Source organism: Pseudorca crassidens, chromosome 17 (assembly GCF_039906515.1).
Source record: "Pseudorca crassidens isolate mPseCra1 chromosome 17, mPseCra1.hap1, whole genome shotgun sequence".
Taxonomy (NCBI): Eukaryota; Metazoa; Chordata; class Mammalia; order Artiodactyla; family Delphinidae; genus Pseudorca; species Pseudorca crassidens.
The window spans coordinates 48,052,146-48,181,260 of record NC_090312.1 but is presented as its reverse complement, the minus strand read 5'-3'; the positions used below and the strand labels follow the sequence as shown (position 1 = coordinate 48,181,260).

The window sequence follows — 129,115 nt, the reverse complement described above, 5'->3', positions numbered from 1 at the left end:
TACTACTTGAATAAGCCACACAAATCCAATTCAAGTTGTCCTTTATTTTTCTAAGAAGGATCCCAGTGAACTGAGTCCCATGTTCAGTGACTCCACATTCAATGGCTTAGTCTTTAAAAACTGTTATATTGCTGGAAGAAGAAATATTGCCCATCAGTCCTAATTGATGTTTAGCTATCACGCACATTTGAAATAAATTTATTACTTTGCCTGATCTCAGTGTAATACATTCCAAAGGGGCAAAGAGCACACGAAAAGTTATGGAGTCTCCATCTTCTACACTGAAGTGTGCAATAAATTACATATTATTTGGCCGTGGAATTCACAAGCCATAGAAACCACGCCATTAGCAATGTATACAGTGGTAAACAGCAGGTAATGAGAATGATATAAAACAAAACAGACTGTGTATGTTGGCACTGCTGCCAATAAAACAATCATTAAATGCATTCATATGCATCTACGCTAGGTAAGCTCTTTAGGGCAATTGCTATGAGTTCTACATACCTGTCAGGATATTATATATAGCCCACTTTCTATGGCGTTTATTCAAAGACTCTGAGAAAGGGTTACTCTGGGTAAATTCAGACTTTTTCTCAATATAGAATTTGGTCAACATGCATTCTGAACAGCAAAATTTCACAGTATTTTCCTACACTATTATTGCCACCTCAGCAAATGCAGGATTAAGTATAATGGATTATAAGGAGTTAGAAAGGAAAGATGGAAGAAAAGAAGGAAGGTAGAAAAAAGGTGGGTATCGAGTACTTCAACATTTATGTAAAGAGTGGACCTAAAACTAACCTGAGGTTTCCCTGAGCTATTAGCATACGCTATAGAAACTTAAATGAAAAAATAAAAAAAAACAGCAAGGGAAACTCAAAGATTCTTTGTTTTTTCACTTTACTGCATACACACCTACACCTTAAACAATCTATATGCTTATATCCAATAAGAGAGCATTGTTTTTCAAGGCTATTTGGGTTCTATCAGCATGTAAAGGTCGGACAACTCAACTTTAGCAGAGTTAGCCTTCAGGTGAATAAGTGCTTCTTTCAGGTTGCGAGCATTTGAATTTTCCAGAAATGTTTCCCAAAATATGAAAACTAAAAGAGGGGTCCTAGGACAGCATCCTTTAGAAGTTTTATATAGTATCAAGGCTTTTGGAGGAAGAGAATCCTTGTCAATTATCAACACGATGATTCCAAGCAGGTCAATTTTTGCTGAGAATATTATATAACAGAACCCACTTCACCTCCATTATACTGACAATGATCTTCCTTACTTCAACCTTGTGCTTCTTATAAAGTTGAAAATACTGAGCCAAGAACAGACAGTGACAATGCCAGAGACTCAGATGTACCTATAGGTGCCTTCAGACAACATCAGCCACCCAGGCTAAAGTCCTGGTTTAAAACATCCCAACATGAATGAATCTCAAAAACCATATGCTGAGCAAGTGAAGCCAGATCAAAAGGGCACCTACTGTATTATGCAACTTACATGAGATTCTAAACTGGGCAAAAGTCATCTCTAAAGATAAAAAACAGATCCGTGGTTGCCTTGGGGTGGGAGATGGGGATACTTTTGCAAAAGCCTAGGAGGAAACTTTCTAGGGTTTTAGAATTGTTATCTATCTTTATGGGGGTGGTAGTTAAACAAATGTATACATTAATTAAAAGTCACTGAACCGTTGACTAAAAATGTCTGCATTTTATTGTATGTAAATGATACCTTAATAAGGTTGATTACAAAATGAACCAAAACCAAAACAAAGCAGAAGAAAAACCTCTCAAGACCTCAAAGGAAATACACTGTTTTCTTCCAGGGTACCAGATTGGAAATGAGGCATTGGTCTGTTCTACCCTCAGATTATCCCTAGGATTATCTAGTCTGTTTTAAAGCACTAGAGTCCCCTATCAGGAAAACTCACCCCATGTTTAATTACTTTGATTTCTTCTCTGCCTCTTCTCCCAAGACAGTGAAGCCATTCACGGAAGGAAAACCAGCTTTTTCCAACTTTGCATCACCACATATTCTTTCCAAAGCTATTATTTATGGAATGGAATTTGGCTACACTTTGTAAAAATCTAGCTTTTTGAGGCTTACAAATCTTAACAGTTAACCTATTGCCTCCACTGGAATTTGGAAAAAAATTATTTTGAAAAGGAATAGCTGAGACTTGACATTTTTTTGTGTGTGCGATTTTCTCTTCCCCTAAGAGAGAAGTGAGTAGGAATGAGAAACAGATACATAAAGAAAAATAAATTATCTTGCTGCCTTTGCATGGTTATAATTTATAGGAGGCCCTTTTCAACAATAATCTATTATCAGAATCAATAAAATATAATCTCCATGAAGGCCAGGCCAGGATATTTGTCTCTTTTTCAGCAGATTGCAATACAAACCACATTCATGGATATGCTTCTTGATGATCTTTGTAATACTGGAACAGTTGCCCATTTCCTCATGCCTCTTCACCTTAACTTCAACCTGGTTTTTCACCAATGACCTCACATTTCCTTCTCTATCACTTGGTTGTGGGCCTCTTTTCCAACTCCAACTCCAACTCGCATTTCACTCTGGCACCAAAGGAAGACTCACACCTTCCTGCTTTTTAGTGATACCTCAAGGTCATTACCATATTGTGATCACCCTGCAGAATAGCCAGACAATTGTTATTTCAGAGCCATCTGACAGTTTGTAGCTCTAAAAATTACCTAAGAACCGCATTTGACAAAAATATCCTAGTTTAAGATTTTGGTAATACAGCAACAGTAATTCCGAAGTCATTTATGACAATCAGTGTGGGAAGCACCCTCCTTCAGGAAGATCCTTTGCTATACAATACTCTTTCCCTGTCTGGTAATAAGGAAGAATGGCCGTGGAAAGTAACCTTTTGTGGAAAGAAATACTTGGCTTTGAGAAAGCTTGCAGTTCATACATTTTTCTTGAATTAGATTCCCCATTAATTACTTTATCCACAAAGAGGTAATTATCAGAGTTATGTAAGCAATTAAGGAGATGCTACTCCACATTCTTTCAGCTTGTTGACCTTTCTCACTTTATTTCATGTGGCTATCTGAAACATCAGTGATTTACATGCCTTTCTTTTTTTTTTTTAACAGATTTCTGTGTGTGTGTGTGTGTGTCCCCATGATGAAAACATCATTAAAGTAAAATATCATGAATAGACTCTTAAGAAGCAGAGTCTACTTAAAGTCCTGGAAAATATGAAAGCACTAATATTCATGGACAACTCTACACTCTGAAAGTTACTCCAAATTTTGTTGATCTCTCTTTTGTCTAGGAGTTTTTCATATTTTCTACCATGATCATTTGTTAGTTTTATAATTACATAATAAAGGCATTACATCATACAATCTTTTGTTATCCATTGCAGTTTTAAAACTATTCCTTTCCTTGTCCTCAGCAGATATGTCATAGATTATTAGTACACAAGCAAAGACTTTCAACGTAACAGTACTTTATAGTGAGAAGAACTATACTGAGCTATCTCTATCCTAAGACAGTACACTAGGAAAGCACTAGGAATTCTTAAGCACTAGGAATACAGAGACGATCAAGGGGCAAGTTCCTTGCCTTCAAGTATACATGATCATTATAGCAAATGCTTAAATAGCACTTAGTATGTAACTCACCACAGCAGTCTTATTATCCTCCTTTTTAATAGGTGAGCAGAGGAAGCCACAGGGAAGTCATAGGGTAAAGCCAGAATTTGAACCTAGGTAGACTAGTACACTCTCCACGGCTTTAACTACTACATTTATATATATATATATATATATATATATATATATATAAACTCCAAGTATTCCAAAGTTACAAAACACTTATCTACCAAAACTCAAAAAGGAGCACACAAACTTGCATAGAAAAGAAACATGTGGGCTTCCCTTGTGGCGCAGTGGTTGAGAGTCTGCCTGCCTATGCAGGGGACACGGGTTCGTGCCCCAGTCTGGGAAGATCCCACATGCCGCGGAGCGGCTAGGCCCGTGAGCCATGGCCGCTGAACCTGCGCGTCCGGAGCCTGTGCTCCTCAACGGGAGAGGCCGCAACAGTGAGAGGCCCGCATACCGCAAAGAAGAAAATAAACATGTAAAAGTTCATAAATAAACCACAATATAACCTGCTCCACATAATATACTGACTGCAGTGTCCTGGGCCTCTCCCATCCTTAGGTAGCCGGAAATTACAACAAAATAATACTTTTCACCTTTGGAAGCCACACCATCTCTCATACCAACCAACCAATTACTTCCTTAGAATTGGAAATTAACCTGAATATCATAAAATATATATATATAGCATTAGTGATGTAGAATCTTTGTTTAAAGACAATAACTTCAATAGCAGAGGGAACTTTACCATTGCAGGCTTCCGATAACCTCTATATTTCTCAGATTTCATGCTAAATCATAAAATGCCATATTGTGTCTGAAGCTATTTTTTCAATAGTCCATTTTCTTAAATGGACGAGCAAAGCCGTAAATACTGAGGAACATTTTGGCTCCCAAATCCTAAAGCCATTCTGATTATGCCTGGGTGATCATGGGGACGTCATCGGAACTACCAGAGGACTGGCTGAAATACCAGTGTTCTGGCCAGCTTACAAATTAGAAATTATACAGAATCCAATTTTATTTTTTTGTTAAGTAATTCCTATGAGGCTTTTAGGATGTCAGTGTAAAGTCCTTTCATGTGTAATCTTTATCCATTAGATAGGGAACAATGCCAATCCCCGTCATAAATACTTTCACAACCTGACACTGAAAATCCATTGCAGGGCATAGGACCTGCAAATAGGATGTGAATCACACACATCCACTCATTCAGACAATCCACAAATATTCATTTTTAAGTCTACTATATGCCAATAATGTACCGGCCTCTCAGATGCTAAACCATGCTAAATGCTGAAACAGACATACTCAGTTCGGGCCCTCCTGGAACTTATTACCTACAGAAGTGCCTTCGTTGTAAATGGTCAGGTCTCAGCCAATGCTATTATCATCAGCAGGTGACCAAAGGATAGAGCTTGCTTCCCTTCAGAGGTACAAAACAGTTCTTACACCTGAATGGGATGCAAAGAATAATCTGACTTCTGTTCACCGGGGCATGAATTGAACTGTCCTTGCAGAAGAGATAACAGATGGTGTGAACCCCAGATCCTAGAAACGGGCCAGGCACACGATAAGTGTTCAGCTTTTCAAAAACAAATGAACAATCACTTCCTCTCCTAGATCTTTACACCCTTCCTCTGTTGGCCACTTTCTCTCAGCTTATAAACATCCTCAAATATACCCACTTAAAAAAACTCTCAGACCTATGATTCTTTGGATATTCTTGTGGATAACCTAAGTCTCTACCATGCCTTCAAACACCTGTCCTCCCAAAAGCCCACATCTGTACCTTGGGCCCAGACCTGTCTACCAGGCCCCTCTAAAGCACTGAAGATGAAGTAAGATCCTCTCGCCACCCCCAATCCCTTTCTACTGTGCTCTGTATCTCTCAAAAAGATGCAGCTGTAAACTGTCACCCACGCTTGCTGCCCTCCCTTTTCTAACTGGTCACCAGGCCTCACCCATTCTCTCTCAGATCTGCAAAACCCGGTCCCACCTTTTATAACTTAAGTGGGACCCTTAGATTACAATTCACCCTGCACCCAATCAACTGCCTTCCACATGGAGGTCCAAATGAGCCTCTAAACCAGAATTCCATTTCACTGTTCTTTGGTGTTTCCCGCAGCCTTCAGGATAAACATCCAAACTTCTGACAGGACAAACAAGGCGCCTTTCTGTTGGGCCCCACTAAGTTTTCAGTATCGACTCTCATTTCTTTCCCAAACCCTGAGTTCCAGTCCTGTACATTAGTTTTGCCATATTTTCTTACATTTCTCAAACCTCAACACACACTGCTCTCTCCTGCCACCCCAGGAGCTTCTACATATCCTTAGAAAGGACGGCACTTCCTCCAAGAATCCTACCCTGAACTTTCCCTTCCAAGTTTCTGTGCTCTGCAAAGGAGAAAGATGGCGGGGAGGGATACATTAGGAGTTTGGCATTAACATATACACACAACTATATATAAAATAATCAACAAGGACCTACTGCATAGCACAGGGACCTCTACTCCATATCCTGTAACAAAGTGTACGGGAAAAGAATCTGAAAAGGAATGGATATATGTATAACTGAATCACTTTACTGTACACCTGAAACTAACACAATATTGTAAATCAACTATCCTCCAATATAGAATAAAAACTAAATCAAAGAAAAAAGAGATTCTGTGCTCTGTAGCAGCAGAACTCACTTCTTCCAGAGCACTGACTCATGTGCTTGTGTTTACTTGCTGCCCAGTAGAAGGGAAGATTACCTAGGGCAGAAGCATGGTCTCCAGCAGCCCTTGGTTCTGACAACTCATTCAAGTGCCAGGATACTTTACACACATAACCTGCTTAATTAATTCTAAGAACCCACAGAAAGAGTGGTTTTTAATGTCATTTTACAAGTGTGGGGATTGTAGTGCAAAAGAAACCTGTCCAGGCCACAGAGAGCATAAGCCCTGGAATTCAAACCCTAAGCTGCCTTCACACCGGTGCTCTTTCCACTATATATGATACACCTATTGAAAAAAAATTTTTTTTCCTGAGCCCTGTTTGAATGGAAACGAAATGAAGCTGGGATATATCCATTTCCTAACCGCTTTGGTGTGTACCAGGCAAAGTCATTCAACAGACCAGGTAACATCCGTGCAACAATTAACGGTGCTCCAAACTGTGCTAAGTGTTCTACTTTGTAGAGTGTAGAAGCATTAACACAGTGCATCCTTGTAACCGCCACGGAGGCTGGGTCCTGTTAAGCCCATGCTACAGATGAGAACACAGAGACCTTGAAGCCTTAAGGCACCCGGCCGGGGTCACCGAGCTGGCAGGAGTCCTAGGCCGCACGCCCCGTCTAGTGCACGCACACCCGGGCACTGGGCACCGGTTCTAGTGCCCACCCTCCACCTTTAACCATTTAATACCCCGCTTCTCAGCGCCCACACGAGGGCCCCTGGAAGCGGGAAGTACAAACCTATCTCGACAAGCCGTGGCTGGAAGAAGCTCTGGATACAGATCAGGGGCAGAGGGTGCTCAGGAGTGGCGCCCAGTCTACCCCATGGAGGCGGTCGGCGTTAAGTCCAGCAGGCCCTCCCTCAGGGAAGCCCGCACGGAGGGCAGAGGCACCGAGTCCTGCAGCGCGCACAGGTCCTCAGAGCGCGAGAAGGAGTCGGCCGTGCTGTCCGGGCGGAGCTTCACCGAGTGATCATAGCCTGAGCGCGGCCTCGGGCACGCTGGCTGCAGACAGGATGCCCACACCCGCCTGGGGGCACCGGCTCGCCTCCCAGCCCCTCGGGCGCCCACCCCCTGGCGGCTGCTGCCCCGCATCGTGCGCAGGACCGGCGTAGCAGCCAGAAGACATAGGGCCACGGGCCCCACCTAGGCCGGGGCCTCCATGCCGCGCTCCGGAGCCCACGCGCGGCCTGGTGTTGGCGCGGGCATCAACGCCCTCCCGAGCCGCGGGGTTGCGGTTTAAGCCTCCGGGCGGGCCCGTGGGGGCGGGGCTCGAAGACTTCTGCGCGCTCGCCGTGCGTCCGCACGCAGACCCGCCTCCCTTGACGACGCGGCTTGAGGAGCAGCACGCAGACCCGCCTCCCCTGACGACGCGGCCTGAGGAGCGGTGTCGGCAGCTTCGAGACTACGGCAGCGCGAAAGGTAGGAGGTGTGGAGAATTTGGGGTTTCCAAAAAGCGTTTGCTGACTGATCCAAACAAAAGTGAGACATGGTTGTATCAGTGCATTTTAAAAGTAGTTAAACTCCCGCAAAGTGTCGGTGCTCGCCCCGCCCAGGAGAGAGCGTGAACTCCGTGAGGGACACAGGAAAGGCTGAGTGAACGTCTGCCTGTGGTCCCATACCTGGTGCACGCGTGTGTGAATTTCTGCGGAGAGCTCTTAATTTCTGTCGTTTCTGCTGACTTGACACGGTGGTTGGCAAACGGTGACGTGTTCCGTGCATTCAGGACATGATCGTGGTTCCTAATAATCACTTTGTTTTGTACTGACACCTCCACAGAGAATTTATTACTGAATATCCACTTTAGAGAAGAGAAAGTGAGGCGTAGGAAGTGAAGTGACTGAGTAAGAGGAAGGACTCAGACAATTGGTGTTAGTAAATTAACCCTGCAAGGAGGCCGTTAGCCTGCGGTGGCTCTAGCGATGCGGCCGCCTACTTAAACCAACCAAAATCTAAGCCTGTCAGCGCCTCAGGGTGACGAACACCGCTGAGGACACCCAGTCACAAACCACCAACTAGGCGTTAAAGCCATAGCAAATCACTCGTTTCCTTGCTTTGCTTCTGCCCTTTTAAAATAAACATCTCTGCAGCTCCTGTGGCTGGAGTGCTCCTCACCTCTTCCGCTTTGTGCTGCCTGAATTGAATCTATTTTTGCGCACATAAAGTGTTAAAATTTTAAATATGCCTCAGTTTGTCTTCTAAGATTGGCCGTAGAAGTTGGATTTGTGTCCAGTTTCTAGAGCAGTGGTCGTCCTCTGGTCAGGCCTTAGGCGTTACGTGTACAACGTTCCTCTTCTACCACCACCTTCTGGATGCCTCCACCCACTACCAGCTCCCACGCATCAGTTCCCCTAGATGTGGTCAGCAATGGCTTTTACATGCAGCGTGCTCACATTATAACATCCGCAGACACTCCTCCGTCCTCCAGCCAGCGTGTGAAGTGAAACATTACCATTCCTGTTGAAGAGTCTCTGGTGTGACCACTTTCCCAAACACAGCCACTCCCCAGCTGACCCTGGGTAACCCCTCCTCTGAACTTGGTCTCCATCAGTGGCATGGATGTCTTTCTATGTAGGCTACAATTTTAAGTATTCTTAAACTGCATATCGTATTCTATTTTGTTTTCTCTTGTTACTTGCTTTATTTAGTGTTATCTTTGCTAGGTTCATCCATGCTGACACGTAAAGATCTGTCTAGTTCATGTACTTTCCTCGCTACGTAGGATTCCCATGTAGGGAAATCCAGTAATTTATATGTGCATTTTCCTGTTGATGGACATTTAAATTGTTTCGAATTTTAAGTATGATTTCTTTTTAAAAAAAATTTTATATCCTTTTTAAAGGTTACTTTACATTTACAGTTATTACAAAATATTGGCTATATTCCCTGTGTTGTACAATACATCCTTGAGCCTGTCGTACACCCAGTAGTTTACATCTCTCACTTCCCCACCCCTGTATTGCCCCCTCCTCCCCCTCCGCACTGGCAACCATTAGTTTGTTCTCTATATCGGTGACTCTCCTTCTTTTTTGTTATATTCGTTCAATTGTTGTCTGTTTTAGATTCCATTTATAGGTGATATCCTACAGTGTTTCAGAGTTCAAAAGACTCTCACGACAGAAGCCAAAAGGTAAGAGCCATTTTACATTGATAAAAAGCATTTTAACTATGTAGAAGCAGAAAATGAAAAGAAAGATGTTTGCATTACATTTAATAAAAGCTTAGGGAGATCTTTGTGGTATATTAGTGAACTTATTTGTGGAAATTTAGCCATGTACATTGTGTTGGAGAGGCACCAAGAGTTCAAGAACTCTCACAATTTGAGTACACAGTTGCCTTACTTGTAGGCATGGTGGCATCCATTTACATAACAATGATTTGGAGGATGTTGTGTTAGTCAGCTCTTGCTGTGATAATGCTTTGGAACAAATCGACCCAAAACTCAGTTCCATAAACAAGAATTTATTTTTCTTGGACCTATTGGCTAGCTGCAGTGGCTCTCTTTTAGACCTCTAGATGGCTGGTTTTGCTCCGTGTTTTGGGTCAGTTTGAGGTCTGTAACACACATGTTCCTCTGGAGCCCAACTGTGAGGCCGCAGCTCCCAGGCCCTGTCTTCTCACAAAGTTCACTGAAACATAAGAGGTGAGCCCAACTGCACAAGCCCATTTAAGGCCTCTGCTGCTCATTGAAGGCCATCATGTCTGCTCACACTTCATTGGCCAAAACATGTCACAGATCTAAGCTGTATTTAGAATATGTGTATTTGTTTATAGTTGGGTGCCCTCACAGAAGAATATTGCCTTTTGGACAGTGTTACCTTAGCATTTTCATTGGCATTTGCAAACGTGATAAACGCCGTGTGCACTTTTTCACCTTTGAGAACTTTCTGAAATTGTGGGACCATTTCTATTGGAAAAGGGGAAGGTACACTTTAGAACTCAACTCTAGTTATGGCATTGTTGGGAGAAGAATTAATGAGATAAGGTCAATACAAGTGAAAGATTTGGGATCACATATTCATCATTAACATTAGCATTCTACAGAACATTCCTGGAGAATTGTGATGCTTGCTTTATGTGATTTCTATCATAAATCATTAGAATTTGACCAAGACACTTCAGTGAAACATACATCATACAGCACATCGCATTTTAGTTTTTCCTACCACTCCACAACTTGTCATCAATACTTCACCATAACTCAGAAACAGAAACAGAAACTGAGTGAGTTCACTGTTAGCAGACGGGCTTCACAAGCAATACTAGTAGAAGTTCTTCAAATGATAGCAGACAGTAACTCAAGCCATAAAAACAAAACAAAGAATGCTGACTAGAGCAGTTGTGTAGGGAATTATAAAAGATACTGTAATTTCAAATTTCTTCTCCTTTCTTCTCTTAACAAATTTAAAAAGTAAGTGCCTAACCAATATGACTATATTTGGATTGTTCTCTATATAACATAAAAAAAATCATACATTTGATGATATGGCACAACGAAGGCAGTGAGAACAAAGCTGTGTTAGAATAAAAATGACAGTAGATCATAAGCTGAATCCGCAGGAAGAAAGGAAGAGAACCAGAAATGGTAAATAGATTAACCCGACAAACTCAAAAATATTTATTTGCTCAACTTTCTTCTCTAAGCTCTTTGAAAAAATAAGCTTCTGAGAAGTAATTATTATAATAGTATGTTGTTAAGTATGTAAAATATATAAATGTAATAAAAACAAAAAAGAAGGGAAGGCATACAGCTCTATAAAAGTACAGTTTCTGTTTCTATCTGGAATGAACCTAGTAAAAATCTGAAGAGATTCTGAGATGTATTCCGTAAGCCCTAGTGCAGCCATTACTCAAACAATGTGGTTAAAAATCATTAAAGGAATTACATGTTACAGTAGAAAATATCTACTTACTATAAAAGGAAAATGGAGGAACAATAACAAAAAAGCAAAAACATGAGACATGTAGAAAACCAAAGGTAAAATGATAGACATAAATAAATCCTACCATATCAGTAATAAAAACTAAATGTAAATGAATTAAACAATACAATCAAAAGGCAGATATTGTCGAACTGGGTATTAAAAAATGTTTTCTATAGGAGACACTGCTTGGATTCAAAAGTCTAATGTGTACAAAGTAAAAGGATGAAAAAATATACGTCATGCAAATAGCAACCGTAAGCATTGCTGAAGTGGCTACGCTAATACCAGAAAAAATAGACTTTAAAACAAACAAAAAACTTACTAGATATGAAAAGGGACATTTTATGATAAAGAAAGGGAAGATACAAAAATCTTTAACATATTTGCCCTGAATAAGGTAAAACCAAAATACACGAAGAAGAAAATACCAAAATCCATGAAGAATTGAAGGAAGAAATAGATAATTGCACAACATTAGGTAGAGGCTTCAGTACTCCACAGTCAATAATGGATAGAACAGTTAGGCAGAAGATCAACAACGATATAGAAGACTTGGACGAGACTATGAATTAACAAGACCTAATAAATGTTTACAGAACACTCAACCAAACAGTAAAATACTCATCCTGCTCAACTACGTGTGAAACGTTTTCCAGCATAGATGACATGCTAGGCTGTAACAGAAGAGATTGAAACCCACATACATTGCTGGTGGGAATGTAAAATGGTACAGCCATTTTACAAAACAGCTTGAGAGTTCCTGCAAGTGTTAAACATAGAGTTACCCTATGATCCAGCAGTTCCACTACTAAATATATACCTAAGAGAAATAAAAACTTATGTCTGCTCGAAAGCTTGTACGTGAATGTTCATAGAAGCATATTTCTAAAAACAAAAGGTGGAAATAATTCAAATGACAACCGGATAAGTGAATAAACAAAATGTGGAATATCCATACAATAGAATAGCATTCAGCTATAGAAAGGAATGATCTATTGATCCATGTTACAACATGGATGAACCATGAAAGCATTATGTAAAGTAAAAGCAGCCACTCACAAAAGATCACATATTGTACGGTCCCATTTATATGAAATGCCCAGAATAGCAAATCTGTAGAGACAGGAAGTAGATGAGTGGTTGCCTAGGGCTGAGAGGGTTGAGGAGATTGAAAAAAGCTTGTTAATGTGTAATGGGTTTTTTTGTGGGGGGACAGAAATCTAAAATTGGATTGTTGTGATGCTTACACAAGTCTTTTAGTGGTTACACTAAATGAATTGTATACATTAAAGTGTTGAAATTATGGTATGTAAATTACATCCCAATAAAGCTGTTAAAATTATGATAATTTCATATTTATAAATTTGAAAATTCATCGAAAATGACAAATTCTTTAAAAATGCAAGCTAACAAGACTAACCCAAGAAAGAAAACATATCTCAAAAACCTATATCTACTGCAAAAGTTGTTTGTATAATTAAGTACCTTTACAGAAAATGATTTCCAGGGATAAATGGCTTTCCAAGTAAATTGTTCCAAATATTTAGGGAAGAAATATTGGTAATCTTACATAAAAATCTTCCAGGAAACAGAAAAGTATATATTGCTCAAAATATTTATAAGGCCAACATAAGCTTCAGATCAAAACTAAAAAGAATATTACAAGAATAGAATCACAGGCCAGTTTCTCTTTTGAACATGCATGCAAAATGTGTAAACAGAAGCACAAACTGTATCCATGGTATGTAAAACAATCATATATCACAATCAAAGTAGCTTTATTCTAGTAATGCAAGGTTGGTTTGATGTTCAAACATGAAACTGATCCCAGGAATGAATTAGAGTGGGAAAAAAGTCATTTAAAACAGAAGTCTTGGGACTTCCCTGGTGGTCCAGTGGTTAGAACTTGGCGCTTTCACTGCTGGGGCCCTGGGGTCTAATTCCCGGTCAGGGAACTAAGATCCTGCAAGCCATGAGGCAGGGACCTCCCCCCCCCGCCAAAAAAAAGGAAAAAAAGAAGACTTAACCAGGAGAAGCACAAGATCGAATAAACATAACAGATAACACCTTATGAAAAGTAGGTGAAGATTATGGAATATTCTAAAATTTTAAAACAAAAAGAAACATTTAAAGATTCAAGAGGATGTGACAAATATTGTACATAGGCAAAAAATAAAATAAAGTAAAACATACGGATGATGGGAGCCCAAAAATCCAGATGCCCATGTCCTGTCTCTGAAGATTCTCATTCAATGGGTTATGGATTTCCTCTATGTTTAAAAACCTACAGGTGTTATAAAGCAGAAACTAACACACCATTGTAAAGCAATTATACTCCAATAAAGATGTTAAAACACAACCAAACAAACCTACAGGTGATTCTGATATGATTCACAGACAATGGAAAGCTTCTGCTTTACAGGAAATAATACCAGATTATTTTGTTATTTTATAGTTATAGTAACAGGTTGTACTATTGACCGGTAAGTCTGATGTCAAAATGCACTCCCCACTAGGGATATAAGAGGAACTAATAGTCTCTGCGGCTGCTTGGTGGCAGCATGCATGGGCAATGCAAGGGCAATTATTGTAGGAATCCAAATGAGTGGAACATTTTAGAATTGGATCATCTAGTCAAGCTTCCAACTATTATAGTTGTGAAAACTAAGGCCCATATAAAAGAAATGATTTATCTCCAAAGAGCGTTAGTGAAAGAGTATGAAATTAAAAATATCTCTGAACTTTTAATTTAGTGCTGTTTTTATTAATCTCATGTATTAGCTTAAACTTCAGTGTGACAGATTTGGGATTGAATTCTTGCTCAGATTTACTGATTGCGTGCCTTTTAGTAAGTTACTAAAACACTTTTTTTTTAAAAAAAAAGATTTATTTATTTATTTTTGGCTGCGTTGGCTCTTCCTTGCCATGCGCGGGCTTTCTCTCCTTGCGGTGAGCGGGGGCTACTCTTTGTTACGGTGCGCGGGCTTCTCATTGTGGTGGCTTCTCTTTGTCGCTGAGCATGGGGTCTAGGTGTGTGGGCTTCAGTAGTTGTGGTTCACGGGCTCTAGAGTGCAGGCTCAGTAGTTGTGGCACATGCTCTTAGTTGCTCCGTGGCATGTGGGAGCTTCCCGGACCAGGGCTCAAACCTGCACTGGCAGGCAGATTCTTAACCACTGCGCCACCAGGGAAGCCCTACTAAAACACTTCTAACTTCGCTTTTCACATATGTAAAATGGCTGATATAGAATATGAGATAACCTAGCACTGTTCTTAACACATACACGTAGTTAACATTTTTTGGCTCTCATCCCTCTTAAACAGCCTCTATCCTCTTAACAATGAAAGTGTGTTTCAGCTAGCAAAGCACCCCAGAGCTGACCACATTCTGGCAAGAGATATAGGATTCTTTTTCTTGCTGGTGGTTCTTTATACCTGATATTTGAACTGCACTGAAACATGAACATCTCTTGTTTATACTGTATTAATGGATTGATGAATTTGATAGATGAATTTTAAAAAGTAATATGCAGGAAAGAAAAGTAATATGCAGGAATGGAGCTGCCTTACTCTCAAGAAATATAATTCGATAGTGGTGGCTAAAACGATAAACAGTGTTTGGACAGGGAGTCCATATTGGATGTGAACTACTTGTACTCCCATTCGTCTATTAAGAATAAATAGAATCCTTTCAAAATCTGTTTTAAAGGGCAGTTATTTCCTTCTGACTCATTTCAGTTACCTGCAAGAAAAAGACAGTCTCCTGAATCCTTGCTTAAAAGGCTTTTAATATAAAGCAGATAATTTTTTGCAACATTTCCCAAACTTTTCATTATCAAATTGGCTGAGGCTTCTCAACGATTATCATTTCACAACAATATCTCCCTTTTCACCTTTTTTAAAAGAGTTGGCCTCGTAGATGTGCCCTTAAAACAGAGCTTCACTCTCAACTTATTTTAAATTTTGTATTCAAACAGTATGAAGAAAACAGGATCAGAGAATTCAGCCATAGAAGTGAATGGATTACTGATACATGCTACATCATGGATGCAACTAAGTGAAAGAAGTCAGGCGCGAAAGGCTCTATATTGTATGGTTCCATTTATATGAAATGTCCAGCAGTGGCAAATCCATACACACGGAAAATATTATACATTAGTGGTTTCCAGGGGTTTGGAAGAGAGGGAAATAGGGAATGACTCCTCAAAATGGGTGTATGTTTCCTCTTGGGGTGATGAAAATGTTTTGTAGTTGGACAGTGGTGATAGTTGCACAACATTGTGACAGTAGTAAATTCCACTGAATGGTACAGTGAATTGTAAAATGATCAAAATGGTGAGTTTTGTGTTATGTTCATTTTACTACAATAAAAAGGAGAAAGAATTAGGGAAAGACTTAGAGTTTGGGAAACTAAGGTGAACTGGTCAAGAAAAAGACAGCTCTACTGTTCAGTGTTCTCTCAGCTCTCCCAGTGCATTAATCCTCAGCAAAAAGTAGCCTGAACTTGTCGATGATAGTCATTCAACACAGTCCAGGGCAAAGTAAATAAAATAAAACCCAACTCTTCTTCTTTAGCACATCTATGAAAGATTAACTTGCTGCTCAGCCACGTGGACATTCATGAAGACGTTTCACTTTAGGTGTCCTCTACTTCAGTACTTTACTCACAGCTCATTCACACATGTAGGCAACAGCATTCCTTAATTCGATGGAATCTGCAGTGCTGGTTGTGATCGGTCTCATGAAAAGCAAAGGGAAGGAGGAAAAAGCCTCCACATTGACTTGGTGGTCTTGACGAAATGGATGTAGAAGACAGCTTGAGTGTCAAACTGGAAACTGTTATTTTCCTTTTCCTTTTCTTTTTATCTTTCCTATCAGGTCGTCTGCCCACTTCCCACCCCCTTCTTTCAAACAGGAAAGACACTAATTAGCTGGTTTTTTGTGTTTTTGGTAAAACACCTATTGTTTTGCGTTTCTTGTTGTTCGGTGAACATTATTGTTCTTACTGCCAAATGAGCGTCAGTGGTTGATGTAGGGGGTCTCTTGGGAACTTAACTTTTTCCAGTTTAAGTGGAAAAGCTTTTTTGTTTGAATTGGCTTTTACTGGGTGCTTCAAGGTTTGCTCTTGGCTCTTTGAAGGGGGACTGAATAGCACTGTGTTTCCTTTGAGGTTCCAATGAATAAAGGATCCTATGTCTTGGGCACTTTTTGTTGATTTTGCTTTGTGTCCTCTCTAGTAGCCATATGCAGATTCCAGGAAAATGACATATAAATGAATATAAGTAATCTAATATTTTTACAGTTTGCTTTGGCCATACTCCTGGTCTTACTCTACTTGTAGCAGATGGCTTTAAAGAGCATTAGCTATGTATATATTAAAAATAATATAAATATACCAATATTAAATATTATATTGATGTATAAGTGTAATATACTAATATTTATATTAGTGTATAACAATTATGTATTATATTAATATATATTTTTGCCTAGCATATATTATATACAAAATATATGAGTAATGAAATGTATTTCTATGGTTAATATGTTCATAATATTAATATGATATATCCTGTAATATTGATTATAAAACAATTATATCATAATATATAAATATATAATTATTATTATCTGATATAATACACTATAGTTAATATATTCTATATAACAATATATAATGTATTAGTATAATTGTATTATATAATATAAATATAATACATATATAAAACTATATAACTTTTAGTTATACATTACACATACGAGTATGTATAGCTATTTATAATTTTATTGACATAGGAATCTGGTCATCATAACAATTGATGTAAAAATATGCAATATTTTCAATCAAATGGGCCTTAACCTCACTACCTACATATAAGTACTTTTAAAATCTTGAACCCTGTCTAACTCATGCTTCCATATCTGTCAACCCGCTTTTCTACACATGCACGTAGACACACATTTATACGCGATATATATGTATACTACCAGTTTTCAGTTCGATGTATATAAATATATAATATATAATTATATTCCTGTCTATGTATACAAATATAAATCAAAGGTATGTGTATAGGTATGTATTTCATATGTTTATATAAATATACAAATAATGTATGTGTATATAAACACATGACTGTATACATACATACACAGAAATATACTTATTTAAACAAAAGGGACCTAAATATAGTTCTTTAGGAATAAAAAGTTATGTCTCACTGTTTCAATAACAGTTTATAGTTTTCTACTGTATGTGCTTCTATAATTGTTATGAACATTTCGCATTTTTGTTGAATGTTGTTTTAACTTTTTGCCTTTTTTTGTTTTTTGTTTGTTTTTTTTTTGGTACGTAGGCCTCTCACTGTTGCAGCCTCTCCCGTTGCGGAGCACAGGCTCCGGACGCACAGGCTCAGCGGCCATGGCTCACAGGCCGAGCCGCTCCGCGGCATATGGGACCTTCCCGGACCGGGGCACGAACCCGTGTCCCCTGCATCGGCAGGCGGACTCTCAACCACCGTGCCACCAGGTAAGCCCAGTTGTTTGCCATTATTAATGAAGTTCTGAAGAATACGGTGGGCAAGATTACTTGAAAAACTCTCCTAACAGAAATGGGTTAGGTATGCTAGGTTAAATGTACACAACTTATTTTTAAGTGCGTGGTTGATTTTGGAAGTGTGCAGTCGAAATTCCCAGGACCCATGAAGGAACGGTGGTCCATGTGTGAGAGTGATAGCTCTATTAAGAGTGAGTGGATTGAAGATCTTGATAGCTTAGAACAGAAGCTGGAAATCCTGTTTTTATGGAGCCAAATGGCAAATATTTTAGGCTTTGTAGACCAAAGAGGCAAAATTGAGGATATTATTTAGGTACTTAGGTAACCATTTAAAATGCTACCAGTTAAAATGTGAAAATTATTCATAGCTCATAGGCCATAAAAAATAGGCAGCTGTCTGGATTTGGAATACAGGCCGTAGTTGAATGACACACCTGGTATAGAGACTTGTTTTTAAATGGCCATGACCACATGGGAGGCAGGAGGTAAGACTCCATCCCTACTAGATGGGAAGTTAGAACTAAACCTACCTATCCCTGGCTTCACCTTTAATGAAAGGGTGTGCCAGGAGAAAAAAATATCTGCTGGCAAAGGGAGACTAAGAGCAAATTCTCTTGGCCTCTGCTCTGGGTAGGAAACAGGTAGGAAATCTTGAGAATTCTGAACCGCAGATCTGTGTTCACAGTGTTTGGGTTGCAAATCTATTTGCGGTCTTGCAAACAGAAGCTAAGAAATTAACTTAAAATGCTCCCAAATCGGTGGTATTCCAAACACAAAACTAAACCCTTTCTGGAGAGGTAGACCTTCAACACAGGCCTATAGCGTTCCCACAGATAAGGTTTAGCTAAACGTGAGCTCATGATCTAAATTTACACAATAATGAAGAAATCAGCTACAAGTGGAGAGAATCAGCAAAAACAATCAATACCAGAATTAAATTCCCAAGGCCATCCATCAGATGTTGGAATTATCAGGTGCCAGGCAGAAAATATACATAAAACTAGAACTGAAACAAGGAGCAAGGATGTTTTAAAAGACTGGGTAGGATCTTTCAGACATTTTTAAAGTACATGTCATTGATAAAGCTAAAAACTCGAAGGTTGTGTAATACAGCAGGTTAATCGTGAAGAGTGAATTTATGCTGTTTTTAAAAATATGGCAGATCAGATTTCCTGCCTAATTATATAAGTTGATTTATCTTAAAAAATACACAGTATTTTAAAGATTTATTGGCTGTAAAATAAGTTAAGGGTATTTCAAAGGACTTCTCTGCAAAAGAAGTGAGAAGTAGCAAAACACAGAAAGTTGAGGGGAAAAAATGTCAATATATACATTGCTATAGGGTGAACTAAACCTTAGGCCAGCAACTATGAGGAGGAGCTGACCCTTAGATACGTACAACTAAACTGGAACCTTCAAAAAGTTCAACTATTTATAAGTAAAAAGAGTTATTAAAATTAATAACCAAGTGTTTTAATTGACATCAGAAGAGTAAAACAATAAACCCTGAGAACATAGAAAAATAGACAATAAAGATATGAGCAGAACTTAATAAAACAGAAAAAAGTATAAAATTGAGGTGATTTAGTAAGTCAAAAGAATATTCTTTGAAAAGATTTAAAAAAACAAACTTTGATTAAGCAAAACAAAAACGTAAGTAAACAATATACAGAAAGAATCAGGACAGTGTTATAGCAGAGAGTACAAACAGAGAATATATGAAATGCCAGTAAATTTGAACATTTCTGTAAAGTGGACAATTTCCTAGCTCCTAAAGTTTACCAAAACTGACACAAGAGGAAATTTGTAGCTGGAGTTCTTGCACCAGTAATGGAATTAAGTCAATAGTTTACAGGCTTTCACCAAGAAAATACCAGACCCGGCCAGATCATTTGGGAGGTGAATTCTATCCAACTTCTGTTAAACAGATAACATCAGTATTAACAAAGAAAAACTTCTAGAGAGTAGCAAAGGAAGAATGCTCCTTTATTCATCTTATGAAGTCTATATAATTCTAATACTGAAAATAGATTAGGACTGTAAGGAAAAAGAAATTTACAGGTCAAATTTACTTGTAAATATAAAAGGAAAAATTTTAAACTATGATATTAGCTACCCACGTTCACTAGAGTAAGAAAAAGCATGAGCAAGTTAGGTCATCCAATGAATGAAAAGGTAGTTTAATGTCAAGAATATATATCAATAGATTGAAATCACCACATTTTATTTCTTTCCTCTGTCTCTTTAAAAAATTGCTAAGTACTTATATTGATCTCTCTTGTACTAGGCACTGTGCCAAGTCACTTACATATTTACTCCTTTAAACCTTCTATCATCCCTGGGGGAAAGTTCTATTTTGCTTCCATTTCTTAGCTAAGACTCTAACCCCCAGGAAAGTAAAGCAACATTTGTAAGTTTTTGTGGATGGTCAGTGACGGGACCAGTACAGGAACATCCAAAGTCTGTGCTTGGAAACAGTGCCCCATGTTGACACTCACATTACAGATGAAAGGAAAGGAACCATGCACTTACCATATAGATTAAATCTCACATTACAGGTTAAAGGAAAGGAACCATGCACTTAAATTATAGATTAATACCCACATAACAGGTTAAAGGAAAAAGAAACATGTGCTTCCCTCAAAAGTTGTAAAGAAGGCATATCCATTTCTAAGTATATTTCCCAATTTCTTTTGCTTGTTTTCTGACCTTTGTAGTGCATTTTGCCATGAGGAAGATTTTAATTCTTATATAATTAAATGTATCCTTTTTTCTTTGTATCTTAGAAAGATATTCCTCATGAATAATTTATTTCAAGTCTCCCAAGTTTCTGATGCTTTTACACTTTCATTATTTTTTAACTTTTAACTAGTTGCTGTATCTAGAATTTAGTAATTCTATGATAGCTATATTTTCCCACTTTTGTTGAATAATTTTTGCTACTGATCCAAAACGTGAATTTTATTTTAATCTCAATTCCCTTATATCTTACATCTAATTTTAAGATGCTTCCTATTCCACTGGTTGTTTTGTCTATCTAAAACAAAATGCTACCTTAAAAATAATGTAATTATAATATAATAAATGTCATTAGTAAACATAATACAATATATAATAAATAGCACAATATAAAATAACAAAATATAATTTACCATATAACAAGGTCAAAGGAGAGCAAAAGTATACAATCACTTGAAATATCCCCCAAAAGATATTTTATAAAATTCAATATTCATTTGTAATTTAAAAGAAAGAGTAAAATAGGGATTGATGAATGCTTCCAAAATAAGAAGAAATTATATGTCTAAAAGAGAAAGAGGTAAGTGATAGACTTTAGTAACACTGGCAATAAATGCAGGACAAGATGAGGATGCCTGATATAATGTTAAAGAAGAAGTATTATGTAACATTGTGTTTGCAGCACTGATGAGTTCAGTGAAAAGAGAATCTCATAGAAAAGAGTATCTCGTTCTTCTTAATGTATGTACACTTGTCCATTGCATGAACATAACAGCTTATTTAACCAATATGTTACTGATCTGCATCTGGATTTCTAGGTTTTCATGGAATTTTATTATGCACAGTTGCTTCAAACACTAGGACTTCCTCTTATGTTTATATCTTTTGAAAGAAACAATATCTCCACAGATGATTTATCTGTGCTGGCTGCTAGCTGACTTTGGGTACTTCTCAGTTCTTCCCTTTACCTTCCTAGACAATATGAAAAGGGAAGGCAAGAAGGTCTCCTGTTTAGAGACTGTAAATGTAGGTCTTGCTGATAAAGTCTTGGTGGTAAAGGCTAAAAGTATTAACCCAGAACAAATGTTTTTCCAGCTGTAACTGTGTGTGATTCCCTTGGCTTGATTCCATAGAGGATGTAAGACAAGACTGTAGAATCTGCCCTCAAAGTGCTTCCAGTAGGATGAGCTAAGTCAAGTATGGTGGCATATCTAATTCAAGACAAACTATATAACATCTCCTTTTCTCTCCTGGCAAAACTTGGTGGAGTGAATGTAGAAGTCACTGTATGCTTTAAATTAAAGCAACACAATAAATCTTGTATTGGAAGGTGCTTATTCTGGTCTCTTTGTGGAGACGAATTGGAAATTGTCTAGAAGAAGGAAAATTAGGTTAACCGAAGTTAAACTCATAAAAAATTGAGCATTAATTAAATATCTGTGGTCTGTGTTTCTCTTTGATCATAATTTCTCCCAATTTATAGACCTCTTTGATACCTGATTAATCCTTGTCAAAGATGCAGTTAACAATGATTATTACTGTGTATTAGGTTTTGCCTGGGCCCTGAAGAAACTATCCTAAATCACCAGCTATGATTGTCACTTGATTTCCTCACAGAGAACAATCAGAACTCCTTGTCTTAAGTGGCTTGGGATGTGAAACTAGTTAGTCTCTTAGATACTGTTAGAGGACCCTACAGAGCCCATTGGTGAAAGTTTGGAAAACACTGGGCTTCTTAAGATTGATTCTTGTAGTGCTTCAGGAAAGATCACTGAACCAAAAGGGTAACGGTGTTTCTGGTTCTGTTGTTAGTGTTCTCCATGGAAACATTGCTGAAGCTTCTGGACTCAATTTCCTTCCCCATGTGTGAATGTCACTGAAAATATCCAACTCCATTCTATCCCCATGTAACTTCAGAAACTAAGCAAAATGAAGACTCAAAATTCATTTCAACTAATGAAATGAATATATAACATAGAATGGAACTGGGAAAATACCTGGTTTAAATTCTGGAAAGTACCAACTATACAATTCTGGATAAGTTGCTTCATCTTGCTTAGTCTAATTTAATGCCCATCTCACAGGATGTTATGATGATTAATTTAATATCTTTGTATAACGTACAGTGTTATGTAATTTCTTCTTGTTTTTCTTGAGTAAATTCATATCCTTAAGCAACTCACTGTAAACAATAGTTACTTACTTGCTTAAATTACTCTTATCTTCTATTATCCGCTGAATTGTGTCCTGCTCAAGTTAATATGTGGAAGTCTTAACCCCCAATACCTCGTCATATGACTGTATTTGGAGATAAGACCCTTAAGTAGGTAATTGAGGTCAAATGAGGTCAAATGGGTGGGCTCTAATCCAATATGACTGGTGTCCTTATAAAAAGAAAATATTAGGACACAGACATGCACAGAGAGAAGACCATGTGAAGACAAAAGGAAAACATGGCATCTACAAACCAAGAAGAGATACTTAAGAAGAAATCAATCCTGCTGACACCTTATCGCAGATTTCTAGCCTCTAGACCTGTGAGTAAATGTCTGTTGTTTAACCTCCTCAGTCTCTGGTACTTTGTCATGGCAGCTCTAGGAAACTCATACAACTTTTTATGGCCTCCTTGTCTCAAGTTGAAAGTTCAATATTTGGCATCATAGCTAGGAAACAAAAATATCATCTACATTCCTTGTTGTAGTCTTTCTTCCCCATTCTCATTGCTAGTAATTTCCATATTTGGGTCTCTTTTCTGTGCCTTGTAAACAGAGCGTTACGCTCATTTCTGGTCTTACTGCTAATATACAGTAAATGTGCAGATACCGAATAGATTTTGGAGAAGTGCAGCATATAGTTGGCACATGTGTGTATGTGTGTGTATTCATGTAATTTATACTTTTTCTCTATTTTCTTCCTTTGGTGTGAGCTAAGATTCTCTGCTTTTGTGACGAGTACTCCTGAATACTAATCCCTGAATTTAATTCACCAAAAATTGCCAAAAATAATAATAATATGGGGAAAGAGAGAGTGATAGAGGGAGAAGAACAAACAATCAGGCAAGGGCAGTACTGTGAATTATTAGGGTCTTATTAATAAGATTATGTTAGTCTAGAGGAAATGACCGTAAATACCATCAGTGAGCCCAGTTGGTCTTTACCGACTGCCAGACACATCCCTGAGTTCTGTTCTTAGTCTCCAACTGTGTGATTACTACTGTCTGGAAGTATTATTTGAACAACTAAAGGCACTTAATGGAAAAGGAATATGTCTTTAGAGAATCAACAGTAATTTTTCTCTCTGATTACAAAGGAATGTTGACTGTCTGGCAACCTCAGTCATATTTGTAAGCAGGAAAGCATTGGCTATTAAAAGTGGATGATGTAAAGAGATGAGCAGAAACTTTGGCGATAGGTATACCTGGATTTAATTCTCACTTCTACCGCTTGGCAGCTAGATAGCCTTAGGCAAGTTTCATACCTCCCTGAAATTCACTTAATTCAGTCTGTAAAATGGCATAATAACTTATTATAGCATCCTTTTAGGAATTTTAAATCAGTTATTGAAATAAAAGTACACAATATATAGACAAGTATGGATTCCTCAATAGGTGTTTGACCTTCCATTTCTCCAGTATCCCACCCGCATCAAATAAAGAAAAATACTTTTTAAAATTTACGAATATTTCATTGTTCTAAAGTTAAAGCCATAAAAATAGAAATAATCAAATGGCCTACTATCATACCATTAGAAGAAAAAAAAAAGTGTTCATGAGAGTTCCATATTAGAATACAAATTTTCCTTAGGCACCTGTTTATGTATGCTATTCTGCTCTTTACAATAAATAATTAAATTTAAAAGACTTAATTCCTCACTTTTAAGACCTTATTAGTTTACAAATTACATATTGACCTATGCTAAATTTTATACCGACCCATGCTAATGAATTCAGTACAGAAAACAAAAAACACTGCACTCAAGCAAACTACATATATATATATATATATATGAATATATATATATATATAACTTAAATGCATTTATATCCTACCATGTCTCATAAAGCATTGTGGTAACTCACCGGAATACAGACAATCAAATATAACGGCAAAAGCACTTAATATAAACAGGGCCAAGGAAACATAGGCAGAAGATGAAGAAAAGATGAGGGAAATGTGAACAGGAGGACGTGTAGTTAATCGAGTTGTATGTTTTTACCTTAAGCTTCTCTGTGTGGGGACTTCCCTGGTGGCACAGTGGTTGGGAATCCTCCTGCCAGTGCAGGGGACATGGGTTCGGGCCCTGGTCTGGGAATATCCCACATGCCGCGGAGCAACTAAGCCCGTGCGCCACAACTACTGAGCCTGTGCTCTAGGGCCAATGAGCCACAACTATTGAAGCCCGCGTGCCACAACTACTGAAACCCCAGTGCCTAGAGCCCGTGCTCCGCAACGAGAGAAGCCACAGCAATGAGGAGCCCGCACACCACAATGTAGAGTAGCCCCCACTCGCCCCAACTAGAGAAAGCCCATGTGCAGCAACAAAGACCCAACACAGCCAAAAATAAATAAATTTATTTAAAAAAAAAGATTCTCTGTGGATAAAACAACATATAAATAATTGGTTACAAAGCCACATTATTTGAAGGTGCCAGACTGCACATTAACAGTCTGACACAAAGGGACAGCACAGGAAAACTATTCAAAGATAAAGATTTTTAAATCTTTGCAGTTTGAAACCTTTTAGAGCAAGTGTAATGAGCTCGACACACATTTCAACACTCCACATGTTAATCACATGTTCAAAGCATGTCTCAAAGTCATTGGAAATAGTTGCTGTCTCTGTCTCTGATATGTAAAACAGATCTGTGATGTGTAAAACTCAGGAGGTATTGATATCCACTTTTTGGCATCTGAACAGGAAACAAAGTTGTTTCGCAGTGATAATAAAGAATGAAGTAAATGCAACAGTGAAATAAAAGACAAAGTACTGAGGGAATGTATTAACAAAACGAATCCAACTAAATTCTGGTGACCTGGGGCCTACGGTTGTACACACTGCATGGAAATACCCCAGCCTAAATACTGGCATAGGAGGAAGGGTACTGCTAAGCCCATCACAGTATAATCCTTTTAAATGTCCCTTTCAAGGTTGTCTCCACTCAACACTGAGTATAGGAAATCTTCCCATCAGGCAGAAACACTGGCTGCGCAATGATTGACCAAGAAATTAACACACTAATGAATAAATGATGCTAATTTATTTCTATCCCTGACGACGGGAAACAGCACACACTCTGTGTCAATGGTATGTCCTCTTTCCCACTTTTCTAAATGGTCAATTATGTTTTCCCCTTCATTGCTTTATATCATGTGTGGCAGGCATGATGGGAAATGGCTACCAATGGTTCTGTTATTGATTTCTACCTTCCTTTCACTGTGGCTAAAGAAGATACTTTGTATGATTTCAGTTTCTTAAAAATGTATTGGTACTTGTATTGTGGCGTAACATATGGTCTTTCCTGGAGAATGTTCCATGTGTACTTGAGAAAAATGTGTATTTGCTGTTGTTGAGTGGAGTGATCTATATATAGTTGTTAGGTTTAGTTGGTTAAATGTGTTATTCAGTCCCCCTACCTCTCTACTGATCTTCTGTCTAGATGTGTTATCCAATATTGAAAGCAAGGTATTGATCTCCAACTATTATTTTAGAACTATCTATTTCTTCCTTCAATTCTGTCAATGTCTGCTTCACATATTTGGGGGATGTTTGGTACATATATGTTTATAGTTGTTATATCTTCTTGATAGATTGAACTTGTTATCAACATATAGTGGCCTCCTTTTCCTCTTGTGATAGTTTTTGATTTAAAGTTTATTTTGTGTGATATTAACGTAGCCATCCCAGATCTATCTTCCTTCCTTCCTTCCTTCCTTCCTTCCTTCCTTTTTCTTTCTCTCTCTTTCTTTCTTTTTGTTACTATTTGCATGGGATATTTTATTCTGTGCTTTAACTTTCAACCAACTTGTGTCTCTTGAAATCAAGTGAGTTTTTTGCGGACAGCATATACTTGGATTATGAATGTTTTTAAGGTCCACTCTGCCAATATTTATCTTTTTATTGGAGAGCTTAATCCACTTTTCCAAAAATTACTGATGAGGAAGAACTTAATTCTGTCTGTTTCCTCGTTGTTTTCTGTATGTCTTATGCATTTTTTGCCCCTCATTTACTCCATTACTGACTTCTTCTGTGCTTAGCCGATTTTGTTGTAGTGAACTCTTGATTCCTTTTTCATTTCTTTTTGCATATAGTCTATTGATATTTTCTTTGTGCTTATCAAGAAGATTACATTTACCCTTCTAAAGTTCAACCAATATCATTTGAATTGAAACCAACTTCAATAGCACACAGAAACTCTGTTCCTCTACAGTTCCATTCCTCCTCCTTACATTATTGTTGTCACAAATTACACCTTTATACTTTGTGAGCCCAATAACATGGATTTATGATTATTTTATGCATTTGTTTTTTCAATCATGTAAGAAATAAAAAGTAGAGTTACAAGCCAGTAGCACAATACTGGCTTTAGTATCTGCCCATGTATTTATCTTTACTGGAGATTTCTATTTCTTTATACAGCTTCGAGTTGCTGTCTAGTGTCCTTTCATTTCAACCTGAAGGTTCAATTTAGCATTTGTCATAGGGCAGTGTTAGGAAGTTGTAAAACAAACGCCCTCAGCCTTTGTTCATCTGGGAATGTGTTAATTTCTCCCTAAGTTTTGAAACCAGTTTGGCCAAATATAGAATTCTTGGTGGACAGTTTTTTTCTTTCAGCACTTTAAATATGTCTGGCCTCTTGCTTCCGTGGTTTCAGATAGGAAATTAGCTATGAATCTTTTTGAGGATCCCTGCTTTGTAACAGATTTGTTTTTTCTTTCTCCTTTGGGAGTAAAGATTCTTTCTCTGTCTTTTGGCATCTGAGAGTTTGATTATATTGTTTCTTGTTGTGGCGTTCCTTGAGTTTCTCTTAGTCCTGAAATCAGGCAAAGATTTACAGCAAGCAAACACATACTGAACCAGGGAAGAGGCAATTTGAAAATGGCAGGAAAGCTTTGTGGCATTTTTACTTGCCCTTGCCCCATCTACTCTTAGTGTAGTGATGGTCTTAAAGTGGTGGGGTCTTAATGCAGTGATAGTCTTAAAGTAGCAGCAGACCATTCGTAGTATGGGGCCCTCAATCCTGCTTCAGGAGGGAGCAGAAGAGCCCATACTCTTGGATTATTAGGTGTATCTGTTCTAACCTGTCTGGGAGCTACCTGAAGGACTGACACAAGATGCTTATCTCTGTCTTAGCTAACCTGGAACACAGTCTGGAAAAGCAGCGGTCATTGCTCAAAAAAAGTGCAAGGTGAACTGACAAAGCACAGATGGCTGGGGCAGAAGACTGTGCATTGAAATACAATAGACCACATAAGATGCAGGAGCAAAAGTTGGGGGAGATTCTTTGGGAACTTAGAACATACAAAAAGTACACATGTGTCCAGAGAAATTAAGAAAGCCACATGCATACTCAAGATAAGATGCATGTTCTGAAAACACCAGAGGAGTCTCTAAGCTTTTACCATGGGCTGAGCCCTGAACTCAGTGCAGGTCAGCTAAATGTTGAAGGAGTGATCCAGCAATCTGCACAATGGGGAGAGGTGTGTGGTTTTGAGTGTGCATGTGGATGTGCTTGTGTATATTTGTTTTTGTTTGTCTTAGGTGCAGGAATTCAAGGACATCTCTGTCAAAACATTAGCTAAACATGAACTAAAGGAACAGAGACTTCAGTGCGTACATACGATAAGGGGAGTACAGTCATTTCAAAACTAGTTTGGAAAGGTCCCTAAACAAACAGACTACTACAGCCTTCAACAATCCAAAGCCCAGAAAACCCTGGGAAAGTGGGAGACTCTGATTTCCATAGACACCACATTATAATATTTGAAAACCAAATGTTCAACCAGAAAACTCACAAGGTATACAAAGACATGGAAAAGTATGGTCCATTTAAGAAAACAAATTAATTGATGAAACCATCCCTAAGGAAGCCCAGACTTTTCTCCATTGCATATTCTTGCCTCCTTTGTCATAGATTCATTGACCATAAGTGCATGGGTTTCTTTCTGGGCTCTCTATTCTGTTCCAGTGATGGATGTTTTTGTGCCGGTACCATACTGTTTTGATTACTGTAGGTTTGTAGCACAGTCTGAAGCCAGGGAGCATGATTCCTCCAGTTGTGTTCTTCTTTCTCAAGACTGTTTTAGCTATTCAGGATCTTTTGTGTTTCCATACAAACTTTAAAATTATTTGTTCTAGGTCTGTGGAAAATGCCCTTGATATGTTGATAGAGACTGCATTGAATGCGTAGATTTCCTTGGGTATGATGGTCATTTTAACAATATTAATTCTTCCAATCCGTGACCATGGTATATCTTTCCAGCTGTTTGTGTCATCTTTCATTTCTTTTATGAGTGTCATATAGTTTCCTGGGTACAGGTCTTTTACCTCCTTAGGCAGGTTTATTCTTATGTATTTTATTCTTTTTTTATGCGATTGTAAATGGGATTGTTTCCTTAATTTCTCTTTCTGATAGTTCACTGTGAGTGTATAGAAATACAAAATTTATATATAGAAATGTATTGTATCCTGCAAATTTACCAAGTTCATGTTTGAGCTCGAATAGTTTTTTGATGGTGTCTTTCAGATTTTCTATGTATCATGCCATCTGCAAACAGTGACAGTTTTACTTTTTCCTTTCCATTTTGGAGTCCTTTTATTTATTTATTTTTTCTTGTCTGATTGCTGTGGCTAGGACTTCCAAAACTCTGTTCAATAAAAGTGGTGAGAGTGGGCATCCTTGTCTTGTTCCTGATCTTAGGGGAAATGCTTTCAGCTTTTCACCATTGAGTATGTTACCTATGGGCTTGTCATATATGGCCTTTATTATGTTGAGGTATGTTCCCTCTGTGCCCACTTTCTGGAGAGTTTTTACCATGAATGGATATTGAATTTTTTCAAAAGCTTTTTCTGCATCTATTGAGATGATCGTATGGTTTTTAGTCTACAATTTGTTACTGTGATGATAAGAGACCTATGACAGCTACAGAGGCTAAGTGACCTTTCCTTCCCTGAATGGGTAGGTATCCTTGTTCTGCCTTCTAATTGAGTTAGTATCTGAGTAAAGAACTGCCAGGTGTGTCATTTAGTTCACAATACACTGCTGTGGCAATGTAGAAATGAATTTGCCTAAGTCATTTGGCTTTTCTCAATTATAGTAAAAGAATATACTGAATGAATACTTCAACTTAAGGAAATGTTCTTAAAAATATATTAATGTAGGCAACTTCAGTGGAGAACTGAAATCAAAACAAAACATTCAGGTAAAGGGTTGAAATAAAAGTACACTCAGTTGTATCCAGTTTCCTCTTGTAAATCTCTCTTTTTAATTTGAGTGGACAGTCACTTGAGAATATCTGACTTGGGGCTAAGGAAATCTAAGCCTTCTTGGCCACACTGTATTCTCTTATGTCATTTAATAAAGACACCAGGTGGGCTGCTGAAAAAAGCGTGGGAAAAATCAATCCCTCACATCCAAAGGGCAGCTCTTGAAAATATGTGTGTTGTTGTAGTTATTTTGCTCTTCTGGCCTCAGAAGTTCTAATCTTAACCTTAGCCCCTCATGGAGAGAGACTTTGTAAACCAATTCCCACATTACTCATCATGTGACAGTTGAAAAAGAGCAACCCAGCTCTTTTCCTGTGCTTTCAACCAGTTATCTTCTTCAAAAATCTGTTTGGATTGTTATACCTTAATCTTGCCTGGCAAGGGACTTATGGGAAGGTTCTTATTGTTTGAAAGTTTGGTGCCAGTATCTGCAAAGAAAGAAGAAAGGTGTGTTTATCAAACATCCCAATAGTGAAGGTGTGTGAAAGCAACTTTTGAAAAAGTTAATCTGTCAGAGTTTAGCCATATTATTACATTTTATTTTATTCATTGAAAATAAATAATTATCAATGAATCCTTTCTAGATTTTCTAGTTTCCCAAAGTTCCCTGTATTCACATTCTAAGAGGAAAAATGGTATTTTAAGTCAGTGCTCTCCACCTTATATTATTTATAATCACTCCTCGTGACCTCTTCCTTCCAAGAAACGTGATCCTGAGAAGTGTCCTTTGTTTGTCTTTGTGGAATAAGTGATGCGGATGCGTCCTGGAGACCTGTGAGATGTTTAACTTGTGGCATAATGAAACTAGGATGGAGAGTTCTGGAAAGATCTGGAAAGGTGGCTGGTAGAATGTGGCCAGATGTGGGAGAAGAGAGACGTACAGAGAGAGGGAGAGGAAATTTTCAGAGGGAGAAAATGAAACAAATAAATAAATTTTGTTGTGTGGTGTGGGATGCAAGCCTTTCTCTCCCCCTTTCCTTCACAATGTCTTTGTTAAAGACTGTGTTTTTCATTAGTTTTACTAAGATAGGATTTGCTGTTTTGTTTGGATACTGAGAATAGACCCATGGGAACAGTTACATTTGGGTTATCTCTGACTGTCTTTAATGAAGAACATAAATATTGGCCACACTATCTATGCACATGCTATCACCATGCCTTTTTTGTTCTCTGTTCGTATATCTAAGTCCTCTTCTTTCTTTAAGGTCAATCTCAAATCTCATCTGAAATGTACATTTATTGATAGATTCAACCCATAATGAACTGTCCCTTCTTTGTCCTCCTTAGACTCTGATTATTTATAAAAACTCATTTTTGAACTTAGAGACTGTCCAATATGATATATTAGTTATTTCACCAGCATATGTTATATCCTCAACACAATTATACGCTTTTGTGGGGCTGGGATCATACATTCTGTAATTTTTCTCAGTACTTACACTTACTTTGATAAAAAGCGCATTCATTCATCTAAACATCATTTATTGGGTGTTAATTAAATATCTCAACTCAGTAAATATTGTTTGAATGAATGCATGCATGAATGAGGGAGTATGCAATAGGTAGCCTAATGTACCGCCCAATGTGAGAAAACCAAAAACATAAACACAAAAGCAAGCCAAAAAGTGGATCAGGACTTTCTGTAAAATATCCTGCTTTTTGTTGGATGATGCCATGAAAATCAAGATGCTCCTGAAAGGTCTTAATAGCTGACCAAGAATAGTAAACAATTGAAATTCTCTCAGGCTTCTTCAGCCCTATCACTGGACACATTTATACCTCTCAGCAATGGTATTAAAAGAAGAGATTAATAAAGCTTTTATAGATGAGTTGATAAATCTCTAAAGATTTAAGTCTTCATTCCTCCTAGGTGTTCTCTATTTTGGATTTCCAAAAGATTTCAATAAACCACAGGATAATTAAAAATCAGACATTATCTTTCTTACCTTGATGTTTTTTGATGGTAAACAACTTTTTATTGTCTCCATAGTGCTGCCTAGTTTCCACCAGTACAGTACTTAAGTGAATTTTGCTCTGGATGTTGAATATTACTTAAATAACTAAAATAACTTCCTCAGAATTATTATTCTATTCTGGTTAGGATACTATCTGCTCTGGTTTGTTAAAATTTCCCTTTAGAGTGGTTTTAATTTTGTTTCTGATAGGGTCCTAGGATTTATTGCCACACCCATCCTGCATCTGTTTTTCTTTGAATTACTCTCCTTGCAGTTTCTGATTCATACAGGGCCTTACAGGTTAGTGACAACCTGGCCATCACAACGCAGGGAAGGACAGGCCTACTTTTCAGAGGTGTTGATGTTTTCTGTACCTGAAGGTTTTCAAGAGATATCAGTCTTCCTCACCACCTCCCTTGGTCCTCTTAATGGACTAAGCAGTTCCTCATGAAATTTCTGTAGGATATCTGTACCAACTTCTCAATATTGTTCCATCCTGAGTCTAAATTCCTGGCCTCAAGGTAATGTTAGATTTCTAGCTCCAGCCCCTATTTACATAAGGCCTATACTAAGGAACGGAACCCACAGACATCAGTCCGCTCTTCTTTCTCTGGATTTAATTTCTCTGTTACTTTCTGAAACATGCACGTGTTCCTTTCTTTCTTTTAATCTCAGCTATGTGCTTTTAACTTTTTCAAAATTGACCCAGAATTTACGTGTGTCTCCAGTAAGAGTACATTAAATTGAGCTTAGTCTGCTATTCTACTGGCATATTTGAGATCCAGATAATTTGCTACTTAACTGGATTCAATGACCTGTATATTTCAGGCATCTAAAACTCACCATGTTCCAAATTTCCCTCCATATAGTTAGTAATTTTCTTGGGAATCTGGATGAGATTAAATGGAATAAAGTTTATGAGTGGCCCAGGAATGCCTGAAAGTTTGTTTGTCAGAGTGGCCAGGGAAAGTTAAGCAAGGAAGAAAAGCAAATGAAAAACAGAATCCCATTATTATGGCTGAGTTTACTCCCAGGATTCCATGCAGAGCTCTCTGTAGAGCTGGGTTGGGTTATAACTTATGCCAGAGCTCTACGTGGGGCTGACACCATCTCATGCCAAGCTCTCAGTTCTGGGCTCACGTCATCTCTGGTCCACTCTGTGGAGTGGCAACTTTGGAGGAATGGCCAATGTGTTCTGCGGCGTAGGAAGAGGGAAATTGTGAATGTGACTTTCTAAATTGTGGAGGAACTAACCACTGTAAATGTTCCTTGAACTATGTTGTTTAATTTGACCAGTCAGATCAATGACTTTCCCCTTGAATGAAATGCTGCTACGTATATGAGCAGAAAAACAAAACTGGTATAAGGAATAGATAGCTAGTGGGAAGCTTCCGCATAGCACAGGGAGATGCGCTCGGTGCTTTGTGACCACCTAGAGGGGTGGGATAGGGAGGGTGGGAGGGAGGGAGATGCAAGGGGGAGGAGACATGGGGACATATGTATAACTGATTTACTTTGTTATAAAGCAGAAACTAACACACCATTGTAAAGCAATTATACTCCAATAAAGATGTTTAAAAAAAAACTGGTATAAGGAGATGGAGAGACTGAGAGTCTTATTTTCCCACCAATTAACTTTGCCTCTGACCATGACCTTCCCTTTGAGTCTCCTAGACCTTGGGGATGATCGCAACCCCTTGGGTTGGGTGACGGCAACCCCATCTTCACTAGAACCTCTATAGTTAACTTTGATTTTTCCCACTCCGTCTATCCATCCCATGTATGCAGTCAGACATTTGATCTTGGACTTTTCCTGACAAAATATGCTTGAATCTAACCATTTCTTTTCACTCCCACTGCTACTGCTATTGTCACTGCCTTAACTAGGGCTTTATCTTTAAGTTCTTTATATAAATATCCATATATAAATATAATATACAAATAAATAAAATATAATATTAATTCTGATGATTTTAAAGTCTTTTCTTGATAAAGACTTTTCCTGATAAAGATACACAATATCTTATATAAATATTTTTGTATTATCTGTTCTTTTCTTAGAATTTTAGTCATATGATTCTATCCCTTGGTTTGTCTGGAACTTTTTGATTGAATGCTGGCTATTTTATTTGGCTTTTTTTGTTTTTCTCAGTGGAAACGTTGTTTTGCTTCAAAATATTTTATTCTACCTGGAAGTAGCAAATCTTCAAATTACAATTTTTTAAATGCTTTCAAATATCAATACTATAGGTGTCACAAAATCTAGGAAAATGACATTTAAAAATTACTGCCAGATGTGTCTCTATAAAACTTTTCCCCCACTCTTTTAGCTATATATTCTTTAACTGCCTCCTCATATGACAGTTTATGTATTTTCGAAGTAAAATTTTAAGAAATAAACTTTGTAGTTTTTAGACATAGATTTCTTGTAACATGGTTGATTAGAATTTGCTTCTAGTTATTAATAGTTTAGAAAAGTTTATTTCAGCTTCACAATTTATTATTGTTAATGTCACATTAATTTTCATTGTTAACTTTGAGAAAACCTCTATGGATTACTTCGTCATAAGTATTTACTATTATAAATGCATTACTGATTTCAGTACTGCTATAGGTTTGTGCATTACAGGGATTCTGATAAAATACTCATTCACACCATTCCATTACACACGTTGTTGATGGAGTATATTTATTTTTGGCTGTGTTGGGTCTTCGTTGCTGTGCGCAGGCTTTCTCTACTTGCAGGGAGTGGGGGCTACTCTTTGTTGCGGTGCACAGGCTTCTCATTGCAGTGGCTTCTCTTGTTGCAGAGCATGGGCGCTAGGCACGCAGGCTTCATTAGTTGTGGCTCGCAGGCTCAGTAGTCGTGGCTCACGGGCTCTAGAGCGCAGGTTCCGTAGTTGTGGCACACCGGCTTAGTTGCTCCGTGGCATGTGGGATCTTCCCAGACCAGGGCTCGAACCCTTGTCCCCTGCATTGGCAGGTGGCTTCTTAACCACTGCGCCATCAGGGAAGCCCCTGGAGTATATTCTTGACAGAAGAAAATTTCCGTTTTGACTAAGCATTGATGAAAACTGAATCTTTGACTTATCTTTCACATGCCTGATGATTGAAATAATTTTCCACAGAATAGCTTCTGGTTTTGTACTTTTCAGTTCTTTTTTTCTTCTTCAAACGCACATGCTTTGAGAGCTGTGAAGTGCAAGACATGGCTATATTGTAAGGTGGTTTTTGTCCTTATGCTTCTGTGTCTTGTGCTAGTTAAGTCAGTAGAGTAGTCAGTATGAGTACTGGAAGTTATTCCTGTAATGCGATAGTATATAGTCAATTACATATGGCGGTGTCTGAAAATCACATAATAGCCTCACTTAAAACATCTCCTTAGGGCTTCCCTGGTGGCGCAGTGGTTGAGAGTCCACCTGCCGACGCAGGGGACACAGGTTCGTGTCCCGGTCCGGGAAGCTCCCACATGCCGCGGAGCGGCTAGGCCCGTGAGCCATGGCCGCTGAGCCTGTGCGTCCAGAGCCTGTGCTCCACAATGGGAGAGGCCACAACAGTGAGAGGCCCGCGTACCACAGAAAAAAGAAAATCTCCTTAGCCAGATTTCAAAAAAGCCTGTGGCCATTCCAATATGATCCAACATAGCGGAATATGATAGAAGGAAAATTGGCAAAGAAAGAGACGCTGGTCTTACCTGATGGAAGTTAAAATATCTCACTTTTGACAATTTTGCAAAAACTTATAATTCCATGAACTAATTTCTAGGGTTCTTCATAGGACCTAAAAAGGAACCCATAGAGTTGTGGAACAACAATAGAAGCTGCTGTGATGAGAAGCCCGGGCACCGCAACAAAGAGTAGCCCCCGCTCGCCGCTACTAGAGAAAGGCTGCACGCAGCATTGAAGACCCAACGCAGCCAAAATAAAAATAAATAAATAAAGATAAATAAATTTAATTTAAAAAAAGTAAGACTCAGGTTTGAGGCATGAGAAGTATGATGAGGAGAAATTAGCTAATCCTTTCAGAACTTTTAAAATATCAAACTCGGTCTCTAAGATTTTAGCATTATATACAACATTGGTTACTTATTAGTGGTTTGGGAAGGCCAATTTAAAATTTTCTGATCTTACTGTATTGAAATTCACGGCCCTAATGTTTTCCACATTGACTATATGAATGATGAAGTAAAGTCAATCATGTATTTCCTTTCCAACTGGACAGAAAACAAAATTTTAAAAAGTGTTTGGACTACTGACTTTTGATTTCTTCTAAGGCAAGTGTATAGGTAATTTTTATTCCCTGATTAGGAGAAAAATGGTGGAAGAGGGCAGGGTTAAGAATTAAGATTTCAAGAGCGTGAGAGGTAGATGGCCAACCAGAGTTCCTAAGTTTCAGTGCGTGTAACTGTTGCCGCCGCTTAAGCCTGCCAAAGCAGTGGTATGGCTGCTCTCCTCGTATTTGCTACCTCTAGAAACATTCTTGCCAGTAGTGGCAGCAGCGGGACTCAATTACCCCCTTTTCTCACTCTCTCCAGAAGCTCCAGATGGCGTCTTCTGTGGGCAACGTGGCCGACAGCACAGAACCAACGAAACGTATGCTTTCCTTCCAAGGGTTAGCTGAGTTGGCACATCGAGAGTATCAGGCAGGAGATTTTGAGGCAGCTGAGGGACACTGCATGCAGCTGTGGAGACAAGAGCCAGACAATACTGGAGTACTTTTATTACTTTCATCTCTACACTTCCAGTGTCGAAGGCTGGACAGATCTGCCCACTTTAGTACTCTGGCAATTAAACAGAACCCTCTTCTGGCAGAAGCCTATTCGAATTTGGGGAATGTGTACAAGGAAAGAGGGCAGTTGCAGGAAGCGATTGAGCATTACCGGCATGCATTGCATCTCAAACCAGATTTCATCGATGGTTATATTAACCTGGCAGCCGCTTTGGTAGCAGCAGGCGACATGGAAGGGGCAGTCAGTACAAGCTTACGTCTCTGCTCTTCAGTGCAATCCTGATTTGTACTGTGTTTGCAGTGACCTGGGGAACCTGCTCAAAGCCCTGGGTCGCTTGGAAGGAGCCAAGGCATGTTATTTGAAAGCAATGGAGACGCAACCGAACTTTGCAGTAGCTTGGAGTAATCTTGGCTGTGTTTTCAATGCACAAGGGGAGATTTGGCTTGCAATTCATCACTTTGAAAAGGCTGTCACGCTTGACCCCAATTTTCTGGATGCTTATATCAATTTAGGAAATGTCTTGAAAGAGGCACGGATTTTTGACAGAGCTGTGGCAGCTTACCTTTGTGCCCTAAGCTTGAGCCCAAATCATGCAGTGGTACGTGCCAACCTGGCTTGTGTATACTATGAGCAAGGCCTGATGGATCTGGCAGTAGACACCTACAGGCGAGCTATTGAATTGCAACCACATTTCCCTGATGCTTACTGCAACCTAGCCAACGCTCTGGAAGAGAAGGGCAGTGTTGCCGAAGCAGAAGAGTGTTATAATACAGCTCTGCGGCTGTGTCCCACCCATGCAGACTCTCTGAATAACCTAGCCAATATCAAAGGAGACCAGGGAAACTTTGAAGAGGCAGTTCGCTTGTATTGTAAAGCATTAGAAGTCTTCCCAGAGTTTGCTGTTGCCCATTCAAATTTAGCAAGTGTATTGCAGCAGCAGGGAAAACTGCAGGAAGCTCTGATGCATTATAAGGAGGCTGTTCGAATCAGTCCTACCTTTGCTGATGCCTACTGTAACATGGGAGACACTCTAAAGGAGATGCAGGATGTTCAGGGAGCCTTGCAGTGTTATACTCGTGCCATTCAGATTAACCCTGCACTTGCGGATGCCCACAGCAATGTGGCTTCCATTCACAAGTATTCAGGGAATATTCCAGAAGCAATTGCTTCTTATCGCACTGCTCTGAAGCTTGAACCTGATTTTCCTGACGCTTATTGTGATTTGGCTCATTGCCTGCAGATTGTCTGTGATTGGACAGACTATGATGAGCGAATGAAGAAGTTGGTCAGCATTGTGGCTGACCAGCTGGAGAAGAATAGGTTGCCTTCTGTGCAGCCTCATCATAGTATGCCCTATCCTCTTTCTCATGGCTTCAGGAAGGCTATTGCTGAGAGCCATGGGAACCTCTGCTTGGATGAGATCAGTGCCCTTCATAAACCACCGTACGAACATCCAAAAGACTTGAAGCTCAGTGATGGTCGACTGCGTGTAGGATACGTGAGTTCTGACTTTGGGAATCATCCTACTTCTCATCTTATGCAGTCTATTCCAGGCATGCACAATCCTGATAAATTTGAGGTATTCTGTTATGCCCTGAGCCCAGATGATGGCACAAACTTCCGAGCGAAGGTGATGGCAGAAGCCCATCATTTCATTGATCTTTCTCAGATTCCACGCAATGGGAAAGCAGCTGATCGCATCCATCAAGATGGTATACACATCCTTGTAAATATGAATGGTTATACCAGGGGTGCTCGAAATGAACTCTTTGCTCTCAGGCCAGCTCCTATTCAGGCAATGTGGCTGGGCTACCCTGGGACCAGTGGCGTGCTTTTCATGGATTATATCATCACTGATCAGGAAACTTCACCTGCTGAAGTTGCTGAGCAGTATTCTGAGAAACTGGCTTATATGCCCCATACTTTCTTTATTGGTGATCATGCTAATATGTTCCCTCACCTGAAGAAGAAGGCAGTCATCGATTTTAAGTCCAATGGGCACATTTATGACAATCGGATTGTGCTGAATGGCATCGACCTCAAAGCATTTCTTGATAGTCTCCCAGATGTGCAGATTGTCAAGATGAAATGTCCTGATGGAGGAGACAACGCAGACAGCAGTAATACGGCTCTTAATATGCCTGTCATTCCTATGAATACTATTGCAGAGGCAGTTATTGAAATGATTAACAGAGGACAAATTCAGATAACAATTAATGGATTCAGTCTTAGCAATGGACTGGCAACTACCCAGATCAACATTAAGGCTGCCACTGGAGAGGAGGTTCCCCGTACCATTATTGTAACCACCCGTTCTCAGTACGGGTTACCGGAAGATGCCATTGTGTACTGTAACTTCAATCAGTTATATAAAATTGACCCATCTACTTTGCAGATGTGGGCAAATATTCTGAAGCGTGTTCCCAATAGTGTACTGTGGCTGTTGCGTTTTCCAGCAGTAGGAGAACCTAATATTCAACAGTATGCACAAAATATGGGCCTTCCCCAGAAGCGTATCATTTTTTCACCTGTTGCTCCTAAAGAGGAACATGTTCGGAGAGGCCAGCTGGCTGATGTCTGCTTGGACACTCCACTCTGTAATGGACACACCACAGGGATGGATGTCCTTTGGTCAGGGACACCCGTGGTGACTATGCCAGGAGAGACTCTTGCTTCCCGAGTTGCAGCTTCCCAGCTCACTTGTTTAGGCTGTCTTGAGCTTATTGCTCAAAATAGACAAGAATATGAAGACATAGCTGTGAAACTGGGAACTGATCTAGAATACCTGAAGAAAATTCGTGGCAAAGTCTGGAAGCAGAGAACATCTAGCCCTCTGTTCAACACCAAACAATACACAATGGACCTAGAGCGGCTCTATCTACAGATGTGGGAGCATTACGCAGCTGGCAACAAACCTGATCACATGATTAAGCCTGTTGAAGTCACTGAGTCAGCCTAAATAATGACTGTGTGCACAGAAGAATTACCCTGTACCTGAGCCTCAACCTTCTGGGGGAAAGGGAACTACTTTTTCCTTATCTGTACAATACCATGCTGCAGATGGGTGACAGACAATGATAAGAAATAGCACAGCCAGACTTGCTTCCTGCATGATCATGATCACGATAGGGAGAGACACAAGAGATGGGAAACTGCTGTTGCACAAGGAGTCTCCATAGAATTTTGCAGCAGCCAGGTGTCTGGAAGATCTGGAAGGTAAGTCTGGAAGGTCTGATCTCCCTTGGTCTTCCATGGGATGGATGGTTAGTGTGGAAGGGAGATAGAGATTGCCCAGCCGTTTTGTGATTATCATGGATTGATTGAGTCTTCTGAATTAATATTTTTCTTTATATTTTGGGTATTGGAGCTTTTAAAAATGTTTGGTTTCAGGTATTTTTATTCATGTGAAGTGTGTATGATTCTCTTGAGATAAGCTTTTAAGCTAAAATATTCCTTGTTTTAGTTTCTGAACTCTACAGATAATTGGGGACTTTGCTGGTGTAGTCTTTTTATAGGTTTTATAAACCACTTGAGCCTATATCAGTCATTTTAGTTTCTGATATAATGTTCGGAAGTATCAGTGCTTTGTTGGTTTATAGATGATGGCTTAAATTCTTTTCCTGGTCCGTTTCCTTCTTCCCTTCCCCCCACTTTAAAAATTCTCCTGTAACTTGGCTAACAAAAAACCAAGTCTGATTCAAAACCTCCCAGAGTGTTTCTCTTAACCGCATCATCTGGTGCCAAATGAAGATTCTTAGGAGTGATTATTAATTCTGAAGGGCACAGTTGTGGTACTGTCGCTGATGATAATAATAATGGATTTTTGGCCTAGAGTTTTGACCTATTTCACCAGTGTTTACCGTTGACTGCCCCTCTATGCTGCTTCCAAAAGGGATAGTGTGTGTTAAGATTTTTACTTTCATTTCTAATGTTTGTTTGTTTTTTTAGTGAGTCCTGTTCTACCTTTTTCTTTCAGCAGAAATGAAATCCCAGGTAAGTATAAGTATTCAAATATTTGATCAGTAAGTCACAGTTATCTCCAGTACATTAAATAACTTTCATCAAAGAAACATGTTATAGGTAAAAAGCTCTGAAGGACCAGCTATGTATATGATAATTATGTTTCAGACCTTCTAGGGTATTATATATAATAACTTGTCTTCTGGACGTGGTCTTGAAGTCTTTATGGATTCAGTCTCAGTAGTAGCGAACTGCACTGCTACTTGGTTTGGAGTACAAATTAGACTTTAGCCCTCCTGGAGGTTGAGTTTTTGGTATTGAAAACCATAGGAATGAAATTATTGTATTTCAACAAAGGATCGAGGGCTTGAGGCTTAAACAAGGCAACATACGTGTGGGAAGCAGTCAGCCTTGAGGGCAGGTAAGGACATGCCAGGCATGCGGCCGCTGCTCGAAGGGACTGTCCCTACTTGTTCCCCTCCTTGTTCCATTCCATGGGAGATAAATCACCAGGGCCCAGAGGTCAGAAAGAATGTAAAATGAGACAAGCAAAGCTGTCTCCCCCCTGCACATGCAGGTTATTTTTGATGCTTCTGGGTTTATGGGTTTCCTCCCAGGGAAGTTAACCTTGAGCCGAGACAGTCTGTAGATAATGTAAACCACCGTCTGGCAACCTTCCGATTTCTAGGCTAGATGATCTGCAACTGTAGCATAATAAAATTTGCCTTGCAACCATCAGTTGTCTTGGTCCTTCTGACCCCATCCGTCGGTGCTACTTCAGTTCCTTACCCCTTCCCTTCTGACCCTGGGCGGTGAGATCCTCTTTCTCCGGCTGGTCCGCGGCAAGTGGCACTCGAACAGGGACCTGAAGCGTGAAGGCAATTAAAAGAAAAAGAAAGTGCAGGTAAGAGAACCCTTATGCAAAATATGTGTGGCCACCAGTAAAAGTGGAACTAATAGAGGCATAAGACAATAGTCAGAAGTAAAATAAGATGGGGCAAAAGGGCTCAAAGATGTATGAATTATTTGCTCAGGTTTTACTTTCGATGCTTAAAGCTCGGGGTAATAAAGTTTCTACCTCACAGTTGACTGAATTTTTACAGCATATCCATGGTGTATCTCCCTGGTTTCCTGATGGCGGCTCTGTTGACATAGAAATCTGGCAGAAAGTTGGAGAAGATTAAAAAATTATTACAAGTCTCGAGGGCCTACTCATACTCCTGTTGTTACATATAGTTTGTGGAATCTGATAAAAAATATGTTTAGATTCTTCTCATGATAGTGTTGATTTGAATGTAAAGTCAGAAAAACATAAGCCTCTGACAGAAGGAGAGACTGTATTATCAGCTACTGTGTCGCCACTTCCTAAACCGAAAGAGCTAATTAATTTAAATATTTTAGATGAAGAGGAACATTTTGACTTAACAGATGAGGCTTGTAAACATAAAAGAGAGAAATATCCTGAGGATGATTTTCTAATGGCTGTGATAGATAAGTCAGTGAAAAAGCTGCAGGTTAATAAGGACTGTCTTCCTCAAAAATCCACATCTGTAAAAATGCTGAGTCCCTTGCAGCGCGCTGTACAAGGAGCAATAAAACGAGGAGAAGATCCTATTTTCTGTTGTCCCGTCATAGAAAGACCTGATCCTAATAATCCTCAACAAGCTACTAGGGGGCATCAGGCTCTCCCTTTGAAAGTTTTGAAAGATTGAAAATCTGCCTGTGCTCAATATGGGCCCACTGCTCCTTTTACTACTGCTATGGTTGACAGGAGAAGCTCTTCCCCCCGCTGATTGGAAGTCTATTGCACGAGCTTGTTTAAATGGTGGAGATTATTTAATATGGAAGTTTGATTTTTATGAACGGGCTGCTGAACAAGCAGACAAGAATGCTGCCCATAATATTCCAGTTGATTATCATATGCTGATTGGGGAAGGACAATATCTTTCTTTACAAGATCAATTAACTTATCCCTTTGTTGCTTATCCTCAAATAAATCATTTGGCATTACAAGCCTGGAGGAAATGTCCTTCTACACACAAAACTGAAGATCTTTCAAAACTTAGACGGGGACCTGATGAACCATATGCTGATTTTGTAGATAGGTTGTCACAGGCGGTGGGGAGACTCATTGTGGACGGACTCACTGGTACGATTGTAGTTAAGCAACTTGCTTTTGAAAATGCTAATAATGAGTGTCAGGCTGCGATTCGACCTTGGAGAAAACGGGGAACATTGGAGGATTATATTCGCCTTTGTGCAGACATTGGGCCTACTTATATACAGGGTGCTGCTGTGGCTGCAGCATTAACTAAAGTGGGGTTCAAAAACAATCAAAAGAAAACAAAGACTTGTTTTAAATGCGGAAAGGCAGGTCCTTTTGCTAGAGAATGTAGATCTTTTAATTCTAACCCTAGTCCTTCCTTCCCTACTCAGAAACCTCCAGATGGTCAGAAAATCCCTGGTTTATGCCCTAAATGCAATAGGGGAAAACATTGGGCACAAGATTGTTGCTCAGTGTTCCACAAGGATGGGCCACCACTGTCGGGAAACTCCTCCCGGGGCCTTCCCCGGCCCCAACAAATAATAAGGGTAATGTCTGTGTATCCTCCTCAAATTATCAATCAGACATTAACCAAAAACAAAAACATACAACATGCTCGCTCTCCAGAGCAACACCAGGAAGCGCAGGACTGGAGCTCAGTACCTCCGCCCGATATGTATTAACTCCTGAAATGGGTCCTCAGGCCCTCTCTGCAGGCATCTGTGGACCTTTACCCAAGGGTTTGATGGGACTATTATTGGGAAGAAGTAGTGTCACCATGAAAGGTTTAACTGTTATGCCAGGAGTCATGGTTTCTGACTACGAAGGAGAAATAAAAGTCATGGCACAAACTATTAAAAATATAATAACTATTTCTCCTGGTGATAAAATTGGACAATTGCTACTTTTGCCCTTTGTACCTCATGGACAAAGTTTACAACATCAAGAGAGAGAAACAAAGGCTTTTGGATCGTCTAATGCTGCCTACTGGATTCAGAAGATAGGGAAAGAACGTCCAGAAATGAAATGAACCATTAATGGAAAGGTTTTTTCAGGTTTGTTAGACACTGGAGCTGATGTCTCTGTTATGACGCAGATACACTGGCCTAAACGTTAGCCCATTAGTCCTACTATTACAGAACTTCACGGAATAGGACAAAGTTCTTCTCCTATGCAAAGTAGTCAGTTTTTTTTATGGCAAGAAAGTGAGGGCCATTCAGGATATTTCCAGCCTTATGTTTTGCCTGGGCTGCCTTTAAACCTCTGGGGCCGAGATATATTAAAAGAAATGGGAGTATTACTTTATAGTCCAAACTCTCAAGTCTCTAATATGATGTTGGATCAAGGATTTCTTCCCACAAAAGCGCTGGGAACAAATCAACAAGGAACTGTCTATCCTATTGATGTGAAAATAAAATATGATAGACAAGGTTTGGGTTTTTCTTAGGGGCCTTGGATTCTCCTCCACTCACTGCTGATCCAATTATTTGGCTGACTGATGACCCTGTATGGGTGGACCAATGGCCCCTCACAAAGGAGAAATGAGAAGCTGCAGAACAATTAGTACTGGAACAATTAGGGCATTTAGAAATTTCCAGTAGTCCTTGGAATACTCCTATTTTTATTATCAAGAAAAAATCTGGAAAATATAGGTTATTACAGGATCTAAGAGCTGTTAATAAAACTATGCTAATAATGGGAGCTCTTCAACCAGGCCTACCCTCTCCAACAGCTATACCACACAATTATCATCTTTTAGTTATAGATTTAAAAGATTGTTTTTTCACTATTCCTTTGTTTCCTGAAGATAGAAAACATTTTGCTTTTAGCTTGCCTGCCTTAAATTTTAAGGAACCCATGAGGAGATTTCAATGGAAAGTATTGCCTCAGGGCATGGCAAATAGTCCTACATTATGCCAAAAATATGTGGCTCAGGCCTTGACTCCTGTGAGAAAAAGGTTTCCATCGTTATATCTCATACATTATATGGATGATATACTTTTAGCCACTGATAATATTTCTTTATTAGAGACTGCTTTTCAATTTTTACAACAGTCCTTACAATCATTTGGCTTGGTCATTGCCTCAAAAAAAAATTCAAAGACAATCTCCATTTTTATATTTGGGAAAATATATTGATAACACTACTATTAGGCCTCAAAAACTGCAAATTCGAGTTGATAATTTAAAAACATTAAATGCTTTTCAAAAATTACTTGGCGATATTAATTGGCTAAGGCCTTCCTTAAAACTTACTACTGCTCAATTACAGCCTTTGTTTGATATTCTTAAAGGTGACTCAGATCCTTCTTCTTCACGCTCTATGACTCCAGAAGGATTTCAAGCTTTACAAATAGTCAATAGATCTATCAGTTCTACACAATTAACTAGAATTCATACTCACCTTCCAATTTTCTTAATAATTTGTCCAACTCCTCATGTGCCTACTGCCGTCTTATGGCAAACTGTTGGAATTATTGAATAGATTCATATGAAAACTACACCCTCTAAAGTTATTAACCCTTATTATGAACTTATTAGTAATTTAATAATGCAAGGTAGAACTAGATGCTTACAACCTATAAGTATAGAACCTTCTCAAATTATTATCCCTTATTCAGTTAGTCCACAAAATTGGCTTTTTCAACATAGTAATGAATGGGGTCTTGCTCTTGCAGGATTTTCAGGTACCTTGGAATGCCATTACCCTGCTGATAAATTGATCCAATTCAGCAAACTTAACTCATATCTTTCCTTCTATAATTAGGCAACAGCCTGTTCCTCATGTACCTTTGGTTTTTACGGATGGTTCTTCTTCAGGAGTGGCTACTGTAATCATTGACGACGGAACAAACCTCATTAAAGAAACTTCCTTGACTTCAGCTCAACGTGTTGAACTGTATGCTGTCATTATGTCTTTTAAACATTTGCCTTCTATATCTTTTAATTTGTTTTCTGATAGTAAATATCTTATTAGCTTGTGATTTCTTCTGGAGACTGCGAGCATAGGACATACTAATGACCCTGAATTACCATCCTCTTTTCGTTTGCTTCAACAGCTTATTCGTTCCCATGATGGTCCTGTTGCAGGTCTGTATATCCGTGCTCATTCTAACTTGCCTGGTCCATTGACTAAACTTAATGCGACTGCAGATGTTTTAACTCGATCTAAACGTGATCTTTATCCTGTACATTTTCCTCCCAAGAATAGAGTTGAAGTTACTCCTCCTCCTCAATCTCTTTTCCCTAAAGCAGGACATGTCCCAATTTACCGTACTCCTCCTTTCCGTTCGTCATGCTGTCAAGAATGGCTAATATACTGCATTCATTACTTCATACTCTTGATACTCATGGTCCATGTCCTGGACACCCTCATATTATGGTAAGTTATGATCAAACTGCTTCACAAGCAGCACAGCAGTTGCACGCTTTACACCGTCAGTCAGCGGCTACATTACACACACAATTTTCCCTTACTGGTGAAGCCGCCCCACAAATTGTTAAGCAATGCGCACAATGCTTACCTCACCTTCCTGTTCCACATTATGTTGTTAATCCTCGTGGATTATTACCTAGACATTTATGGCAAATGGATGTTACTCATATCCCGTCTTTTGGGAAATTACAGTTTGTTCATGTCACTATCGACACGTATTCTGGTTTCCTCTGTGCTACAGCACAGACCGGAGAAGCTACTAAACATGTTATCACTCATTTATTACACTGTTTTGCTTTCATGAACCTTCCCAAAATTATTAAAACAGATAATGGGCCCGCTGCTTTTGCAACATTTTGTAATTCATTACAAAATTACCCATATTACAGGCATTCCATATAACCCTCAAGGACAAGGTATTATAGAACGTGCAAATAGATCTTTAAAGCTAACTATTGAAAAAATAAAAAGGGGGGAACTGTATAGAACAACGCCACATAACCTTATAAATCATGCTCTGTTTATTTTAAATGTTCTCACTGTTGACAAATTTGGCTGCTCTGCAGGGGGAAGGTTGGTGGCTGAGCCAAGATTGGCCTCTCAATCTCCGGAGGTCCTCTGGAAAGATCCGTTAACCAGCACTTGGCGTGGTCCTGATCCTGTGTTGATTTGGGGACGTGGTCACGTGTGTATCTTTCCCAGATCAGCGCCTGGACCTTGCTGGCTTCCTGAGTGCTTAGTCAAGCAAATAGATGGCTCGCCACAGCTCACCTAGTTCAGAAGATGAAGAAGCTCTGCACCTCTCCCGAAAATTTGACAGTGTTGATTGAGAAAAACAAGAAGAAGAGGAGACCACTTGCCAGGACGACTCAAAGGAGTGATGTTCCAACTTGGGGACAAATTAAACAACTGGTTTCACGAGCTCAAGAGTCAGTGAAACAACAGAATAATCCTGTTACACCTGTAACTTTATTTTTGGCTATGTTGGCAACCATTTCATGTGTTCCCTCTGTTAATGCAGCAACTTACTGGGCCTATGTACCTGATCCTCCACTATTACAACCCATATCTTGGTCTGAAGCAGAGTTTCCTGTATTTTACAATGATAAGTGTTTATGGGCCTCTTATTGGGAATATAAAACAAATCAATATGTCTGTAAATTATACTAACTGGTTTAGTACCCATCCTGTCTGTCTTAGCCCATTGAATCTGGAAACTGGATGTGTAAAGGCTATTAGTTATGAGCATACAGATGTTTATGAGGGAACGGATCAATCAATTCGTTTGTCAGGCTCTCCAGGCATCCTTCGTTTTACAGGAACCAACATTACTCTTACATGCCAGGCTACCAGCCGACGAGAGGATCTTAAGGATACCATCATTTGGTATAAAATGGGCAAGCTATTAATATTAGAGGTCAAATCTCATATGCCTCACCACTTAGGGATTCCGCTATTACTATAGCCAAGGTTACAGGTGAAGATTCAGGAAATCATTTCTGTATGAAGCGTTTACTTGGAGGACAAGGGATACTTATAGCTGGACATAAGGTTACTATGCTTAACAGAAAATCAAAAAATCAATTGCCTCCCCTTATGACCGTTAACTTTCCTGGATCCAATTTTGAACGTTGCAATGCATCTTGGAATAATAACCAAATATGGTGTACTATAGATTATACCAAGCTGTCAATTCTTATCTCTTCTTTTCCCATCATAGATAGGTTTATCACATTTCAAAAGAACTGGGATATATGGAAACTAGCTCTAACTTATTCCAATACCCCTGTTATAACTTGTGTTGCTCCTCCATATACACTTTTGTTTGGTTCTATTAACATTGGTAATTCTTCCAAAGGAGGATATAATATTAGCTGTGTTAATTGTATTTTTAGCAGTTGTATGTTCCCTTCTGCAGGAACGCAATCTGTGCTTATACTAAAGCAACCCATGTATGTTATGGTGCCTGTACATCTGAGAGAACCTTGGTATGAAGATACTGGAGTACAGGCATGGGTGGAACTCTCTAAAGCCTTGCAGAGAAGGAGACGCTTTCTTGGGTGGCTAATAGTAAGTTTACTTGCCTCGGGTGCTCTGTCTGCTACTGTGGCTACTGCCGGTCTTGCTCTTTCACAGAGTATTCATCATGCTCACTTTGCTAATCAGTTATCTCAACCTACCAGTCTTGCTTTATCTTTACAAAGTCACATAGATTTACAGATTAATAACAAGTTAGATGAATTTAAAAACGCAATTTTGGGGATTGGAGATCAGATAGAAGCATTAAAATTGAGGATGCGTTTAGCTTGTCATGCAAAGTATACATGGATGTGTGTTACTCCTTAAAAGTACAGTGACTATTTGGGAATGGGAAAAAGTAAAAATGCATCTGCTGAGTGTTTGGTCAGATAATAATATTAGTCTTGATCTTAAGAAATTAAATGCTGAAATTCAGGGTATACAAAATACACATCTTGATGATGTTTCGCCAGAAGATGTAATTCAAACTTTACTGGATCATTTAAAGTGGTTAAACCCTCAGTCTTGGATTACTGGAAGGTTGTCAGGATTTATTACCCTGGCCATAATTTGCCTATTATTGATAATAATCTTCTCATGTCTGTTTCGTATCCTCATGCAACAGTACTACTCTCGGCACTAAACTTCATGGAATTATTTTGCAGCAAAAGTTAAAAAATAAAAAAGGGGGACCTGTGGGAAGCAGTCAGCCTTGAGAGCAGGTAAGGACATGCTAGGCATGCCGCCACTGCTCAAAGGGACTGTCCCTACTTGTTCCCCTCCTTGTTCCATTCCATGGGAGATAAATCACCAGGGCCCAGAGATCAGAAAGAATGTAAAATGAGACAAGCAAAGCTGTCTTCCCCCTGCACATGCAGGTTATTTTTGATGCTTCTGGGTTTATGGGTTTCCTCCCAGGGAAGTTAACCTTGAGCCGAGACAGTCTGTAGATAATGTAAACCACCATCTGGCAACCTTCCTTTTTCTAGTCTAGATAATCTGCAACTGTAGAGCAATAAAATTTGCCTTGCAACCATCAGTTGTCTTGGTCCTTCTGACCCCATTCGTCGGTGCCACTTCAGTTCCTTACCCCTTCCCTTCTGACCCTGGGCGGTGAAATCCTCTTTCTCCGGCTGGTCCGCGGCACACATGAATATATGTTTTTGTCTTGCTGTACTGCACCTGTGCTGTCTAGTAACATATTTTGTCTGCTAGTAGTGTTCTAGATTATGTCTTTCCAAAGCACTGAGGCAGTGCACCTATTCTGTAGTTGCAGCTGATGCCTGAATGTAGCCTAGCTGACAAATTATTGATTAATAAGAACTTGAATTTCTGAAAGATTTGTACTGTTAACCAAAATCTGAGCAAGGAGTCTCAAATGTAATTCTTAGCCAGAATTACATGTTAATGAACCATTTAACAGTGTGAATCAAGGAACATCAGTGTAAGGATTTCTTTTAATTTATTTTTTACCTGCTTGAGATATCAGTTAAAGTTTGCCAGCTTGGTTGCAGATGAACGGACATTTGAAGTTCACCAAACTACTTAATGTGGGATAGGATAATAGACTTCCAGCGCCCTCAAGGCTGCGACCTTGCAGCCATTTTACATAGCACATCCTCCTCCTATAGGGATGAACCTTTCCCTGGCCCGAAAAGTAGCAGCTCTGTTGAAGCTTTGCTTATTGTAACAGGATTTTGTTTCCAGGTTACATGTCTGTGGAAGACTTAATTCTGAATAGAGATATAGATATTACTGGAAACTAATTGTTTTTTCTATTATACTCTGATTTATCAAAAAAGTAAAACATTTAAACTGTGCTACAGAAATTCAGAAGTTGTCTTGCAATCTTTAAACAATAAATGAATGAGTTGCCCTTAAAAAAAAAAAAAAGGATTAAGCAGTTAAGCTGTTGGTCCCACATCAGACAAATTATCCTTATACCTCCTGTCAATATTGTTAACAGAGACTGTTATTTTATTAATCCTTATGATCCCGTGATTCTTTCTTTCATGTTTCAGGGCACAGCAGGTGAGAGAGTGGATTTGTTAAGCTGGGTGGGTTTATCCTTCTTTTATGCGTTCATTCAATTTTATGTTCATTTACTTATTGTACACACATGGCAATAGAAGCTGCTAAAGCAATCATTGCTATTCTGCAAAACAACAAGGCACAGAAGCAGATGTCTTATTTCTGAGATTTCTCCCCCCAGGATTATTATGATTAAAGATCCTTTCCCCCCACTCCCTGGAGAGGACAAGGGGCTGCTCGCTGGAGGTTTTTTAATGACTTGGGGAAAGGCTCAAATATCCCCCCATTATGGTAATCCACCCCAGGGGCAAACCACACAAGAATATTATGAATTTATTTTATTTTTCTCTCCTTGCAAAGGTAATACTCAGCTCATTAGAATATGAAAACTATACTGTCAAATTTCAGAATTACATGGATGAAGAAAATCACCAAAGTGGCATCATATCACGTGTGTTATAGTTGTATTTACTATATTGACTATATTAACTATGTTGTGTTAACAGTATATTGTATAACTATATATTGAAAAGGCAAAATGCTGTAACTTATTTCAGAGAAAATAATTATGTTGGCAAACCCCAAATTGTACACTGTAGACAGGTCCTAGGAAAAGAAGATTTAATTCATAGTGGACAAGAGGTTAGCTTCTGTTTTCAGCCATGTGCTATTTCAAGAATTAAACGTCATGAATAATACAGGATATAAGAGGAATAGTCTAAAGACGGAAAAGCACATTTTGATTAGGAAAGAGAATTTATGGCTTAAGTCTTTTTTTTTTTTTAAGGAAAACTGCCTTATTACTGTGAGATAAGAAAATTGTTTCCTTCTTTTCTTCCTTGCTTTCTTCTTTTTCTTTTTTTTAACCTTTTTAATTTTGGATATTTGACCTCTAAGCTGAGATGACTGAAAATGCCTCCTCTGGGCATCAACCTTTTTGAAAGACTTTTTCCCCCTCCCTAAGGGCTATTTGTCTCTTGGAGGCATTGCCTACATTACTCACCAAGAGGCAAGCATTTGTCCTTGCACTAAATGCTGACATCTCCTGATAAGAGGGAAGCTGCAAAGTAGAAGAATTGAAGGTCAATATGTTGATAGTGGTCTCAAGAGCATTGATGTACATTTGTGTATTGGGGAAGGGGAGAGAAGCTTGAGAGTGGGCCAGTGGGGAGGGGTAAATATTTTGTGATGCTGTCTACCTATGGGCTTATAAAGTTTACAGCTGCATTAGGAGGACAAGCATTACCATTAGCATGAAAAGTTGGGCAGACCTCAGTTGCAAAAGCTTCTAGCCACACACATAGGGCAATACGTAAATGATACACCTTATTGCATTCACCCATTCACCCTCCCCTGTTCATGCTAATTGGAAATTTCAATCCATTTCAGAGAAGTAACACAACTATCGATCATTTTCCCTGGCACGAATCTTCCTAGAGCTCACGCACTAGCCCATGTGTCTTAGATTTAATATCTGATCACTAGCTGGATTGAAGCCAAGAGGTGGTTCCCAAAGTTGCTGCACATTAGAATCACCTGGGGAACTCTGAGACCTCCCTGTGCCCAGGCTCCTCCCTAGACCTACTGAATCAAAATCTCTGGGGCTGGGACCCAGACACCAATGTTTTTCTTAAAAGCTCTTTAGGTAATTCAAATGATCAGCAAAGCTTGAGAAGCAGCCCAATAACGGGAACAAACTTATTTCACACAGATAAAGTGGGGCAATTCATATGTTAAAAGAACATGAATATATGTCCATGCCTCTCTCACGCTTTGTCACAGTTTACCCTTCCCCCTCCCCATATCCTCAAGTCCGTTCTCTAGTAAGTCTGTGTCTTTATTCCTGTTTTACCCCTAGGTTCTTCATGACATTTTTTTTTCTTAAATTCCATATATATGTGTTAGCATACGGTATTTGTCTCTCTCTTTCTGACTTACTTCTACACTGTTGGTGGGGATGTAAATTGGTGCAACCACTATGGAAACACTATGGCAGTTCCTCAAAAAGCTAAAAATAGAGCTACCATATGATCCAGCAATCTTACTCCTGGGCAAATATCTGGACAAAACTATAATTCGAAAACATACATGCACCCCTATGTTCACAGCAGCACTATTTATAATAGCCAAGACATGCAAACAACCTAAATGTCCACTCACAGATGAATGGATAAAGAAGATGTGATATATATAAAATGGAATACTACTCAGCTATAAAAAAGAATGAAATAATGCCATTTGCAGCAACATGGCTGGACCTAGAGACTATTATACTAAATGAAGTGAGAAGGAGAAAGACAAATACCATATGATATCACTTATATGTGGAATCTAGAATATGATACAAATGAACTTATCCATGAAACAGAAACAGACTCACAGACATAGCACACAAACTTTTGGTTCCCGAGGGGAAGGGGGAGGTGGGGGAGTGATGGATTGGGAGTTTGGGATTAGCAGAGGTAACCTATTATATGTATGATGGATAAACAACAAGGTCCTACTGTATAGTACAGGGAACTATAGTCAATGTCCTGTAATTAACCATAATGGAAAAGAATATGAAAAATTATATATATGTATAACTGAATCACTTTGTTGTACAGCATAAACTAACACAACATTGTATATCAACTATACTTCAGTAAAATAAATTTTTAAAAAAGGAAAAAAACATGAATATATATATATACATATATATTTCTTTTTTTCCTCTTTATTCTGTTTGTGTTTCAAATAGGCTTTTTTTTTCCTTCTGCAAAAAGTGTTATTGTTTCCATTTGGTCCAAGGCTTGGGAGAGGGCTCCAGGGCGGTTACAAAGCTGCCTAGTAGCTGCAGAGCAGGGCTTCAGGCAGAAGCTCTGATGCCAGAGGGGCTCCTCAGAGGCCGCTGGACTTCAGAGACTCCTGTTTGTGCTCGAGGGTGAGCCTTTCAAAGAGATACTCGCCCAGCACAGCCTGCGGACCAGCCAGCCTGCGGAGGTTGGTCAGGTGGTCGCCCATCTTCTTGATGAGTTTCACCTGCTCCTCCAGGAAGCGGCTCTCCAGGAAGTCACAGAGGTGGGAGTCTGCGCGGCCGGAACCCAGGGCGCGCAGATCTGATAGTGCCTGGAGCAGGCTCTTCTCCCTAAGAATGGCGGCTTCCACAGCGTCCTGGGTTTTACCCCACTCATCTTGAGAAGGCTTCCGCGCATCCTGGAAGAGGGCGCGGCCACAGCACTGGTTTTGTTCTGCATTTTCAAGAGACGCTGGGCGCCCTCACACTTCTCCTCAGCCAGTTGGCGAAAAATGTGGCCCACACTGTCCAGAGTCCCATTGTTGCTGTCGAAATAGAAGCTCAGAGAGAGGTAAGTGTCCCCAGATGCATGTTGAACAGGCGGTGGACGGCGGCCTCCACCTCGATGGAATAATTCTGACGCACCTGGGAACTCGTGGTTGATCAGTGATAAGGAGCTAAGCTCAAAAAACGGTGTTGGCCTGTCCTGGAGGCTGAGGATAGCTGAGTGGCTGATTCCAAAGGTTGCGACAGGAAGAAAGGTTGGAGGGTGGTCGGGGGCTGGAGCAAGGAGCGTCCCTGGGTCTGTTCATTCCAAACACTGTTGAAGCAAAAGACAGAACTGCAGGACTGCCGAGCGCACTGCCTCAAATAGGCTTTGCTATAAATGAACCAGAAGTCCAAGCAAGGACAAAACTTACCCTTCCCCCCACCAAAATAGCTGGCGATACTAGAATCTAGACCTGGGAAGGGATTCTTCCATTACTTTCTGAACATTCCAAGCCACTAGAGCAGTGGTTTTCAAAGTATGGTCACTTTGTAACCAAGCAGTACCCTATGGGGCCTTCCTAGGACAGACCCATCCCCCATATCCTCTGCTGTAGTTCCTCTCTGAAGTACTCAGATAATAGTATCTCAGGCATATTTCTTGAGTTTTCAGATGCTAAAAACCACCACCCAATGGAAGAAATTAACTCCTTGATGATCATGAGCACGTAGCCCCCAGACCTTCTGGCAGCTAAGGATGGATAATGTTACCTGCCCTGTGGCCTCCACATCAACCAATCAGAGGATTGTGCACGAGCTGATCACATTCCCTGGGACGTCCCTCCCTCACCTGGCCTTTAAACATGCTTTGCTGAAATCCTTTGGAGATTTCAGGGTGTTTTGGAACTCGGGCCACCCCTCTCCTTGCTCGATCCTGCAATAAACCTTTCTCTGCTCCAGACTCCAACCTTTAGGTTTGTTTGGCCTCACTGTGCTTCAGACACACGAACCTGCATTCGGTAACAACCTGACCAGTTTTACCAGCGTCCCCTGATAACGTGTCAGATATTCAAGTTTTAGGGCCCTGTCCCAGCCCTATGGAATCAGCAACTCTGGTGGGGCTCAGTGATCTCTGTTATAACAGGCCCTCCAGATGATTTTTATTCACCTTAAAGTTTGAAAATATCTGCATTGTCAGCTGGCCAAAGCGTCCACCAGCAGGTGAAGGGGAGTGGTGCCTGGAAAAGATAGGGACCAGCCAAGGCAAGTACAGCAGCATTTGCCGTGGTGGTAATGGAGAATGCCTTTTCTCCACTGGTTGGCACAGACTAGGATCTGGGAGCAGTGGCAGGGTTATTTAGGATGCTTTACATTTCAATGTAGAGGGACCGCTGTCCTGGTTTGCCAGGGACTTCCCCTGTGTGAGCACTTAAAATCTCATCCTGGCAAACCCCTTAGCCCTGGGTTTGAAAAACGTAGGGAATAACATGAAATTTAGGGGAAACATGATCTAGGTTTTGGGCAAGTCACAAGTGCTAATTAAAGCTAAGCAAGTATGGACAACACTAGCGTTCTTTAGCCCTTTGCGGGGAGGTAAATCTGATTGGGTGAAAGGACTTATTGTTAAGAGATCTTTGTAGAAACATCCCCTTCTGCTTAGTCCGCTGGTTCTCAGTTCTGGCTAGACATTGGCATCGTCTGAGGAGATTTAAAATGATTTTATTGGTCTACGATGACCAACCGTCAGTGTGAGGGTTTTTAAAAAGTGCTTCAGATGATTCTAATGCACAACCAAATTTAGGTGCCACTGCTTAAGCTTTTGAACCGCTGCTGCATATTTTCACCTCATCTTCCTATGAGAATATCCAACTGTAGTTGAGGTTTGTTTTTTTTTTCTTTTTCTAACTGTCTTATTATAAGATTTACTGTCTTAAATAAGGTTGAATGTACAGAAAATCTTGCTAGTCCATCTGGTATAGCTGGATACTTAGAATAATATAGTTAAGATATATACCATTTAAGTATTGTGACTGGCCTTTTTTTTGAAATTAACATATGCATTGAATTAGTATGTTCTCTTTTGAAGTTGTTATGTTGGGGAGCTATACCTCTAATCTGCCATTGCTAAATATCTGGACACCTCTTATTAGGAATTGCTTTTAGAAATCTTTAGGGATTAAAACCAAGATTGCTGTATTATTTGTACTGGAACCACAAAAACCTCACAGAGTTCCCCCGCTGTACCTTCTACCCCCATCTCTAACCCTTGGCAACTTCTAATCTGTTCTCCATCTCCACGGTTTTGTTATTTTAAGAATAATATGTAAACATAATCATGAATTACTTAATCTTCGGAGATCGGCTTTTCAGAATTTTTCCCTCGGCATCATTCCCTTGAAGTTCATTTCAATTTTTGCATATATTAATAATTTGTTCCTTTCTGTTGCTCGGTAGTATTCTATCATAAGATTTTATCACAATTTGTTTCAACATTCATCCACTGAAAGACATTTGAGTAGTTGCCAGTTTTGGGCTATTATAAATAAAACTGCTATGAACATTTATGTGTAAGTTTCTGTGGGAACTTAATTAAGTTTTTGTTTCTTTTGGATAAATGCTCAAGAGTACAATTACTGCGTTGTAGGGTGAATCTACTTTTAGGATTAAAAGAGACTGTCAAGCTGTTGATCAGAGTGGCTAAACCATTTTATTTTCCCACCAGTGATGTGATATAATTTTTCTATGTACTCGCCAGCATTTGATGTTGTCACTATACTTTAATTTTAGTTACTCTCTGACATCTCATTATGGTCTTAATTGGCACTTCCCTAATGGCTAATGATGCTGAGCATCTTTTCATGTGCTCCTTTGCCGTGTGTATATTCTCTTCCATGAAATGTCTGTTCCTGTCTTCTGCCTATTTTCTAGTTGGATTTTTTTAAGTTGTTTGGAGAGTTCTTTGTATATTATAGATACAAGTCATTTGTCTCATATGGGATTTTCAAATATGTTTTCCTACTGTGTAATTTGAGTTTTCATCCACTTAAAAGGATCTTCTATGAAGCATTTTTAACTCATTTTGATGAGATCCAATTTATCAGTTTTTGCCTTTATTGATCATACTTTTGGTGTCAAGTCTAAGAATTATTCCCCTAGTTCTAGATGCCAAACATTCTCTCCTATTTTTTTTTCTAAAAATGTCCTGCTTTTACATTTAAGATTATGATCCACTTTGATTTAATTTTTGTGTAAGGTGTGGAGGTTAAGGTTCATTTTTTGTTTGTTTGTTTTTGTCGAGGGATGTCCAACTGTTTCAGTACCATTTTTTGAAAAGTCTATTCTTCCTTGATAGCTTTTGCACTGCTGTCAAAAACAAGTTATATGTATTGATGTCAGTCTATTTCTGGGTTCTCTATTCCATTCCATTGATCTATGTATCTACCCTCCATCATTACTGCAAACTCTTGAAATTGGGTAGATTAATTCCTCCCATTTTCATCTTCCTTTACAAGTTGTTTTAGCTATTCTTCAGCCTCTTCTTACCATATAAATCTTAGAATAAGCTTGTCTATATCCACAAAAACCTTGAGGGCATTTTAAGAGTAATTGTGTTAAGCCTCTTAACTTGGGGAGAATTGACATCTTTATCATGTTGTGTTTTCTAATCCATGAACAAGGTATGTCTCCCTATTTGTTTGCGACTTAAAAATTTTTCTTCATCAGCATTTTGTAATTTTCAGTCTAGAGGTCCTATAAATGTCTTATTGGGCTTATATTTAAGTATTTATTTAGGTCAGTTGTAAATGGCATCACATAGTTTTATTTAAGCTTCTACACATTTGTTATTAATATATAATTTGATAAAATTGTGGTGATCTTGTACTCTAAATCATTTACAAACTAATATTATTTCTCAAGCTTTTTGTGGATTCCTTGGTATTTTCTCCATTTAGATTATCATCTCATCTTCAGATACAGACAGTTTTACTTTTCCTTATTCAGTATAATAGGATATATTACTATTCAACATTCAGTAGGATATGTTCCTTCCTATGCAACGTAGTAGGAATAGTCCTTTTATCTTTTAAATAAACTTTTAAAAAATTTAACTTTTAAATTTATGTATTTATTTATTTTTGCTTTATTTTCTTACTAGAAGCTCCAGTGATATATTTAATAAAAGTGGTGAGAGCAGATATCGGTGCCTTGTTTCTGATCTTACAGAGAAAGCATCCAGTCTTTCACAGTTAAATATCATGTCGATATAGGTTCTTTGTAGATCATCTTTATGAGTTTCAGTATGCTCCTTTTCTATTCCTAGTTTGCTTGGAGTTTTTTTTCTTCTTTTCTTAAAATCATGAATGGGATTGGATTTTGTCAAATGCTTTCTCTGCATTAATGGATAGGATCACATGACTTTTCCCCCTTAATCTATTGGATATGGTGGATTACACTGTTTAATTTTCAAATATTTAACCAACTTTGCATAACTGGAATAAATCCCACTTGGTCATGGTATATTATTCTTTTCATATATTTCTGGATTTAATTTGCTAATATTTGGCTGAGGGTTTTTCAGCCAATTTCATAAAAAATATTGGTCTGTAGGTTTCTTCTTTCTATACTATCCCTGTCTGGTTTTGGTATCAAGGTAATACTGGCTTCATAAAATTAATTAGAAACTGTTCCCTCTACTTCTATTTCTTATCAAATCATGTAAAATTGGTGTTAATTCTTTAAGTCTTGGGTAAAAGTGAAACATCTAAGCCTGAACATTTCTTTTGGGAGTTTTTAAATGAAAAACCAGTGTTTCTAATGGTTACAGGAAAATTGAGATTATCTATTTCATCTTGGCTGAGTTTTGGTAGTTTTGGGTGTAGAAACATTGGCCCATTTCATCTACATTTTTGAATTTATAGTGTAGACTTGTTCATAGTAACTTGTCCCTCATTAACCTGCAGGATATGTCATGGTATCGCTGGTTGCATTTCTGATATCTGTGATTTGTGCCATCTCTCTGTTTAATCTTTATCAGTCTTTCTAGATCTTTATTGGTTAGATTGCTTATTTCAAAGAACCAGCCTTTTGTTTCATTGATTTTCCCCCCTATTTTCCTGTTTTCAGTTTCATGGATTTGTTTCATCTTTATTATTTCCTTCTTTCTGCTTGTTTAGTGTTTTTCCTCTTCCTTTTTTACTATTTTAATATAGAAAATTAGATTATTGCTTTGAAATATTTTCTTTCCCAATTTAGTGCTATAAACTTCCGTTTCAGCATTGCTTTCACTTCATTCCACAAACTTTGATCTGTTATATCTCCATTTTCTTTTATTCTATGCATTTAAAAATTTTTTCCTTGATGCTGTCTTTTTTACCCATGAGTTATTTGGAATAGTGATGTTTAGTTTTCATGTGATTGAAGATTTTCCTGTTGTCTTTCTCTTATTGATTTCTAGTCTGATTCCATTATGGCTAGAGAACATACTCTCTATGATTTTAATTCTTTTAAATCTGCTAATGGTTTTTTATCACCAGTATATGGTATATGAGTGAATGTTCCATGGACACTTGAATATGTATTCTGCTCTTACTGAGTGTGTTCTTTAAATGTCAGTTATATCCTGTTGATTGATGATGTTTTCAGTTCTTCCATATCCTTGCTGATTTTTCTCTCTGGTAGTTGTATAAATTGCTGTGTTGAAGTCTCAAATAATAATTGTGGATTTAAAACTTTCTCCTTTTACCTTTTTCAGTGTTTGCTTCATGCATTTTGAAGTTCTGTTGTTTGGTGCACACACATTTAGTATCACTAGGTCATCTAGGTGGATTATTCCTGTTATCTTTATGTAATGACCCTCTTTGCCCCTAATAATTTCCTTTGCTCTGAAGTCTACTTTATCTGATATTAATATAGCCATTTCTGCTTTTTCTGATTAATGTTCACATGATATATCATTTTCATCCTTTTACTTTGAACTACCTATATCATGATGTTGAAAGTAAGCTTCTTATAGACAGTATATAGTTGGATCATGCTTGCGATTTTTTAATCTACTCTTCCAATCTCTGTCTTTGACTTGGTTATTTAGATCATTTTCCGGTAATGTAATTATTGCCATGTCAAAGATTTGGTCTACCATGTTATTTTTTGTTTTGTCTTTTACCTTAGTTTCTCAATCCTGTGTTTCCCTTATTTTTCCTTCTTGTGGGTTACTTAAACATTTTTTAATAAGTCCATTTTAATTTAATTCATTTATAATCATTTGTGTTACTGTTTGTATAGTTTTCTTAGTGGTTGCTTTTGGCATTACAGTATACATATGTAACTTATCATAGCCTACTGGAATCAGTGTTTCATTACTTCAAGTGAAGTTAAAGTATGATTTTCTGTAGTATTTCCTTTCTCTACATTTAGAACCCCATCAGATGGTGTCATCATTTTTGCTTTGACCATCATATAGAATTTAAGAAACTCATGAGGCTAATGATAGTCTCTTATATTTACCCCATTTGTTTTCACCCATTCCATTGTTCCCCTTTTCTTTCTGAAGTTCCCAGTCTTCTGTTATTGTTTATGTTTTCATAACAGTAGGTGATATCTTGGATTTCCAGTGCAACTGGATATGAGTTTCAGGAAACACTGAGCCTGGCTCACTTAATGCTACTGAGTTGGAGGGTTTGTATATGTTGGGCCTGTTGGCACAGCAGATGCTAGCAGATTAGACTAATGTTGATGGGACTAGTGCCACAGGAGGATGGGTTCCCATTCAGGCTATGCTGCTGCTACAGTAGATCAAGTCCCCCTCTACCCCAAGTGTGGGGCAGTGACCTGCTGCTGTCACTGCTTTGTATTAGGCTCCTTTTGCCTCAGATGTGTGGTGGGATCCCTTGGAAGCTGCTGCTGCTGCTGCTGTCAATCACAAGGTTAAATTCATTTCAGAAATACTTAAGTATAAATATATAGCCTGGCTCTTGTAGGACCTCTGTATTTTTTTTTATTGCTTTCATACAAATTATCCCAAATTTAGTGACTCAAAGCAACGTAAATTTATTACCTTACAAGTCTGACATTGGCCTCAATTGAGTAAAAGTGTTGGCAGGATCGACAGATGAATGGATAAAGATGTGGCACATATATACAATGGAATATTACTCAGCCATAAAAAGAAATGAAATTGAGTTATTTGTAGTGAGGTGGATTGACCTAGAGACTGTCATACAGAGTGAAGTAAGTCAGAAAGAGGAAAACAAATACTATATGCTAACACATGTATATGGAATCTAAAAAAAAAAAAGAAAAAATGGTTATGAAGAACCTAGGGGCAGGGCAGGAATAAAGACGCAGCCATAGAGAGTGGACTTGAGGACACAGGGACGGGGAAGGGTAATCTGGGATGAAGTAAGAGAGTGGCATGGACATATATACACTACCAAATGTAAAAGAGCTAGCTAGTGGGAAGCAGCCACAAAGCACAGGGAGATCAGCTCTGTGCTTTGTGTCCACCTAGATGTGTGGGATAGGGAAGGGAGGGTGGGAGGGAGATGCAAGAGGGAGGAGATATGGGGATATATGTATATGTATAGCTGATTCACTTTGTTATGAAGCAGAAACGAACACGCCATTGTAAAGCAATTATACTCCAATAAAGATGGTTAAAAAAGAAAAAAAAGTGTTGGCAGAGGTACATTCTTTTCTGGAGGCTCTTAGGGGTGTTTCTGTTCCCTGGACTTTATCCGCTTCCAGTGGTCACTTGTGGTCCTTGACTCAGAGTCCCCTTTCTCCACCTACAAACCCCAAAATGTTGCATCTCTCTGATTCTGCTTCTATTAGGACATCTCTCTCTTTCTCTTTCTACAGTTGGGAATGGTTTTCTGCTTTGAAGGACTCATGCAATTAGATTTGTTCCATGAGGTAATCCAGGATAATCTTTCTATCTCAAGGCCTATAACTTCAGCCATATCTGCAAAGTCCTCTTTACCATGTAAGGTAACATATTATTGGGTTCTAGGGATTAGGGTGAGGGCATTTTTAGGAGCCATTATGCTGCCTACCACACCCTTAACAAGTGACCTTGAGAAAATTACTGAGACTTTAAAGCCTTACTTTCCTCAAACATAAAATGGAAAGAAAGATAACTAGTTAATATCATGAAAGTGAAACAGTATATATGAAATCAACTAATTCAAAAAATAAGATTTCTTCTTTTTCTTTATGATTGGCATGATTCTCAGAGTTCAGTTACTTGAAGAGTTCCTTTTTTTTAAACAGAACTGAGGAATTTCAGGGTTCAGGTGCTGTAAGATTGTCTGAATTATCTGAGTAACAATTAGCTAAGCACAGGTGTAAAGCATTTGATTTACTCCCTGGTGTCCTTTATCTTCTCATCCCACTAAATCCATATCCCTTGTCTAGCTCCAGCCAGTAGAGTCAGAGCTTGTTTTACTGTTTAACTAATGTTCAATTTAAATTTGCTCTACATCTCCAGATTCTCAGCCCTGGTTGCATATTATAATCACCTGGGGAGATTTCAAGACCTACTTGATGCCAGAGTTTTACCTATCATGGATATTTGAGGAGGGACCTGGAATGAAATGCTCTAGCTTATGGTTTGGGGAGCCAAATCATAGTCTACACTGAGCCAAATCATTTGCGAGATCACCTCTAAAAAGCAATTTATCTGTGGTGACTGATGCTCTTCCTTTGTCAGTATGCTTGTCCCTCTTTGGGGGAAAAGAAGGGGAAAAAAAACCCAGCGGTTGGGCTCCCTGAATTATAACCTGATGCTGTGGAATTAGTGTTGGCTCAGAGCGCACATCTTCGGATACCCATTCTCTCTCCTGCTTCCTTGCATGAGCTTATATCCTTGGGCAGTTTTTCATCCACCACCCTCTTTTGCTTCTAATCTTAGCAAGTAAAGTCTCTCCTTAATGAAACAGCATTTCATGAGACTTACTGGGAGCATAGGTCTGTTCCAGACCTATCCTATGTTAGCTAAAGCAGATATAAGTGATGTATTTTTGGCATTCATCCTTGTGGGTTGGAGAGAGAAGACAGAATTTTATCCTTTAGGTGTCATATGACTGGGCAAATGGGCTCATTCCCTCTACTGCCTACCATGTAAAATACTGAGGGTGTTACCTCTAGAAGGTATCTTCTAGGTATCAAAATAGCTCAGATAAGTCATATTTCTTAGGAAAAGGTGACAAAACTATGGCTTAGGTGGTGAATTTTCCATGTCAATTTGTCTGGGCCACCATGCCCAGTTATTTGGTCAAATATTATTCTGGATATTTCTGTGATGGTGTTTTTGTATTTTTTTAAATTTTTATGTTTTATTTATTTATAATTTTTGGCTGCATTGGGTCTTCGTTGCTGCACATGGGCTTTCTCTATTTGCAGCAAGCGAGGGCTACTCTTTGTTGGGGTGTGCGGGCTTCTCATTGCGGTGGCTTCTCTTGTTGCAGAGCATGGGCGCTAGGTGCACGGGCTCAGTAGCTGTGGTGCATGGGCTTAGTTGCTCCACGGCATGTGAGATCTTCCCAGACCAGGGCTCAAACCCATGTCCCCTGCATGGGCAGGCGGATTCTTAACCACTGTGCCAGCAGGGTAGTCCCTGTGATGGTGTTTTTGGATGAAATTCATAATTAAATTTGTGGTGGACTTTGAGTAAAGCAGATTATCCTCCATAATATGCATGGGCCTCATCCAATCAGTTGAAGCTCTTAATAAAGACTGACCTCCCTGTCGCAAAAAGGAATTCTGCCAGAAGACTTACAGAAATTGAACTGCAACTCTTCCGAGAGTCTCTAGACAGCCTAACCTGCAGATTTTGAATTTACCAAGCCTCTATTATTGTGTGAACCAGTTGTTTAAAATCTCTCTCTCTTTCTCTATCTTTATATAGATATGGATATAGATCTAGGTATCAATATCGATATCTAGATCTATATCTATCAGTATATATGGGCACATTGTATACACATGCTGTTGGTTCTGTTTTTCTGGAGAACCTTGACTAATACAGTGGCCCATATAAATAAAAGGACGAACCCAAGTTCACCCAGGTAGAAAGTAGTACAATGAGAACTGGAACTTAAGGCCTCATGACTCATTCAGCCGTGAACACTGACCCAGAACTGGCGTCCGCACACTCTGGCCCACTGTTCAGATCTCGCTTGACTCCTGGTTTTGTACATAACGTTTTGCTTGAACCCAGCCGCACTCATTCATTAACGTATTGTGCATGGCTGTTTCTGTGCTACAGCAGCAGATGGGCAGTTGCAATGGAGACGTATGGTACAGAAAATCCAAAATATTTACTATCTGACCCTTTACAAAAAAGATCTGCTGACCCCTGCTCTAGGATGCCATCTGATTTCTGATAGCACTGAGGAGAATAATTCATGCACATTGGGATAGATTGTTAATCTCACGTCCTCCTTAGGTCAAAGATCTCTTAAATGCTCACCCTTGCAATAGCCAGCTTGGGGAGCATTGTCTGAGGATGCAGAAATTTTTCTTGTCAGGTCTTTCCAATCGACACTGCTCCCTGACTATGGTTCTTAAACCCTGTTTTTTAAAAAAATTTTTATTGGAGTATAGTTGATTTACAGTGTTGTGTTAGTTTCAGGTGTACAGCAAAGTGAATCAGTTATACATGTACATATATCCACTTTTTTTTTTTTCTTTTTTCAGTACGCGGGCCTCTCACTGTTGCGGCCTTTCCCGTTGTGGAGCACAGGCTCCAGATGCGCAGGCTCAGCAGCCATGGCTCACGGGCCCAGCCGCTCCGCGGCATGTGGGATCTTCGCGGACCGGGGCACGAACCCGTGTCCCCTGCATCAGCAGGCCGACTCTCAACCACTGTGCCACCAGGGAAGCCCCACTTTTATTTTTTTTTTTTGGAGTCTTTTCCAAATAGCCCATTACAGAGTACTGAATGGAGTTCCCTGGGCTAATAAGAAGAGCAGGTTCTTATTAGTTATCTATTTTATGTATAGTAGTGTGTATATTTCAGTCCCAATCTCCCAATTTAGCCTCCCTGCCACAATCCCCTGGTAACCCTAAGTTTGTTTTCTACATCCGTGCCTCTGCTTCTAAAACCTGTCTATTTTAACCAACTACCACTCATTGCTTACTGTCTCTGGCTTCATGTACTTGATAATAAATCTACTTCTTGTTCTATCCTGGATGACATGTTCCAAGGACTGAGATAATATCTTATTCTACATAATTTGTCCTTGATATTGTCTATCTTGGGGTCTTCATCTATGTCCCAAAGAAGACAGTCACTCTGTCTTCTAGTACTAATACCACATTTTATGGCATGAATTTGACCCAATGCACTGAACTATCCCTTTAGAAGCTGTATGCAACCTGTCACTGGGTTTTAGCACAGGGGAAGAACTCAGATTAGTGATCATATTTAAACAAATCTACTTGACCAGAAACTTTTTGTCTCACCATTTATTACACAAGTAACTTCTGTCTTTGCATCTATGATGTAAATATTTTTAATTTCCTAAATTATCTGAAAAATTATTTAGTGCTTCCATTTCAGTAGGCATTGGAATTGCTGTGTTATGACTATTTCATTATTTTATTTCCAAGTGTTAAATTAGGCTTCAAGCTTTGGCCAAGAGTAGACAGGAAAGGGTTTCAAAGAAATGAAGAGTGGGAAAAACTTCTGATGCAAGGGAGACTTAATAAAGATTTGATTTTGAATCAATAATTTATAATAAAGGTTTGAGTTTGAATCAATAATTTATGTCATTGCAAAATACCTCCCTGGTAAAATTCCATTCTTTGGTAATCATTAAGTACAGAAATTAACAATCAAAATATGCAGTGATCTTCTTCATTTTCTAAAAACAAACCTATATCTAGATGAGAGGAGAATTCATCTCATAACTCAGGCTCTGGACTTACGACTCCAAGTCCTGTCTTCTTTCAACCATACCTGCTAAGTTTCTGTCTAACTTCTTGAGCATGAGGTAATGGCGTCAGCTTTCATCCCCTTCCTCAGTATATAGCTTGGTGAGTATGAGTAAGGGATCTAAAACTTGAGAACCTGGGTTCAAATCTTGACTTTAAAATTTATTTACTTGTTGAGTACTCTTGAGCATGTTATCTGTTTTTGCCTCAGTTTTCTCATCTATAAAATAGAGATACCATTACTTCTCTCAGGGAGTTGCTATGAGGGTGAAAGAGAAAATTCATACAATGCAAGAATTTATCAGTTCTTGGAACACAATAAATACCGAAAAATAATGTTAGCCATTATCAAGGCCCCCTCATTTTATGGATAATATAGATTAGTTTATATAGGTCTAATATTTACATATACATAAACATTTTGTACCTATGTGTGTGTATACGTTCTTCTTAGAAATTGAGCAGTCAACATTCACATCTAAAAATCTGTGCTCTGTGAAATGTAGATATCCTGTGTACAGACACAGTGCTATAGTTATCTATTGCTACATAATAAAGAAGTCCAAACTTAGTGGTGAAATAAACAAAAATTTTAATATGTGCCCAGATTCTGTGGGTCAGCAATTCAAACAGTACACAGAGGAGATGGCTTGTCTCTACTCCATGACTGATGTCTGGAACCTCAGCTCATGAGGATTCAGATGGCTGGGGCTGGAATCATCTAGATAATTTTAATTCACATGTCTGGCCCTTGAAGACTGGGCCCAACAAGGACTGTTGACTGGAGTGCCTATAGATGGCTGCCCAGGTGGCTTGGACTTCTCATAACGTGGTAGTTAGGATTCAAGATAGAGTATTCCAAGAGAATGAGTGTCCAGGGTTGAAGCATTCCACGAGAATCATGCAAAAGCTGCATGACCTTTTATGACCTAGTCTTAGATGTTACATAGCATCACTTTCATTATATACTATTGCAGGCGTTGGAGACCTTTTTCCATAAAGTGTCAGACAGTCAATATTTTAGGCTTTACAAGCCATACAGTCTCTTTTGCAACTACTTAGCTCTGCTGCTGTGATGTGAAAACAGACACAAACAATACATATACTAAGGAACATGGCTGTGTTCCAATAAAGCTTCATTTATAAAAGCTGGTAGAGGCCTAGACTTGGCCCACCAGCCATAATTTACTGACCCCTGCTCTATTGTTTGAAGCCATGGAAAGCCTGCCTAAATTCAAGGGAAAATGCCCACATCTGGATGTGAAGAATGGCAATGAATCTGAGACCCTGTATTAAAACCACGACATATGGGATATTTATAAGAGGATCTGTCTGCATACCTTGTTTCTCCCATGTATGGTGGATATGAGGTATTGGGACATCTTACATCTCTGTAAGCCTGGGTCAGGGTCAAAGTTGGAATCTGAACTCAATGACCTTGATTTCTGGAATAATCGGTAACTCTAATTATGATTTGCTTACACTCCTTACCCCAATAAATATACCACAAAAGATAGATTTCAAGTAAACAATTGCTTTATGGCAGATTTTTATTAAGTCTCCATTGACTGAATTATTCCATTTTGGTTGGAAAGCATGAGCTTTTTTCTTTCCTAAAGAGATCTGCAACTTTTCAGATGTGGCATTTCATTCTACTGAGAGGATGATGTAGGTTTTTATAAACGGAAAAAGCAGGGCAGGCTGAGTTCACTCAGATCGTACTAATGCTTACAGGAATAACCGAAACTGGAACACAGGCTTCCAGGTTTTCCTGTCCTGTGCTCTTTCCGGTAGGTGCCATTGTCTGCTGGGTCTGGCAGTAATAATTTCTGACCTTTACCTCTCTACGCTCTTGTGAAGTGGTTTGGGGCTTTGTTAGCTTTCTTATGAGTTTGTACTAAATTGTGTCCATAAAGTAGGCTGAATTCCTCAGGGAAGGATGAGAGCTGTTACTGTGTTATCACTGCAAATGTTGTGTTGGTTACCTTTTTTTCTTTTCTTTTGTCCAGTTGTATCCTGAACTTAAAAGTTATATTATCCAAAATGAAAGATGTGCATCTGGTAGAAAAGACTAATTTAAGGGATGAAAATTCCTGATGATTGCTTCAGTCAACCCTTAATACACACTGAGCTTCATTAGTAAATAGACAACTCTCAGACCATTCCCTTGGAAGAGGTCGCATAATCAGCCTTTGTGTTGATTTCGCATTCTGTTCGGTAGAAACGGAACAAATTAGAATAATTAGGTGGTACAGGAAAGCACAAAGAACTTTCTTCTGTTTTTGTGATGCATCCTGTAATAAGGGTTGAAAATGAGACTGGAGGTAAGAACGTGAAACTCAGAAGAGCAAAGGAGAGAGGACAGTGTTTCTTTGAAAATATTCTTTCAGTGTTGGCCCAGAAGAAATATGAAGCTGAGGAAATTTTTTTTTTAATGATGATTTTTGTGTTGATGATGTGAGTGTGGAATTAGTAAGAATCAGGAAGCAAGCATCCTTTTCCACCAAGGACTTGGGAGCAAATGAAACCATAAATACTCCTCGCTCTTGGAAACCCTTTTGGAGCAGTAATCAGAGAAGGGTAAAGGCAAAGCCTCAGGGCAGAGGTGTTCAGAGCAAAGGGATAGGAGGAGAACAAAAGAAGAGTGGATATGTTTACAGCTGTCATTTTGAAATTTACCTGCTTCTGATTCAGTGCTGCTTTGCTGCTGTGTTGGTCCAGTGGAAATCCTCAAAGCAGGAGCAGCCGTATTTTAAAATAATAACGTTAGAGCAAGTGACTTTAATCCAGGTCTCTTTAGCTCAAAAGCACAGAGGAGAGTGTGAGGAAAGAGTGAGGCCACAAGGAATTGTTCACTGGGTACCTTTTCCCCAAACCTCACTAACTGGGAGAAACTGACCACTGGATTATGTGCCTTGAAGGAAAACAAAAATGTTGAAAGCAAAGAGTGTGGAGCTTGTTTAGAAAGCAAGCTCTATCCTTTGGTCACCTGCTGATGATAATAGCATTGGCTGAGACCTGACCATTTACAACGAAGGCACTTCTGTAGGTAATAAGTTCCAGGAGGGCCCGAACTGAGTATGTCTGTTTCAGCATTTAGCATGGTATAGCATCTGAGAGGCCGGTACATTATTGGCATATAGTAGACTTAAAAATGAACATTTGTGGATTGTCTGAATGAGTGGATGTGTGTGATTCACATCCTATTTGCAGGTCCTATGCCCTACAGTGGATTTTCAGCGTCAGGTTGTGAAAGTATTTATGACGGGGATTGGCATTGTTCCCTATCTAATGGATAAAGATTACACATGAAAGGACTTTACATTGACATCCCAAAAGCCTCATAGGAATTACTTAACAAAAAAATAAATTTGGATTCTGTATAATTTCTAATTTGTAAGCTGGCCAGAACACTGGTATTTCAGCCAGTCCTCTGGTAGTTCCGATGACGTCCCCATGATCACCCAGGCATAATCAGAATGGCTTTAGGATTTGGGAGCCAAAATGTTCCTCAGTATTTACGGCATTGCTAGTCCATTTAAGAAAATGGACTATTGAAAAAATAGCTTCAGACACAATATGGCATTATATGATTTAGCATGAAATCTGAGAAATATAGAGGTTATCGGAAGCCTGCAATGGTAACGTTACCTCTGCTATTGAAATTATTGTCTTTAAACAAAGATTCTACATCAGTAATGCTATATATGTATATTTTTTTATGATATTCAGGTTAATTTCCTATTCCCTCTAAGGAAGTAATTGGTTGGTTGGTATGAGAGATGGTGTGGCTTCCAAAGGTGAAAAGTATTATTTTGTTGTAATTTCCAGCTACCTAAGGATGGGAGAGGCCCAGGACACTGCAGTCAGTATATTATGTGGAGCAGGTTATATTGTGGTTTATTTATGAACTTTTACATGTTTATTTTCTGTGCAAGTTTGTGTGCTCCTTTTTGAGTTTTGGTAGATAAGTGTTTTGTAACTTTGGAATACTTGGAGTTTTTTTTTTTATATATATATGTATAACATATATATATATATATATATATTTTAATGTAGTAGTTAAAGCCGTGGAGAGTGTACTAGTCTACCTAGGTTCAAATTCTGGCTTTACCCTATGACTTCCCTGTGGCTTCCTCTGCTCACCTATTAAAAAGGAGGATAATAAGACTGCTGTGGTGAGTTATATACTAAGTGCTATTTAAGCATTTGCTATAATGATCATGTATACTCGAAGGCAAGGAACTTGCCCCTTGATCGTCTTTGTATTCCTAGTGCTTAAGAATTCCTAGTGCTTTCCTAGTGCATTGTCTTAGGATAGAGATAGCTCAGTATAGTTCTTCTCACTATAAAGTACTGTTACGTTGAAAGTCTTTGCTTGTGTACTAATAATCTGTGACATATCTGCTGAGGACAAGGAAAGGAATAGTTTTAAAACTGCAATGGATAACAAAAGATTGTATGACGTAATGCCTTTATTATGTAATTATAAAACTAACAAATGATCATGGTAGAAAATTTGAAAAACTCCTAGACAAAAGAGAGATCAACAACATTTGGAGTAACTTTCAGAGTGTAGAGCTGTCCATGAATATTAGTGCTTTCATATTTTCCAGGATTTTAAGTAGACTCTGCTTCTTAAGAGTCTATTCATGATATTTTACTTTAATGATGTTTTCATCATGGGGACACACACACACAGAAATCTGTTAAAAAAAAAGAAAGACAGGTAAATCACTGATGTTTCAGATGGCCACATGAAATAAAGTGAGAAAGGTCAACAAGCTGAAAGAATGTGGAGTAGCAGCTCCTTAATTGCTTACATAACTCTGATAATTACCTCTTTGTGGATAAAGTAATTAATGGGGAATCTAATTCAAGAAAAAGATATGAACTGCAAGCTTTCTCGAAGCCAAGTATTTCTTTCCACAAAAGGTTACTTTCCTCGGCCATGCTTCCTTATTACCTGACAGGGAAAGTGTATTGTATGGCAAAGGATCTTCCTGAAGGAGGATGCTTCCCACACTGATTGTCATAAGTGACTTCGGGATTACTGTTGCTGTATTACCAAAATCTTAAACTAGGATATTTTTGACAAATGCGGTCCTTAGTTAATTTTTAGAGCTACAAACTGTCAGATGGCTCTGAAATAACAATTGTCTGGCTATTCTTCAGGGTGATCACAATATGGAAATGACCTTGAGGTATCACTAAAAAGCAGGAAGGTGTGAGTCTTCCTTTGGTTCCAGAGTGAAATGCGAGTTGGAGTTGGAGTTGGAAAAGAGGCCCACAACCAAGTGATAGAGAAGGAAATGTGAGGTCATCAGTGAAAAACCAGGTTGAAGTTAAGGTGAAGAGGCATGAGGAAATGGTCAACTGTTCCAGTATTACAAAGATCATCAAGAAGCATATCCATGAATGTGGTTTGTATTGCAATCTGCTGAAAAAGAGACAAATATCCTGGCCTGGCCTTCATGTAGATTGTATTTTATTGATTCTGATAATAGATTATTGTTGAAAAGGGCCTCCTATAAATTATAACCATGCAAAGGCAACAAGATAATTTTTTTTCTTTATGTATGTGTTTCTCATTCCTACTCACTTCTCTCTTAGGGGAGGAGAAAATCACAAAAAGCAAAAATGTCAATTCTCAGCTATTCATTTTCAAAATAATTTTTTTTCCAAATTCCAGTGGACGCAATAGGTTAACTGTTAAGATTTGTAAGCCTCAAAAAGCTAGATTTTTACAAAGTGTCACCAAATTTTATTCTATAAATAATAGCTTTGCAAAGAATATATGGTGATGCAAAGTTGGAAAAAGCTGGTTTTTCTTCCGTGAATGGCTTCACTGTGTTGGGAGAAGAGGCACAGAAGAAATCAAAGAAATTAAACATGGGGTGAGTTTTCCTTATAGAGAACTCTAGTGCTTTAAAATAGACTAGATAATCCTAGGGATAATCTGAGGGTAGAACAGACCGATGCCTCATTTCCAATCTGGTACCCTGGAAGAAAACAGTGTATTTTCTTTAAGGTCTTGAGAGGTTTTTCTTCTGCTTTGTTTTGGTTTTGGTTCATTTTGTAATCAACCTTATTAAGGTATCATTTACATACATGAAATGCAGACATTTTTAGTCAACGGCTCAGTGACTTTTAATTAATGTATACATTTGTATAACTACCACCCCCATAAAGATAGATAACAATTCTAAAACCCTAGAAAGTTTCCTCCCAGGCTTTTGCAAAAGTATCCCCATCTCCCACCCCAAGGCAACCACGGATCTGTTTTTTATCTTTAGAGATGACTTTTGCCCAGTTTAGAATTTCATGTAAGTTGAATAATACAGTAGGTGCCCTTCTGATCTGGCTTCACTTGCTCAGCATATGGTTTTTGAGATTCATTCATGTTGGGATGTTTTAAACCAGGACTTTAGCCTGGGTGGCTGATGTTGTCTGAAGGCACCTATAGGTACAGCTGAGTCTCTGGCATTGTCACTGTCTGTTCTTGGCTCAGTATTTTCAACTTTATAAGAAGCACAAGGTTGAAGTAAGGAAGATCATTGTCAGTATAATGGATGTGAAGTGGGTTCTGTTATATAATATTCTCAGCATAAATTGATCTGCTTGGAATCATTGTGTTGATAATGGACAAGGATACTCCTCCTCCAAAAACCTTGATACTATAAAACTTCTAAAGGACGCTGTCCTAGGACTCTTTTAATTTTCATGTTTTGGGAAACATTTCTGGAGAATTCAAATGCTCGCAACCTGAAAGAAACAATTATTCACCTGAAAGCTGACTCTGCTAAAGTTGAGTTGTCTGACCTTTACATGCTGATAGAACCCAAATAGCCTTGCAAAACAATGCTCTCTTGTTGGATATAAGCATATAGATTGTTTAAGATGGACGTGTATATGCAGTAAAGTGAAAAAGCAAAGAATCTTTGAGTTTCCCTTGCTGGGTTTTTTTATTTTTTCATTTAAGTTTCTATAGCATATGCTAATAACTCAGGGAAACCTCAGGTTAGTTTTAGGTCCACTCTACGTACTCCATATCCACCATTTTTCTACCTTCCTTCTTTTCTTCCATCTTTCCTTTCTAACTTCTTATAATCCATTATACTTAATCCTGCATTTGCTGAGGTGGCAATTAGTGTAGGAAAATACTGTGAAATTTTGCTGTTCAGAATGCATGTTGACCAAATTCTATATTGAGAAAAGGTCTGAATTTACCCAGAGTAACCCTTTCTCAGCGTCTTTGAATAAAGGGCATAGAAACTGGGCTATATATAATATCCTGACAAGTATGTAGAACTCATAGCAATTGCCCTAAAGAGCTTACCTAGCGTAGATGCATATGAATGCATTTAATAATTGCTTTATTGGCAGCAGTGCCAACATACACAGTCTGTTTGGTTTTATATCATTCTCATTACCTGCTGTTTACCACTGTATACATTGCTAATGGTGTGGTTTCTATGGCTTGTGAATTTCACGGCCAAATAATATGTAATTTATTGCACACTTTAGTGTAGAAGATGGAGACTCCATAACTTTTCGTGTGCTCTTTGCCCCTTTAGAATGTATTACACTGAGATCAGGCAATGTAATAAATTTATTTCAAATGTGCATGATAGCTAAACATCAATTAGGACTGATGGGCAATATTTCTGCTTCCAGCAACATAACAGTTTTTAAAGACTAAGCCATTGAACGTGGAGTCACTGAACATGGGACTCAGTTCACTGGGATCCTTCTTAGAAAACTAAAGGAAAACTTGAATTGGATTTGTGTGGCTTATTCAAGTAGTAACTAATCACCTACCTCTTGGTGAACTTAATTTGTCACAATTGTTTGGTATTTTATTAACTCTCTTCCCCTTCTTCCCCGACTCTCACGAGAACGGATCATGAGTATCTTAAAACATACTAAGTCGTCTTCCATCCCTGTTAATCTAACTACAAAAGCACACTTTCCTTATCCAATGTAACTTACTGTCTTTTAGAGTGGCTGGGGTTTTAATTCTCTACAAAATTAAAACCAGCAAAGAGAAACATTTTCAAGAAGCCACCACATTGTAGCGCTTTAGAAAGAAGACTTTAGAATTAAGGGCAACTATATCATTTTATAGCTAAAGCACCTGAGGCCTAAAGTAGGCAGGTAACCATCGAGGTCAGGGAAAGGGGTTGAAGATCAGATTTCCAGAAAGAGTCTAGAGGGACTCAATCTGAGCAGGTCAAAAACTGAAAGGGGGCCACAAATGTTCTGGGAAGGCTGGCATCTGGCCTCAAGTGTGGGATTCAGACAGGGAGCGGACCCGGGGGGAACTGAGCTTCTGCAGTAGGCAGAGAAGTCCACCTCCTCTCAGGAAATTACCACTGACATCAGGGAGTTGAGGGGAAAAAACAGAATTCCAGTCCACCTGAGAAAGCAGGCCAGTCTGATTAACTCAGAATTTAGGCTTATTTCAGATACTTCTTGAGAAAGAACCTGGACAAGAGCAAGTCCCACGCAGCCTCTTTTAAATCCATGCCCAGTATTTTCTGGTGGAGCTGCTTAAACCCTCCAAGTGACTCCAGTATTTTAATTTCACTCTGTATTTAATTTCGACAGTTCTATGATTGATTATTTAATGGGCAAATAAGTAGGGTCACAAAAGAGTGTGAATGTATTTTACAGGATGAGGATGGGCGGAGTGGAGCAGTCTGGAATAGGACACCAATAAAAAGGGATCTTGGTAAAGAAGAACGTCTATTAGAAATGGAGAGAAATTCGCAAGGAAATTAGTGCCTGACACCACGCCCTTCTCTCTGCATGTTTAGAAGCTAGTTTCTAATTTTATTTTCGTAGGAGCTGTCCCTGTGATGAATTCTCTTTTACCTCCACACCATTTATCACATGGACATATTGTGAAGTTTGTGTGAGAGAAAGCAAGTATTAGAATTTGTCTTGCAAGGAGCTATAAACACTTCCTGGAACAATCTAGGGTAGAAGGAAAAGGAAAGGAAGGTGGAAACAAAGGAGAAAGACAGCTAATGATGCTGGAGTCTCTCGCTGGGATTTGTGGTATCTCTTTTTGAAACTAAGTACAGAAAGTCAGAACTTGACTGATTGTTTCCTGATCACGGTTTGTTTTCAGTTCTGCTTTTTTCTTGCTCTCTCATCAGTTATTCCAGCCACTGCTATGTCATTTTCAGTTTCAGTAAGCATGCCTGTCTTGTTTCCATTTGCATTATTCATGCAAACGTTGATTGAACTGATGACCCCGAGTTATCAAGGAAACATTAGATACACCAGTAGATACATTTCTTAATTTTAGAAAAAAATTACCGAGTGAAGGTTAAAATAACTCCTCTTAAATTTGTCATTTTAAAAAAACTTCTCCTAACATACAATACCTCATTGCCTAACAATGCCAGATAAATGAAGAATTCCTGTGTATTCATGAATGCAGGCTAGTCTGTATATTTTTTGGCAGGTATGACCGTTACCAAGGGTAACGGCCTGGTTTGCCGGCCATGTCCTGTCTCCTAGATAGTTGTAGTTTCTGTTGTCTTTCAGTTGGTCCATTGGATATCAGAGGTGAATTTATAAAACTATACTTCCCTTTACACTTAGTTTTTTGTTTTGTTTTGTTTTACTTGAAGTATAGTTGATTGACAATGTTGTGTTTCAGGTGTACAGCCAAGTGATTCCGATACATGTATTTCTTCTTCAGATCCTTTTCCATTATAGGTTATTACAAGGTATTGAATATAGTTGCCTGTGCTATACAGCAGGACCTCGTAGTCTATCTACTTAATATATAGTATACACTTACTTTGTGTGATCCACGCTGGTCAGACCACATGATTACTTTCACTTCTGATATAATTTTTTCAGGTCCAACCTCAAATCTTTGATAAGAAGATATTTTTTAGCATGTGTGTGCTCTAAATCCAACAGTAGTTAGCAGAGATATGGTTTTGCACTAGGTAATCTTCGCTTTTTTGTTCTCGGCCAACCAACTGAAAATTAGCATTTATTTTCTGGTTGGTTTGCTAGATGTTTATGACTATAATAAAAGTCTTAAATTTTGTCTCATATCTTAAAACACAATCTGAATTAGCAATGGGTATTGTGCTATACATAGGCGCTGTGATATAAATATTGTATAAGTGAGATGTAATGCTTGGTGTACATAAGGGTTCAATAGTCCACCGTGAGAGTGCAGCCTTTTGAACAACCTCAGTGATAAGTGGGAACCACTTGTCCAAGACTTTTATTTAAGATGCAATACTCATTTCTATCCCCTTCAATACATTTTAAGTACCCCAAGCTAGAATAATGGGGCTAGAGGTGCAAGAAGAATATTATACCAAACAGGGGCAATATAAAAAAACATTACAATCAAATTTTTCTTATTAAAAATATAAGTCAAAAACCTAAATACAATATTATTCCACAGAGTTTTAAGGTATATTAAAAAATTGTGATAGGATGTTTCAAAAATTATGGTACAATCCCCTTCTGACACCCTCATTCCTGAGTCACCACTTCAGCAGGACTGGGCTTTGGCATACTCAACCCACATGATGAGACAATAGCAAAAGAGCTTGACGGCTCAGTTGCCGAGGACTAGCCCACTAGCCGAGGACTAGCCCACTAGGTTCTGAAGACAAGTGGACCAGGTGCTCCCACTGTCCAAGCCAACACCGAACCTGTGAGTGAGGCTGTCTCAGACCAGCTCTCACTCAGCTGATCCATCAGTTGACTAAAACTGCATGAAGGAGCCCAGATAAAACCAAAAGTAAAACACTACCCAGATGAATCCAGTCCCAAATGGCCAAGTGATTGCTATTTTAAGCCACTAAGTTTTTTGTTGTTTTTTTGTTTTTTATATCTTTATTGGAGTATAATTTCTTTACAATGGTTTGTTAGTTTCTGCTTTATAACAAAGTGAATCAGTTATACATATACATATGTTCCCACATCTCTTCCCTCTTGTGTCTCCCTCCCTCCCACCCTCCCTATCCCACCCCTCTAGGTGGTCACAAAGCACCAAGCTGATCTCCCTAAGCCACTCAGTTTTGAGGTGGTTTGTAATACAGCAAAAGCTAATCTATACTATAATACGATTTGGTCAAGTGGGTTTATCCTTGAGAATGCAAGGTTGGTTCAGTATCAGCCAATCAATTCATGTGATTCACTGTATAGTTAAATAAAAGGAGAAAATCATATCATCATTCTTTTTAGATAGAAGAGATAAAAAGCATCCCATGAGGTTCAAAATCTATTGGGTAGGGTAAATTTTATAAAACTGGATCCAAATAATAACTATCTTTCCTTGATAAAGGCTATATACCAAAAATACATGGCACATGTATACACTAACAAAAATTATTATAGTACTAATTTTTTTAAAAAATTAGCATTTCCTTTAAGGAGAGAATTGAGATGAAGATTTCTAACATTACTGGTCTATTGGAACCGACCTTTTTGGAGCTGTGTATTGAGAGAAATAGAAAGAGAGAAGGTTTAGAAGAATATAGATAAAAATGTCATATTTATAGATTGTTTTGATTATGTATTTCATTGGAAACACAGGAAAATCAATCAAGTATTAAATCTAAGAAAAGAGCTCAACATAGGGGCTGGAAAAAAATTAATACACCAAAATCAATTGTGTTCCTCCATAGCATCAATATCTAGATACAATACAAGATGAATTTACCACAGTAACAAAACCTATAGAGAGTATGGGGTTTCACCTAATAAATTATGCAGAAAATCTTCATAATGAAAACTTTATTAGAGGACACATGAGTAAAAGAAATTTATATCACAGGTATGGATGAGATGACTTACTATAATAATATAAATGTCCTTATATTAATCTATAAAATTAAATGCAACTGTAATAAAAGGCCAAGCTCTTTTTTTTTTTTTTTTTGAGGGACAGCATAAAAAAGTGATTCTAAAATGTATCTGGGGGACTTCCCTGGTGACGCAGTGGTTGAGAATCCGTCTGCCAATGGAGGGAACATGGGTTCAATCCCTGGTCCAGGAAGATCCCACATGCCACGGAGCAACTAAGCTGGTGCACCACAACTGCTGAGCCTGCACTCTAGAGCCCACGAGCCACAACTACTGAAGCCCACGAGCCTGGAGCCTGTGCTCTGCAACAAGGGAAGACACTGCAATGACAAGCCTGTGCACCACAACAAAGAGTAGCCTCCTGCCCCACCCCTCGCTGCAACTAGACAAAGCTCACACGCAGCAATGAAGACCCAATACAGCCAAAAAAAAAAAAAAAAAGAAAAAAAAAAGAGCAGATTGCTCTATCTCCTATAAAAAAATTAAAATAAAATAAAGTAAAATAAAATGTATCTGGAAGAATAAAGTTCTCCATACAGCTAAGGTAGTTTTGAAAAATAAGCTCAAAATGGAGAATGTGCCCTACACATTAAGATATATTGGGAAGTCATGATAGATAAGAACTGTGTGATGCCCTTGGAAGAAACAGCAAATAAGAAAACAAATCAAACAGGTGGCCTAGAAATAGAGTTATATACAGATAGGAAGTTGGCACATGAAAGAGATGGAATCATAGTCCAATGGAGGAAGTTGAATTACAGCTTTTGGGGAAACAGTCTCATTTTAAAAAGAGAGATGAGACTGGATCTTAACCTAGTGATATCACTTATGTTGTACCCAGTCCTATATAGCTCACCTAATCTTCACAAAAAAATCCACAAGGCATAAACTATTATCCTCATTTTACAGGTGGAAAAACAGGTATGAGAGATAAAATGACTAGCCTAAGAAGTACATGGTGGAGCTGGAACTTAAACCCCACAGAAATCATTCTATTAACCATTATGTTATATAATTCCACCTAATGTACAAAACTAAAATACAATAGTTTTAATATTTAAATGTGAAAAATAAAATCTAGAGAGAATAAAAGAAATTGCAAGGTAATATATTTGTGATTTCAGGGTAAGAGATGAAATAGATCTTTGAAAAATAAAGAAGCATACATTGTATGAAGCAAAAGTGATGAGTTTAACTATATTAAAATTATAAATTTATTAATATAAAAAATCTGATTTAAAAAAATAGGCAGAAGAGCTGAATTGACATTTTTCCAAAGAAAACATACAGATGGCCAACAGGCACATGAAAAGATGCTCAACATCACTAGCCATCAGGGAAATGCAAATCAAAACAACAATGAGAGATCACCTCACACATGTCAGAATGGCTATCATAAAAAAGAACAAAACTAACAAGCCTTGGTGAGGATGTGGAGAAAAGGGAACCCTGGTACACTGTTGGTGGGAATGTTAACTGATGTAGCCACTAGAGGGGTGGGATAGGGAGAGTGGAAGGGAGACAGAAGAGGAAGAAAATATGGGGACATATGTATATGTATAGCTGACTCACTTTGTTATAAAGCAGATACTAACACACCATTGTAAAGCAACTATACTCCAATAAAGATGTTAATAAAAACAAAAACAAAACAGAACAACCATATAATCCAGTAATTCCACTCCTGGGTATATATCTGAAGAAAACAGAAACACTGATTTGAAAAGATGCATGCACCCACATCCAGTGTTTATAACAGCATTGTTTACAATAGCCAAGATATGGAAGCAACGTAAGTGTCCATCAACAGATGAATGAACAAAGAATACGTGCCATATGTACACAATGGAACACTGCTCAGCCATAAAAAATGATTAAATTGTGCCATTTACAACAACATAGATGGCCCTGGAGGGTATTATGCTTAGTGAAATAAGTCAGACAAAGACAAATACTGTAATGGTATCACTTATAAATAGAATCTAAAAAAAAAGACGAATGAATACAACAAAACAGAAAGAGATTCACAGATATAGAAAACAATTTAGTGGTTACCAGTGGGGAGAGGGAAGCGAGAGGGGCAAGATACAGACTGGGAATTAGGAAGTGCAGACAACTATGTATAAAATAAATGAGATACAAGGATATATTGTAGGGCATGGGGAATATAGCCAATATTTTATAATAACTTTCAATGGAGCATAATCTATAAAAATATTGAATCACCATGTTGTACACCTGAAATTAACATAATATTGTAAATCAATTATACTTTAATAGAAAATTAGAATTTTATGTACAATAAAGGATACCAAAGTCAGACTGAAAAGCAGTTGATGGGTAGAAGACATATACATTATCTAAAACCCAACAAAGGACTCAACATCTGAATACAAAAACTTCTACATCTCTAAAGACACACAATACTCAATAGAAAAATGAGCGAAGGTCATGATAGGCAATTCATAGAATGGAAAACATGAATAGCAAGAAAGTATATGAAGACCTAACTTTTCTAGAATCAGAGCAATGCAGAATTAAAACACCTTACTTCATATGAATCCACACATGCCAAATTTCCAGAAGTTAAAATGCAAATTATGCTGTGGAGCAACTACGCCTGCGCACCACAACTACTGAGCCTGCGCTCTAGAGCCTGGGAGCCACAGCTACTGAGCCCGCGTGCCTAGAGCCTGTGCTCCGCAACAAGAGAAGCCACTGCAATGAGAAGCCTGTGCACCGCAACGAAGAGTAGACCCCGCTCGCTGCAACTAGAGAGAGCCTGAGTGTAGCAACGAAGACCCAATGCAGCCAAAAATAAATTAATTAATTTTTAAAAATGCAGATTAACAGCGTGTGGTGACAAAGAATATGGCAAGAGAGAAATTCCAAGTATTGCTGGTGAGGGGAAAATGGTACAGCTATTCTGGGGAGGAATCTGTGAAATAAGGCATATATATGACTTCTACCTCAGCCATTCCACAGCTGCACTGTTACTCTGCACTGTTACTCAAGGGGACATGTGGAAAGAGTGTATTAATGCCTATGGTGGACATAAAGTGTTGAAAATAGCCTAAGTATGTATCACCAGGGTAATGGATAAGCAAAACATGGTATTAACATATGGTGGAATATTAGACAGTGGCCAGAAGCAATAATTTCTATGGAGCAACACAGACAAATTTTAAAACAAAAATTTTGTGTAGAAAAAATAAAAGAATAGGATGTGATTTTTAGTCGACACTACTTTTGCAAAAATTAGAAAATACAAAACAATTCGGTATTTCAAATATATACATATGTTTAAAATAACTATGAAAGGTGAGTTGGGAAATTACATATTAAATGGCCCAAATGGTGCTATATAGGGGAAAATAAAGGAAATAAATCTGGCAGAGGAACGTCGGGGCCAAAACCAATCTTTAAAGTATAGAAAATAGAGTGACCATACACACTGATGATAGAGTGACATGAACTGAGGCATATGGTCCCTTTTGAGTAAATGCCTTAAATACAAACTAAAAAAATAATGTCATAAGATTTACAAGCACTATAAAAATATTTAGCATTATTGCAGTAGAAAGTAGAAATATATAACCTTTCAACTTAAATAAAAACAAGACTGATGAAATATCATCTTTGTTCCCATGTCATCCATGCTAAGGAAGAAATAATAAATCAGCTTTTAAGATAGAATTTTTTACATGAGAGATAAAAAAAAAAACAAAAAGAAACCCTAACTGTTTATCCCATGAAGGGAGAAAAAAACAATTTGAAAAGTCAGAGTAGAACTCTCTGAGGACAATATTTAACATCAATTTTTGTAAAACAGAATTTTAAGAAGCTGGTTTTGAATTGTTTATAGAGTTTCTAATTAGCATGCTGAGGAAATACAGGGTCCATCTTAATCCAGAAGCAAATAAACAGTTCTGACTCTTAAAATTCTAGGCTCTAGAGTAGGTGCGTGCTGGTGTGCTGGTGTGTATGTGTGTGTGTGTGCACATTTGCTGTGTGTTTTCAATAAACTCAAGAGTACATAAGCGTGTATGTTATTACATTGTAAATTCTTGAGCAAGTCTATCTGAAGGTCAGTAGCAAACAAGTAGATGCTGCTTGGGTGGCCCCCCAAACTCTCAGGTAATGCGCAGATCTGGCTTGGCAATCATGTTCTGCTTTTAGACATAATGCATTTTTATGTTCTTGTTAGCATTGAAAGACTAACTTGAATATTCTGCAACTGATGAAATGGACAACAGAGCAGTAACCTAGAGTTTACAAGTATTGGGGGCAGTAAAACTTTAGTTCTAGATTTAACTTGGATTTTAGTCCTAATTTAACTTGGATTTTCTACAACGCATTTATTTTTATAAACTGGAGGTATATACCACCATAATCCTAAAAAACCTGTGACTTTGGGCTTCAGGGGTCTAAGCCTTCTCTCTAAGTGACTGAAAGGTACAACTGGATATTAGACCTGTCTAAAAATTGTCCTTTTCTGTCCTCATATACAAGGGTTCAGCTTGATTTTTGGATAGCTGTCATTAAAAAAAAAAAAAAAAGTGCAAAGAGCTAATGCCTTTTGCTACAAGACAAAACCATTTCTCCTGGACATGCAGTAATAGGAGGCAATGCCATGTGTTGGAATCATGCACATATTTTATGATAGATATTAATCTGGAGGTTAACAGCTAGGTGCTCTGGTTGAAGTAGTTTATTTCAAACATACATATAATGTTAACCCACTTTGTAACAAAGCCTTCAACATTTCATATGCAAATTCATTTTTCTTTCTAGTTTAAGCCCAAGGAAATCCCTATAAGTCTTGTCTCCAAAGAGTAAATATAAAGAATTCATAAGATTAAAGAGTTCTTATCAATTGTATAAAAAACTAGAAATGTACTAACTAGACAAAAATGTAGACGTCTAAGAGAATGTCCAACAAATAGAAAAGTAGAGGACTGCACTGAGATTGCAATCCTGAGAAAAATACATTATTTCTAAATGAAAAAGTAAAAGGAGATAGTATAAATTAAAGCCAGAAGAAAAATTTAAAACCTACAAAAATACGAGTCAATACAAAGTTAAAAACCCATGAATTTTACTATATACCCAAAGGCTTCACAAAAGATCTCATGAATATCACAAATTAAAATAAAACAAACAAAAGCCAGAAATATTGTTTTCCCCAAATTGTACGACTACCTGCTTATTGCTTCAGTGGTAAGAAGAAAAATTATCTTCAAATAGTTAAATTATATACCTACTTATATTTTAACTCTTAGGTGGATCTTGTTATATAATATATATGATCTTTAAAGAAAACTTGATTGTTTATTTTGGCATCTCTTAGGAAATTCCTATTTAATTAGATAAATCTCCTTAGATAACTCTTAAATAAAAATAGATGCAAATACAGTATGTTTCATATCATTCATTTTAGACCTCTAAGAGTTGGAAAAGCTCAACCTGGAGAAGAAACTAGTTTTATTGAGGGAAGAAACTACTTTCCAGTTTAGGAGGGATTATCCCATTTCTGTAGAGGAAGCAATCAGGAAGATACAAAAAGAATGATCCTTGCCTAGTGCTAAGGCCAGAACTACTGTGAATATTGTACCAGATCTTGTAAAAACAGCCACTGTGCTGGCACTCACAGGCCTGGGTCATGGTGTGTTCAACAATAAAACTTTGTTCCAAAGGATGGAACTCCTTCGGGCCAAAAAGCTTTCACCTGCATTATTCCATTAACCTCACTGTTTTGTTATGGGAAATGTGTTTATTTTTTGAAATGACATTGAAATATAACCTTAAAAGAACACTTTAGGTCTCAACAAGATTCTCTTCTCTTTCAGCCAACACATTACCTTTTAGAAATCAACAGTCTACTTCTTTCTTTAAATCATCACATTTCAAAGCTGTAGCAGCTAATAAATGTTAATATGATTTTTCCAAAACTGCAATCTCCCTAAACTTCTATGCTGTCTTCTTTATCCTGTCTTTTCAAGGTAAAGGTATCTTTCCAGTTTCCTTAGCATTATCAGGATTATGGATTTTGTTCATTGTTAAAGTTCGTTATTTATGGACATAAGTTAATGTAAATGCAAAAATATCTCGTATTATTCACAAGCTGCCTGACTTAAATCACTCGCTCTTAAAACAACTTTACTGCTCTCCAATCTGTTCAAATGCACGGAAATATAAATTCAGGATGATGTGGCTTTTCTGCAATGCTTTCTTTTCAGGCTGCAGTCTACATGACAGCGTTATATTTTATCCTTGCTGCTGTTGTTGTTCAATCTATAAAATCTCTCTTGAAGACCCCCAAAACAGCTTGTAATTTACTTTTACTTTTGGTGACTCACTGTTTTCAAATTGCCATCTCTGACCATATCCCCCTTCCAGGGGAATTTATGCAGACTTTTTTTTTTTTTTCTTCTACATACTGATTTACGCTAACCTGAACAATTTACCACTTCTACATCCATGTAGTAGCTCAAATAAAATGAGTTCCTGTGTTAATCCCACAGTAAACCTCGGTAATTCTCACATCACAGGAGTTGTAAACGTTTGTTAACAGAAAAAGAATGTTTTTCCCAAAATAGCTACATAACTCTTAAGACTACTCAAATTCCTAAATAATCCTTTTTACAAGACTCCCGCCAACTTTATTTTGATACATTAAACATGTGGAGCCTATTTTAAAAGGTATTTAACAGTGACTTCATCAAAACAGCTTCCTAGTTGTTCTCATAATGTCTTTTTTCTAAAGTTTTCAAACTGTTTTTAGGCCAACTTGAATAGTGATGAATGTGAGCCGCTATCAAAACGCTTAAGAAGCATTCTGCCAAACAGGATGGGCAAAAATGTTCTAGATCTGCTCAATCTGACATTAGAGGTCATGCAACTTGAAAAATGAAATAACTATTTCCAACACTCATTGAGCCCTTCATTTTAAAAATAACTTCAGGGCTATTTCCACACTCTACATTTAATAATACAATTTTTTAAAAAGGATGCTAGGCTCGGTGAAATCAGAAACTGATCTGCCACTTAAAGCTGGTGAGTCTATTCTTAATGGGCCTCTGGTAGATTTGGGATACTGACGGTAGCAGTTTCATTCAAGAACTTCACTAGTAAAAAGAATGACATCCGAAAAGGACTGCTGGGGAAGACAGGGAAGAGAAGACCGGAGTCTCCTGAGAAGAAAAAGAGAAACGATTTAAATAAAGTCGCTAAGGAGGAAGGAGGTGGTGAGAGGCGTAGACAGAAGAGCGAGAAAGAAGATTTAACGAGAAAGTGAAATGGAGCGCAGAGGAAGGCAGAAGCTAATGAGGAAACAAATGGGAAAGGTGTTTTCAAACAGGCATGCACCAGGAAGGGACGAGTTACGGCCTGGAGTAGCCCCAGTGCTTTCAGGTGAAAGAGATGCTCGCAGAGAACAGGGACAAGCAGTTTACTTCCAGGCTTTGGAGCAAACTAAAATTTCCTGCCCCGAGCCTCTCCCAGCCTCGGCCGAGCGCGGAGGCGGCGGCTGGGGAAGGGGCCTAGCCAGGAGCCAGGCCCGGCGTCCCGCTCCTCTGGGCTCCGCGGCCGAGGGAAAGAGGCGAGGATTAAGCGGGGAGAGGTTCCGGCCGCAGCTCGGTGGCACCCCGAAAACGGTACGGGGCTTCGCGAGCCGTTCCCCCTGCGGCGGGGCGCCCAGCGGCCTTACCTGGGGCGAGGGAGGGAGGCGAGGTCTAGGGCGTCCGCTCGCGCCCGCCGCAGAACCCCTCTGCTGCACTCAGCCCAGGCTTCCAACGGAGGCGCGACCCTGGCTCAGCCGCCGCTTCCCCCTCGGGGTCTTGGCCACCGCCTCCGCCGCCTCCGGGGCTGTTCACACCGTTGGGCCCCGCACGCCGCCGCCGCCTTCTCTCCACCCTAGCGCCGTTGCCGATTCGGCCGCCGCCACCTCCTCCGCCGCAGCCTCGTCTCTCTGGAGCACCTTCCAGCCACCGAACCCTGAGAAACAGAGACTCCAGCCGCGCCGGCAGGAAACTCCCCCGCAACTGCTAGGGGGACGAATTGGTCAGAACACCGGCGGCTTTTCCGCCATTGAGCAGCAGCCGCTCCGCTCCTTCTGCCTATGCAGACTCTTAACCCATAATTGCTTTACTCTTTACCTCTATTTCTGGGTTCTTAAATTAACTCTTACATCAGTGTTCTTCATTACTCAAATTATTTTTTCTTAGGAACTTTTCCTGGAAGTAAGTTCATGCTATTTTTGACAAGAAAACATTTGACTTCTGAAAGAATTCTTACGGAAATGGGTTTATATCCCAAATGCACCACCAAAAATCTTTGTGACCTTGCATAAACGTCCCTTACCATTTCAGGTGCTATCTTTGCTTGACTCCAAAGGGAACTGATTAAAACTATGAGCATCTAGCTGTTATGCACTTTTGTCTCAGTTTGGTCAATGAAACTCTCAAAAATCCATCAGATTTTCATTATTTTTATCATTAGCCTGTTTGTGTAAAATAAGTTACCATTTGTGGAGCCAGTGTTCTCCTTTATTCCGGCATCCAATCATTGTAAATATTTCTCATGGACACATTCTTAGAAGGCCTATGAATAACCTGGCCTCTTACTGATTCTCCCTTTTGGAGTCTTACTAGCCAGACTTCCCCAATAACTTTCAGAGAGAGTTTTCCCCCTTTCCGGGTCTTCTTTTTGACTTCTATACGCCATAGAACTTTCAAAAGTCATCACACCAATATTAATATTACCACATACCCTCCAAAAAGCTCCAAGCTGTTTATGCCTATTCATTAAGTTAATACTTTATCAAAACTTGTCCAATTGAGTAGTTTTAGCACAGATATTTTACACATTTTAGCACAGACATGCTCTGTTTAAGGCTGACAGATCCATTAGGAATTAACTTTCTGGTACATTTTCCCTCTGACATTTTCCTCACAACTGCGTTTCCTCATAACTGAGCCATCAGTTATCTCTTGCCTATACAAAGGCAGATAAGAGAAAAGAAAGCTAAGTGAGAAAAGATATGTAAATAGACTAGCACAATATTGGACACATAATAAGTATTCAATAAATGATAGCAAGTATTCTTACCCTTATCCTCACATTAGTTTATATGTATTAAAAACTGATTACTGGACTCAACTCTTACTTCCATTTCTCATTAGATCCTCACAGAAACCTTGGAGGAAGCGAGGTTTTATCCCCATTTTACAGGTTGGGAGACTGCAGCCTAGAGGGCTTAAGTACCTTAACTGAAGTCATATAGTCAAGAAATAAGCCTGTATTTGTCACAATCACTTGCCCATGCTTTGACGTGACACCACCACCCATCATTTACCCAGCTTCACCAAGGTACTACTAATTTTTTTACTCTTATTCTCCTCTCTTTGCTTCATACTGCCATTGTCACCAACCCAGTCAAATTCACTTTTAATTTTCCAATGTTAGTGAAGGGAGTAGAAGGTGGAAATTGAGGTTAAAGGAGGAAACTTTAATGTTATTCAAGGATGACTTCATCTTAACTTCCAGCCTTCGTCTACCCATTCTCTGCTCCAGTCACACGCAGAGTATTTGCTATCTCTTCCGTAAGTCTTGACTTTTCTTATCTTTATGCCACTTTTCTTTTCTCCATTTGCAATGAATCTCCCTTTCCCTTGGTTCTTCACCATTTCTTTCTCCATACTCTCCATTAAGATTCAAATCTACCTTTAAAGCCCAACTCATATACCAGTTCTGTCCTGCAGTCTCCTGGATCTGCCAAGTCAGAACTAACCACTTGCTCCTCCGTGCTCCTGCAATGGCAATGATGTTAGAAGGGCGAGTGATTTTACAGCTCGCTCACCACCTACGGGAAATATGTCCTATTTGCCCTTCCACATCCTTTCTCCACCCAACTCTATATGGATGGCTTGCATGGCCTATCTTAGTAAGTGTCCTTGCTCTGGCTTCCGTTTGGCTCACCAATGAAGAGTACCAATAGAAGATTGTAGGGAACGAAGGAGGGGAGTGAAGTTAGGGTATTAATTCTTGCCAAATTGCTGGGAGTTGGCTGCATCCCCCAACTAACATATAGTGCTTCTCTGGGGGGCATCACAGCATCTTTGGGGAGGACTCTCTCTCCAGCAAGGCTTCCTTTCTCTTTCATCTCCTATAAAGTAGCCACACTTTTACTGAACCCAGGGCACTACACTATCTCTTGATTCTCTACATTGGGCTCAATTTATCCTTATTGATGTACCCCTGATTTCCTGCTGAGACCCTGTCTGATGAACTTTGTAATATGCTCTTCTAAGCTGTTAATTTTACAAACCACATTATTACACTTATTAGAAGAATGTCTTCAGGATGTGTCAGTAAGCTCTGACTGATGATAATGGTAAACAGCTAGAATTTATGGAACATAAAGTATGCTTTGGTTACTCTCTTGAGTACACTGTGTGCATTATTCTAATTAATTAAAATCACTGTTAGCTAAGCAAGGCACACAGATGCTAAGAGGTTCCCAGAAGTAACTTGCTCATGGTCACTCCAGTGTCTCAGTAGTGTTTAGGACTCAGATCTGTCCAAAGCCTAAACCTTAAGTTCTAGGTCTAAGCAGTGGCTCTCAAACTTGAGTATGCATCAGCATCACCAAGAGAGCTTGCTGAAACAGGTAGTGGGCCCCACCCCCAGAGTGTCTGAGTCTGTAGGTCTGGAGCAGGGCCCAAGACTTTCATTTCTAAAAATTCCTACGTGCAGCTGATATGCTGGTCTGGATACCAGACTTTGAGAACCACTAGTCCAGGCATTTTAGGTCCAGAATTTCAGGTGTTAGAATAATTTTCTGGTGATAAATGTCCAAAAAAAAAAACAGCACTGCATTTTTCTGTTTGTAAGGAGGTAATAAATTCAATCTTAAAGAGTCAATAATGGGACTAAGTATTTAAGAAAGAAGAGTTATTCTCCAGGAAGATGGGAGGAGATGGACATTCTAAGGACAGGAATGCCCTTTCAGGAAACTTGCAAAGGGAACAGAAAAATAACATAGTAAGATTCTGCTATCCAGTGTTCACAGAACATGAGTGGGATACTCTTGACTGTAAAATGGGAAGCCAACTTTTGCTCACCATATACATACCTTATTCAGTACAAATGTTTATTAAGAATCTCCAAAAGCTAGACACTAGGCATCAGGGCTACACTGATAGAGCAGATAATGTGCCTGGCCTCAGGGAGCTTGTGCTTCAGATGATGTACATCAGCTAGATAGACTGAATGATGGATACTATATTGGGTTCACAGTTCGTCTCAAGAAAAAAATATATCCATAGACGTGATCCAGGAGTCAAATAGCAAAAGACCTAGCCTCAAAGTGAGTGTTAATTTCATTAAATGGTAGGTAAAAATTATTTTATATGCTGAGATAGGCTCTGCTTAAAAGACACAATATTCCTCCAAACGTATTATACAAGCCAGCTTATAAACCTGTGACTTTTTCTAGGAGAAATGTTGCCTTCTTTCCCAAGAAGGGAGCAGTAGGGGTCGGGGTGGAAATAGTTTCATCATCAGAGGCACAGTCTCACTACTACTGCTCAGCTCCAATTCGCAACCTTCTGAATGGTTTCCAGACTAAGTAATTTAGCAAAGTGATGAAGAAAAAATGGCCCATTAATCTTACGATGCGTGTTATAACTTAACTCTGGGTTTAGCATAGGAAAAACATTATTTGCATTGATTATAAATATGCTTTATGGCTGCATATATTATTCACTCTGAACATTCTAAAATTATTAGCTGGGTTGACATGATGAACTGCACAAGAGTACTTCTAGATGGCATCTCAATGTCATCTGTTACTCACATCATATAGGTCTAGGAATCAATATGTATTTTACTCAATATGAGATCTTATTCCAAACACCAAAATATGCCTGTTTTTATTCGATGGTTATCATCATGAAACTACCAGCTAAACATCATTTAGAAAATTCAAAGCAAGTAAATTACTGTATTAACTGTCCAACTATGATTATGACTTTCCTCCACTTACAGCTGAACCTAATATAATGATCTGGTCAGTCTGACTAGGAGGATTTATTCATTAATTTACTCAAATGTTCTGAGGTATATTTTGAAGGACTTAAATTATGGTCTGCTTTGTAGGATCCAACAGTAAGGCTGCAGGTTTATCTCCTACAAGTTCTGTGACCTTGCCCAAGTGACTTAGCATCTCTGAGCCTCACTTTCCTAATCTGTAAAATGGAAACAATAATAGAACCCAAGTTGTAAAGCTGAAGGAAAAAAAGTAATATGGTAATGTATTTTGGCACAAAAGAGCAGTTACGCTGATGGTCATTATTTGTGAATACTGTTGCTAAGATTATTGAAAACTTGTTGTGTGTTAGGTGCTGTTCAAGGACTAGAATTTTAAGACTGTTCTTCACCTTTATCCCAGTTTTACCTGCAAAGTTCTGCCATGCACTGGAAAAACATACTGGTATTTCTAGGGAAGGGGACCACTCAGGTGACATTTTTGTTTCACCAGGTATATTAAGTATACAAAAGTTATAGTGTGTCTTTTAAGTCCTTTGGACGTCTAGTTACCTTTCACTAGAATGATTCTAGTAGATCCTGATAGATACCTGAGACAAGGTCAGGTCAGTGATGTTGGTACCTTTTCTGGCTTAAGAGCATAGGGCAGAAACACAGGAAGAGAGGTCTTCCTTTTCCACTCCTGTTACTAAGAACCCTCTCGAATAATGACAATCTGAAACAGATCACTACATTGTTGCATGCTGTAGAATCAAAGCAGTGTACAAAGCAAAGAGCACTGGCCTCCATTATACTTGCATTTCACTTGAGATTCACTTTTCTAGACCGTGGAGAAAGCACGTGTTCCAACACTTTCCAGGTACTGGAATATTACAATCTGGCAATCTCCACCACTGCATGTTTGATCACACCATTCCCTGCAAATGGAATGCTGTTCCATCAAGGTCAGATTGACCAGTGCAAATACCTGATTTTATTGTACGGTCAGAACCAAATTAACTTACTGAAATTCTGCCCAGCTCAGGGTCTACCTTCTCTGTGAAACCTCCTGTGAGATCCCAAGTTACAAACAACTCTTATCTTCTTCACAAGACATTGTATACTATATAAATAGTAATTTACATATAAATATATGTATATGTGTGTGTATTTCTTTGTTACATTAAGTTACAGCTCCTGTGGTTTCTCTTAACTAAACTGGACCCCCTTATCATCACAGTGGCCATGTACATCATTGTATCCTCCAAAAAATCCAGACAATAATATCATGGATTCAGTATATAGTTGTTTAATAGAAAACAATTAACTAACCACTGCAGAATACTAGTGTCTCTCAAGGTGTGTTCAGTGGATCATAAATCCTATGAGACAGTCCATGAAGGAAAAGATTTCAAATAAATTTGGGATCTGTTGTCCACTACATCTCCTTATCAGAGACTCATAATTCACAAGACTCGTGAAAAGCTCTGTAGCAAAGAAACTGTTGACTTAGTTTGACCCAGTATTTCTCTTACAAGAGTATCAGTTCTGGAGGTCAAGGACATTTTCCACCTCTAATACAACATCTCTACTGCCTAGTAGAGTGCCTGGCACTTAGTAGACACCTAATAAATATTTGAATAAGTTTCAACATACATTCCCCTTTTAAGCTATAGAAGAAAAACATAGTATATAGTATATTTTGATTTACTTGGGGAGAATAATAATATGAATAGATAAATTTACACAAATCATTTTAAAGTATATATATTTGATAATACTTTTTTCCACAAATCTACACAATGGCACATTTAGTGGTGATAGTAAACGAACTACATTTGCTTCGGAAAACTTGCTAAGAAGGATGGCTACTAAAAACTACAACTTGAACCCAAAACAATTGATTCAGTTCATTGGTCCCCACTCCTTAGCAGTTTTAATATAGAAGAAAATAGATGCATATATTTCTTTTCTGCCATAATATACATCATATAAGGAATGCTATTTTATTAGCTAGAAATAAGATTTGCTTTTGTTATTTTAGTACATTTGATCACATAAGAATAATTCTAGATTTTTCCCCTCCTGTGACTCTCATAGCATCCCCATCTAAAATAGACTTTGGAGATTTAGATCAAATGTCATATCAATTGTCCTAGACTGCTTACTATGTGCTTTCACTATAGATTTTAATGTCAATAGAGAAAGGAGAAGGAAAAGTCAGAGGGAAATGAAACAGGTGTATGCAACACCCCTCTCTACTACCGACATTTCTCAGAATTCTGGGGGAAGTTGCATCTATAAGTGGAAAGTTTTTCACCATGGAACTCACGGTGGTTGAACTTCTCATGAAGAATTTTTTTTTTCACTACTGAAGAAAAATATGTTTGATTTTACCATAACTGAAAAGTTCTCCCGTTTCTACTTCTGAGGTTTGCCCTCAAGACTACTGTTTACCTAATGGAAGGGACTCCTATGCATGGAGGAAAAAGTGCACCATTTGAAGGAAAAGCTAAAGGAGTGATATATTCAGGTAGCTCCTCATTCCACCAATGAAAACGTACACATAGATTTTCCACTTTACACCTCATTTTCCACCTTATTTTCATGATTTTGAAATGAATATGTAGGGTCTGATGAGTTTGTCAATAGTCTATAATTATTAGTGTTATTAAAATAGAATACAAATGATAAGCCATATGTAAAAATGCTGTGTGAATAAACTGCTATACCCCAAATAATACAAATGAGTGAATGGCAGTAAATGCTAAGAGGGATTAACAACATAAAGGTTATTAAAAACATGATGACCGTATTTCATATTTTTGTGTCTTTTTCTCTCTCACTCTTTTTTTTTTTTTCTTTTTTTTGGTACGCGGGCCTCTCACTGTTGTGGCCTCTTCCGTTGCGGAGCACAGGCTCCGGACGCGCAGGCTCAGCGGCCATGGCTCACGGGCCCAGCCGCTCCGCGGCATGTGGGATCTTCCCGGACCGGGGCACGAACCCGCGTCCCCTGCATCGGCAGGCAGAACACTCAACCACTGCGCCACCAGGGAAGCCCTTCTCTCTCACTCTTACTCAACTCCTAAATAACTAAGAGAATATGCTCACAAATGGTAAGCATGTTTTGGATGTTCGATGTGTGTTTGTGGGGAAGAACAAAAAAAAATCTGCCTCAATTAGGTCAAATATCATACAAGAGATGAATGAGATTAGAGACGGGATTGGGATTTATGTTAGTTACTCAATAGCTAACCAATCACAGATATGACAGTGTAGTGCAATATGCAAATATACTTTTAAACAACTTCTCTTAAGTTATCTACTGTCTGTAAAGACAATCACACTCAACTGCTCTGCACTTAACCCCAGAGCTTCTGAGTTAGAATCTCTTAGAAATAGGTACACGTTTCATTGCTTTGGCAACATTTACATGGCTCTGCATCAGGCAATACAACAGCTAAGATCACACTCTGGGAATTCAGGAAAGGCTAGTGTCCAGTTCTGGTCGTTCTACCACCCAACTGTGATCTAGGGTAAATTCCTGATTATAAAAAAAAAAAAAAAAAAAACCCCTGAAGATGCTGAAACAGTATTTCCTACATCATAGGGTCGTCATGGGGATAAAGGGTCATTAGGATAAAGTGCCTCTCACCCAGGAAACACTGATAAATGCTACTGATGCTACCATCATCATCATCATGACCGATCACGAACATATTGCCACATGGAAATTCAACATTCCCTGGGCCATTCACAACTCTCCTTTAAAGGACTCATATTCTATGTGGGGTCTTAACACCTTCAAATAACAGAAAATACAAGTCTTTACGCCTTTTTTTCTGTAGCTAATTTTGGCATCTTTCACCTCTGTCCACTTAACTGTTGGTTTAGCACATTCTTGTCACACAAAGAAGCTACTTCCCAAAGAGAGGAGCAATGTGTCAAGTGACAAAGACATTGAGTGAAGTCTCACATCCTAGATTGCCCACGGTACAGCTCAGCTGGTCTCTGGGTTGGAAGGCCTGGGTCTACTTTGCTCGTCTGTTACAGGGGAAGGGACATAGTCCTTAGCATGTGCTCTGTGAAACAGAGGCAGCTGTGGGTAGAATTATAACACAAGCAGAACTGGCTTCAATTCTTCCTTCTTAGGTCTTTTTCTTCTTGTTCAGCTGTTCAAGGAACTTGCCTGCCCTCTGTCCCTGCCAGGACGATGTTACGTCTGCCTGGATAAGTAGGTCACCATTGTATATCAGGAAAGGTCTTATTTGTAATCATCAGGAACCAGATACGGCTAATTTGAGCAGAAAAGGAAACTTTTGGAAGTTTATGGTTAGGCCTCAGTAACTAGAAGCAGACGAAACAACCGAAAGCCAAGGCTATGCTATTGCAATTATAGGATCAGGCCAAAGTGATGTTATAAGTCCTAGCTGGCCTTGCTACCAAGCAGGAACAGGAAACAGGAGGTTGACCCAGCACTGCTGGCCTTGCTTCTTTACATCATTTATTTGTCATTCAAAATCCAAGAGAGGGGTGCAGTTGGCCAACCCGAGGTCGCCCGACTGTTTTCCATCTGTAAGGGAGACTGAGCATGTGAGTAAACAGTGTATCTGACATGTTCAGCTTGTATAACGAGAGGAAGGCTCTGTTTCTCACCAAGACCCACAAAGTGGAAAATTCCTCAGAGAAAGGAATTTCAGATCAGATGCTTGGAAAGTTAAAAACAACAACAAACAAATGCAGATGTGGAATTAAAGACATGGAGTCATTAAGAACCTGTATGTGGAGTGATTCAGACCTGAATCACTTGTTCACATCTGGAGCAAGCTACTCAATCTTGCTGAGCTTCAATTTTCTTTAAAGGAAACAACGTGGAAGATGATGTCCACATGTAACTTGTGGTACACATGAAGGAGGGTAGCACAGTATATGATGCCTGGCACATCCTATGCATTTTCTAAAACTACTAGTAGTACTATTATTATTGTTACTTATTATACAATTTATTGTAGAAATTAACAGGGAGAGTATTAATAAATGTTAATACAGTGCTAAGTGTCACATTTATGATCTCAACTAATTAGTTGTTGATTCAACAAACATTCCACATATCAGAAAATAACCTGTTAGTATATATATATATATTTTTTTTTTTTACAGAAGAAAAGAAACCCTGAGGCTTAGAAAGTGTAAACAATGTACCAAAAGTCACTCATTTAAGAGGTAATGGAATATAATTCAGCCTTAAAAAAATGAAGGAGATCCTTTCATTTGTGACAATATAGATGAAACAGGAGTGCATTATGCTGATGAAATAAGCCAGACAGGATAAATACGAATGATATCATTTATATATGGAATCTAAAAAGAAAAAAAGCCACACTCATAGAAACAGAGTAGAAAACTGGTTGCCAGGGGCTGGGGTGTGGGTGGGGAAAAGAGGGGAAGACTGGTAAAAGGGCACAAACTTTCAGCTGCAGGATGAATAAGGTCTGAGGATCTACTGTATAACACAGTTACTACAGTCAATAATACTATATTGTATAACTAACATTTTCTGAGAGAATAGAACTTAAGTGTTCTCACCAAAAAAAGAAAAAAAGGAAAAAGGTGTCATGAGCTGTTAGATGTATTAATTAACGTGATGGGAAGGATCCTTTTGCAATGCATATGTATATCAAATCATCATAATATACTCTTTGACTATCTCACAATTTTGTCAATTATACCTCAATAAAACAGGAAAAAAAGAGGTAATAAAGATGAGATTCCAATCCAGGATTATCTAGCTCAAAAAACTACACTCTTAACCATTACAATATAGTATCCATCCATATGTTGTAACTGTAAAATGCTTAACACAAAGGAAACGTTAACTAAATGGTAGCTATTCTAACTCTAATGCTTACTAGATATTAGTTATGTGGTATGCTTTACTTCTAACTACAAGGGTATAAGGTGCAAAGTCTTGCTACAGAACATAAAAGCCCCTGTGGTACCCTGTAGGATCTCTCATCTCTCAACCCAGAGTCTCCTCAAGTTGGAGGTCTTTACCCCATTTATAATGTGGGAATAATGCCTTTCCCACATTTGCACTGGGCATGAAAATCCATACTTCCAGGTGTATACGGAACCTCCACTTAGCTCCTCGTCACCTTGGAATCACCACACCAAAGATCATTTATTCCATTAATATAAATGATGTAGGGATAGAAGTACAGAATATACAGAGAGTGTTGGAGGAATCCAAACAACAAGTCCTCCACTCTCAAAACAAATTTTAGAGTTCCAAAAGTAAAGAGCAATGTTTGGAAATAAAACTAAAAATGAAACTAACATCTACAATTAGCCAAGTATTTATTATGGGCCAGGCTACTTACTAGGCACTTGATAAACATTACAGCTCATCTTCCTGCAGTCCTTCAAAGCATATAATATTGTTTCTATTTCATAGAGAAGAAAATTGTATCTAAGCAGGTTAGTGATTAGCCCAAGACCACAGGGCTAGGCTGTAAGAAAAGAAGGCCAAGTTTCAGTGGTCAAAATGGTGATGGATGGTATAACTAGAAGATATGGCTAATCAAATAAAAATATTCAAAACGGTCCTAATGTATTATTGGGATTTCTTTAGAATAACTTGGGTGCCTTAGTGAATACAGTAGTGGTAGGCACTACAGTCTCTTTAATTTGCTAATCATACAAATCTACTTTAATATTCTTGGTGACAAGGAGCTAACTACTGATAAGACAGCTTCTTCAGTTTGGGGGCTACTCCAGGGTGAAATGCCGGAACGTCTTACTGCCTGCCTGCAATGTTACCTAGTTCTACCAGGGGGAATAAAGCAGAACAAGTAGCCACTGTTCTTGACAAATGGATACAGTTTCAGTTTTTCAAACTATGAGTGTCAGATTCATTCATTGTATCACATAGATCTGTCAAATGGCTTTGCCCATTTACTAATGGATGGCACACTGCAGACACACGTTGGGTCAAAGGACTCAATGTCACCTCATTGATACTGTCATCAACATAATTTGTATTGGCATTTTGTCTCACCCTGACTTTAAGGACTCTGTGAGGAGATCCAGGTCTCCAGACCATGGACTGATCACCTCTGCTTGACACAGTATTCTCTGCTCATTTCCAGAGGGGACCAAGGATGAGCTCTTGTACTTCTGAGTCTATTCACCCTACCTGGCAACACATACTAGCTGGGCTGATTGGATCAAGCAGGAGCCCCAGAGTTTAAATTTCCAGCTGCATTGGAGGAAACAGAGGCTATGCCCCAATCCCATAACCCCTCACTTCTTACTGCTAGCCTATCCTAGGCTGTTCTTGCTGATAGGAGTACTTCATGCTAAAAATTAATTTTGCTTACCTGATGGCAGTCACACAACCTCAAATGCCATTTTTATAAATAAGGCAACCACCAATGGAGTGTGATTTAGGGTTTTTTCTTCTGTAGACCCTGCCTACCCTATAAAATCTCCCATTACTGCATCATGGAGACTATAATCCCTTTCCGAGGGAATAGATTCTTTCCAACCATAAGATGAAATAAGAACTTACATTTCCATACTGCCCAAAAGGAAATACATTGATTACAAAATGCAGGAGAATGACTGATTTTCCACATTTGTTGTGTTCATTAAAGGGTTTTTGAATAGACTTGACAGTATTAAAGAAGTTCAACACACACAAAATAAAAATTAATAAATGAAGAGAAAAAAATTGCATTTACAACAAACAACAAAATAAACACATTGATATATAAAAGGTTGTTATACATCGATGAAAAATGGATGCCATAAAGTCACAAACTAAAAAGTATTAACAGCCAATAAGGGTATGAAAATATGTTCAACCTTGCTATTATTAAAGAAATACAAATAAAATAATTCAGGTGTCATATTTTACTGACTAGAATGACAAAGTTTTAAAAAACTTGATAATACTGGTATTGATATTGATAATACTGGTACTGATGAGTGTGTGTAAGAAACCACATTGGATGTTAAATTCTTGGTAGAAATAAAAAGCACGGTAACCTTTCTGGAAGACAATATGTCAGTATGTACCAGAACTGACAACCAGCCATTCAAGTTCTAGAAGTCCATTCTAAGGAAATAAACAAATGCTCAAAGACATATGAACAAGGATGCTTGTCTCATTGTTTAGCAAAGCAAGACAGGAATAATCTAAATGTTGAACAGTAGGGACTGGTTAAATAAATAATAGAATGCTGTTCAACCATTAAAAATGATGCTGCAGATTTTTATTAGGTGATGAGTAATCATACTTATATTACTAAATAAAAATGTTATAGAACTGTTTTGTAGTTTGATATAATAATTAAAGGTATTTTATACTTGCATTGTATTTATATGCACCCCGTCACAAAAAAGTTTCAAAAGATACCCTCAAAAATGTTACAGAGATGATTTATCAGAAATGGGATTTTGAGTTATTTTTCCTTTTTTCTTTAAATCCTTTCAATTTTGGAGTTTGTGCAATGAGCCTGTATTATTTTTACAATTAAAATTATTTAAATTTACAACAAAAGGATCTAAATTCCTCCAGTTTTCCATTTATTTTCCACCCTGGCTCAGGGTATTTGTGTAAAAAAAAAAAAAAATCAGCTTATTTTCTCTTTTGTATTAATCTAAATTTACTTTTCATAAGTTAACATTTTAGTCTGGCAAAAGGTTCACACAGGAAAATTGTTAAGGTCTGAGTATTCTATTACCTTTAAAAGCACTGGAAACTTTGAAATTATTTCTTTCAGAATTTTCATATAATACTGAAAGGCGGGGGGGGGGAGGTAGCAAAATGAAGGGAAATAGATAGTAGTAGCCAACTTCAATTAAGAAAAAGCAACAAGAGGCAGTTTGTACTCTTGATACGGCAGAAGCCCCATGTGTCAACTCATGCTAAAAAATGTATATATACACACACATATATATGTTTGTGTGTATTATATGTATATGTGACACACACACATAATTAATCCACAGCCTTAGGCTAATCACTCATTGTGGCAGAAACAACGAGCTGTTGACTACACTTTAATTAGCTCCTCCAGCCTGCAGAGGCATCACTAGGATCAAGATAGGAACAACATTCTCCATCTCCGCTTGCATCTGGGTATGGTTCTATCCCAAAGAATGTGACCAGAGGTGACCTGAAGAGTTTATGTCTGAAGGATAACGAGTTGATAATTGTAGCTTGCAGCTTCCTCTCTCCTTTCCTTTTTAGGACGAACGTAGAGCCACTTGATGAAGGTGGTGGGTCCCTGAATAACTGAGCAGAAAACTGACCCGCAGACCACCAAAGTCCATACTACACTCCTGAGTGAGTGAGAAATGAACTGTCCATGTGTTGCTCCACTGAGGTTTAAGGTATATTATTTAGTGTTTAACTAACGCATTTTTTCTTTAAACCTCAGTTGCCTTCTCTGTAAAATAAAGTCTTTGAAAAGGATCCACTGTAAGTTTTTTCCATTGCTTATGTTTTTATCTTAGTTTTTAATTCTCAGAAACATTGCGCGCATTTTACCTTTTAAGTTAGTAAGTCTACTTTTCTTCCCACAAAGACGGGTTCTTCAAGTTATGGAGAAGTCATAGCAGACTGTTGCTTCAGTTTAAGATACGCATTCACATATGAGATGAGAAGGGTGAGGACCCAGAGAAACGCCTTTGACAGAGGGGAGTGAGAGCATACTGAAGAATGTTTAGTAATAAAGAATTCAGATGGGAGAAACGGATGGGTTACATCTAACAGATTTGCTCAAAGGAATTCTGGAAAGGCAAATATGTGAAAATGTATAGCAAAGACATGAAATGCCTTTTGGTCCCTAAATGGATTTCATTTCAAAGACGTGCATATTGCAAATACATGTACCATAACACTTCTCTGTCCACTTCTAGAATTTTCTAAAGCCTGACAGAACATCTGCAGAGAGAGGATGTCATTCCAAGATAATCGACTGCAAGTTACTAAATTAAGATAAAAATGTCCTTAACCTTGAACAGTTTTTAAAGAGATTTTAGAAGAAAGGAGCCCTCCAGGGGGTTGTATAACTATATAATTGTACCCTTTCTAAAAGGCTATTTACAGATACATAATGTTTCCCCTCCATTCTTTAAAGTAAAATATAGGATAAAAAAAATAGTTTGGGGATAATATTTGTTTGGGACAGCAGGCACTGCTAATCAGTACCACTCTCTCCTTATTCCTTACTACCAGAGCCCTGGTTTAGGAGACCCCATTATCCTTAAGGCTAAGGTGGCCAGTTTAAAATCCGAGCTGATGAGATCTAAGTGCAAGTCTGCTGACCATCTGTGGTAAAAAATTTGCTCTCTGAGTTAGACACTGCCTTTTTTTTCTTACTTAATTTCTTTTTCCTTTTCTTTCTTCCTGCCCAAATTGTTGGAACACTATTGGAGATTCTGGGGTCACTTTGAAGCTATGTGGACATGCTAGAGATGTGGAAGCTGGAAGAGTGAAGCAACCCAGTCCCCTGGTGATGCCCTTCAGCAGCTGGACTAACGCTAGAGGGACTATCTCCAAACTTCCTGCTACCTTACTTCCTGTGGAAAGTAAGGTAAATCACTCATTCACTTTCTGTTACCTACTAACTGATCCAGAACTCTAACCTCAGGCTTCTAGAACCCTTCTCAGTATCCCATAGTCATACTCATGTTCCGGACTCCTGATCATCAGACTTGCTTATAGCAGATGTATGGGGAGGGCGGGCTCTTCTGGAAGCCCTCATACTTCCTCCCCTACCCCCACCACACACAAATAATGATCTTTATGTCCACTCATCCTTCTATCTACACTCAGAGGCCAGGGCCCCCAGGAAGGCTTCACTGACAACCCTTTACTCCTCTCTACATGCAGAAAGGGTAGAGGTGTGGGCTCTGCAATCAGACTTCCGAGACTTGAATTCTTAATCTGTTACTTACCAGTTTAGGACGTGGGCAAAGTAGTTACCTTCTCTGGACACCCCTGTAAAAGAGGAACACTAAGTAGCACCTAGGTACCTTACTGAAAGGATTAAATGAGCAAATGCAGGTAAAGTTCTTATAATTTTTTCTTGGGTCAATCAATTCTAGCTGCTATTGTTACCTTTGGCTAATTTAGGGCAGAATCCCTTTGCCCTTCTTAGGTTCTCTGGGCCCGTCTCATTCACAACACACACAACCGCATACTGCAGAGTTTTGAAAGGTGGTTCTCAAAATGTGGTCCCTGGGCCAGCAATATCAGCCACACCTGGGAACTGGTTAGAACTCTGGCACTGGAGCCCAGCAATCTGTGTTTTAACAATATTCTCAGGCAAATCTGATGCACACTAAAGGTTGACGACAACTGAGAACATCTGTCTCAGACTGTCCTGGAGGCATTCACCAAAAATAGAGTTACAGGACCTTACACCTGACCAGCTGGAGAAGGGGTCTAGTAATTGCCCTGGGTATCATGCTTGTCATGATTTTTCAGCACATAAATGTTTGAGAATCACTGCCATTTTGAATGTGTGTTTCACTTGTCTGTTTTTCCAGTGGACTTTACTTCCTTGCCAGGGAGGTTTGTGAAGATTTGTTGCTGTTGTTTGCATTATTAGTTTTATTATGCTAATTCTAGAATCTCTGGTGCATAGTGCAATCTCAGGCAGGAAGTAGTGGCTCATTAAAACACGTATTCCAAAAGTCTTGGTAGAACTTCAAGATTAATTCCTTCAGGAAGAGGTAAAATTGTCATTAGATGCAGATGATATGATACTATATAGAGAAAACCCTAAAGACTCTACATGAAAACTACTACAACTGATAAACGAATTCAGCAAGGTAGCAGAATACAAGATTAACATACAGAAATTGGTTGCATTTCTTTATACCAACAATGAAATATCGGAAAGGGAATGTAAAAAAACAATGCCTTTTAAAATCACAACCCCAAAAATAAAATACTTAGGAATAAACCTCACCAATAAGGCAAAAGACTTATATGCTGAGAACTGTAAGACATTAATAAAGGAAAGTGAAGATGATTCAAAGAAATGGAAAGACATCTCATGTTCTTGGTTGGAGTAATTAATATTGTTAAAATGCTCATACTACCCAAAGCAATCTACAGATTTAATGCGATCCCTATCAAATTACCCATGACATTTTTCACGCAATTAGAACAAATAATCCTAAAATTCATACAGAACCATAAAAGACCCAGAATCGCCAAAGCAATCCTGAAGAAAAAGAACAACGTTGGAGGCATAGCCACCCCAGACTCAGACAGTACTCCAAAGTCACAGTAATCAAAACAGTGTGGTATTGGCACAAAAACAGACATATGGATCAATGGAACAGAATACAGAGCCCAGAAATAAACCCACACACCTCAGTTAATCTTTGACAATTAATCTTTGACAAAGGAGGCAAGAATATATAATGGGAAAGAGACAGTCTCTTCCGCAAGTGGTGTTGGTAAAGTTGGACAGCCTTATATAAACCAGTGAAGTTAGAACACATCCTTTCACCATACACGAAAATAAACTCAAAATGTCTTAAAGACTTAAACATAAGACATGACACCATAAAACTTCTAGAAGAGAACACAGGCAAAATATTCTCTGACATAAATCATACCAATGTTTTCTTAGGTCAGTCTCCCAAGACAATAGAAATAAAAACGAAAATAAACAAAGGGGACCGAATCAAACTTACAAGCTTTTGCACAGCAAAGGAAACCATAAACAAAATGAAAAGACAACCTACAGAATGGGAGAAAATATTTGCAAATGATGCGACCAGCAAGGGCTTAATTTCCAAAATATACAAACAGCTCATACAACTTGATGACAATAAAAGCAAACAACCCAATCAAAAACATAGGCAGAAGACTTAAAGAGACATTTCTCCAAAGAAGAAATACAGATGGCCAATAGGCACATGAAAAGATGCTCAACACTGCCAATTATTAAAGAAATGCAAATCAAAACTACCATGAGGTACCACCTCACACCAGTCAAAATGGCCATCATTAAAAAGTCTACAAATAACATATGCTGGAGAGGGTGTGGAGAAAAGGGAACCCTCCTACAACACTGTTGGTGGGAATGTAAGTTGGTGCAGCCACTGTGGAAAACAGTATGGAGGTTCCTCAGAAAACTAAAAATAGACCTACCACATGATCCAGCAATCCCACTCCTGGGCGTATATCCAGACCAAACTATAATTCAAAAAGACACATTCACCCTGATCTTCACAGCAGCAATATTCACAATAGCCAAGACATGGAAACAACCTAAATGTCCATCAACAGATGAATGGATAAAGACGATGTGGTACATATATACAATGAAATACTACTCAGCCATAAAAAAAAGAATGAAATAATGCCATTTGCAGCAGCAACATGGATGCAACTAGAGATTATCATACTAAGCAAAGTAAGTCAGAAAGAGAAAGACAAATACCATGATACCACTTATATGTGGAATCTAAAATATGACACAAATGAACCTATCTATGAAACAGAAACAGACTCAGAGACATAGAGAATAGACTGGTGGCTGCCAAGGGGGAAGCAGGTGGGAGAGGGATGAACTGGGAGTTTGGGATTAGCAGATGCAAACTGGTATATATAGATTGGCTAAACAACAAGGTCCTACTACATAGCACAGGGAACTATATTCAATATCCTGTGATAAACCATAATGGAAAAGAGTATGAAAAAGAATGTATATACATATGTATAACAGAGTCACTTTGCTGTACAGCAGTAATTAACACAACGCTGTAAACCAAGTATACTTCAATAAAAAATAAGTTAATTAAATTTTTAAAAAGATTAATTCCTTCAGAAGAACAAGTACTACACATTCACAAAAAAAGCACCCTTTGAAAGTTTAAATTTTTGAATTTCTTTGCCACTTCCTTAGTTTTGATCATCTTGGACAATATATTTTCAATACTGACTTTTAAAAAGAATTGTGTTTCAGTGTTTGCTATCCTTAGAGAGACAAAAACAGATAAGTACAACTAAATACTTGTTTTTCAAAAGTCTCAAAAGTATAAGGGAAATGAAAGTAATTATATCTTCAAATGATTTTGGGGTATGTTTCTAATTTCATACTTCTGATGCGATTCAAGATTAAAACTGTATTAAGACATTTGAGACATGCCGCATTGGTATTAAATGAATTTAATTTTGTGTAAAGTGGCAGAAATATTTTCTTCAGCAAACATACCTGCAGATATAAAATCACAACCATAAATCTACAAAAAAGCAAGCTATTGAATGAAATCTAATTGGTTATTTCCCTGCAGTATGGATCTGCTAATAATTTAATTTACTACTTGCTAACAGAAGCCAAAATTTAAATATACATATATATATATGTGTGTGTATATATCTATCTCTTCAATTTTAAATCATTCATATATATGAACAAGTATACATACACATATATAACAATTGTTCATATATATAAACAATTTAAATTAAAGAAAGTACATCTGGTGGCCTATTTTTTCCCCCCGATTTCTAAAGAACACCATATTCTATTCTAGGCAGTGGAATATCAATCCACCTTAAGGGTTGTTCAATGAGCATATCTGAGAAACCACTGGTTTAGCCAATGATGTACTTATTGAGGGAGGCCCTAGTGCCACTGTCAAGAGCTTATCCACAGGAGAGATAAGAAGGTACTTGTTTGGTTTGTGAAAAGAAGGAGTAGTGAGGAATGGCAGGTAGCTGCAGGCTGATGACACGTGATGTCCATATATATGTAGAACCAACACACCCATAATTGCACCCATTTTCCATACCCAAATCCAAAGCCTTTATATCATTAATCCCAGGCAAAAATGGTAAGATTCATGTGTGTTACTATCCCACGGCTTCAAGATGCCTCTAAACTCATATGAGTATGTCTTAGTTTTATCAGTGGAGGACAAACCAGGCTTCTATCACCAAGCCCCATTCCATAACAGGCAAACCAGTCCAAGACTTCTCTGAGTGCTGCAGGAGAGTCTATGGAAGGGGCGCTCACTCCACTGTGATGCCTAAAATGCCTTTGCACAGAGCAAACATTCAATACATGCTGAGTGAATGAATGAGTGAACTGGCTCATTTCAGGGAAATTCCATTCAACAGGCTGGCATTCCTTCCTACCCATCTTAACTGTTAAGCTTGCCATCAGACAAAAATTTAATTATAAAACGTTAGAGCTGAGGAAATTTTAGAAACTATCTACTCTCCAGAGGTATTACAACTTTAATTTAGTGGTAAAAATCACTAGGAGTGATTTAGGAGTCTATCAGACCTGAGTCCAAATTCCACATCTACCATATTTTGGTGAGCAAATAACTACTTCTGAGGCTCTGTTCCATATATGCATTATGGGATATCATAATAATACATACATTAATTGTATGACTATCAGGGGATGAAATGACACAATCCATTTGCCATGGTCGGCTAAGTAATTTGCCCCAAGTAAGCACTCAAGACATTAGCCAATATTTATAGCGGAGAGATGAAAACAAAACTCTGGGACTGATGCCTACCCTAGTGGCCCCAGTGGTCATAATGACTTTCTTCCATTCAGCCTGCTCTCTTCTCACTAAGACTAAGGAAGAGAAGATGAACAAATTAGGAATAACAATTTGAAAATGGTTTTATACTCCCTGAATGAATGGAATTATAATAAAATGATTCATGAGTTCTGCAGAAATATGATGAGACTTTAGATCTTTATGTTAGTTCTCTACAAAACCAATTGATGGCCCTAAGATGTACCTTCCCACCCAGCCCCATCCTTACCAGGATCAAATATCATTGTAAATGGAAAAGTCAACCACACATAATCAACAAGCTAAGTTACAAGCCAGTGAAGTCTCAGAGCTTTGATAGAGAAAATTCAGATTTATCATTATATGTAAAAATAAGATGATATGAAGAACTCAATCTAAAAAATATTACCTGGAGGTCTATAATCTCTACAATAGTGCTATAAAAAGTAAAGAGCTAGAAATCTATTTCGATGGTTTTCCTTATAAGAAAGCACTTCCTGTATAACTTTTAATGTACTACTGATGAGAACAATTCAACAAAATTCAAATAAATATCTGCAGATGTCCTACAAGAAGAAAAGAACAGAGTTAGATGTGACAGGGGATAACTGGACTTCAGGATGAGTAAGACCCTATACTTGACCTCAATAAATTAACATGAAATACAGTGGATGAGTCATGTACAGAATGTCAGAATTCTAAAAGGCCAAGCTAAGTACCAAAAGGAACATGTGGAGACTCTTAAGAAGGAAATAAAATATTGGTTAGTTGATTACGAAAAGGCAGAAGGGAGTAGGTTCCCTTTGGCTGCTCTTTGAAGAGATCACTTCTTTTCCCCGCTAGTCCTGAGGCTAGGGTGGCATGGGCAATAGAGGAATGTGGGGACTGAGAATCATTTCTACTCTCACCAGAGTGGCTGGAAGCAGATTTTCTTACCAGGATGTAGTAGTATGCTAATATTTAAGGGTTCTTGAGGTCAGAGAGAAGGGTTTGAATACTCCGGCTCCATCTCTTGCTGTGGGTCAAGTTTGTTACGTTTCCAACACCTCGGCGTCTTTATCTGAAAATTGGGGACGATGATAATGTCTCCCACCTGAGTGTGAGAACTATATGATACAGTGCATACGCAGGGCTAAATTTGGTGCCTGGCAAACAGAAAGTGCTCAGTACGGCAGGCGAGTGTAGTGACAATAAAGGCAAAGATGACAGGGGTAGTGCCGGTGTTGCTTCTGCCCCCAGAACAGGCTCTGACTGGGAGAGAGTTAAAGCACCTTTGGGTTCATGGGGGTTCATATATAAGCAACGGTTGATCAATGTGAGCTGGTTGTCCAAATGATTATGTGCAATCTAAGAAAAAAATGGGCCTCGGATCTGCTCAGCTACTTAATAATATTAGCAGCGGTAGTAGTCAAAGAAGCTAAATTTTATTAAGTGTTTATATGCCAAACAACGTGCTGAACGTTTTAAAAGGATTTACTCACTTATTACAACAAGGCTATATGCTAGGTCCTGATAATGTTATTCGTCTCTTTCAGATCTTGACTGAGCCTCAGAGGGGTTACAAAAGCACCTAAGATCCCTTTATCAGTACATGACGGAAATCAGTTCAAATCCAGCCTGTCTGACTTCTTCTTAATCACTAAGGTATGAAATTAAGCATGTTGCCCTTTGCCTGATTCTCCTTCCGAGGCCTGAATATTTCACTTAGCTCTCTGAGTGCAGAAGAGAGAAAATTCTCTCTCCTTGGCCCAACTTGGCATCAATACCCAACTCCCCTTCTCAAAATGGGTTGCTTCAACGAGCAGCAATGAATGCCGGGTCGTGGACCAGTCACCTTGATGACTAAGAGTCAGACATTACGGAAAGAAAATGCTCTGTGACAAACCTACCCTTATACAGAAACAAGACAGAAATGGGGGGACAGGGCAGAAGATAATGGAATAAGGCATAGGAAAAATAGCACCTGGCATCGTGACAGTAATAATAATAATAGTAGTAGTAGTAGTAGTAATAGTAATAATAATAGACTTTACTATGCTCTAGGCATTGTATTAAGTGCTTGGTGTAAGTGACTTCATGTTAACATTGAAAACAAGTCTATGGGGATGAAATATTATTAACATCATTTTATAGGCAGGAGTATTGAGGTTCAGGTAATCAGGTAAATTGCCCAAGCTCATATGGTTAGCAAGTGGAAAGCAGAGATTTGAACCAGCACCTACACTCCTAACCATTATGCTATAACCATTATGCTGAAGACATAAGAATTCCAATGGTCTTTCCCCATAACCCACTCCTGCACTCCAGACTTAAATAGTCCAAGATCAAGAGAGAGCAAGCTTGGAGTTGCCACTCTTCAGTGAGTGTCAATCATTTCAAAACAGTGTATTTGCTAACAAGATGCAGTTCCTGTGATAATCTTCTCAACCAGCTATCAAGAAACAGGAAGCAAAGATTCAAGTAACAGTATGTTCCTACTTACGAGGAAGGTGGGACAGCACAGTTGACACTGGGCTTAACTGTTCTGGAAAACGTGGTCCCAGTAGGCATACACGCTGGTACATTTTCCCCACCTACCAAATACAAAAGAAGTATTTCATTTCCATGTTGCTCTTCAAAGTTCCACCTCATTCGTGCCTGTCATTCATCCTCTGGCCTCTTCCTGTCTCCATTTCTGTACAGAAAGGTGCTGAGTCTCTGCTCTCGGATACGAAAAGGGTGTGTTAGGAGAGGGAGCCATGGTACCTCGATGTCTTTTTTTTTTTCATCTTAATTCTATTATGCCAACTCCACTGAACTTAATTAGAGTGAATACAGAATTACACAATTACCCTCTGTTCTATTCTTCAGATGTTATATTTTGATAAAATTTACGACATGCTGCTCTCCCCTTGAACACCAGATGAACACTAGAAATGGATGTGTGTTGACATAAAATCTGTTATAATTACAATTCAAGTATAGCTTACATAATGGTAGTGTTAACATAAAATTATAGATGTGTAGAGACAACGTGGTCATGCATTTTTTAGTATAAGTACATGCTTAGACCAATATCTGTTAGCGGAATAAAGGTGGAAGAGAATTTTGGTTAAGCCACAAAGGCTGTTTAAGGACTTGCAGATAGCTAAGGGGAACTCAAAGACCAGTAAGATAATATTTCCCCTGCCATGTTTGCAATTGCAAAGTGAAGGGAAGATGTGAAAGCAAGTACCCCTATGGAAATTACAAGACAAGTACATTTTTTTCCTTGAGTACCTGGGTAAATGCTTAAATTCTAATGTATATCAGTGATGCAAATTTTCAACTGAGTTTGATAAATCATAAAATAATAATTATACATATATGTATATAAAACTGCATGGAACTAGACAGTTCAGAATTACTTCTAATTAAAGAGGTACCCTATGACAACTAACTTAAACCTTACAAAATATGGTTCCAAGTACCCTATCAGAGTGAAAAGCAGGAGACTGAAAGGTTTAGTGTAAATGTTTATAGTCATGGTGTCTTAACTAAAACTACTGTGTCACAAATACTATTAAAATAATTGTGACATTTTATTCACTTTTACTACAAACAACAAAACAAACTATAGGTATTTTTTCATTTCAGGTAATTATTTTAGCTAACAGTTATTAAATGTTTTGAGAAGACAGAGTGCTAATTGCATTACTTCATTTTACCTTTAAAATAGCACTTCCATGTAATTATTCTTAATATCTCCATTGTATTAAAGTGTATCTCTAGTTTAGACCTTTCTTCAGAACTGCAGACTTGTGTATCCAACTGTGTACTCAGCATCTCTACTTGGACGTCACGAAAACATCTCAAATCTTATACCTCCAAAACTGGTCTTTAATCCCCCAAACATGCTCTACTCCAAACTTTTTCCATCTTAGGTGACAGTAACCACACCTTTCCAGTTCCCCAGGCCCTAAATCTCGAATTCACCCTTGACCCCCTCTTCCTTTCCATTCTTGCATTCAGTCTACCACGAAATGCTGTCACAACCTTCCTTCCCAATGTTCCACTTCTGAGAATTACCAGCCGCTAGCAGCCTGGTGCAGGCCACCAACATAGACCTCGAGGATCCTGTAGTCGCCTCCCGAGATTCTCCCTGACTCCACTCTCTCCCCACATCCTCAAGACCACAGATAGAGTTATGCTTTTCAAACAAGAGACAGTTCATGCCATACCTCGGCTAAAATCCTGCCCCTAGCTGCCTACATTTAGAGTAAAAGACACAATGCATGTGATGGCCTCCCAGGACTTACCCAATCCATCCCATCACATATCCGACCTCCAGCCCTCCTGCTGTCTCTTCCTCCCCACTGACTAAGTCAGCCAGGGTGGCCTCCTTGATATTCCTCCAAGCTGCCCGGCATATTTCTGCCTTAGAGTTTTGGGACTGGTTATTCTTGCTCCCAGGGAGTGGTCTCCCCATCATACATTCTGACAACTCCCTCACTTCAAGTCTTTGCTCAAATGTCAACTTATAAAATCCACCCTGACTACCCTATTTAAAATCAGAACCTACCTGTACACTCCTCCAGCACTCCCAACCCAAGCCTCTTCAGTGAGCTTCACATCCTTTTCCTTATCCCGTAGCGCCCATCAACCTGTGACAAAGCATAGAGTTTATTTATAACATCCGTTTCCACACGAGAGTGTAAGGAGGGAGAAAGCATGCAAGAAGGAGCACGCAGGCAAAGGCTCTTGTCTAATTTATTCATTGATACGTCCAAGCACAGAGAACAGGAAGATGCTTGATAAATAGTCCTGAAAAAGATACAGATGAAGAAACTAGTAGTAAAGCTCAGAAAGTTTAAGTAACTTCCTCAAGGTTCTAGAGCTAGAAGAGGGTCACAGTAGAATTCACACTTGGGGATGTCGAACTTCAAATCTCTTAGCCTCTCTGCTATCTTTTTTTTTTTTTTTTTTCTTCTTTGCGGTACGCGGGCTTCTCACTGTTGCAGCCTCTCCCGTTGCGGAGCACAGGCTCCAGACACGCAGGCTCAGCGGCCATGGCTCACAGGCCCAGCCGCTCCGCAGCATGTGGGATCTTCCCGGATCGGGTCACAAACTCTCAACCACTGCGCCACCAGGGAAGCCCCTCTCTGCTATCTTAAGTCCATGCAATTCAGGATTTGTTTTAATCAGTGCCATGGAAATTCTCACTCCACTGAATAGGATCACTAAAGTGTTCTCTGTCTAGATTTATATATATATTTTCCATTTAAACAAAGGAAACAGAAGAGGGGAATTCATCATGGGTTACTGCGGTAGTTTTACAGCAATTTTAGCAGTAATGAAATTTAAGTAATAGTGATATTTAATAATAGCATAATAATAATAAAATAATAGCTCTTAAATGTATTGAAGATGAATCGCATGCTAAACTCAGTGCTAAAATATTTCCATGTATATTTTGTGCAAAATCCTTATGAATATTCTATCAGATGAGCTTTATGTGTAACTCCACCAGGCATACTTCTCTTATTCCGCTTTCAAAGATAAGGAAATTGATGAGAAGTGTGGTAACCGTTTGATCAAGATGAGACTGGTAATAAGTTGTGAGTATGAATTTAAATTCAGGTCTAACTCCAGAATTTGATTCTCAATCCATACATGAAAATTCTGATAATTCCTTTGATAAGGGTATGTTCTCTCCTGGAAAACATCCCCCATTATGTCTGCCTGTGCTCATACCTTCAGGACACAGTCAAGTTTGAAACATGATAAAAATGTTTAAATAGTGTGCTTTAATAAATGGAAATATCTTCATCTAAACAATAACACAGAAAGGCAGGCTGAGCCCTTTGAAGTGGCTTCGTTGCTATCTGCCATCCAGAACAAGAGAAGGAATCAACAGCTGCAGAGTAAAGAAAGCATGAAACCCAGAGATGGAGGATTCTGTAAATGACCAATTACAAGACTATTAAGCCACACTTTCATAGCAAGAGGCAAAATATTCCATTAAACTGAAAATTCTTCTACCCCTCACTCCAAGGCCCACACAAACGTTAATGTTGCATTTATTAGGATGTATTTCCTGTGCTCTATCAACTTGACTTTCAGCAACTGTATTAATACAGTCCTTTCGCTTTGCACATATATCTGAATGATGAATTCCATTACTGGAGTTTTGTAGAAAGAGTGGAGTGAATGAAGTAAAGTTTGGGAAGAGCCATCATAATCCATAATGATGGGCACTGAATCAGGACAAGAAGAAACCTCTCTTCTCATTTATTTGAATGAAAATTCTACTATATATTTATTGCCTCTGTACAGGGCCATCTGTTGAATAATGGAAAACAAGCATCTTTCATTTGGAGGTAGGATTTGTGTGCTCAAGTTTCGATGGGCCTGCAGAATTAATCTTGTTTTAGAAATGAAATAAAATGTAATTTCTTACTGTAAGTAGATGTGGTTAAGCAACTGGCAACTTTGATGTCTTTAAATCACTGCAGTTTCGGGGTAGGCAAATCTATAATTATTTCAAGCACTTCTTTATTGGTGCAACAATTGAGCAGTGTACATAGTGGTCAACAACCTGGGCATTGTCAGACGACTCTAAGTTTGAATCTAGACTTTGCCACTCACCAGCTATGTGACTTTCAGCTATGAGAATCACTTTCTTCAGCTTTACACTGTGGATTATTATATGCCCTTTGCAGAACTACTGTAAGAACTAAATGTATATGGGCACAGTGGCTCATAGTAAGGGCTCAAATTAGTACTGTGGTCACTACTAGTAGTACTGAAAAGAAATTAGAACTTCTATTCTCATAAAGTGGGATATGTGTCCCTTTATCATTGTAATTTCATATCATTTGACTTTTGACCTTATAATTTAATAGCTTGATCCAAGAAACATTTAGCAGTAAATATAATTGAAAGAAGATTACCTGTCAAACATGAAATACTGTAGTATCAAGTGTGCTGGCACAATACTCTTCGCAGATAATTAACCTGTAAAAATATGTTATTGTCTTCTTTTTAATTGAGCACATTGAACATATATATTTACCATATATAACATATATATGGTAAATATATATTTACCATATATTTACATATATATTTACCTTTGCCAATTGGCAAAAGGTCCATTAATTCATCAGTCTAACTATATGTTGCATAAACATTTTCTAAACATAATCGTATATGTATTTTATTTGTTGGGAAAATGTGTTTGAGATGGTTCTTTTCTGCCTATTTAAAGTAAAAGAGGATGAGAAGTAGAGTTAGGCTTAATGTACTTTGTACTCCATTATGCCATGAAAATGCTTCTGTGCCCTGGAGACAACAACAAAAGATTTGCTTTAATGACAAGAATCAAGTATGTTCTAAAGCTTCCAGGTAGGAGGCGTATAGGTTGCAGTTTTTATCAGGAGTCTTTGCTCTCTCTCTCAACTGCGTCTAGATGGGAAAGATGTGGTCACAAATGCTTCAAGGTGATATAGTAAATGTTGGAAAAGAGGGGGGTAGGAGGCAGAGTTTTGAATATCTCAAACCTGAGCTAGAAGGATTTTATTTAAAGAAAATAGCGGATATTATTTTTCACTTAAGGAAGCAAACCTGACATTAATGTAGGAAATTAGCTCTTTTAGCTATGATGCTTTCAAATGCACATGGCTGAAAACAAATTCAAAATAGTCAACGGAAATTTAAAAACAAAAACCAAACAACAACAACCTCAACAAACAAGTACTAGAAATTCAGGGATGCAGCCAGATACAGTTGGATCTGGAAGTTCCAGAGTATCAGCAGGGTTCCAGCTCTCTCTCCATCGCTCAGCCCTGCTTACCTCTGCAAGACTTTATTTTACAGAAAGTCTCTTCTTGTGCTGGATGGTCACTGGGAGTCCCAGAGTCATATCTCCCCAGCTTAGAAATTCCAGAGAGAAAAGGCAATTCTTCCATTTTGCTCTGAGACAAAAGTCCTGGGGAGCAGTCTGATAGACTTAGCCGAGGTCAGATGCCTACCCATGAGCCAATCACCTGCTTTACTGGAGTTCAGTCTCTGGGCGACTCATCCCCAGGGCCCGTGAGGAGGCAGGATGGCATTATCTGGCAGTTCTCCAAGAAAAGCCTGCTGTTTTTGTAAGATGAAAGGGGAGAGGACATGGTTAATGAAACCTGTATCTGCTTCTGTAAAATCCACAGAATCTTACTCCCTGCCCTGTGTCGATGACCATGCAGTAAGCTGACCCAGGAGGTCATTTTTCCCACAACAGTCTTTATATATATGACTAAGGAACACACTGGTAAAAGAATATGGGAGAAAGTCTGAGTATGACAAGTCAGCTAGACTGATATTAACTAAAAAAGCTGTGTGAAAATATCCTTAAAAAGTTGCCCCCAACTCACTCAAAGTCCAAAGCTGGAGCTGGAAATACAATGTCATGGAGTTTGGATAAGAGCAGGTTTTCTCCAAGCTGAACTATGACACAGAGATGAGAGACTTCTAGAAACTATACTTTTTCAAAGAAAAAACATCACATGAGAAAAATGAGGCCTAGAAAAATTAAATGACTTAAGCTAATTAATGGCAGGACTGAGACTAGAGTATACTTTGTGTAATTGGCTATGGTCTTTTTTTTTGTTTTTTTTTTGTTGTTGTTGTTATCACTTCAGAACGAGACAAACTTAAAGAAAGGAAACACAACCAAAACTCAGTGGTTGGAAAAGAGATGGATGTGAACGCCCACTTGTTTCTTACGTATAAAGTTACCCCTCGCAGTGTTTTGGAGAAAACGCTGGCTCTTCCCAACGTTGGTTACATACACAAAGATTCCAAAGACAAGACAAGTGCTTTGCAAACAAAGTAACTAGAACCAGCTCAGGCTTCCCCGCGCCGGGTCCTACGTTCCACGGTCAGAACCACCAACTGTATCTCCCCGGGGAACAAGGTGATTCAGAAAAGCTGGCGCCTTCAGAGAAGGGAGAAAACTTAGCCGGCAAGAGAGTCAGGAGGAAACTTGCTCAGCTTCTTGCTGGGGTCTGAAACGATCCCAATAGAGTCCTTAAACCCCTCAGGTTTCCCCAATCAAGCACCCTCGCCTCCAACCTGGGCCACCCCAGATCTGACTATCAGACGACAGAAGTCTGCGGACGCACGAAAAGCTGACCACCCCACGAGACGGACCTACGCGCGGCCGCGCCCACTCACCCGCCGCTCCCCGGGAGACGGGAGACCAGCCCGCGGTCCAAGTCCTGGGAGTGGCCGACTCGCCCCTCTCCGGGCCCGGCTCCAGCTCACCTCGGCGCGGCCCGCCTGGGCGCCGCCATCTTGACCACGAAGGGGGCCTCGCGCCGGAGGCCCCTGAGCGGGCGCCCTGAGCGGAGCCGGAGCGCCGGGGAGGCCCAGGTCGGCGCCCTACGTCCCCCGCGCGCTCGCGCCCCGTCCACGAGCGACGAGAGTCCCACACGCAGCGCCCGACCCAGGCTTCCGCGGACCCAGCGCCCCGCGCAGCCCGCACCGCGGCTCAGGCGGCGCCGAGGGCGGCCCGGGCGGAAGAGCGGGCGCGGGGCACGCGCTCGGTAACCTGGCAACGCGGAGCGACCCGGCGTCCCTGGCGAACCCCAGCCCTCCACCGTGAGGAAGCACGGACCCGCACGGACCCCCGCGTCCGCCGCGCAGCCCGCCCCGCCCCCTCGGTCGCTCCGCCCGCCGCTGCCCGCTTGCTATGGTCTTTTAAATCCATGATACAACGTCTATATGTAACAAATCTGTTAAATCCTAAATGTTTATGATATCCATAATCCATTATCTGAATTATTCTTGAAGGTAAAACATCTAAAAACTTCTTAATTGTATGGGTATACATACATAACATACACGTGGAGGTAACTTGAGGGTAAGGGGCTAGGTATTATAAGGGGCTAGGTATTATTTATCTTTTTACCTCGCACAATGTTCAGAATGGTGTTTTGTACCTAAGAAGCACTCATGTGTTGAATGAATCAGAATCGGTTTGCCATTCCCCACTGCCTTTATCTCACAATAACAGAAACATAAAGTGGGCAGAGCAGAAACGACGGCAAATAAATTGTCCTCTTAGTCGCAGAATGCAGTTTCTAGAACTTAAAGAATAATTAGTCGATTTTGAAATAATTTTGTTTTACAAAAATTTCGTAAGATTGAAATACTCTAACCTTAAAGCTCTCGATCAACTCTAAAGGAGGGCTTTAATTGGCTCTTCCTGAGTCTAGTGTTTATTCCTGGGCCGATAACTGGGGCCATTGTCATAATAGAAAGTGTGATTTGTTACCAGAGAAAGAGGAAAGTGACGCTGGGCTTGCAAGATATTTATATCTTCAGCCAGAGTGCATAGGATCTGGAACTTAATTGGTGACGCAGTATTTGTTTGAGATTATATGAATGAAAAATCTTTGTGTAAGAGTGATTAATATAAAACTTGGCCAGTCATTGTCCTAGTGTCACATTAAATTGCAGGTGAATCTAGTTTTAGGCACAAAGATCATAAATATAAAATGTGTTCCCAGGTTTGGTTCTGTGTAGTCAGTAATCTATACTCACCCACTCATTAATAAAAATGAAAGTTAAGGACTCAGTCCTAACTTATATGCTTAGCATTGTATTTCGCTAACAATCTCAGTTTTATTTTCTTTGTTCTCCCCTCTCCATCATCTTCTGCAGAAAATAATGTCTCCACTTTCAATTCCCTGTCTATTTAAATCCAATTTGTAATTTATAAAGTTGTCCTCCTTAAGGGCTGCTGCTTCTGCCACAGTAATGTACTCTGGCCATTATTATACTCTTCCATCTTTCATGGAGGTCTCCATCCATAGGTTTTGTTTTCATAGCTTTTTTTTTTTTTTTTTGGCGGTACGCGGGCCTCTCACTGTTGTGGCCTCTCCCAATGCGGAGCACAGGCTCCGGACGCGCAGGCTCAGCGGCCATGGCTCACGGGCCCAGCCGCTCTGCGGCATGTGGCATCTTCCCGGACTGGGGCACGAACCCGTGTCCCCTGCATCGGCAGGGGGACTTTCAACCACTGCGCCGCCAGGGAAGCCCTATACTTACGATTTTATATTTGCTTATTTACTTTTGTCTCCCCCCTCAGCTCAAAAGAGACTATATTCATCTGTGTTAATCACTGCTGTGTTTCCTGAACATGCCTATACATCATACTGAAGAATGGTGCCTGAAATTTGGTAAGGGATCAATCAATTTTCTTGGCTGGATGAAGAAATGTGTTCATAAATTAATGAACAGATCTTCGGGGCTTCTGACTTGAGGACTAATGGGAAGAGGATGGCAAACGGTTGGGACAGGGTACTGCAAGAAGTAATATTTGGAGTACTCTGATAGCTATCCTAACAGATAAGATTGTGTTCATTTAAGTAGTTCTAATGAGAGAGCTGGGAACTAGGGACACACAGCATTAAGGTTTTTATAATGCATTCTGTAGAGTTCTTTTTAAGTCTGTACAAATATCACTGAAAATGTATGCATACATATACACCTCTGTTACTTTACTTAGCGCTTTACGAGAGTCCCTCAAGGAAGGGGTAGTAGCAACTCTCAATATCCTTCCTTTATGATGAGCTTAATTTATTCAAAGTTACATCATAATTTATTTGTAACTGTGAAACTAGACTTAGTTATTGAATAGACCCTCCCTAGAAACGTATGACATTAATAAAACCAACAAAACTTTGTTCAGTTTCCAATGATAGACACACTACAGACTCAATTATGGGCCATCCAGTTTAATGAAGGGAAGAAGTGATTGAACAAATATAGAGCAAACAGAATATGAAGTTTTATCCTCCATTAACATTAGTAACGGATAGTGTGGGCTCCAATGCCTTCAAGATAGCTTGAGACCATCATCTCTGTGTCATGGGCAGGGGGATGTTCAGCCAGGATGTCTTTCACTGTCACTGAGAAAAATTTCCATAAGATATAATGATACCTACTGAAACTGATATGGGGCATTTGGGTAATAAGGAATCCATTAGCATATTTTTCCGGAAACCTTGACTACAAAACGAAGACAGTAGATTTGGACACTTTCAGCCATGAAGAAGTTGTTTGGATATTCATCTTTATGCCTAATGAAATAAGCTTATTTCATCTCTGCAGCTTCCCATATACCATTTTCCCACCTCTGTTTTATGTTTGGAAAGACTTTTAGAAATTGAAAGTCAAGTTAAAAAGTGAGTGACAACTTAAATGATATATGGAATATTTTGCTGACTTACAAAAGCATGCAGAATTAAATATGACCCAGTTCAAATGTTTATTTTAACGTGTATGTTGAGGTGGCGTTTTCAAGGTGCCAGAAAATGAGAATTCACCTTCCAGTGTGTGTTACCAGTTCTGTTCATTGCACAGAATCATCTTCATAAAACATACTGTTTTCTATGTACCTGGTATATATCTCAATTAGTTTGAAGAATTTCTCAGATACCTCTTAATATGTAGTGCTCCAATTCCAATCTTGCCGTGTCCTGTACCAGTGACACAGCACACAGGAGTTTTATTTCTCTTTATTTCTCTGGGTTGTTCAGAACCCAATGAAAGAACAATGGAATGGAATCAAAGAGATCAGGGTTCTTCTCCCAGATTTACCATAAAATAATTGTGTCCTCTTGGGAAAATCATAGTCATTCTAGGTCCCTTTTCTTTACTTTGACAGAGCTGCACTAATGACCCCAAATAATATAGCCCTCTTTCAGTAGTCGCTTAGATGTTATTGGTATTCTGAAACAAATGAAGACAATGACACATGGAGCTGTGCGACATCTCTGTAACTCTGTTGTCTTAGAGTTGCCTCCATTTTACAGATGATAAGATGACTGTGCATAGAAGTAGATGTTTGGAACCAGCGGTTCCAAAGTAAGTGGAGGTAAACCGCAAATTTCCTTCCTTCCTGAAGCTCACTTAGCCAAAACATAGGCTTCTGAATATTAAGCTGTAAAGCATATTATCAGTACATTTTAAAAGAAGCTATTCTTCTAGGATTTCCAATTAATAGCAGGAGTTTTTAAAATTCTTAAAAGATCATCTAATTTTGTGAGATTTACAGCTGTATTTTCCTGTCAAGCAAGTTGTATTAGTGCCAGACAGTCATCTGAGCTTCTGGATGCTTCTCTGAACCTCTTCAAGTTTTCTTCTTGCTATCTGAAATTCATGCCAGATAAGCCTTTTTCTAGAGCGTATGTACAGACTTGTGTATTTTTATATAGGAAAGCGATGCAGTGAGTCAAGTCGGGGGTTAAGCCCTCATTCTCAGAGTGGTATTGAGCTCCTGGTGAAATATAATCATCATTTCCTCAGAATCGAAAAGCAGTTATCTCAGGTGTATAATCCCATTAACTATTTATACATTTACGCATGATACATGGATTTATTGTACCTATGAGGTGTGTTCTCTTTGGGAAGTACAAAGCTCTTAGAGACATAGGTTGTTCATTTTTTGCTTTCCCACAAATACTGTGACCCTTTGAGCAGGAAGGTCTATATTTTACTAACATCTAGAACCAGCAGTTAACACGGTGTCTAAGATGTAGTCAATAAATATGAAATAGATAAATGAACACATTTTTATGTAAGGGCCAGGACATGGACAAATAGAAATTTTTCATTTTCAGTCACAAAGCAACAACAGACATAAAAATGATACAGACAACAAGTGCTACGGTCATTCAAAGAAGGCATAGAATAGATAGAAGGATCTCCTCTATGGCACAGGGAACTATACTCAATATTTTGTAATAACATCTGTATGGGGCACCTGCTCCACACCAGGCCCTATGACAGGTGCTTACATACTTTCCCTCTCCCCCATCCTATGGGGAAAGTACCTCTGCTATAGATTTAACATTTGCCTCCCCCAAAATTCATATGTTGAAATCCTAACCCCCAAAGTGATGGTATCAGGAGGTGTGGCATTTGGGAGGTGATAAAGTCATGAGGGTAGAGCCCTCATGAACAAAATTAGTGCCCTCATGAGAGAGACCCCGCAGAGGTCCCTCGACCTTTCTGCCATGGGAGGTTACAGAGAAAACACGCCAACTGTGACCCAGGAAGAGGATACTCACCGGACTGTGAATCTGCTCGCACCCTGATCTTAGACTTCCAACCTCCAGAACTATGAGAAATAAATTTCTGTTGTTCATAAGCTACCCAGCCTCTGGTATTTTGTTATAGCAGCCCAAATGGATTACGATCACCTCTGTCCTTAGGTTTCAGACCCAGAAACTCAACTTTGTAGAGGTTACGGGAACCCTAAAGCCACTCAACCAGGCAGAGGTAGATTTGAAATTGAAGTCTCCAATTCCACATGTAAGTCTATCAGACCCTGTCTCCAGACATGATGTCATGAACAAGAGCTAATGCAACAAAGAGTTTACATGCAGCAAAACAATTAGCAAATAAAGTAAGAATATAGTAGACCGACGGTTTTGGTCACCCAATAGCCATTCACCACTCTTCCAGTTGAACAGAAGCCATGCCCCGTGGGCACATTCAGCCCTGCTGTTTTCACTTCCCAGATTTGAGGGGTAGGAAATTATTATCCCTCCTGGCCATCAGCACCCTGACCTCTACCACCCACCGGGCCAGCTTCAAGAACAGCTGGATCCACCTGTTCAAATGAAACAGGTCTGCTCTCTGTGGTGTTGGCTTCTAGTTCAAGCAGCTCTCCCCACGATAGCAAAGCTGGCTCCCAGCAGTTGCAAGCATGAATCCTACCAGCCTAGCAGTCCCAACAGATACCTTTTAAGTATTTGTTCCCCAAAGCTCCAGTTAAAAGTCCTAGGCTGATTCCAATTTGACCTGCTCTGGACAAACATTTTCTTTACAACCAAGAAGGCTGCCAGACACAATACAGGATGCCCGCCTCGTTAAAGCTGAACTTCAGATAAACAGTAATTTTTTTAGTAGAAGTATGTTGCATGCAATGTTGAAGACACCCTAAAAAGTCGTGGTTTTCATTTGCGGTTCAGCTTTAACTGGGCGCCCCGTGTGGGCTTTGCCGGCTGTGGTGGGCGCCGCGCTGGGTCGGCGGGGACGGTGGGGGACTGTGGCCCGAGCCGGGTTGCACACCCAGCCCACAGCGTGCAGGGAGAGAGGGGCAGCCTCGTCTCCGCTGCAGGAGCTGAGACGGGGAGAAGGGGAGCACCCCAAAAGGAAACCAGCTACCCCTCCCAGGAGAAAGGAGATGGCTGTTCAGCAGCCAGAAACAGCAGAGGAGCCAGAGCACAGAAGCGGCGGCCTCTGAGGACGCGGCGCACATATTTCTGGTGGGCGAGGGGCACGCGGGCCGGTCCGTGGGAAAGAGGGGAGCCCGCGCCGGCCCCTCCGCCTCCCGAGCCTGTGCGTTTCCCTAAAAGAGCAGCAGCTGTGCAGACTGACGGTTCACAGTTGTGATAAATCGCCTTAGGAAAGCACTTCGATTAAAGTCACATCTAACTAGAACGCAAGAAGTCATCCCTGAACAAATCAATTGCGAGAGGGGCAGCTCTGGGCGCGCACCCACCTCGCTGCTGTTTTGCTTTCCCCGCAGGACGAGGGCCGCTCACTGGATCGCGGGGACAGCGCGCTGTCTCAGCTGGGGAAGAGGCGCTTGCTCAGGACACATGCAAAACCCAAAGTGTGAAAGGAGGCCTTTATTCCATTCCTTTGGGGGATTTCTTAATGACGTAAAGCCCAACTTCGTTTCAGATCTGCCTGTCGTTTCCGTGACAGAACCTTCCTGGGGGGGGGGGGGTCCACCAGCAGCGGGGTGGCCAGGCGCCACAGGGCTGTGCTCTCCTTCCCAAGCCAGTTCATCTCCATCTGTAGCATTTTCAGAGAAACTCTCGGATAGGTTTTCTCCAACAGGTTCTTTTTCCTTCACTTTATAAAGTCATTCTCCTGCACAAAATGAACGGCCTGAAGACATCACTGAGCCTCTTTTTCTCCCAGGGTCAGGGCCAGCACGGCCCCCAGACCACAGGGGCGCAGGACCTCACAATGGGCTTCAGGCCTTCCCCTCCCCTCCCGCCCCTCCCACCCCGCCCTACCCGTCCCCTCTTCCCCTGCAGAAATCACATCCCTTTCTCCAGACTCCCCACTTCAGCTTGACTTCCAGCAGATCTTTACCCTGCCAGTTAGTAATTCAGGACTAATTAGGTGATTGCTTTCATTTATGGTAGCAGTTGTGGGGGGGTGGATGAAATGGCTTTGCCCCTATTCTTGTTGGAAAAATAAATTACACCCACTGTCACTTGAGATCTTATTTTCCCCCCAGTCAAGCAAATTAGCAGCGTGGTTCATTTTCCCAGCATTCACTCCTGAACAGACGGCAGTGCCCTGGAACGTGGCTTAGAGCTGTGTGGTCAGTGCAATTGTTTGGGGCTGTTTGTGCCGACAATGAGAGGAGACGCCTGTCTCCGGAAAGAAAAGTGGCCCTTGTCTTGCTTAGGCCAACGAGCTGCCCGGAGCGCTGCCCGCCTGGCTGCTGAGGAAGATGTACACCGCCATCTAGTGGATATGGGGGCTCACTGCAGTGTGCTCGTTCTCCCGCCTTTCCTTCTGGCAGGTAACAACAAGAAATAATGCTTCTTGTAAGTTCCTAAAAATAGGGGAGGTCTTATATCACCAGGAGTGAAATGTTTGCCTCAATGTCTGTAATGAAAGTGCAACCCCATGCTTGCACAACGTCTGTCTTGTCAGTAGCCCTCTTTCATCCCGATGTTTAGGTCCAAGACAGGATCGTCATTGTCTGAGCAATGGGTATCTCTCCGAAGCTGGGTAGTTCTCCCCTGTCCCAGGTAGTGTGGGAGGAGACAGTCAGCACCTTCATAGACGCCTTCATCTCTGCAGCCTCGCCATCACTCCTCATCTCGCCCACAGCAAGCCCGATTCCAAAGTGCACAGGGTAGAGGCGTTCGAAAGTTGGCTTGTTCAACCAGGGGCATTGCCACTTCCCAGAGGGAACCAGAAACACACCCACATCCTAAGACTCTTTTCAGTCTTGGCGTTGAGGGGGTTCCCACTCTGTCCCCTGACTACACACAAGTCAGTGTCTTTTTCCTTTCCACTCATTCTACCTACATGAAGAGCACGTTGATCTCCCCAGTTTTAACACAGGAACCATGATTTTCTTGGGTTTTGTGTATGGGCGGGGGAGAGAATGGGAGAGAGAGCAAGTACATCCCAATATGGAAGGGCTTGGGGCCGTGGTTCTCCACCAGGGGCAATTTTGCACCCAGGAGACATTTGAAAGTGTCTTGGGACACTTTGGATGGTCACAGCTTACGCGAGGCTAAAAGTCCTTCCATCACAGGACAGGCCCACAGCAAAGAAGCATCCAACCCCACCCAGCAGTCGTGCTGAGGCTGAGAAAGCCTGGTTTAGGCTCGCAGATATCGCCCTCCAGCAAGCCGGTTGGAACACTGATTGTCCTCAAATGGGCCACACTGCAGAGGCTGTGGATAGATAATGCATCCTCTCCCAAGTCAGTACTGACCGCCGTTTTTCTTCTTTTAGACGCTTCCATTTTAAACATAATTTAGCTGTCTCTTTTTTTTCCCTCTGCTCTGCTGAGAAGAGAAAGGATTGGAAAGGGGGAGGGGAAGGTGACAGAAAAGGAGGATTAGAGGCCTGACCTGTTTCTCCTGGAGAAGCTGGGCACATTCCTCTCTCACACGTGCTTTGTGACCGAGCGGGGTACAATTAAAAGCACAATAATTTGCTTGTTATTCAAGTCAGGCATTAGTCCGGGTAATGGCGTGCTTGGTGTAGACATGGATTTCCTTGTTCGGAGCTAAGCACAGGACTAGCTGAATTCTCCGTGGAGAAATCTTGATTTGTTCAGGTCTTTCATGTTTTCTACAGAGAAGGGATTATGTCTTCCTAAAGAGGGGCGTTGCTTAAAAAGCTACAAAGTGTAAGAAAAGGATTTAGGGCAGAGGGGCCTGTGGTTACGTAGCTCAGGGGTACAGGGAATTTCAGAGCCAAGGATTATTTAAAGCCATAGAGTTAAAAAAATAATTGCTTTAGGGACTTCCCTGGTGGTGCAGTGGTTAAGAATCTTCCTGCCAGTGCAGGGAACACGGGTTCGAGCCCTGGTCCAGGAAGATCCCACATGCCGTGGAGTAACTAAGCCCCTGAGGATAGGTGCCAACTGGCACTCACCAGCCCGAGAGGTTTGTCTGCTCAGCCGCGGGGGCGGGCGGGGCTGCAAGCTGAGGATCGGGCTTTAGTCGGAGCGCAGGGAGAGGACTGGGGTTGGTGGCGTGAACGTAGCCTGAAGGGGTTAGTGCACCACCGCTAGCCGGGAGGGAGTCCGGGAAAAGATCTGGAGCTGCCGAAGAGGCAAGAGACTTTTTCTTCCCTCTTTGTTTCCTGCTGCGCGAGGAGAGGGGATTAAGAGCGCTGCTTAAAGGAGCTCCAGAGACGGGCGCGAGTCGTGGCTAAAAGCGCGGACCCCAGAGACGGGCATGAGACGCTAAGGCTGCTGCTGCCGCCACCAAGAAGCCTGTGTGCGAGCACAGGTCACTATCCACACCCCGCCTCCGCGGAGCCTGTGCAGCCCGCCACTGCCAGGTTCCCGGGATCCAGGGACAACTTCCCCGGGAGAACGCACGGTGAGCCTCAGGCTGGTGCAAAGTCACGCCAGCCTCTGGCGCCGCAGGCTCGCCCCGCACTCCGTGCCCCTCCCTCCCCCCGGCCTGAGAGAGCCAGAGCCCCCGAATCAGCGGCTTCTTTAACCCCGTCTTGTCTGAGTGAAAAACAGACGCCCTCCAGCGACCTACACGCAGAGGCGGGGCCCAATCCAAACCTGAGCCCCTGGGAGCTGTGAGAACAAAGAAGAGAAAGGGATATCTCTCCCAGCAGCCTCAGAAGCAGCGGATTAAAGTTCCACAATCAACTTGATGTACCCTGCATCTGTGGAATATACGAATAGACAACGAATCATCCCAAATTGAGGAGGTGGACTTTGAGAGCAAGATTTATCATTTTTTCTCCTTTACCTCTTTTTCTGAGTGTGTATGTGTATGCTTCTCTGTGAGATTTTGCCTGTATAGCTTTGCTTCCACCATTTGTCCTAGGGTTCTATAAGTCTGCTTTTTTAAAAAATTTTTTTCTTAATAATAACTTTTTATTTTAATAACTTTATTTTACTTTACTTTATCTTCATTCTTTGTTTCCTTCCTTCCCTCCTTTAGACAACCAATCATCCCAAATTCAGGAGGTGGACTTTGAGAGCATGATTTATGATTTTTTCCACTTTTCCTCTTTTTGTGAGTTTGTATGTGTATGCTTCCGTGTGAGATTTTGTCTGTATAGCTTTGCTTCCACCATTTCTCCTAGGGTTCTATCCGTCCGTTTTTTTTCTCTCTTAATAATTTTTTTTATTTTAATAACTTTATTATATTTTATGTTATTTTATTTCATTTTACCTTATCTTTTCCTTTCTTTTTTCTTCCTTCCTTCCTTCCTTCCTTCCTCCCTCCCTCCTTCCCTCCTTTCTTTGTACTGCTACTAATTCTTTCTTTCTAATTTTTCTCCCTTTTCTTGTGAGCTGTGTGGATGAAAGGCTCTTGGAGCTGCAGCCAGGAGTCAGTGCTGTGCCTCTGAGGTGGGAGAGCCAACTTCAGGACACTGGTCCACAAGAGACCTCCCAGCTCCACATAATATCACATGGCAAAAATCTCCCAGAGATCTCCATCTGAACACCAGCACCCAGCTTCACTCAATGACTACCAAGCTATAGTGCTGGACATTCTATGCCAAACAACTAGCAAGACAGGAACACAACCCCACCCATTAGCAGAGAGGCTGCCTCAAATAATAATGAGTCCACAGACACGCCAAAACACACCACCAGATGTGGACCTGCCCACCAGAAAGACAAGATCCAGCCTCATCCACCAGAACACAGGCACTAGTCCCCTCCACTAGGAAACCTACACAACCCACTGAAACTACTTTAGCCACTGGGGACAGACACCAAAAACAACGGGAACTAAGAACATGCAGCCTGCAAAAAGAAGACCCGAAACACAATAAGATAAGCAGAATGAGAAGCCAGAAAAACACACAGCAGATGAAGGAGCAAGACAAAAACCCACCAGAGTTAACAAATGAAGAGGAAGTAGGCAGTCTACCTGAAAATGTATTCAGAATAATGACAGTAAAGATGATCCAAAACCTTGGAAATAGAATAGACAAAATGCAAGAAATATTTAACAAGGACCTAGAGGAACTAAACATGAAACAAACAAAAATGAACAACACAATAAATGAAATGAAAAACACTCTAGATAGGATCAATAGCAGAATAACTGAGGCAGAAGAACGGATAAGTGACCTGGAAGATAAAATAGTGGAAATAACTACTGCAGAGCAGAATAAAGAGAAAAGAATGAAAAGAACTGAGGACAGTCTCAGACACCCCTGGGACAATATTAAATGCACCAACACTCGAATTATAGGGGTTCCAGAAGAAGAAGAGAAAAAGAATGGGACTGAGAAAATATTTGAAGAGATTATAGTTGAAAACTTCCCTAATATAGGAAAGGAAATAGTTAATCAAGTCCCATAATCAGAGGGTCCCATACAGGATAAATCCAAGGAGAAGTACGGCAGGACACATATTAATCAAACTGTCAAAAATTAAATTCAAAGAAAACATATTAAAAGCAGCAAGGGAAAAACAACAAATAACACACAAGGGAATCCCCATAAGGTTAAAAGCTGATCTCTCAGCAGAAACTCTACAAGACAGAAGGGAGTGGCAGGACATAATGAAAGTGATGAAGGAGAAAAACCTGCAACCAAGATTACTCTACCCAGCAAGGATCTCATTCAGATTTGATGGAGAAATTAAAACCTTTACAGACAAGCAAAAGCTGAGAGAGTTCAGCACCACCAAACCAACTTTACAACAAATGCTAAAGGAACTTCTCTAGGCAAGAAGCAGAGGAGAAGGAAAAGACCTATAATAACGAACCCAAAACAATTTAGAAAATGGGAATAGGAACATACATATCGATAATTGCCTTAAATTAACATGGACTAAATGCTCCCACCAAACGACACAGATTGGCTGAATGGATACAAAAACAAGACCCATATATATGCTGTCTACAATATACCAACTTCAGACCTAGAGACACATACAGACTGAAAGTAAGGGGATGGAAAAAGATATTCCATGCAAATGGAAACCAAAAGAAAGCTGGAGTAGCAATTCTCATATCAGACAAAATAGACTTTAAAATAAAGACTATTAGAAGAGAAAAAGAAGGACACTACATAATGATCAAGATCGATCCAAGAAGAAGATATAACAATTGTAAATATTTATGCATCCAACATAGGAGCACCTCAATACATAAGGCAAATACTAACAGCCATAAAAGGGGAAATCGACAGTAACACATTCAGAGTAGGGGACTTTAACACCCCACTTTCACCAATGGACAGATCATCCAAAATAAAAATAAATAAGGAAACACAAGCTTTAAATGATACATTAAACAAGATGGACTTAATTGATATTTATAGGACATTCAATCCAAAACCAACAGAATACACATTTTTCTCAAGTACTCATGGAACATTCTCCAAGATAGATCATATCTTGGGTCACAAATCAAGCCTTGGTAAATTTAAGGAAATTGAAGTTGTATCAAGTATCTTTTCCGACCACAATGCCATGAGACTAGATATCAATTACAGGAAAATATCTGTAAAAGACACAAACACATGGAGGCTAAACAATACACGACTTAATTACGAAGTGGTCACTGAAGAAATCAGAGGAAATCAAAAAATACCTAGAGAAAACTGCCAATGCAGACACGATGTCTCAAAACCTATGGGATGCAGCAAAAGCACTTCTAAGAGGGAAGTTTATAGCAATACAAGCCCACCTTAAGAAACAGGAAACGTCTCGAATAAACAACCTAACCTTGCACCTAAAGCAATTAGAGAAAGAAGAACAAAAAACTAACAAAGTTAGCAGAAGGAAAGAAATAATAAAAATCAGATCAGAAATAAATGAAAAATAAATGAAGGAAACTATAGCAAAGATCAATAAAACTAAAAGCGGGTTCTTTGAGAAGATAAACAAAATTGATAAACCATTAACCAGACTCATCAAGAAAAAAAGGGAGAAGACTCAAATCAATACAATTAGAAATGAAAAAGGAGAAGTAACAACTGACACGGCAGAAATAAAAAAGATCATGAGAGATTACTACAAGCAAGTGTATGCCAATAAAATGGACAATCTGGAAGAAATGGACAAATTCTTAGGAATGCACAACCTGCCAAGACTGAATCAGGAAGAAATAGAAAATATGAACAGACAAATCACAAGCACTGATATTGAAACTGTGATTAAAAATCTTCCAACGGGGCTTCCCAGGTGGCGCAGTGGTTGAGAGTCCACCTGCCACTGCACGGGACACGGGTTCGTGCCCCGATACGGGAGAATCCCACATGGTGCGGAGCGGCTGTGCCCATGAGCCATGGCCGCTGAGCCTGCATGTCCAGAGCCTGTTCTCTGCAACGGGAGAGGCCACAACAGTGAGAGGCCCGCGTACCACAAAAAAAAAAAAAAAAAAAAAAAAAAAAAAAACCTTCCAACAAACAAAAGCCCAGGACCACACGGCTTCACAGGCGAATTCTATCAAACATTTAGAGAAGCGCTAACACCTATCCTTCTCAAACTCTTCCAAAATATAGCAGAGGGAGGAACACTCCCAAATTCATTCTACGAGGCCACCATCACCTTGATTCCAATACCAGACAAGGATGTCACAACGAAAGAAAACTACAGGCCAATATCACTGATGATCATAGATGCAAAAATCCTCAACAAAATACTAGCAAACACAATCCGACAACACATTAAAAGGATCATACACCATGATCAAGTGGGGTTTATTCCAGGAATGCAAGGATTCTTCAATATACACAAATCTATCAATGTGATAAACCATAATAACAAATTGAAGGAGATAAACCATATGATCATTTCAATACATGCAGAGAAAGCTTTTGAAAAAATTCAACACCCATTTATGATAAAAACTCTGCAGAAAGTAGGCATAGAGGGAAATTTCCTCAACATAATAAAGGCCATACATGACAAACCCACAGCCAACATCATCCTCAATGGTGAAAAACTGAAACCATTTCCACTAAGATCAGAAACAAGACAAGGTTGCACACTGTCACCACTCTTACTCAATATAGTTTTGGAAGTTTTAGCCACAGCAATCAGAGAAGAAAAGGAAATAAAAGGAATCCAAATCGGAAAAGAAGAAATAAAGCTATCACTGTTTGTAGATGACATGATACTGTACATAGAGAATCCTAAAGATGCTACCAGAAAACTACTAGAACTAATCAATGAATTTGGTAAAGTTGCAGGATACAAAATTAATGCACAGAAATCTCTGGCATTCCTATACACTAATGAAGAAACATCTGAAAGTGAAATCAAGAAAACACTCCCATTGACCATTACAACAAAAAGAATAAAATATCTAGGAATAAACCTACCTAAGGAGACATAATACCTATATGGAGAAAATTATAAGACACTGAGGAAAGAAATTAAAGATGATACAAATAGATGGAGAAATATACCATGTTCATGGATTGGAAGAATCAACATTGTGAAAATGACTCTACTACCCAAAGAAATCTACAGATTCAATGCAATCCCTATCAAACTACCACTGGTATTTTTCACAGAACTAGAACAAAACATTTCACAATTTGTATGGAAACACAAAAGACCCCGAATACCCAAAGCAATCTTGAGAACGAAACACGGAGCTGGAGGAGTCAGGCTCCCTGACTTCAGACTATACAACACAGCTACAGTAATCAAGACAGTATGGTACTGGCACAAAAACAGAAAGATAGATCAATGGAACAGGATAGAAAGTCCAGAGATAAACACAAGCACATATGGTCACATTATCTTTGATAAAGGAGGCAGGAATGTACAGTGGAGAAAGGACAGCCTCTTCAATAAGTGGTGCTGGGAAAACTGGACAGGTACATGTAGAAGTATGAGATTAGGTCACTCCCTAACAGCATACACAAAAATAAGCTCAAAATGGATTAAAGACCTACATGTAAGCCCAGAAACTATGAAACTCTTAGAGGAAAACATAGGCAGAACACTCTATGACATAAATCACAGCAAGATCCTTTTTGACCCACCTCCTAGAGAAA

At 39.3% G+C, this 129,115-nt stretch overlaps 1 long non-coding RNA gene and 2 pseudogenes across 1 annotated transcript; 1 reads left to right on the top strand and 2 right to left on the bottom strand.

Annotated features, from left to right (window-relative positions):
• The first annotated feature begins 7,679 nt into the window (after positions 1-7,679).
• Positions 7,680-51,319, top strand: LOC137210208 (UDP-N-acetylglucosamine--peptide N-acetylglucosaminyltransferase 110 kDa subunit pseudogene; annotated as a pseudogene).
• A 1,615-nt stretch (positions 51,320-52,934) lies between these two features.
• Positions 52,935-65,451, bottom strand: LOC137210074 (ferritin light chain pseudogene; annotated as a pseudogene).
• Positions 65,452-66,003: 552 nt separating this feature from the next.
• On the bottom strand, positions 66,004-69,396 carry LOC137210207 (uncharacterized). Its single transcript, XR_010936341.1, has 2 exons — positions 68,108-69,396; positions 66,004-67,638 (listed from the first exon to the last, which is right to left on the bottom strand). It is a non-coding gene; the product is annotated as an uncharacterized lncRNA (long non-coding RNA).
• Positions 69,397-129,115: the final 59,719 nt, after the last annotated feature.